At 40.2% G+C, this 144,179-nt stretch overlaps 1 protein-coding gene across 1 annotated transcript; it reads right to left on the bottom strand.

Annotated features, from left to right (window-relative positions):
• Nucleotides 1-58,297: 58,297 nt before the first annotated feature.
• On the bottom strand, nt 58,298-114,067 carry LOC136876153 (uncharacterized). The gene is made up of 7 exons (XM_068228367.1): nt 114,023-114,067; nt 107,075-107,159; nt 81,560-81,606; nt 76,129-76,164; nt 68,464-68,581; nt 60,963-61,030; nt 58,298-58,414 (listed from the first exon to the last, which is right to left on the bottom strand). Exons 1-7 carry the CDS (start codon nt 114,023-114,025, stop codon nt 58,397-58,399), a joined length of 375 nt encoding a protein of 124 aa, XP_068084468.1. The 5' UTR covers nt 114,026-114,067; the 3' UTR covers nt 58,298-58,396.
• Between the last annotated feature and the right edge of the window lie 30,112 nt (nt 114,068-144,179).

Below are 144,179 nucleotides of genomic sequence, written 5' to 3'. Positions count from 1 at the left end.
CGGTATCCTGATTAAAGGCATTCAACCCCTTTTTCACCCTTTTCACCCCTCCTATTGGGATTTTCTGAAAACAAAAAAATACGTGTTTCCTTATTTTTAAAGAAGATTCTAAATACCAATTTTCACATCTGTAAACTTTTAAAGTTTTGAGATATAGACACACTCATTTTAAAATTTCACCCCCCTTTTTCACCCCCTTAGCGACGGCATATCCGAAAACCCTCTCTTAGCGAGCACTTACATCTTAATATGAATATATCCCCAAAATTTCATTTCTTTATGTCCAGTAGTTTTGGCTCGGCGATGATGAATCAGTCAGTCAGTCAGTCAGTCAGTCAGTCAGTCAGTCAGTCAGTCAGTCAGTCAGTCAGTCAGTCAGTCAGTCAGTCAGTCAGTCAGTCAGTCAGTCAGTCAGTCAGTCAGTCAGTCAGTCAGGACAAGCTACTTTATATATATAGATTGTACGTATATGAAAAGGTGTGTACTAAGACAAACACAACCACGTAGCACTTGGTTCCCGCAACAGTGGAATTAATCAGAAGCACATAAAATACTCGACTCGGCCGAAAGTCGAACCTAGGACCTTCTAATCCGAAGGCTACTGCGCTGATATTCAGTCAAGGCACTGGGAAAATAAAAATGAATTGAAGTCCGCCTCTGTGGTGTAGTGGTTAGTGTGATTAGCTGTCACCCCTGGAGGCCCGAGCTCGATTCCCGGCTCTGCCATGAGGTACGAGGGCTGGAACGGTGTTTACTCAGCCTCGGGAGGTCAACTGAGTTGAGTGGGGTTCGATTCCCAGCTCAGCCATCGTCGAAGTGGTTTTCTGTGGTTTCCCACTTCTTCTGCCGGGATGGTGCCTAAGTTAAGGCCACGATCACATCTTCTCTCTTCCTTGTCTATCCCTTCCAATCTTTCAATCCCCCACAAGGCCGCTGTTCAGCACAGCAGGTGAGGCCGCCCGGACGAGGAACTAGTCCTCCTCTACAGTTGTATTCCCGATTCAAATTTTCAAGCTCCAGGACACTGCCCTTGAGGCGGTAGAGTTGGGATCCCTCGCTGATTCCGAGTAAGAAGCCGACCCAGGACGGTGAACGGATTAAGAAAGAGGAAAGAAAGATTATTACATACATTTATATTATATAATTCAACTTACTGAAAACAGACTATAATGCAGATTACACCACATGTTTTACATCAACTTTGTAGGGCCTTTTAAAGTATGAAAACTCACCTTACAGTTGGTAGAATATTTTTATGTTGAACACAGAGTGGGTTAGACTACACCGATTTGTCAGTAGCTATGCCGCATAAACTTGGCCCACTTATTACCTATCGTGTTAGCGAGGTGTCTGTAGCCAACGTGGAGTAAAATCGCATTAGTGCGGTGAACCGCACGACACAAATTACAGTAGCAACTCTATAGAGACGTACACTATTAATTATGCAAGGGCTGAATAAAATATAGGCCACCAACAATACTGCTTTGACCACCTGTCAGTCTATCCTCGCACATACTGCAGAGCCGGGCTGATTGCTTCAGAAGCACTAGGCTCTTGAGCCCAAGTTGGTGGTTTTGATTCAGGTTCATTCCAGTGGTGCTTGAAGTAGGGTTAATGATACCTGGTACTCAGGTACCCGGTCACTCAAGCATTACCGATGCGTTCCAGTAATACCCGTGTACTCTGGTTATAAACATTGAGTACTCGTATTACTTGGGTATCTGTTGACCCAAACACTGTTTCTCGTATTATTCGGGTACTTGTTCGTTAAATTTTGCTATCTATAGTCTTATAATAGCAAGGAGAATGAATAAAGACAAGTTATTTCACAATTTTCATATTAATTCAAAACGTAATAAGTAAAGTTTGTGTTCTATAATAAATTGCACCTTCCGTACTGGCTGTGACATATGAATGACATGTGAATACCGATAATGACTGAAAAATTAATACAGTAAATTTTGTATTCAAAATAAATTGTGCCTTATGCAGTGGCTGTGACATAATAATGTGTGTGTCGGACCCTTGTCCTTGTCGGGTATGAAGTCAGATGAGTTTCTGTAGCGAGTTTTTACGATCAGATACCATTCCTGATGGCAAACGATATGTGAGTATTGGTGCAGGATATTTTGCTCGAATACGTCAGACTAGAACCAAGTGGATTTACTGGTACGTAAAAGAACTCCTGCTGGACAACATTCTGGCACCTCGGCGTCTTCAAAAACCATAAAATTAGTTAGTGGGACGCAAAAACGAATAACATAATTAATATTTTGCTTATATTCACCCATATCCACCAGTCTAAATGGGAAGGTTTTCCTTGTGGGGAATAGGTTTGTGCACCCACCTCACACCATTAATAAGTTGGAATAATACTGTTTTAGTCATAGATTATTTCTTTTGGTCTTTGGATTAACTTCTATTATTGAAACAATCATTATTTAGGCCTCTACTTTATCCCGAAGGCTACGCATTAGATCTTCTCATTTACAATAATAAAGCATAACGGATCACTACCTGGATATAATAAACTGTGGACACACCTGGCAAAAAGTTAAGTTGACTATTTCTAAACCGACTATAAACAAACATAATACATTTTGAGACATGTATTAATTTTAATGAACAAAAAGGCAAAATGAAACGGTACCCTGAATTTAGGGGTTTAGGAGACGTTGGTTTCTATGTAAAGCTATAACAAGTAAATTAACATTCTGCGAGCTCAGAGAACTACGTTTAACGAGAGAAAGGTTGTGGGGCAGGGAGGCTATCTCACAGGGGAAAAGGTAATCAAACATACCACCGGCAATACATGCAACCAACTTATCATCGATGCTATGTGTAACAGGTAAACGGGTTTTCGGATATTTGTACCTGCTGTAAAGAGTACCTTCGGGTAACCCCTGTAACGGGTACCTGGTACTGGGTCTTGTCATCTGCTCTAATTTGAAGGTACTCAAATACGACAGCCTCTTGTCGGTAGATTTACCGGCACGTACAAGGAATCCTGCAACAAAAATACCGATACCACTGTTTCTTCGAAAACTGTTAAAGTAGTTGCTGGGTCGTACAACCAAAAAATAATCTATTTTTGGAGCAGCCAACTCAGTGAAGAACGTTAGCATAGTCATTAAAATGAGCTGCCTCGATGGACCAGTGGTGGAGTATCTTGTACATCATCTCATACTCCCTGGTTCGATCACTACTGAGATAACCGATTTTGTGAGGAAATGTGTTGGCCTTCAAGATGTGCAATAACTCATAACTGAAGCCATGTTGAGGAATAATAGCGAGGGGCGTACTTACTGACATGGTTCGAATTCCAATAAATGCATTGAGGGAATATTGAAGAAATAATTTCAGGTGGCTGTTATTAGTCTGGGCTCAGGAAGCAACGTTTAGCGAGAGAAAGGTTGTGAGGCAGATAAGCTATCTGCCTGGCAGACTCTCCGACGAGGGTAGGCGGCGTCTACCGTTTATGAGAAACTGTGTGTTGGTATGGCGGATGGTATACGAGTTACAGAATATTGGGTACATCACTAACATCCAGTCCAGTACTATGGGAATTAACCGTTCAAGATTAAAATTCCACGACTCGGTCGGGAATTGAATCCTAGACCTCGATGAGCAAAGGCCTGGACGCTGACCGGTCAGCCTGGGAGCCGCACAATTTTGAAATGAAAAGTCATGGATTCTACGTAAAACAGGAGGTTCCATGATTATGATAACAATATTTACACTTACGTCAAAAGGCGTTTTTGTAGGCATGTTAAGATGATTTGAACCGGGCGAGTTGGCCGTGCGGTTAGCGGCACGCGGCTGTGGGCTTGCATCCGGGAGATAGTGGGTTCGAATCCCACTGTCAGCAGTCCTGAAGATGGTTTCCGTGGTTTCCCATTTTCACAGCAGGCAAATCGTCGTTGCCGGGACAAAACCTCCTATGTAATAATATTTTTGGAGATATACTGACCCGCAGCACATACAGAATGAAGAGCGAGAATGCCTTGACAATATTCACACAATATTGCACCTTAGATGACAGAACCTCACCGGCCAAAGTTCTAAGCTAAAATATTTCACATACGAGGTTTTGTCCCGGCAGCGACTAAATGCTGGGGCTGTACCTTAATTAAGGCCCCGGAGGCTTCCTTACAACTCCTAGGCCTTTCCTATCCCATCGTCGCCATAAGACCTATCTGTGTCGGTGAGACGTAAAGTTACTAGCAAAGAAAATGATTTGATTTTTATTTAGTACCTGTTGAACCTCGTACTATCTGAGACAGGCTTTCGGTGACGTTGGCATAGAAAAGGTCTGGGAATGGGAATAAATGTAACCGTGGCTTTAATTAACGTACAGTCCCAACATTTCATTGGTGCAAAATTGGGAAACCATTGATACACCATACGCCATACTCTGCGTCCAGCCAACACAAGTTACTTAAAACATTCTTCTTATTATTATTCATGGACTTTTCCCAGTTTGCTGAGGTCAGCATTTTGTATGAATTTAGCGCAGTTTTACGGTTGTATACCTTTCCTGGTGCCAAACCTCTGGGGAAGGATGTATTCACTATTACTTGCTTCTGTGGTAGTTTGTGGTGTGATATGTTGTATGTAATTTAAGATGAGTATTGAAACGAACACAACCACACAGCTCCCGAGCTAGAGGAATTAACCAGACAAAGTTAAAATTCCCGACCTGCTCGGGAATCGAACCCAGGACCCTCCGAACCGAAAGCCAGTACGCTGAATATTCAGCCAACTAGAGGAGCCGGACTACATGGAAACACAAACAGAATATCGAATTTAGTACGGAGTCTACCTAACTAGTACAGAAGACAAGGCATAAACGCCAGTAGCTATACTGAAATTCGACTCAAGAGCTTAGGAAAAGTATCCTTCCGCACGTGAGCACGTCCCCTGTTCCCACTTCCCGTCTCCGTTCTCCATCTTTGCCACAACCAGCTTATTATTAACGCCGTGCGTCTATGTGATAAGTACTTCATTCTGAAATAGTGAAGCATCAAACGAAATCGCATCCTTTCACATAGCTGTACTTCGTACCATACCTATTTATTCCTTTATTGACCATGTAAAACCTACAGATTACTGACGAATACTGAGACAAGATAAGCAACGTTTATTTTTATTTCGTAATGAAAATTATGTGAGGTACATAGGGAATTACAACATAAGTATTCTCACAGTTCAAAAAGCTGAGGAAACCACCTGTGAGTGGGAATGCAAAATACAATGTCTCCAGGAATGTTGTAAATTGTAAATGTTGTAGTCTCGTCGTTCGGAAGGTAGAAACGAACTCATGATCCAATAATAATAATAATAATAATAATAATAATAATAATAATAATAATAATAATAATAATAATAATAATAATAATAATAATAATAATAATAATAATAATAATAACATAATTACGCTGAATTATTACTGTTGCAGCCAGTCTTGCCAACAGTTTTCTTGGATCCATCTTCAAAGTCGCACATATTACGCGAACTTATCAGCAATGGAATGAGCTCTAACAAAGCTTACTAAGTACACAGTGCAATAAAATATCAATATCATTGAAATAATTATTATTTTGCTACATACACCACTGAGAAAAATAACTATTTATAGCCATCTACGTATGAAATATAAGAGTTGGTAACGAACCCGAATAACATCCAACCTGTGAAATATTTTCCGTATTTATACAGGGCAAAACTTTCTAATTCGTCAATTCAGTTCACCAGAATATCTAACCAAACTGTAGGAAACTCCTGATTTCAGGAACAAGTAACAAACCTAGGGACCTATTTGGCGCTGCGGAAGCGTTTTCACCGACCAGAAATCTGACTAACATCAAAGGGACCGCTAAGGTCTTGAGTTGACTCTCGGTATAGAAACCATACACCGTTTTCTCGGGTGACAACTGGTCGCTCGTGTAGAATTAGCACTGTTTTACGTCCGGATGCCCTTTCATTCCTTTCTACCTTCTACGTCGCACTAACTCAGATAGTTTTTAAACGACTACGGGGTAGAAATTGGCGAGGAACTGGCCATGGTCTTAATAAACACACAGCCTCGGCATTTGCCTGGTATGAAACTGGGGAACAACGAAAAACCATTATCAGCGCTACGGATGGTGAGATTGGACCTCGCCATTTCCCGAATGCAAACTTGCGACTATATGGCACGTAGCGCACAGCCAGCACACTGGGATACCCTTCCTGGCGTTAACCCTGTGCGGAGGGATGTACTGTATTTACTATATTAGCCAATCTGTTCAGCTCAGACGGTAGAGCGCTCACCTTCTGAGCCAAGCTGGCGATTTCCATCCGGACTTATTCCTCTGGTGTACGGTGGTCCTCACATACGCCAGATACGGTAGATTTACCGGCACGTACAATAACTCATGCGGTATAAAACGCCGGCATCTCGGCGTCTCCGAAAATCGTAAAATTAATTAGTGGTACTTAGAAACCAAAAATATTGTTATCTTTCAGTATTGTGTGTTTCTGTGATAGTTGTTAGTGTTATGTGTTGTGTGTATATTAAGAAACATGTATCGAGACATAACACGAGCTAGAGGAATTCACCAGACCCAGCTGAAATACCCCAACGCGCCTGGGAATCGAACCCGAAAACTATATATAAAATAAGAGTTTTGTCTGTACATTGCTGAGAATTTGAAATGAATGGTATTTCTGTATCGGTCATGTCCACAGTAAAAAGGAAGTGCACCTTTTATTTTTCCGTAATTTCTGTCTGTCTGTCTGTCTATCTGTCTATCTGTACACGCATGACTAGAAAACGTCTAAAGATAATTTAATGAAAATCGGTATGCAAAGTCAGGGAATAAGTCGCTATAATCTAAGCCATAAATAATTTTATTCACGCTGAGTGAAATGGTAGGTTAGGGGAGGGCCTAAAATTTCATTTGAAAATATTTATGTTATTGTTAGTGGTCCTATCTTAATAAAAATTGGTATACGAATTCGGTAAATAATTTGCTTTAATCTAGGCTATAAATAGTTTTATTCACGCTGAGTGAAATGGTAGTTTAGGGCAAGGCCTAAAATATAATTCTTAAATATTTACGTAATTGGTGTTCCTATCTCACTGAAAAGTGGCATACAAAGTCGGAGAATGAGCCACTACAATCTAGGCTACAAATCATTTTTATCACGCCGAATGAAATGGTAGGTTAGGGGAAGGCCTAAAATTTAATTCTCAAATATTTGTATTATTAGTGGTCGTATCCATAAATAGTACATAACCAAAGTTATATAGAATTAAATTTTCGACCATTTATGTCTTATACATTTTTACCGTACCGGCTATGATAACAGAGTCCATATCGACGCCGAGCCACGAGAAAATGGGTTAACAGAACTTAATAAAAATCAGTATATAGAGTCGAGAAATAAGGAACTTCAGTCTAAGCTATAAACAATTTTATTCATCCTGGATGAAATTGTAGTTTAGGGGAAGGCGCCTAAAATGTATTTTTTAAATACCTATGTTTTTGGTCCCATCGAAAAGAACTACATAACAAAAGTTAGAGAATATACAATTTCCGATCATTTATGTTTTATTCAGTTTTACCATACCGAATATGATGAGTGCTATTTCAAAGTCGGAAGAAAACTAAATGTGAAGGCTTACAATATCGAAAGCGCATAACATTGATCAACAATTATATTACATTGACCATTGTTTGTTGTGATGTTATTCGTCTTTTATGCTGCCCCTGAACTCCGATAGATGGGATTACTGCTGCGTACAGAGTATAATAGCCTGATTGAATATTGGCGGGAAACAGCCGGAGAGTCAGAAAACTTCCTTCTTTAGCATGTCATTCCTCTGGTTTGTACATTTTCTGATACAGCTAGTACGTAACACACTGGTTCTTCATAGTATTCCAGTTATTCGATCCTTACTCTGACGCACTATTTTGATGAGCAGTATGCATACTTAAGGCAGAGACTGACTGAGTAGCAGTAGTAGTAGTAGTATGGCCTGCTCTACAATAACAATTTAGGTCTATTCCAAATTATAGCACCACAATTCACTAAATAACTCAAAATAACTCAACAATTTAGGCCTATTCCAAATTATAGCACCACAATTCAATAAATAACTCAAAATTCAACCATGAAAAGAGCCGTTTCTTAAGAAAAACTTCTTCCACTTCCCTTTTATCAAATTCTACATTCATTTTATTTCCAATTATCAGTGAAAAGGGGAGTTCTCCTCTGGCTTGGAGGAACAATTTGCCTCCATGTCAGATAGATGTTTCCGCCGCCAGTGTAGTGAATTATTTTCCGACTCATCGGTTACTCCTAGGAAACAGATGAGTAAAAGGGCATAGTTTTTGTGCTGGGAGTCTCCACTATTCGACGCTCTCCCCGCCGAAAAATGACGAAGAGTGTTCACGAATCACGGCTGTCTGCGACTTGGTCATTCCAGCTCTGGAACTTTGGATTGTTAGATCGGCAGTGTTGTCCTGTTCGTTAAAAGTGAGAAAATATGTGGTGTTTCATTTGATCGAGTATTTCATATGAAAACATTGTTTTTAATCGCACCATTCCTACTCACGTCATTGTAATGTATGTTCATTTCAGTTGGGAAAACCACTAACACAGCTTTTGTGAGGATGTAAAAAGGCAGGTGGAGAGTGAGTGTCTACCGTTACAATGAAAACTCCCCAACCTGATTGTGACTGATGGTATGCAAGCGGGTCTACCATTACAGTGAAAATTCCCTAACTCAGTCTTCATATGAGAAAAGATGTTTGGTGACTTCCCCGTCGCTTTTCTAGGGTAACGTTAAGAGCTATGCAATTTGATACAATCTTGCTCACAACGTGTACACTAGAATTCCGTATACAGTGTAGAATTCCGTAGCGAAACACGGGCACATCAGCTAGTATCATATATATCGTCGTTGCGCCTCGAAATGCCGTTGTGTGATAAGGGGAGAAATACTGACCCGCAGCACATGTATCACAGAACGAACTTTCGTTTGTATAGTTCATTCAATACTGAACCTTGAATGGCAGAACATGTATGGTCAGCTGAAAATACCCCATTGTTGGCAACCCTGAAGATGGTTTTCCGTGTTTTCCCACTTTCCCACACGCCAGGCAAATGCTGGGGCTGTACCTTAATTACGGCCATGCACGCTTCCTTCCCACGCCTAGTAGCCCTTTCCTATTCCATCGTCCCCAAAAGATCTGTTGTTGGTGTGACGTAAAACAGACTGTAAAAAAGTATTAAATGCTGAAATATGTTATCGCATAGCAGTTTTTCTAGGCGCAACGGCGATATATATTTTATTAATTCTCCACAAGTGTTGTTCCTCGAGATCCTTATAATAATTTTGTCCATTTCGTTATGTTTCAGATGACTATGTCGAATCCCAGAGTGCTAATACCTTACAAGCGGCCCTTGAAATGGCAGGGCTTAATAGAATGTGACGTGTCCTTCAAATTACCCAGCAATACCACAAGGTGGCCGAGCAAGAGGAAACCTGGTTCGAACTACGTTCATCGTCGTGACAGGAGGGAGCTCTACCAGCAGCTGGAAACTCTCTTGGACACGTAAGCCTAGTCTATTACATTCTTACGATATAAGAAGGACCTCTTTTTTGTCATGTTGACTGTCGAGGACATGGTACACTAGGCGATTCAGTGAGTGCTGGAACGGTGAAGTGGAGCTGTACCCAAAAGATAGGTCATTGGGTTCTACCAGACAGATTTTAATGAAACCTGAGTGAATGAACAACTGATATATTTTAAATTTAACATTGATATTTACTTTGCGTAAAATCAACCATAGTATTATGAATAATTGCTAAAATATCATTTTATGCCTTTTATTTTTTGTGCTGGCCCGCGGTGTAGAGGTAGCGTGCCTACCTCTTATCTGAAGGGCCCGGGTTCGATTCCTGGCAAGGTCAGGGAATTTTACCTGTATCTGAAAACTGGTTCGTGATACCATCAGCCTCCGAGATTTCAATTAAGGAGTTATCTGACGGTAAAATAGCGGCCCCGGTCTAGAAAGCCAAGACTAACGGCCGAGAGGACCACACGACACCTCATAATCTGCAGACCTTCGGGCTGAGCAGCGGTCGCTTGGTGGGTCATGGCCGTTCGGGGCTGTAGCGCCATGGGATTTGGTTTTCGTTTTTATTTGTTTTACATCGCACCGATACAGACAAGCATTATGCCGACAATGAGAGAGGAAAGGGCTAGGAAAGGGAACGAAGTGACCGTGGCCTTATTTAAGGTATAGCTTCAGCATTTGCCTCACGTGAAAATGGGAGACCATCGAAAAACATCACAGGGCTAGCGAACTCACCATCTCCCGAACACAAGCTCACAGCTACGTGAGCGAAACCGAGTGACCAAATTATTCAGTGCTAAAATGGCGGCCTGAAACATTTAGTTGATGGTGGCGTTGAATGACCTTCTCTTTGCACTGTAGAAATATAGGCTACCTAGTGTTCTATTTTAAATTTACTTAAAGGGCTTTAGATAGAAAATGGTCCGGCTCCTTGGATGAATGGTCATGACAGTGGCATTCGGTTCAGAGGGCCTTGGGTTCGATTCTCAATCAGGTCGGGGAATTTCACTTTGTATGGTTAATTCATCTATCTCTGGGGTTGGGTGTTTGTGTTCTTAGTGTACATCTTAATTTACATACAGCACATCGTACCATAAACCACCATAGCATATGGTGAATACATACCTCCGCATAGGGTTCTGTTAGGAAAGGCAGCCGGCCGTAAAGGATAAATCCATACAGCGAGCCAACCCAGGTGACTGGAAAAAGGCCAGGAATGAAAGAAAAATAATTTGACAGGAACAAAACTTCGCGCTGTATTAACGGGCAAAGTATATGAATAGGCCTATATAGTATAAAATTTTTTTAGGGTTTTGATACTTCTGTATCGTTTGTAATGAAAGAAAAAAATACTGTTATGTAGTATGAAATCTTGATCATATGTGTAAAACCGTGCATGTTATTGGCATAATCATTTATTAGTACAAAAGAGGAAACTGCCGGATTCCTGTTCTGAATTTATCATGCTGCGGACAGCATGTGGCGATGTTCTGATATATATTCGGTCTGGTCCAGCCCAGACAATTCCATGGTTAGATTGTCCTGGTTCTGTAACTTGATTATTCCCTAAATACTTGGTTTTAGCCATCCTTACAAGGAATTGGAAGCATCTCGATGAGGTCACTTCGTTTTCCCTAACAAATTCCGAGGAGTCATGTGAGTTATTGTACATGAAACTTGGTATCATCAAAGTATCGCCACCTCAAATTGAATTTTGTACATTTCGTCTGGTTCAGGACTGCAAGCTACAAATGCTAGGCAACCGGAATTTTTCAGTAGAGCCCTTTCTAACTTCTGCAAACAAGAATTCATTCTACCGAGAATTCTCACTGCAGCCTGACCGTTAACATGAATGACTTAATCCTTGAGTCTACCGTACAGTCCCTTCCTTCGTGCTCTGGCGTATGACTTCTCTAGATTAGCGTAACCCTCTATTCTTATCGCAAAATATTTCAAGTAATTAACACATGCTGGCAATATGGTCCTGTGGTCTAAAATCGCACTATTTGTAGTTCAACTTACTTTCCACCTCTGATCACATCGTTTATCCTAAAATGACTTTATGGTGAATTGACCAAAGAAAGGCCTCTCTAGTCATTACGTCACGTCCAACTTGTGTGGCAATTCTCCGACAGGACCATCCCTAAGCACGAGTGCGTCTCCGTGCCATGGTGCCATTTGATTCACACGTTTACATCACACTGAGCCTGATGGCTGTAAACATTCCCTATTAAAGGTTACACGCAGATGGCGTTCTGGCAGCCATGTGACTGTTGGCGGACGATGTTAAAACCATCCCCCAGGTGGCCTCTGCCGTTATCGGATCAAAATCGATGTCGTCTCTCCAGGTGTACTAATTTATTTTTCAGCAGTGTATAATACATAGGATGTAAGGCAGAGACCTGTGTGGTAGGTATACACGAATACACAGCTTTCTACAACTCAGACTTTACGATTTTTTCAAAACGATTGTTCAATTAATTTGTATTATTTTTTTAGAAACAATTTAAATGCACAAAATCAAGTTTTCTTTGAACAGCAGCAAACATATCTACAATTTCTTTATCAGACACATGAATATCACAATGAATCGGCAGCAAGTTAAACCCATTTTGTCGCGATCCCGGTGATTTACTTCTCAGATATGTCTTTAATTATATAAGTGTGGAAAAAACTCTTTTTTTGATGAAGCAGCCGAAACTGAAAAATAAGGCAGTGTCTTGAGACGAACATAGATATTAGGGAAATACTGTTTGTTACATTTAGACTAGACATAGCATCCACTGCAACTTTAGGAATCTCCGTTTCACGGGTCCACTATTTTCGCCATAAGAAATACTCGCCTTCGCTCACTTATTAGTAAAACAAACACAAGTTTTTTCTTTCTTTTATACATTCATGTCTTCCTGGTAAACCAGAAAGGAAGACTTTTATGGGTATTATTAAATACGCCCTTGAAGAGAATGTGAACTTCCTGGTCCTATTGATAAACATTTAATTCTGATAAGTAAAACTCTTTCAATGAATGTATCCCCAGTTGATGATTTGTATTAATACCGAGTTATTGCACGCATCGGCCATTCACATGTTCCAACTCGAGACAAGCAGGCGGTATCTCATCTCTCTACTGAATCCCTTTCAAGTGTCATAGTGAAATACATTTGTTTTCATGCTGCGTGATTACTTGTCAATACGAGAGGTAGGTGCTGCAGAATGAGCATCATAGCTTTGTCTCCACGAGCAATATCTGCTATCTGACAATTGATATGAGCAGCACTGATTAAAAGGGAACGTTTTGTATCTCTGAGAAATCTCAATTCGTGTTTGACGGCGTAGTTTTTACAACGGCTTCCTGGATAAATGATAAGCATCGAGGGCCCATCTGGTTAATTCCTCTAGCTTAGAGTCCCGCGTTAGTGCTTTTCTTAGTACATATTTACATTTACATACAACACATCACACTAAGTAACACCACAGGCCCACGCAATAGTGAACACATCCCTCCACATTGGCGTCAGGAAAGTCATCCGCCCTTAATATTGGAGTATATTGAGGTACCGACCCCAAATAACTTGGAAAACGCAAGGGAGAAGAGGTGTTGTATTTACATTGTACGATACTGTAAATCGTAGTGTTACGGCATTGGAAATATTTAAGTTATCTTTGTATCTGTGTGTGATTGCTGCATTACATGTAATGGGAAATTTTGTAAATTTTGGGTGTATTTCTAAGTGACAGCATTAGTAGTATAATAAGCGGGTTCGGCCGCCTCCTCCTCCTCCCGCCGCCTCCTCCGCCTCCTCCTCCGCCGCCGCCTCCGCCTCCGCCTCCGCCTCCGCCGCCGCCGCCCGCGGGAAATTTGAATTTTGGCGCGAGATTTGAATTTGTAAACAAAGCCACGTGCTTTTTGACAGCTGTCATCGCCAACAACGCAACGCTAACCTCACTGCTGCCATCTTGACGGGCCTAAACCTCACTAGTGCCAACTTAACCTAACTAGCGCGAGGTAAACAAAGCCACGTGTTTTTTGACAGCCACGTGCTTTTTGACAGACAACAACGCATCGCTAACCTCAGTACTGCCATCTTGACGGACCTAAACCTCAGTAGTGCCAACTTAACCTCACTAGCATGAGGTAAAGAAAGCCACGTGCTTTTTGACAGCCACGTGCTTTTCAACAGATTTGTAAACAAAGCCACGTGCTTTTTGACAGACAACAACGCATCGCTAACCTCAGTACTGCCATCTTGACGGGCCTAAACCTTAGTGATACCAACTTAACCTCACTAGCATGAGGTAAACAAAGCCACGTGTTTTTTGACAGCCACGTGCCTTTTTGACAGCTTTTCATCCGCCATCTTTAATCCAGAGAGCACCGTGCTGCCCTCTTTATCGTAGTAGATGTAAATTCATCACCTGTCATCGGCAGTGCCGCCATCTTGACGGGTCTAAACCTTAGTGCTACCAACTTAACCTCACTAGCGCGAGATAAACAAATCCACGTGCAGCTGTCATCCACCATCTTTGAGCATCGTGCTGCCCTCTTTAGCTACTTACCTTTGAAATGTGGTACGTCACAGCTGTCATCCGCCATCTTGCATCCGAAACCTCAGTGCTGCACTCTATGTGGTGACGGCAAATTCCACGTTCTCTTGTTTGGAAACAAAGCCACGTGCAGCTGTCATCCGCTATCTTTAATCACCGTGCAGCCCTCTTTAGCTACTTACCTTTGACAGTTGTCATCCGCCATCTTGCATCGCAAACCTCAGTACTGCGCTCTATGTAGTGGCGGCAAATTCTACGTGCTCTTGTTTGGAAACAAATTCACGTGCTATTTTTCTGACAGCTGTCATCCGCTATCTTTAATCCATAGAGCACCGTGCTGCCCTCTTTAGCTACTTACCTTTGAAATATGGTACGTCACAGCTGTCATCCGCCATCTTTAATCCAGAGAGAACAGTGCTGCAATCTATGTGGTGGCGGCAAATTCCACGTGCTTTACAAATCAACATGCTTTTTTGACAGCTGTCAACCGCCATCTTTAATCACCGTGCTGCCATCTATGTGGTGGCGGTAAATTCCACATGCTTTACAAACTTATATGCTTTTCTGACAGCTGTCATCCGCCATCTTTAATCTAGAGAGAACAGTGCTGCCCTCTATGTGGTGGCGGCAAATTCCACGTGCTCTTGTTTGGAAACAAAGCCATGTGTTTCTTTGACAGCTGTCATCCGCCATCTTTAATCAACAGAGCACCGTGCTGCTATCATGCGGGCAATTTCATCACCTATCACCCGCCTTTTTGACAGCCGTCATCCGCCATCTTTAATCAACAGAGCACAGTGCTGCACTCTATGTGGTGGCGGCAATTTGAAAAATTCTATGTGCTCTTGTTGGGAAACAAAGCCACGTGCTTTTTTGACAGCTGTCATCCGCCATCTTTAACCAACAGAGCACTATGCTGCGGGCAATTTCGTCAGCTGTCATCCGCCATCTTTAATCCAGAGAGAACAGTGCTGCACTCTATGTGGTGGCGGTAAATTCTATGCGCTTTACAAACCTATGCGCTTTTCTGACAGCTGTCATCCGCCATCTTTGAGAACAGTGCCGCCCTCTATGTGGTGACGGCAAATTCCACGTGCTTTACAAAGCCATGTGCAGCTGTCATCCGCCATCTTTAATCACCGTGCTGCCGGGTGACGGCAAATTCCACGTGCTCTTGTTTTTAGAAACAAAGCCATGTGCTTTTTTGACAGCTGTCATCCGCCATCTTGCATCACAAACCTCGGTGCTACACTCTATGTGGTGGCGGCAAATTCTACGTGCTTTACAAACCTATATGCTTTTCTGACAGCTGTCATCTGCCATCTTTAAGCTGTAAATCCCCGATTCTCGTGTTAGAAGTTGTAAAACAGATTCTTAATCCGAGTTGTCAGGAAGGGCAACCGGTCGAAACAATAGTGTATGACGTGAGAGGCTAGATACTGCCAGTTTTGCATCAGGAAGGGTGACTAGTCTTAAAACAAATTCTTGTGATTTAAAAATCTTAGTTTTGCGTCAGGAAGGGCATCCGGCCGTAAAACAATAGTTCGTGATTTAAAATCTAAGAAGTGCATCCAGCTGTAAATCCCCGATTCCCCGTGTTAGACGTTGCAAAACAGATTCTTAATCCGAGTTGCCAGGAAGGGGCAACCGGTTGAAAACTATAGTGTATGAGGTTAGATACTGCTAGTTTTGCATCAGGAAGGATAACTCAACAAATTCATGCGATTTAAACACATTTTTATTCCCAAGAGAATCGAACCCGAGACTACCGGGTGAGAGGCATGCATACTGTAGGCTATAGATTTGTTCTACAGTCCTTGAAGCATCGGCACAGTCATTCTGAGCGAGTTGTGTGGAATGCGTGTGTTAGCTGAAATTGTACACGTATCTTCCGGCTCGACCTTGAATGAGGACACTGCGTGCTTGTAACTCGCGAACGTCTTCTTAGCTGAGTCCCATGTATGCTCTTAAAACACAGTACTAATTAAGGTTGTAAAATATTCTGAAATAGTACTTCTCTGTGGTGTAGTAGTTAGCTGCTACCCTCGGAGGTCCGAGTTCGATTCCTGGCTCTGCCACGGAATGTGTAGCATTTAGCCTATGTAAGTTCCTAACGTAAAATATCATGATTGTACGGAGAGGTTAAAACACACACAGTGCCTACTCCTATCGAAAGAACCTGCACGGTACCGGCATGTAGGCTTCTCCTGGTGAAGGAGCCTGCACATGGTTTAACGCCTCCTATCAACAGCCCTTACTTAATGCTGGCTTTTTTGCACACCCCGCCTCACACCATAGTTTTACGACCGGCTGCCCTTCCTGACTAGGATTTTAAATCGCAGTATACGCGATAAATTTGTTATAGCGGGTTTTATAACTAGATATACCGGTACCGACACATAGCCTACTCCTACCAAAGAAGCCTGCACAAGGCTTATTGCCTCTATCCGACAAATGAATCACCGTCAAGTCTTGTACTCAAAAATCATTTTCGAGGGAGTCTGCACAAGGTTTAACGTCCTCACACCATAGTTTTATACGACCGGTTGCCCCTCCTGACTAGGATTTTAAATCGATATCCCGACATAGCCTACTCCTACCGAAGAAGCCAGCTTAACACCTCCATCCGACAAATGAATCACCCTCAAACACTCTTCAATCATTCTCGCTACTTCGGAAGATAGCGGGTTCGAACTGGAAGCCGTAAATGTTAGGCGAGGGACCTGTGCGATCGTCATAACATGATCTAGCTAGATGCCCTTCCCGACGGTATAAGTTGCCAGGATTTGAATCGCGTACCCCGACTAGAAGAAGCCTGCACATAGCTTAACGCCTCCATCCGACGAATGAATCACCCTCAACACTCTTCAATCATTCTCGCTACTTCGGAAGATAGCGGGTTCGAACTGGAAGCCGTAAATGTTAGGCGAGGGACCTGCGCGATCGTCATTGCATGATCTAGCCGGATGCCCTTCCCGACGGTATAAGTTGCTAGGATTTGAATCGCGTACCCCGACTAGAAGAAGCCTGCACATAGCTTAACGCCTCCATCCGACGAATGAATCACCCTCAACACTCTCCAATCATTCTTGCTACTTCGGGGATAGCGGGTTCGAACTAGAAGCCGTAAATGCTAGGCGAGGGGGCCTGCGCGATCGTCATTACATGATCTAGCTTTAGCTCAATACCTACAGGTAAGGAATACCACGTATGTACCCTCGAGAAGTCGAGGATCACACGCTAACTTTCCAAGGCTCGAACTCTTAAATTCTGACACCTCGGCATCAACAGGAGGTTCGAATACGTCAGCCTGCAGGACTATAGGTGGGAGCTCTTGTTGCATTCGTTCCGACTGTACCCGCAGTTTGTCAGCGATTTTTTCACATCCGCTTGGTAACAAGCAGAATATTTAGCCGCTGCAGTCTGCGCGAAGTGCTTACAGTTCTCTGTATGCGTTTATTACGTACACACACATCTCCCGTCTGCTGTGAATATTATTCTTCAGCCTTTATCTTAAGGTAAGGTAGAACTGTTAGTTACTTTTTTTTATTTGCAAAGCAACTTCTACGCTAGACATCTACATTCATATATGTTTATTCTTTTTTAGGTACCGTTCGAAAGTACACAATTTTATTCATCCGAGTAACAGTCTGCAGCACGTGCAATTTTTTAAAGGTATGTTTTCGAACTTTGAGTTGTAAAGATAATTAGGTTAGATGATGCATCCTACACTACATTCATATATGTTTCTTCTTTTTTTAGGTACGACCAGAATATTATTATTCGAGTTTCAGGCTTGAACGCACGCATTTTATACATCCGAGTAACAGTTTGCAGCGCGAAGATTTTAAGGTATGTCTGACTTCTATTCGTTGAAACTTGGTTTCTTCTAAAACATCGTAACTTTAGTCTATTGATAAATAGTTGTTCTCCTTAATCCTCACGCTGGGTACGTACATAGCTATGTCTGCCCTCAACAGGTTGAAACTTGGTTTCTTCTAAAACATCATAACTTTAAGCAATTGATAAATAGTTGTTCTCTTCAACCCGCATACTATAGACGTGGTATAATTTCAAACACGTACACATAGCTATGTCTGACCTCAACGGGTTGAAACTTGGTTTCTTCTAAAACATCATAACTTTAGTCTATTGATAAATAGTTGTTCTCTTTAATCCTCGCGCTATAGACGTGGTATAATTTCAAACACGTACACATAGCTATGTCTGACCTCAACGGGTTGATACTTGGTTTCTTCTAAAACATCATAACTTTAGTCTATTGATAAATAGTTGTTCTCTTTAATCCTCGTGCTATAGACGTGGTATAATTTCAAACACGCGCACACATAGCTATGTCTGCCCTCAACAGGCTGAAACTTGGTTTCTTCTAAAACATCGTAACTTTAGAATATTGATAAATAGTTGTTCTCTTCAACCCGCATACTGTAGACGTGGTATAATTTCAAACACGCGCACATAGCTATGTCTGCCCTCAACAGGCTGAAAATTGGTTTCTTCTAAAACATTGTAACTTTAGTCTATTGATAAATAGTTGTTCTTGCATACTATAGACGAGGTATAGCTATGTCTGACCTCAACGGGTTGAAAGCTGGTTTCTTCTGAACATCGTAACTTTAGTCTATTGATAAATAGTTGTTCTCTTCAATCATCATGCTATAGACGTGGTATAATTTCAAACACGTACACATAGCTATGTCTGACCTCAACGGGTTGATACTTGGTTTCTTCTAAAACATCATAACTTTAGTCTATTGATAAATAGTTGTTCTCTTTAATCCTCGTTCTATAGACGTGGTATAATTTCAAACACGCGCACACATAGCTATGTCTGCCCTCAACAGGCTGAAACTTGGTTTCTTCTGTAACTTTAGAGTATTGATAAATAGTTGTTCTCTTTAATCCTCACGCTATAGACGTGGTATAATTTCAAACACGTGTACATAGCTATGTCTACCCTCAACGGGCTGAAACTTGGTTTCTTCCGAACATCGTAACTTTAGTCTATTGATAAATAGTTGTTCTTGCATACTATAGACGAGGTATAGCTATGCCTGCCCTCAACGGGCTGAAACTTGGTTTCTTCCGTAACTTTAGAGTATTGATAAATAGTTGTTCTCTTTAATCCTCACGCTATAGACGTGGTATAATTTCAAACACGCACACATAGCTATGTCTGACCTCAACGGGTTGAAACTTGGTTTCTTCCGAACATCGTAACTTTAGTCTATTGATAAATAGTTGTTCTCTTCAATCCTCATACTATAGACGTGGATTTTCTTTAATCTGCATGCCATAGAAGAGGATAATCTTATAATTTCAAACTCACAGCAATGTCTGACCTGTACAGATTCAAACTTGGTTTCTTCTGAACATCGTAAGTTTAGTCTATTGGTAAATAGTTATTCTCTTCAATCCTCATGCCATAGAAGAGGTTAATCTTATAATTTCAAACTTACAGCAATGTCTAACCTCTATAGGTTAGAACTTGGTTTCTTCCGAACACCGTAACTTTAGTCTATTGATAGAATAGTTATTTTCTTTAATCTGCATGCCATAGAAGGGGATAATCTTATAATTTCAAACTCACAGCAATGTCTGACCTGTACAGATTCAAACTTGGTTTCTTCTGAACATCGTAAGTTTAGTCTATTGGTAAATAGTTATTCTCTTCAATCCTCATGCCATAGAAGAGGTTAATCTTATAATTTCAAACTTACAGCAATGTCTAACCTCTATAGGTTAGAACTTGGTTTCTTCCGAACACCGTTACTTTAGTCTATTGATAGAATAGTTATTTTCTTTAATCTGCATGCCATAGAAGGGGATAATCTTATAATTTCAAACTCACAGCAATGTCTAACCTGTACAGGTTCAAACTTGGTTTCTTCTGAACATCGTAACTTTAGTCTATTGGTAAATAGTTATTCTCTTCAATCCTCATGCCATAGAAGAGGTTAATCTTATAATTTCAAACTTACAGCAATGTCTAACCTCTATAGGTTGGAACTTGGTTTCTTCCGAACACCGTAACTTTAGTCTATTGATAAATAGTTATTTTCTTTAATCTGCATGCCATAGAAGAGGATAATCTTATAATTTCAAACTCACAGCAATGTCTGACCTGTACAGGTTCAAACTTGGTTTCTTCTGAACATCGTAACTTTAGTCTATTGGTAAATAGTTATTCTCTTCAATCCTCATGCCATAGAAGAGGTTAATCTTATAATTTCAAACTTACAGCAATGTCTGACCTGTACAGGTTGAAACTTGGTTTCTTCCGAACATCGTAACTTTAGTCTATTGGTAAATAGTTATTCTCTTCAATCCTCATGCTATAGAAGAGGTTAATCTTATAATTTCAATCTTACAGCAATGTCTAATCTCTATAGGTTGAAACTTGGTTTCTCCTGAACGTCGTAACATTAGTCTAATCATAAATAGTTGTTCTCTTCAATCTTTCATGCTGCAGAAGAGGTTAATCTTATAGTTTCAAACTCACAGCAATGTCTAACCTGTACAGGTTCAAACTTGGTTTCTTCCGAACATAGCAACTTTAGTCTATTGATAAATAGTTGTTCTCTTTCAATCTTTCATGCTGTAGATGAGGTTAATCTTATAATTTCAAACTCACAGCAATGTCTGACCTGTACAGGTTCAAACTTGGTTTCTTCTGAACATCGTAACTTTAGTCTATTGGTAAATAGTTATTCTCTTCAATCCTCACGCCATAGAAGAGGTTAATCTTATAATTTCAAACTTACAGCAATGTCTAACCTCTATAGGTTGGAACTTGGTTTCTTCCGAACACCGTAACTTTAGTCTATTGATAAATAGTTATTTTCTTTAATCTGCATGCCATAGAAGAGGTTAATCTTATAATTTCAATCTTACAGCAATGTCTAATCTCTATAGGTTGAAACTTGGTTTCTCCTGAACGTCGTAACATTAGTCTAATGATAAATAGTTGTTCTCTTCAATCTTTCATGCTGTAGAAGAGGTTAATCTTATAGTTTCAAACTCACAGCAATGTCTAACCTGTACAGGTTCAAACTTGGTTTCTTCCGAACATAGCAACTTTAGTCTATTGATAAATAGTTGTTCTCTTTCAATCTTTCATGCTGTAGATGAGGTTAATCTTATAATTTCAAACTCACAGCAATGTCTGACCTGTACAGGTTCAAACTTGGTTTCTTCCGAACATAGCAACTTTAGTCTATAGATAAATAGTTATTCTCTTCAATCTTTCATGCTGTAGAAGAGGTTAATCTTATAATTTCAAACTCACAGCCATGTCTGAGCTCTATAGGTTGAAACTTGCTTTCTTCCGAACATAGCAACTTTAGTCTATAGATAAATAGTTATTCTCTTCAATCTTTCATGCTGTAGAAGAGGTTAATCTTATAATGTCAAACTCACAGCCATGTCTGACCTCTATAGGTTGAAACTTGCTTTCTTCCGAACATCGTAACTCTAGGCTAGCACACTTACCCTTTTATATCCTATTATTACTATGTGTGATGCAAGTGCTAACGCTACATTTATATATTTATTCTTTTTAGAAAAACCATGGAGAAGATTAACCAGCTAGGTCATATTTCAACTCCAACTACCAAGCCGTTAACAAGTCTACCGCTAAATGAGCAATTTAAAGTAATTTCACTACGAAGATTAAAAACGAAATTTGGAGAAAGGATTTTATGTGTCTGCGAAGACTTTCAAGTTTTTTTACCTAATAGATTTAGCGTGCTAACTGATTTAGAAATAGAAGAACTAAATCAACGTTCTATTTTCATTATATATCACGGCATAGAGAACAAATCTTGTGTTATTAGTTTTACTGATGCGTAAAAGCATGTACATACAAGAATTACATCGAGAAAGCAAAAGTATGCAAACATCACTACAAGTAAAATCATTCATGATAAAACTAGTACATACAAGATGTGAATAAATACTGTAGAATTGGCATATTCTTTTATTTTAGATTAGGTATTACCTTCTCCTCCTACTCCTTCCTCTCGAAGAAGAATAAGAGCAAGAAAGAAGATGTTGATTAAATTCGTAAGTATGTTATCGTCTAGCACAGTAAGTATGTTGAGAAGAGATTTTTTTCCTAAACTATGCTTGATTCTAGTCTTGTAATATAGTGTACTACAACATCGCACTATAGTATGTGTATATATGTTTTTTTGAACAGTGGTATGTATTCAAGTCTAAACTTGCACACTCTCGCTTTGCGATGCATGTTCGATAAAGATGTACCTTGACAGAGTAAGTAAAGGTAAAGGAAGTTATACACATCAATTAATGTTCTGATCACATGTTAAGGTTAACGACATCGAGTGCAGTGTTCGATTCTAGTCTTGATCACTTATCTAGTGTTTTGAGCACATCAATTAATGTTCTGACTACATGTTAAGGTTAACAACATCGAGTGCAATGTTCGATTCTAGTCTTGCTATGTTTTAATCTCATTTCATATTCTAATCACATGTTGAAGTTAACAACATCGAGTGCAGTGTTTGATTCTAGTCTTGTTATGTTTTACAATCTTGTTTTTTGCAATGCATGTTCGATAGAGGTGTACCTTGAAAGAGTAGGAAGAGTTCGATTCTAGTCCTGCTATGTTTGAACCTGATTTAATGTTCTAATCACATGTTGAAGTTAACATCAAGTGCAGTGTTCGATTCTAGTCTTGTTATGTTTTACAATCTTGCTTTTGCAATGCACGTTCGATAGAGATGTACCTTCACTGAGCAGGAAGAGCAGCTCAGTAAGTATGTTGAGAAGAGAATTTTTTGTTTTTCTAAACAGTGCTTGATTCTAGTCTCGCAATGCTGTGTTCTGCAACATCGAACACTAGTATGCAGTTCAAGTTGTAATAAGTTTTGAACAGTAGTATGTGTGTGTTCAAGTCTAAACATGTGTCACTGCGGGTATGCGAGCGGATAACAGCCGACGAAATTGCCCCGCATAGGGCAGCACGGTGCTCTGTTCATTAAAAGATGGCAGATGACAGCTAACGAAATTGCCTGCATGATAGCAGCATAGTGCTCTGTTGGTTAAAGATGGCAGATGACACCTGTCAAAAAGCACATGGCTTTGCTTCCAAACAAGAGCACGTGGAATTTACCGCCACAACAAAGAGGGCAGCACTGTACTCTGTTGCTTAAAGATGGCGGATGATGGCTGTCAATAAAGCACGTGAGTTTGTTTCCAAACAAGAGCGCGTAAAATTTTTCACCACCACATTTCAAAGGTATCTAGCTAAAGAGGGTACCACGGTGCTCAAAGATGGCGGATGATAGCTAACAGAACTTTTCAAATTGCCCGCTACTACGTGCTTAAGGTAGTAGCCATAAAGAGGGCAGCACGGTGTTCTGCGGATTAAAGATGACGAAATTACCCGCATGATAGCAGCATGGTGCTCTGTTGATTAAAGATGGCGGATGACAGCTGTCAAAAAAAGCACATGGCTTTGTTTCCAAACAAGAGCACGTAGAATTTGCTGTCACCACATTTCAAACTAAAGATTGCAGCACTGTTCTCGCCACCGGGGCAGCACTGTTCTCTCTGGATTAAAAGCTTTGTTTCCAAACAAGAGCACGTAGAATTTGCCGCCACCACATAGAGTGTAGCACCGAGGTTTGTGATGCAAGATGGCGGATGACAGCTGTCAAAAAAGCACATGGCTTTGTTTCTAAAACCAAGAGCACGTGGAATTTGCCGTCACCCGGCAGCACGGTGATTAAAGATGGCGGATGACAGCTGCACATGGCTTTGTAGAGCACGTGGAATTTGCCGTCACCACATAGAGGGCGGCACTGTTCTCAAAGATGGCGGATGACAGCTGTCAGAAAAGCGCATAGGTTTGTAAAGCGCATAGAATTTACCGCCACCACATAGAGTGCAGCACTGTTCTCTCTGGATTAAAGATGGCGGATGACAGCTGACGAAATTGCCCGCAGCATAGTGCTCTGTTGGTTAAAGATGGCGGATGACAGCTGTCAAAAAAGCACGTGGCTTTGTTTCCCAACAAGAGCACATAGAATTTTTCAAATTGCCGCCACCACATAGAGTGCAGCACTGTGCTCTGTTGATTAAAGATGGCGGATGACGGCTGTCAAAAAGGCGGGTGATAGGTGATGAAATTGCCCGCAGGATAGCAGCACGGTGCTCTGTTGATTAAAGATGGCGGATGACAGCTGTCAAAAAAGCACATGGCTTTGTTTCCAAACAAGAGCACGTGGAATTTGCCGCCACCACATAGAGGGCAGCACTGTTCTCTCTAGATTAAAGATGGCGGATGACAGCTGTCAGAAAAGCATATAAGTTTGTAAAGCATGTGGAATTTACCGCCACCACATAGATGGCAGCACGGTGATTAAAGATGGCGGTTGACAGCTGTCAAAAAAGCATGTTGATTTGTAAAGCACGTGGAATTTGCCGCCACCACATAGATTGCAGCACTGTTCTCTCTGGATTAAAGATGGCGGATGACAGCTGTGACGTACCATATTTCAAAGGTAAGTAGCTAAAGAGGGCAGCACGGTGCTCTATGGATTAAAGATGGCGGATGACAGCTGTCAGAAAAATAGCACGTGAATTTGTTTCCAAACAAGAGCACGTAGAATTTGCCGCCACTACATAGAGCGCAGCACTGAGGTTTGCGATGCAAGATGGCGGATGACAACTGTCAAAGGTAAGTAGCTAAAGAGGGCAGCACGGTGATTAAAGATGGCGGATGACAGCTGCACGTGGCTTTGTTTCCAAACAAGAGAACGTGGAATTTGCCGTCCCCACATAGAGTGCAGCACTGAGGTTTCGGATGCAAGATGGCGGATGACAGCTGTGACGTACCACATTTCAAAGGTAAGTAGCTAAAGAGGGCAGCACGATGCTCAAAGATGGTGGATGACAGCTGCACGTGGATTTGTTTATCTCGCGCTAGTGAGGTTAAGTTGGTAGCACTAAGGTTTAGACCCGTCAAGATGGCGGCACTGCCGATGACAGGTGATGAATTTACATCTACTACGATAAAGAGGGCAGCACGGTGCTCTCTGGATTAAAGATGGCGGATGACAGCTGTCAAAAAGGCACGTGGCTGTCAAAAAACACGTGGCTTTGTTTACCTCATGCTAGTGAGGTTAAGTTGGTATCACTAAGGTTTAGGCCCGTCAAGATGGCAGTACTGAGGTTAGCGATGCGTTGTTGTCTGTCAAAAAGCACGTGGCTTTGTTTACAAATCTGTTGAAAAGCACGTGGCTGTCAAAAAGCACGTGGCTTTGTTTACCTCATGCTAGTGAGGTTAAGTTGGCACTACTGAGGTTTAGGTCCGTCAAGATGGCAGTACTGAGGTTAGCGATGCGTTGTTGTCTGTCAAAAAGCACGTGGCTGTCAAAAAACACGTGGCTTTGTTTACCTCGCGCTAGTTAGGTTAAGTTGGCACTAGTGAGGTTTAGGCCCGTCAAGATGGCAGCAGTGAGGTTAGCGATGCGTTGTTGTCGATGACAGCTGTCAAAAAGCACGTGGCTTTGTTTACAAATTCAAATCTCGCGCCAAAATTCAAATTTCCCGCCAAAATTCAAATTTCCCGCGGGCGGCGGCGGCGGAGGCGGAGGCGGCGGAGGAGGCTGCGGGAGGAGGAGGAGGCGGCCGAACCCGCTTATTATACTACTAGCATTGCAATTGTTACACTTCATGTAAAGGAATATTTTAATTTCTGAAAATGTCGAATTAATTACTATGATTACTCTACTCATGTCATTTTGATTGTAACTGTAAATTTTTCTTACTTTATTATACTTCTATTTATTCTTTTTTTCATAATCATGAACATTTTCGCTTGATGGAATTTCTTGTTTCGATGTAATTTCTTGTAACACTTTTGTTTTCCTGTAATTATTTCTTTTATTTCTTTTGTTACGTAATTTATATTTCAATTAATTTTAGTGTTATATTACTGTAAGTAAGCGTTGCCACCAGAATATCCCCTTCTTATCTTCTCTTCTTAGATTTTTCATATCCTTCTACCCCAGTTCTTTTCCCTTTCTTATTTTTACTCTTCCTCTTAGTTCCCCTTCTCTAATAATAATATTATTCTACTCCCTGGCATTTTCCCAATTACCTGTGGTCGGCACATTGAACGGAGTTAGCCAATTTTTACGGCCCTATGTCCTTCCCGACGTAAACCGTATTTGGAAGATTGAACTCAATATTGTGTATTTCTGTGGTGGTTTGTGTGATGTGTTGTGTGTAAATGTAAATATGTACTGAAAAACGCACTAACACGGAGGTCCTAAGCTAGAGGAATTAACCAGATGGGCTTAAAATCCCTGACAGGCCGGGAATCAAACACTTGGCCTTCTGAACCGAAGGCCAATACACTGACCTTTCATCAAATGAACCTGAATAATAATAATAATAATAATAATAATAATAATAATAATAATAATAATAATAATAATAATAGGAGACCTTATTATCTCAGTGGCTAACTCCTGGCTTCCCACCAAGAAGGCCGAGGTCCGAATCCTAGGTCGAGATTCTTATCTCAAGAATCATGTGGTATCAGGAAGGGCATTCGGTCTCAAACCCCTGACGGCAATCTCTACGATTACGAGGTACCAAAAAGTTAGAATGTGTGTACCATGTGCAGAAACACCGACTGCGAAATATCAGGCAGACATTTTTTAGCAAAAAGCTTCCAGGCGGCAAGGCTATCAGACGACGCTTGACTGAAAAAACTATCAATCAGCTACGCGAGTACTATGGCTAAGCCATTAGAAAAAAAACCTGGAAGTGAGAAAATTAGTGTGGGGAACGTTCTTCTACAAGACGTCAAGTGATAAATAATTTCGTGTGGCTATTTCTGGCCGAGTGCAACCCTTGTAAGGCAGACCCTCCGATGAGGGTGGGCGGAATCTGCCATGTGTAGGTAACTACGTGTTATTGTGGTGTAGGATAGTGTTATGTGTGGTGTGTGAGTTGCAGGGATGTTGGGGACAGCACAAACACCCAGCCCCCGGGACATTGGAATTAACCAATGAAGGTTAAAATCCCCGACTCGGCCGGGAATCGAACCTGGGGCCCTCTGAACCGAAGGCCAGTACGCTGACCATTCAGCCAAGGAGTCGGACACGTCAAGTGATGATAAGGCACTACACAACTAATGTTCAACTGATTTACGTAAATACCACAAAGCTGAGGAAGCAGGATCCGTTAGTCAACATACCAACAAAACGACCATCCCTGAAGCTGTAGGAGCAGTAATCAAGTCATTATACAGAGATCTAGCACATAAATATCTTCTGAAGAAATGTCTCACATGAAAGATAAAAATGTAAATGAAACTTTAAACTATGTCGTCTGGACAAGTTGTGGTCAGAGTCCACGTCTGCTCCTGGGAAAGTTTTGCAATCCAACACCTGGTTTCTGAATCTCTGCCTAATCATAATGAAGTCTATTTGATACCTTCCAGTGTCTCCAGGTCTCGTCCACGTATACAGCCGTCGTTTGTGGTGTTTGAACCAAGTATTGGCAAGGACTAAATAATGATCAGTGCAGAATTCCTCTTTCGTTCCTTTGTCCCAATCCAAATTCTCCTACTGTACAACCTTCTCTTCCTTGGCCTACCACTGCATTCCAGTCTCCCATCACAATTAGATTCTAGTCACCTTTTACATATTGTATTAAATATTCTATCTCCTCGTGTATTCTTTCGATTTCTTCATTATCCGCTGAACTAGTAGGCATATAGACCTGCACTATTGTCGTGGGCATTGGTTTGGTGTCTACCTTGACGACAATAATTATTTCACTATGCTGGTCGTAGTAGCTTACCCGCTGCCCTATTTTCTTATTCATTATTAAACCAACTCCTGCATTTCCCCTGTTTGATTTTGTGTTGATAATTCGGTAGTCACCTGACCAAAAATCTTGTTCTTCCTGCCAACCTACTTCACTTATACCAACTACATCTAACTTTAGCCTATCCATCACCCTTTTCAGATTCTCTAACCTACCGCAACGATTCAAACTTCTAACATTCCACGCTCCGACTCGAAGAATGTCAGGCCATTGATACCCTCTTGATACAGAAACTCTATGGAAGTGAAAGTTGGACTCTTGGTAAACTGGATGCCTTGAAGCTGCAGAAATTTGGATATGGCGCAAGATTTCAAGAACGAGCTTGATAGGAAGAAAATCCACCTGGAATTTTTAAGGGAAGTCCATGAAACGAGAAGATTATTAAAGAAAATGGTAAAGAGAAAAGCGAAATTTATTGCACATATAATCGACAGAAAACTTTCGTCATTTACATTCTTGTAGGGAAAGTGTTGGGGAAGTTTTTTTTTTTGCTATTGGCTTTACGTCACACCGACACGGCGACGATGGGACAAGAAAGGGCTAGGACTGGGAAGGAAGCGGCCGTGGCCTTAATTAAGGTACAGCCCCAGCATTTGCTTGGTGTAAAAATGTGAAACCACGGAAAACCATCTTCAGGGCTGCCGACAGTGGGGTTCGAACCCACTGTCTCCCGAATACTGGATACTGGCTGCACTTAAGCGACTGCTATCGAGCTTGGTCTGTTGGAGAAGAAAAGAAGAGGAAGGCCGAAGAAGACATACTTGGAAGACATCGAGAAGAGACTAGTATGGGACAATTACATGAAACTGAAAAGGACAGCAACTTAGAGAGCATAGTGGTTGCATCGACAAGGCGTTGCCTTTAGGATATGAATTAGTATGTCTACAAACTTATGATTTTCAATTTAAGGATGGCAGGCGGATGGATGGAGAAATTTTTCGGATGGGTGGTCAGCACCCACGTCCACCTCTGACATCGTCACTACAGTCCTAGTACTTATTAATAACAAATATAGAGTGCAGCCTAAATGGAAAATCATGCACTCCGTTTGTTCTACGTCTAGTGCTGTCACACGTCTTTCCATTTAGTATTGTTGAATAAAATCCTTAGAAAGACTATCTTCCTTTGAGAAGATATATCTTCACCTCAGTAGAAATAAGACACCTTTTGTTCAGAAATGAGGCGAGTATTTGACATTGTACGAGGAACCTTACGCCCACTGAACACTATAAACACATATAAAGTGCACTTGTGTTCCTGTAACCTTTCGTCTTTCTCTCCAACCTCAGAATGTTTATGACATGCAAGCTGGTGTGGGCGGAAGAAAATAAACCCTGGTGTAACAGTGTCACGGGAGTACTCAGTCTAGCAATTTCCTCCGCTGTTGTTGAGGTTTCTTTTGTAAGTTGGGAAGGTCTTGGTCAGCTAGCGTATGTACTTAAAGTGCAAGTGTAGGCTTTATTTTCCGTGTACTCGTGTGCGAGATAAATTGAACCTAGAACTGGCAAAAACACAGGCATTGCTCAGTGGAACAGTGGCCACCGTAATGCAGCCTCCACGCCTGTTCGAGTGTGTGCACTGTGCCCATAACTAAATCAGTTTCATGTGTAGACCAAGTAGATTGTAACTTGACAGAACCTGCTGGTAATAGGTCATTATGACACTTATAAGGAAAGTAGCCTGCAATCTGATTTTGAAGGAGGCCAATTTAAGATGGTTCCATGAATTATACTAATTCAATTCCGTCATTGCAATACATAAGCATATATTCGCAAACGGTAAGATTTTAAAACAGAGTTAGACTTATGTAGGGAAAGATAGTTTAATATTTAATTTAAACAACCAATGTTTGCGCCATAATTTATCTTCTTCTAGGAGACCTTCTTCCAAGTTTGTTGGGGTAGGAACGTGATATGGATTTGGCCCACTTTTACGGTCGGATGACCTTCCTGACGCCAATCGAGTGTGGGGCGATGTATTCATTAATACGCGTTTTTGGTAGTTTGATGTGTGGTGTGTATATGCCGTGTTATTAAGAGAAACACAGACACCTAGCCCCGAGTCAAAGGAATTTACCACACGCAGTTAAAACCGAAACCCGGCCGGGATCCGAACCTGGGCCCCTTTGAACCTAAGGTCCGTACACTGACTATTCAGCCAAGGAATCGGACTCATTACTATCCTTTGTTCAAAACTCAATGTTGTAAATAAAATACCAATATGACAAGGAAAAGAATGCAAAATAATTATTACAAGAAATAATATCTAGTACGGGAAGGAATGACCTTTCTCCACTCCTCATTAATTGCATTTTGGAAAAATTAATAGGAGAATGGAACTTTACAATTTAAGAAAAAATAATCCAAAAATCAGATTAGGATATACAATGTTAAACAATAAACTTAACTGACTGGATTTTGCAGACGACTTGGCAATATTATCAGAAAGCATTGAGACACGAAATGAACAAATAAACCTTTCGAAAGAGACAACGGAAAAGGCAGGGTTAAATATTTCCCTTGAGAAGACAGAATTCGTAACGAACGTTAATGATATTTCAAAATTTCTAAACGCAAGGTACGACAGAACCAGAAGAGTACTGTAAATACATTCTTTTTTTAAATTTGTTTTACGTCGCACCGGCACAGATATGTCTTACGGCGACGATGGGATAGGAAAGGCCTAGGAATTGGAAGGAAGCGGCCGTGGCCTTAATTAAGGTACAGCCCCGGCATTTGCCTGGTGTGAAAATGGGAAACCACGGAAAATCATCTTCAGGACTGCCGACAGTGGGGCTCGAACCCTCTATCTCCCGATTACTGGATACTGGCCGCACTAGCGACTGCAGCTATCGAGCTCGGTATAGTAAATAAATTCAAGTACCTGGGGGAAATAATACAGCCAAACGGCCTAAATAGTCAAACATAAACAGAGCACATAAAATGGAATTGGCTTGCCAAGTAACGAAGGACATTTGCAATAAAAACAATTTTCTCTAAAAACAAAAATCAAATACTACAACACTGTCACAAAATAGGAATGCCTTTATAAAAGCAAAGCAAAGTCATCTCCGTACAGGCCATGAAGGCCCTTGGAGGGGTGGAAGGTAAAGGCTTCCACTATCCGCAACCTCGGCACTTGATGGGGTAGAGTGGTTAGCTCTACGCCCGCCCGCCTTTGCTCCCAGGAATTAACCTGGTACTCATTTACGGTGTAGGCTGAGTAATCCTCAGGGCCATATGCACCTCCGGAAGTGGAAATCTCATTTCTTAAATTTTACTACTTCCTGACGGGGTTTCAAACCCACGTCCTTCCGGGCGAACCCAGCACGCCTTTACCGTCTCGGCCAGGCAGCCCCTGAATGTAACAAACTTATTCTAGCCCATTCCAAAAGACATAGCCAAAAATTGATTTGGCGTTATTATTCCTGTAGCCTGTATCCTGCCTACTAATTCTTATCTTCGTCCTGTTTCGTGTATCATCTCAGTGTTATGACTTTTTGGTTCTCCACGCGATGGCGCATTATGGTGACCGCAGGGACCAATACAGAACCTGGCATTTCTTACATTTAATTGTGTTGAGTCATTATTTTTAATATGTCCTATCTGTCCTTTGATCTATTTTTGTTCTCTTCCGACCCCCATAGTTTCATGTTCATGACGATAGAGAGGCTTTAATTTTCATCTTATTAACACCCTTCTATTTATTTAGCCGATTGCTTCATTGTTTAAAGGATCACACTACTTACTCCTCTTGTTTGAATGAAGGACGGACGATTATCTCTTTGTATTTTCCCTTACCTCAACTTCTACCACCACCTGTTATGACTAAGTATTCACCGAGAGAGCTTAACTATCTTGTGCGTACGTTGCCCTGCACTGTGTCAAGGTGGACATTGACGCTCTTCAGATCTTTGTGAAGAGTATTCGCCTATCGCTGTTTTCATCGTCCTTTCGGTCCCCTACCGGCGACTTCTAACATGGAACCCGTCTTCATGATAGCATCCTTAGTACGTGTCCAAACCATCGTAGACGACTCTCGCACATTTTGTCTTGAATCGGTGCAACGCCAATCTCTCCCTGATGATGATGCTTGTTGTTTCAAGGGGCCTAATATCGCAGGTCATCGGCTCCCTCCCTCATGAATTCATTGGAGATGCGATCCAGTTTACTGACTCCAGCTGTCGAACTCAGGATCGTAGTCTCCATGACGCCCAGTCGACGCTCTGTCTCGGTCGTAGTTTGCCAACATTCGCAACTATACAGTGCAACAGGCCGGATACTTTTTGATTTGAGATTACCTTTCATTCTCCGGTCGCAAGTGCACTGGTTATTGTAAGTCACTTCATCCAGGCTGCGGATCCTTGCATTGACCTCTTCGACAAGTCGGCCATCAAGATGATAAATCGGAACTCGGCCTTTTAGAGAAGTGGTATTATTAGAGGGAATATCATACTATCTACTACTACTTCTGAAACGAAAAAATAAAGTAAGCTCTGAAGTAAATAATGAAGGTACGAGAGGTATGAGATAGCCGAGAAAACAGGTTTAAAAATCTCGTTCACGAAAACAGAGATGATGAGCACGGACAGGAATTATGTGAAGAGAACAATGAAGACGAAATATGGCGAAGTGATGGTCACAAAGCAGTTTAAATACCTGGGAGAAATTATCAGCAGCAACGGGATGGATAAAGAGGCCATGGAAAATAGAAGACTTAAGTTGGAAAGGCTAAACATTGCCACCAAAGCCATTTACAACAAAAAGAATCTCTCCATCAATGCGAAACTAAGACATTATGATGCTGTGGTAAAACCAGTGATTCTGTATGGGGTGGAAACAGCAACACTAACGAACCTGGAAAAACTACTAAAGATTGAAAGGAGAATATTGAGGATGATTTACGGCCCAAGGGTGGTAGAGGGAAACTACAGATTACGCTCAAATAAGGAGATATACAAAATAACAGAAGACCTGGAAACAACAATAAGGAAAAGACGGTTGCGATTCTATGGACACATGGTCAGAATGGATCCAACAAGGTTAAATAAACAAATTTTTAATAAAATATACTACTTGAAGAGCCAGGGGGGATATGCCAAGCAGATGAAGGAAGAACTCAAGAGGTTAGGAATTGCAGATGAAGAATGTCGTGATAGAGACCAATTCAGGAAAAGACTTTCCAACATAAAAGTTCTGGTTGAAGAAAAGAAAGAGCGCAGAGGGGGAAGATGGACTGAAGAGAGAAGAGCGCAACATTCTGAAAGAATGAAGGCACTGTGGAGAAAGAGGAAGGAAGAAGGGATGATTAGAAGGAAGTGAAGTGGTATTGGCGTGGTCCTAAGTTTGGCCGGTTCGCAAGAAAGAAAGAAGGTACGATATATTTTCGTCGTATATGTAACACAATGTAAGTTCTAAGACTTATAATATGAGATAAAGTGGAAAACGGGTATAAAACACTAATTATATTTCAAATTGAACATGCGAGAAGCATCTTCATGCAAATGAAGAAACTGCTCAACAACCACAACCTACAACTAAACCTCAGGCTCCGTCTGGTCCGTGCTTACGTCTTTCCCACGTTACTTTATGGAATGGAAGGCTGGGCACTTACTAAAGCCCGCTGTAAAAGACTGGAAGCATTCGAAATGTGGGTGTACAGACGGATGCTTCACATTTCGTGGACAGACAGAATCCGGAATTCCGAGGTGTTGAAAGAAGACTGAAGTCATGCTGACCATTAAAAGGAGGAAGCTGGAATACTTCGGCCATATTATGCGGAATGATAAGTACAGAATCCTGCAGCTTGTTATACAAGGAAGAATAGAAGGACGTAGGAGTCCTGGTAGACGACGAACACTATGGATGAAGAACCTCGTAGACTGGTATGGGTTGGACATGATGGCTCTGTTCCGTGTCGCTGCTTCCAAATTCAAGGTCGCAATGTTGACCGCCAACCTTCGCTAGAAGGTGGCACATTAAGAAGAAGAAGAAGAAGAAGAAGAAGATAATTTATAGTGAATTAATACGTGCATATAATATTGTAAAATGCATATATAAAAAAATATGGCTTTCAGTTTCTGTTGATCCGAAACTAGGAGAAGGGAATATCGTACCTATATCTGTTTATAAGACACACTTTTCTACTGCATTTCTTCAGTGGGGCACAAAATGTTGATCAACACGTAAGAATGCACTTTCGCTTCACACCATTTAGTCCTTGTAGGGGTGGAAGGTAAAGTCTTCCACAATCTGTGAACTCAGCTTTTAGTGGCATAACATAACATAAGCTTTTATGTCGGGCTCCCTTATCCTCCAGGAATATTGAAAATAATTGTCTCTTTACCAGGAGTTAACTACAGTGCGATCCCGGTAACTTTCTTCATACCACTTCAAACTTATTTTCACTATCCTTATAAAACTTAAAACTGATTTTCTTCATTCCCTCAAACTTCTGAAATGTCATCATCCATCATGTTTTACACCCAAGCGCAGTCTTAACTGAAAACAGAAGAGAGTAGCCAAAGTAAAACACAATATCGTAAAATATACAGTACAATGATATATATAGAATTGACTGTCGTTTTCACAGAACACTGTCAGACGACACGAACTTATGTTGGACAACAGAAACAACTAAGGATTGGTAGAGAGCCCGTCATTTGAAATTCCAGTTAACTCGTGGATGGGACAAAAGAATACGTGTGTTGACATTCCAGTTGGATGGAAAAGGTTAACATTATTCTCATCTCTTCGTCCAGTCCATGTCCTTCAGTGGAAATGGAAATCTTGTAAAATTCATGATATTCCTTCCAAGAGAACGAATCTGTACCGATCTTCCTCGACATAAGTGGTCAAAACTCAACCGTTTCAGAACAGGCCACGGCAGGTGCAGTTATATGATGAAAAAGTGGGAATATTGTGAAAGTGCTGCGTGTGAGTGTGGTGCTGAGAAGCAGACATTGCTTCATGTTGTTGAGGGCTGTCCACTGTCAGCATTTAAGGACGGTACGGACTCTGCATGAATTGACACCAAGTGCAGTGGACTGGTTGTCGAAGCTGGACATTCTAGTTTAATTACCTCTATATTTTAATTTGTATGTTAATTGTATATTTTTACAGATTATGCTTGGAAATACCATACGATAATAATAATAATAATAATAATAATAATAATAATAATAATAATAATAATAATAATAATAATAATAATAATAATAATAATAATAATAATAATAATAATAATAATTGCTAAATAGTACACACTATGTTTATAAACTTTCCTATGGGTCAATTGTTGCCTCATCAAAGGGGATTGGGATACTACAGTCTGTGCGTGTCGCCTATCTGATAATATATGATGTCGAAACAAGTTTGTGTGGGGCTACGATTAGGAAGGAAGTGGTCGTAGCTCAGTATTCTCCTGGAGTTCAATTGAGAAACAAGGGAAAGTGGTTTCTTGAATGACCGAAAGTGAGATTTCAATCTACTTGTTATGGTACCTGATGCTGAATGCACTCTGTTCTAGGCCCTCAGATCAGTCATCAATTCGTGGCAGATTTCCTTCGTCACTCTCCATTACGTTGCGATGTAATGCATTTTAGGTAGAAGGGTATAAACAAATACACTAAAGAACACAAACATTTTCATTATAATCGACTGGAAAATACCATTCTGGATTCCTGAAGAGACTGAAAAAGTGTATTTTCTTTGTTCCAGACAAGGACTAGACGGCGCATCCTGTGTGAAGCGAGCTCTGTGTGAAGCCTCTAATATGCCTTCGTTTGAGAATTCATCCTTTGTACAAGAATTTCTCAGACTGATATTTACGTAAGTGTCTTTCCGTGCGTAAGTAATAGAGAGAACATGAAAGTGCTACTCCTCGTCTTGAAATTTGTAAGGTTTGGGTATGTATAAAATTTGTTGTAAATACATTAGGCTATTAGAAGCAAATGCCCTATGTATCCAAATGTTTTTAGCATATTTAAAATAATTTAACGGCTCAGACATGACATTAATTTGGATTTATGCAATGTGAAAGAGACTGCAGGAAACATGTTTTCCAAAGGTTTCCTTCCACTTTCTCAGAAGTGAACCATTTTTAACTACGACTGTTCTAATAGTACCAAAATGTTTGAATTCAATTGATCATTTTTATACTGATGAAATGGTAGCGCTTATTCGTCAAGAGGTGACTCACTATGCATTATGCAGTAATGTACTGAGAAATAGTTCTTGTCACCACATTTGCTCTGAAGACTCATGCATTCTCGGTAGCGAGATAGAAAGCAAAAATTAACGAGATCATCTGACCAATAAAGGGGAGGGAATATATCATGAAATAAAGAGCGATAAGGGTAAGTGGTAAAGATAAAGAACAGTAGAATCGAGATAAGGATAAAGATAAAACATTCTACGTAAGATAGAGGTAAGATAGAAAGGTACGAAAGAATTGGTAGAACGTTATAGGACGAGAGAAAAGGAATGGCGTTATTGTTCTAAACAGAAATCCATCTAATTGTTCGGTTTCCTAACAAACCTTAGTACCGGGCGAGTTAGCCGTGCGGTTAGGGGCGCGCAGCTGTGAGCTTGCATCCGGGAGATAGTGGGTTCAAGCCCCACTATCGGCAGCCCTGAAGATGATTTTTCGTGGTTTCCCATTTTCACACAAGGCAAATTAAGGCTGTACCTTAATTAAGGCCACGGCCGATTCCTCCCCATTCTTAGGTCTTTCCTATCCAATCATCGCCATAAGACCTATCTGTGTCGGTGCGACGTAAAGCAAACTGTAAATAAACAATACTTAGTAGCGTCAGGCACTGCTTCTTACATGATATATGAACAGGACGGTGAGTGAACAATTAGTCCAGAGAGTATGAATTTGAATAAACGCGATAGACAGTGAAGGGCAGGGCAGAGAACTATCTCATATCTTTAATAACTTGCAACCAGCTTGACTGATTGTAAGTATCCCTGTTAAAATTATTGGGATTCTATGTATTTCTGCAGCTTCTCGTACGAACTTAGACCTATTGTGCTTTAAGTGGGCAATTGCTCAAACTCCTTGGAATACTTCTGTCATCACCCTCTACTACGACTGCGCTAATCAATGTTGCAAGCTCAGCAGATTTTCCGCCAAATTTGGCGGATTTTTAAATGGAACAGCGGATACATTTTCCATTTAACGGACATCGGATTTATTGACGGATTTTCGAACTTCTTTTAGCGATTTTCAGCGGTGACAATATCCACCTTTCATCACCAGGTGAACAAATAATATAGAACTTAGTACGGCATAATAGTCTACATATTCCTGTTTTATTCAACTAATGCTGCATACTACCACTCGTTTTCTAGACCAGCTCTGGCCCACAGCCTCAGTCAGTATTTGTTACAATCGTTACTGTACGCTTGATGAGCCGGGTATTGTCGTGTTTGATAACGTGTTTCTTTTGACATCAGGTTCTTTTTGGTACGTCGAAAGAAAAGGTTAAAAACTAGTCAGATATTTCGTAAAGAGTAGTTAAATAATTAATCTTTAAAAGACTAGTTGGTTGAGCTTCCCAGTGATGTCAAATACGGACGGTGCGTCTATTGGCAGTGCAATACATATACGAAATATATATTGCACTTATGAAAAACAATGAAAACAGTAATGAAAGTGAAAATAACTTTCGAAATAGATTTGAAAATTTCCGTATGTTCTTTGCTGCTGTGAACTGCCAGCATATTATTTGAAAAAGAATAGTACGATCTGGCTTCATATGAAACCACAGGACCTCAACTCAGCACATCTGCCATGTGTAGATAATTGCGTGTTATTGTGGTGTAGGATAGTGTTATGTGTGGTGTGTGAGTTGCAGGGATGTTGGGGACAGCACAAACACCCAGCCTCCGAGCCATTGGAATTAACCATTGAAGGTTAAAATCCCCGACCCGGCCGGGAATCGAACCCGGAACGAAGTGGAAGCTTGCGGTTTTTTTGGAGTTGAGCATTGTGAGTGACAGTCATAAGATTATAATGTCAGCATGATGAGAAGAAGAGTCATTATTGAATGCTCGTGTCAGAACGTATTGCAATTCTGTATGAAGAAGTTGCTGGACATAATCCACTGTTGCTGTTGTAGTTAACGGAATGGCCTCGTACGTCTCCTTGCTAAGGAATTGCTTTCCGAATTCATCATTGACGGTCTGAAGTTCCTTCGGATACAGAGGAAAATCATTTTCCAGCCACTGCATTCTCTCATCATACAAGCTGAAGAAATGTATCTTGTCCGACTGCAATGTTGTTACATTTGTGCTGCTAGCATCATGTACTGTGTAGAGATGAGAAGAATACAAGAATGAGGAATGTGGCCTGCAAGCACGAACTTCCTGTTCTGCCCAGACAGATCGACTCTTATCTGCTCGTATCTGCTACACAAAAACATTGACTCACACTTTACAGTTCGCTGGATTACAACAGACAAGAGAGAAGAGCTGCCAGTAGAAGATAATATAAAGTCGCCTGGATAGTAGCGGAGTTGCTATGGTAACCATTGCGTCACTGGCTCTGCTGGTGAAAAACCCTTCACCCCTTGCCTCAACGGGCATGTGCATTCTTCTGATCTCCCAACAGTATGTCGAGCTCATTCTTTATTGATGACATATATATGACTAGCAAGTTACTCGTGCTTCGTTATGGTTTTAAACTGAAAGTTATTATTCAAAGTTTTACATTTTGGAGAGTCCACTGTTATCTGCGCCTGTAAATACGCCCTCAGTTCGTACGTCAAGCGGTTTTGGGTGAATGATTACTTATTTTCAGATCTAACACTAATTTGAACCGCATACGGAAGAAATTGAATGTTTTAAACACCCTATCTTATTTAACTTCTAAGATGTAAAAGCGACCATCCTGTGAAATTTTTGATTTTGTACGTCGAGCAGTAATGGAGGAATGAATACTTTTTAAGGGGTGAATGCTTTTTTTAATATTTATTAACATCTAGGATATAGAAGGCCACCCTTTAAGTTCGTGCCTAAAACGGTGATGTCTAATAAATTTATGCTCAGGGTTATTATGAGAGATGTATTTCCGGTCTATCCTACGGAATGTGAAAACAATATTGAGGTTATAGTTTCGGGTACTTCAGTTCTACTTATAACTTGGTCGACAAATATTCCTATATAAACGGTTTCTTGGATTAAAAAATAATAACAGACTGGAAAATAAATATAAAAAGTTGTGTGGCTTAGCGAGATAAAATATTTTAGTTATCTAAGTTGCGAACAAAATTAATCGTGTGTACTATAAATGTTTACCTTGAATAATGCTGTAGACTTCGGAAAAACGAACTCATTTTCCTCTCACAGTTTCTTGGATTACTGGTTAGTTTACTCGAAGTATGATATTGCTAAAGTCACTTTATTTGACCATGTCTCATTGGGAAGAGTTAGGTAAAATCTTAATTGGAGTCGACGAGAGTACATATAAGGGAGAAGGAGAGGAGAATTTAACAGGTAGTGATCCATCGAGTTCATTCCTAACTTGGCCTTCTCATTGCGAGTGATGGGGACTGCGAGGCGAACGGACGAGAATAGAGTACCTACAATAGTGGACTCCGAGTAAAAGAGGGTAAGAGAAGAAGAGGGAGACCAAGACGATGGTGCTAGAATTCTGTTTTTGATGATTTTAAGGTGAGAATTGTGGAAGTAAACCAGGCCACAGAGCTAGTTGCTAATTTCTTCACAGAGGTTTGCATACTAAACTTTCAATGGTAGGCCTTTGTAGCTCTGCAAGGTAATATAATGGAATATTGTACACACCATAACGTGCAAGTAATTCTTTGAACATGACTGTTTTCCTGTCGTAGTATCAGATTCCAGGTCTTCACTCTTAGGAACAATAGCTATGTAACAACTGGACGTCATGGCACCTGTTGCAGGGTCCCTCCCGGAAATGAGGACGACCTCCAACCGGACGTGGCACAATACGAGAGCGCGGCCGACATGTCTGAGTGTAGCTCATGGGGAGACCATTGCCCATTCTCCCTCTTGGATTTCCAACTCTCTGACATCTGGGACTGAGTAACTCCAGGTCAGTGTGTTAGCCTATACTACTTTGTTCAAACAGTGGATCTAGATAAATTTTCGAGGTGAAGCAACTTTCGTCATTATATTTACATATAGTCCCAAGCAATTTACCTTAAAGTGAAAAACTTGACTCTTGTCCTATGCCAAACATCAAGAGCGTTGGCCTGCTATGGTGGCTGCTGCTCTGTTAAAAGCTTTAGGGATAGTAGATTGTTAGATGGCCTGCGTGACAACTCCCTCAACCTAATTACATGGTTTGTCTTATCGAGTGCGCTATATCTCATATAACCCAGTTTCTCAGTTGGTTTCAGGAGGCTGATTGAAGTCTGTTGCAGCCCTCGGTCAAAGAATGGAATTGAACCTTGTCTTCGGAGAGAAAGGCAGACATAATAAATAAGTTACAAAATTGTGAGCAACTGAAAAATGTCATCGACAATGCTGTGAGACGGGCCGTAGGCAATGGTATGATTATAAACGGGGTTAAAAGTCAGATTGTGACTTTCACTAATAGGAAAAGTCATCTCATTTTTAATTACTGCGTTGATGGGGTGAAAGTTCCTTATGGGGGTCACTGTGAGCATCTAGGTATTAATATAAGGAAAGATGATCATTGGGGTAATCACATATATGGGATTGTAAATAAAGGGTTTAGATCTCTAAATATGAGGGTATTTAGGGGTTGTAGTGAGGATTAAAGAGAGGGCATATAAATCTCTGGTAAGACGTCAACTAGAGTAAGGTTCCTGTATATAGGACCCCCGCCAGGATTACTTCATTCGTGAACTGGAAAATATCCAAATAAAAGCAGCTCGATTTGTTCGGGGTGATTTCCGACAAAATACTAGCGTTACGAAAAAGCTGATAAGTTTGGGCTGGAAAGACTTGGGAGAAAGGAAACGAGCTGCTCGACTAACGAGGGAAGGGCGCGTACCGGGGAATCACGGATCTTACGTAAACTTTGCACACATGTTAAATGAGCCAAGAGTAACACAACTGCCTAAACATTTCTTTCGGAAATTAACTCATGCGACCTACAGAAAGCGTTGAAGTTCGCACGCTTGAATTGGTACTCTTGGGAACGTAGGAATGCCGCGCGTACTGGGTTGACAAGGAGGGACCGTGCCACTGATCTTTTCTATTCTGTTACTAATTGGGTAGCACGTCGTGAAAAGGATGTAACGTAATTCCTGCATTGATTGAGGGTCAACAAAGGAAACACAATAAGATTATTACAGTGAAAATAAAGATTAATCTGTATAACGATGGACGTTACACACGAAAGCAAGTTACTCTTCTGCAGCACTGATGCTCGTGGTGGAAGTGCTGAAAACACAAAGCAGTTCCACACCAACCACACCTAACGAAGCGAAGATAAGGGCTTAATATCACATGTTACATATTTTTATTCCAACGCAAAAATAACTTTGCCTATGTTGATCACCAACCGGCCCCGTGGTGTAGGGGTAGCGTACCTGCCTCATACCCGGAGGCCCCGGGTTCGATTCTCGGCCAGGTCAGGGATTTTAACCTGCATCTGAGGGCTGTTTCGAGATCCACTTAGCCTACGTGATTGCAATTGAAGAGCTATCTGACGGAGAGATGGCGGCCCCGGTCTAGAAAGCCAAGAATAACGGCCAAGAGGATCTGTCTTGCTGACCACGCGACACCTCGTAGTCTGCAGGCCTTCGGGCTGAGCAGCGGTCGCTTGGTAGGCCGTGGCCCTCCGAGGGCTGTTGCGCCATTGGGTTTGGTTTTTATGTTGATCACCATTATACAAACAACCACCAGTCCCATACAACAACTATCATCGTATATCAGCTTGGCCTCAAATCAGCTGCTGGACAGTGCGAGTCGCGGTGGGGTATGGAGTAGCGGCCTGCGTTGCCGAGCGCGCTGATAATTTCTGAAATACGTGTTTTGGCCATTGTGTTATTCTTGGTTCGTTTAACGTGTATTCAAAATTTACGTGAGATTGGCGATTCCCCGGTACGCGCCTTTCCCTTGTAAGTGGTATGTTCCGAACTGTCAGTGGAGAGATGGCGCGGAATGACATTAGTAGACGAAACAGTTTGAGTGGTGTTTTTAAAAGTAGGAAATATCACAGTTTGAAGATGAAGTTGGAATTCAAGAGAACAAATTGAGTCAAATATTTATTTATAGGAAGAGGATTTAGGAATTGGAATTTCCAAGACAGGTGTTCAATAAATTTCCAAATTCTTTGCAATTATTTAAGAAAAGACTGGGAAAACAACGGATAGGGAATCTGCCACCTTGACGTTTGCCCTAAATGCATATCAGTGGTGATTGATTGATTGATTGATTGATTGATTGATGATTGATATCTAATTCGTGCATCACGGGGCTGGATGAGTAGTTTCCACACTTTCTCTAAATTAGTAATAAAAATATAATTAGTAGGCTCTATTACGGACATGGCCGCGGGCATTTTGACGCGATAACACTAAACAATATCCGACTACTCAATAAACGTTTATTATATGGTTATCGGTGTTCGAGATAAATTGTAAATTAAACAGATTTGTTACAAACTCATTACACTTCCAACAAAGCGGGCGGTTTGAAACTTGCGAGCAGTAGAAGGACCGGCATTGCTCGGCTTTCTGACGTTTCCTGCACATTCTGGTCCATTCAGTCTCACTTCTAGGGGCTTTCATGATCCGCTCTATTATTATTATTATTATTATTATTATTATTATTATTATTAACAAATACATCGCAATTGGGAAAAATCCGGTGCCAATGATCACTTACAGTAGTGTAATAATAAAGTGAAGTTAACATAGTTACCCAACAAACAAACAAACAAACAAACAAACAAACAAACAAACAAACAAACAAACAAACAAACAAACAAACAAACAAACAAACAAACAAACAAACAAACAAACAAACAAACAAACAAACAAACAAACAAACAAACAAACAAACAAACAAACAAACAAACAAACAAACAAACAAACAAAAAACAAACAAACAAACAAACAAACAAACAAACAAACAAGCAATCAACAAGAGTACAACAAGCAATTCCATGGAAATGAAATATAACAAGAAATACAACTAGTTCAACTTTCTAAATCCAGCGTCATCATATACAAATTCACACACAACTTAAGTATTTCCAGTACTTAACACTACGGCTTACAATACTATAGGTTGAACTTACTACTAGCTTCACACTACAGGTGAAAATAAAGTAAAGTTAAAAACATAATTATCCTACAAGAACAACAACAACATCATCAGTACAACAAGCAAATCCCTAGAAATAAAATATTACAAGAAATACTACTAGTTTAACTTTCAAAATCCAGCGTCATCATATACAAATTCACACACAACTTAAGTATCTCCAGTACTTAACACTACGGCTTACAATACTATAGGTGAGCTTACTACTAGCTTAACATTACAAGTGATAAAGTTAAAAACATAGATAATTACCCAACAATAACTACAACAACATGAGTACAACAAGCAATTCCTTGGAAGGAGAATACCACAAGGAAAACTACTAGTTTCACCATCTAAACGATTCAGAAAATCACAAATTCAGTGTCAGTAATTTACAACTTTTACGTTTCACTTTACTCTAGCACTAATGGTCTTCTTAAATGACTTGATACCGGCAGGGAATCTATCAAAGACTGCTGTCGGTAATTTATTCCAATCCCTTATGGCACCGTTTTTGAAGGAAAACTTGCTCACGCCCGTATGCTGGTTTCTGGCCCTAATTTTCTTCTTACGATAATTTCTCGATAAGTATGAGGGAGGTTCCAACCTATTCCTAATATCTACTCCAGGCAGCCCTTGGGTCTGAGCAGTTCTCCTTAATTTGAATTTGGGCGAATCGGTCATTGTAACGCGATATTACGCTTATTTTACATTGAAAGCTATTTATACGCTCACTGCACACGCACAGTAACTTCTGATTAAAAATCACCATTCGTTCGAGAACATACATGCATAGATATATTGGTACATACGTACCAAGGAATCACGACTCAAATAAAGTAGCAAACTTATTGTTCGTGATCATAGACACTATACCTTCAGTTTTATTGGAAATCGAACCAACCAAAGCAAAGCAAAGTCATCTCCGTACAGGCCATGAAGGCCCTGGAAAGGGTGCAAGGTAAAGGCTTCCACTATCTGTAACTTCGGCACTTGATGGGGTAGAGTGGTTAGCTGTACTCCCGGCCACCTTTACCCACAGGAATTAACCTGGTACTCATTTTTGGTGTAGGCTGAGTGAACCTCACGGCCATGTGCACCTCCGGAAGTTGAAATCTTGTTTCTTAAATTTATCGACTTCCTGACGGGGAGTCGAAATCACGTCCTTCCGGGCGAAACAAGCACGCCTTTACCACCTCGGCAAGGCAGCCCCTGGTGGTGTTGGTTATTATTATTATTTTGGGAGGAAGTACAACTAGGCAAGCATTCTCTATATAGCAGTAATCAGAGAGAAAGTCTGGAAGGGAATCCAACACTTAGAAATATGAATATATCGGCCAAAGGAAGACAAGGGTCACGAAGGGCGTGAAAATGAAAGACTCTCTAGGCCTCGAATGCTGTAATACCTTCGAGCTCAGAAAAGAATAAGTTAGTGTTGACCAAGGGAGTCAGATAGGTCGGTTAAGATAGATTAAAGTGAGAAGCCTTGCAGAAGTAAGTGGGAGCAATTCCAGGACTCAGCTAAGGGTCCCGTAGATCCCCAACCCACGCTCCCATGTTATGATTCCCTGGAGCCCCTTTTAGTTACCCCTTACGAAAGGCAGGGAATACCCATAGGGGGAGCATCCCCTGGCATCCGAAGCACAGGGATATGCATTTTCATTTCAAAAATCTCACATATATTAGCCGGGATTCGTACCACGACTGCCTTGATGAGAAGCTAGGCGACCACGTAAATTGTGTAGGAACTCTAGTAATATCCACCCGCAGACATATTTGCTGCATTTATATTGCAGAATGTTTTTAAGAAGGTGGATAACCATTCAGATAATAGCAATAACTGAACCGGTCTTAACTTGGGATCATAATGTCGTGTTCAATAATTTTCAAACCCTTTCGATTTAGAATCAACAGCAATAGACAACTAGGTACTACCAGGTTACCAGTCACTGAAGAGAGGGGTTTGACAGCGAGTGGTATAGTCTCTGGATTCTCACCAGGGTGGCCATAGTTTGAATCCCAGGCAATGCATATGAGATTTTTGAAATGGGAAGTTCGAATTCCATGCTAAACTGGAGATTCGGTGACTATGATCACAATATCAAATCACGTAAGCTTGCTTGCATTAATTCGTTGAAGCTCAGATGCAGTTTGATCAGCTGTTGTGTTTAATCTTGCAGATGATGAAAACAAATATAATGGGAGTATTACTGCAGAGATAGTAACTTGGCCTTCCTAATATACCATTGCATTCTCTGCATACCCGACAAAGTGTCACTCCTCACATGCTTTCTGTGGAACGTGGAATTCACCATAACGATCAAAAATTTACAATCATTCATGTGTACGGTATACCCGCAGAAATATTTATTGCTTTTCTGTTGCAGAATGCTATTAAGGAGACCATGAAAGAACTGAAGGCTTCTTAATCCATTAGCGCGCAAAGCATATTTTAGCTCATGATTAAGATAATAGAGCACGCCAATGACCACTTTTATTTGTTTCATATGTTTATCTAGTTTGAATTCAATCGATAACTATGATAATTTGATACTTTTATCTGTTTCAGAATTCCAACGGGATTATCATCCACTACTTTTAGTATGTAAATCTTTTCACAAGTCAGAACATTGTGCAATGGAATACAATCTGGTCTAGTTTTGCAATTTTTAGTTTAAGTGATTACCATTTCTTTCAGACCAATGTTTCCTGGAATTTAATAATATACAACACATTCATTTTGCACAAAGTATAAAATTATGTAGTAAATACAATTTAAACTAATCCTGTAATTTGTTTAAGAAAGTTTAATTAACTATAATTTTGAAATTTCTTCTGACGTGAGTTGTAGAATATGTACTTCCAGGTTTTAGTGTAATAAATAAGGGCGTAAAATGTTTATTTATGTGCATATTGAACCCATCATCCACTGTCGTCAAAAGGGGTATCTAAATTTACTAGCCAACACAGCCGCGAGATACGTTGTTGTGAAAGGAGCCACCATTTTTGCAACATTACTTGATGAGCATCCTGTGTCTTCTTCATGTTTCGTACCCACGAGACAAGAGCGCTGAAGTTGAATCGAAATCTCTTTGGGTAGGAAAGGAATCCAGATTTATAACATCCTAAGGGAGAATTTCGGATGAATTGGAGCATACTCGAGGCTAATTTCTAAAATACGATTATTATCGAGATGTAAATTAAAACTTGGACTGGTACAGTGGAACGCCTAGTAAATTGAAAGGAATTGTCATGTAACAAAATCTCTTGTGGACAAAAATGGAAAAATTGTGCTAGACCGTGGGAAGATTCGAAGCTACACGTGAATGTCGTCATGGAGGGGGACAAGTATTTATTCACCCCACGCTTCGGTGTTTTGTATCACTTAGATGCAAATTAAAATTGAAAAATCATGAGATTCATATTCCTCGAATTTTTCTGAACATTAGGGGTAGCAACACCAGAGATGAGACCCGTGGGATAATGAAATTGTGTAATGTGGTGCGATCTTCTTACCACTATTTGTGCGCCAAAACGCAGATATACTAAGAGTGACGAGGGAGGCCAGAAGCATTTGATGGTGCGTGAGTCCAGGTCTGTGTCGCTCTGGGCCAATTATTCATGTGCGGGTGGTAAATTGCACATTTAAGATTGGTTATTGGTAAGAGTAAAATACCAGTCTATGGTATGAACTGGTGGAGTGTGAAATATAATAAATACTCATATTCGTGTGAATATTAAATTTGCCCGCGTTTGGTGATGAAACGATAAATTTACGGCATATCTCGGCACGGTGATATTAATACAGTCCTTTGCCTGTTAAATGTGTCGGACGGTGTAAATATTGGAATATGAACAAGAAGAGAATTGATAATAATTTATGTGTGGTAAATGTACAGTATTTCGTGTAAATATTACACAAAGGTAAGAGAATTCAAGAAGAAAAGTGTGAGATAAACTTGAAAATTCACAATTATTTGTTAAGTGTGTAGAATGTAAGAAAATAAAACGTAATAATATTGTTTAGTAAGAATCTCCGAGAAGAAATGTGTGAAGTTTTTGTAGTGTGTATCAACATGGTGTGTTAAGCCTTAATTGGGCGTTCGGCGAATGACAATGTTTGAGAACATGCCATTGTTCAGCAAAAATCCAGGTGGGTGACATGATTTGTATTCTTTAAAGTGTATTTTGCATCTTTATGTTCTGTGTAGATAAGGGCCAAAGTTCAAGGCCCATAATTTGTTGTTTTCCTTTGATTTGGTTTAAATATTAAGTGTTGTGTGGCACAGAGATGTTACGAGAAGTAAACGCACACTTTATGTTGAAATCCCAAAATCTCAGACGATTATGTTAAATCGGATTAAAGAAAGTATCGGGTAAAGATAAGTTTTACGCAAGTCTGTTATTATAGAATTCAAAGGTCAAGATTCCTTGTCAAAGCATAATGTAAGATATAGTTGAGTGTTGGAAAATGTTGCTTTTTGTGGGTATCAGATAGAGATACCATAATGTCTAAATGAAGTTAAGATCGGCGTGATTTTCCTATCATTTTAAGTTTGATATTTGCTAGACGTTTGTTTCAGTAGTCACGTAATTTCAGTATGAAGACGAATCCACGAAATAATGGCGTGGGAGGCATTGCAATGTCCAGGGTTCGAGAATCGTTTGGCTTTAGGAATCATGTGAACTCAGAAGGCTAGATGTTATGAGAGATAATTCATCTGTAATGAGTATGTTATAACCTGATTTGTTTCCATCTAGATTCACCGCAGGTAGAAAAACGACAGGTGGTACGGGAGATGACTGAAAAACCACTAGCGGAACGGTGAGATATTTTTTAGAATACTGCAAACCCGTTATCAGACGACTGTTTGAAGGATTTAAGAGGGTCAAAAGATGTAATGATATTATGTAAACCCCATAACAGATGATATTCTGTATATTGGATTAAGGGTTTCCTGAGAGGCGGAAGTGTTTGTTACGGCGAAATCTTGACACAGTTAGTTGTTGTGGCAGTAGATTATTAAAGTGTGTTGTGGCGAATTTATCGAATGGTACAGGTAAATGACGGCACTCGTCTGCCACGCACCCACAATATTATGACTTTGGTTTCATTATTAAATGACCTAAGTTTGGGTTGCCTGAGAGACCATCAGCGTCTTGGTGTTGAACAGCAGTGGTCTGTTAAAGACGTAATGAGTGCGACTAAACTCATACGTATTTTTATTAGTTAGTTAGTGGACGACACGGAGTTGTGAATAGTGTAAATAATTTTAGGGTTAAGGTGAGTACGAGCAGTTGTCGTCCTAGTTGGCAAAGCCCTTAAACAGTTGTATTGTGCTGCAGTATTGTATTTCTGGGACGCAATTTAATTTAGATTTACCGGTAATAAGAATACATATCGTCGTTGCGCCGCGAAACACCCTTGTGTGGCAATGCTGAGGGGAGAAATACTGACCCGCGCCTCACTTAGAACGAAAGTTCGTTGATACAGTTCATGCAATACTAAACCTTTCTGGTCCGAGTTCTAAGCTGAAATATTATCTCATAGCGGTTTTTCTACAAAATAGAGATCAAAGGGATATATATTGCAAATATATAGATCAACAAGTACAGTTAACCGCGAATACTCGTAACGTAGGTGTGAGAGAATTTGTCTAGAGAAAATTTGGAGCTCAGGTTGTATTTATTATGACTACTTAGCGATAACTACGAAATTAAATAAGTAATGACAATAAAAGTGTGTACACATAAAACGAATCAAATACGTAGTTATCCATAACCTATATAAAGAATAAAACTTTCTACACGGAGGTACACTGTTTTGTTTTTGCATTTAAACTGTTGGGGACTGCAGTCTACAAATATGTCGGTCATCGGCTTCGTGAGAGTAACTCAGTTATTTAAGTGCATTATTAAAGATAACTGAAGCACGACATTACAGCAAAAAGTATGACATTTGAGTACGCTATTCTGATGAATTTATGTAAGAGAATGTGCACGTAACGTGCGATAATTGCAGTTTGGTGCGATAATACGAAATCGATCATTGTTTCGCGAAATACAGTACATCTGTTGATATTGAAGTTCATGGTATTCCTTTACCAGATTAGTAACTGGAACCATGATCTAAATAATCATAAAAACCCAAACTGAAAGTACTTTTCATTTTAACATAAACGCCGAAAATGCAAGATTTGTGGATAAGCTTCTCTTATTCACTTTTACTCTTTGTACAGAAAGTCTCAAGGCAAAGACCGCGATGAAGTTCTAGTTTTAGATTTTTCATATTTCTTTTCATCTTTCTCTCTTCTATTACAATGCTCAATCTTCTATGTGTTCAGCTAGATGATGTGTCGCATTTTGTTCAGTGTCTCCTAATCTCCACAAGAAAAATCTATTTCAAACATCATGAACAGCTACTCTATAGACACGATGTTGACCACGTGTAAATAAAGCTTTAATCTTGGACGGTAACGCACTTTCATAAAAATAAGCAAATGCCGGAACTCTTCCGACAAACAGGCACAACAGGATGTCGTGATGTCGGAACATATCCAAAATAGGAGTACAAAGGGAGAATGTAAAATGAGGAATGATACGAAGCATCTTATATCAAATGGTAATTCAAGTTGTTTGGGTAAATATCATACTTTATCATAAACTGTACAATAAAGAAAGTATTCATTTGTGTGACAATGGATAAACTTGTTCTTGCTATCCTCAATAAAGCATACCTCTCTCTATGACCAAAATACATGCAGTAATACGAATTTAAAATTAGTCGCAAAAATACTATTCTACGCTTGGAGGAGGTTTAACAACATGTATTTTAAGTGGTGCTTTAATTTGCTAAGTATCATGGTCGTAACTGAAATCCTTAGACGTCACACACGTTCACAATTGACGACAGATTTTGTAAGTCCAGGGAAACAGGAGAATATTACGTAAGCACATCGAAGATGATTCGACTGTGTGTAGACATATGATTGTTTTGCGATGTGGGGTTTATGATATAATTTATCTAACTCATTATAATATTCTCCTAATTTTATCAGCGATGAATTCCTGTGATGACCTCCCGTTGACATGTTTTTTTAATTCATCTCTTGATCTTCCTTCTCACGTCTTACACTGTGTGTATGTGTGTGTGTGGTACCTTTCATAATTAAGATTATATTTCTTTACGTTTACAAAGAAACACTGTGACGTACCCGCTCTTACACCACGGATGTGCGACAATATGTGACGTGCCGGGTCACCTTAATTTTAATATAAATAAATACACGCTCATTTCCTTCTCCATAAACAATATCCCTTGGGCGCACGCCTTCAAACTTATGGTTTGAGGACGATAGTTAATAATAATAATAATAATAATAATAATAATAATAATAATAATAATAATAATAATAATAATAATAATAATAATAATATTAATATGTAATGAGACTATAAGTACTCCCAGAGGTGGGATGACAAAATACTAACCATTAAGTACACACTAACTTGGAAACTAAGGATAATTAATAAGAATTTCTGAAAGTACCGATTGAAATACCTATTTACTAGGATGATAAACGTGACGGCGTATTTACGAACACTGAACTTACGGAAACAAAAGAAAAATTGAATGAAATCAAATTTAATAAAATGAACTGTTACACGGAGACTTGCAGTAATTTATGCCATTAGCACACCACTTGTAGACTCTGTTATGTGGATACGTTCGATGATGTAGGAGCTGTTTGGTGATCCTGTCGTTCTGCCGTGGTCATCTCTCGTAGTACCAGTCCTATTCCTGATTCATGCATTGCCCACTAATTGGACAACGGCCTTTCTGTCTTTAACACCTGCTATAATACTGATTACATAATGTGGTAATGAACCCTAATTTCAATTTCAAAACCATCTTGGGTTACGTTCATGGAGAGAATACACTTGTATTATTCCGTATTACATAATTGTAGCGTAACTAATTACAAAACAAAAAAATATATCCTCTTCTAGAAAAGTCAGAATCGATCTCTCACTAACTTTATCTCTCGTCATTGAGATAACCAATTCTCAATAAGAGTAACTTTGAGGAGTACTCTATTCGGTTGGGAAGTGAACTTGTAAAGGAAAAGGAGAATCTACTTTTGTTATCTGCCCTGTCTTCTCTCATATTAAAACCTTCCGACGTAAAGACGCTCTCGAAGACGTTAAGACCTCTTCCGATGTGAAGGCGCTAAGACCTCCTAGGATGTAAAGACGTTAAAACCTTCTCCGATGTAAAGACCTTCTGCAGTTAAGCTGTTCAGCTATTAAGTAGCTTAATACCTCGTCGAGCTCTTGTCGTTGATGTATATAGGCTCCAAAATCTGCCTCCATCTATCATATCACATGATCCAGGAAGACCGGATGTTATATCCATTCTCCTATCCATCGCTGTATATCCATCATCTTGTTTCGTAACGTTCATTCACATAGGTTCAAATTTCACGAGCTCTCAAAGCATCATGTAGCTACGTTCGAAAAGTAGGAGGAGTCTCTTCAGAAGATGGAGAGGGCTAAGCAATCTTGCAATCTCGATGATGTCCTTTCCCTGGTAAAGGGCTAAAATTAGCATGGCGTGTCCGGTAGCCTGACCTCGAACTACTGGTAAGTCACTGCAAGCTATTAATACGAGTGGTGTTGTAATACCTTACTCAAGAATCAGCTCGTTCAGAATTCATTATTGCCGTGATACAAAAAAAGATGATAATGTGAAATGGATGACTAAAAATCATATATATATATATATATATATATATATATATATATATGCATAATAATTTAGAATGACCTACCACAAATTAAATACATACATCTCTGCAATTAATTCCACAGTTAGATAATTTTATGTACATGCTGTGATGTTCAAAACATCGCAACACGTCATGAGTGAACAACAACATGTAACATAGGGAAATGCTCCATTAAATTATCCACCATGTATTCTTTTTGCCGGCACGTGTTCTTGAAACTCTTTATTTGTCAATCTTGATTCCCTCTCTGATGAATACCTAGGAAAAATATGGAACTGAACTTTTCATATTAGAATTCAAATTACATATCCCAAAAAGGGGTTTAAAGGTGTCATTATTGAATTACATTGAGAAATACAGTTCCATATAGAACTTGCGGGTCTTTATAAGAGTTTGAAGTAACCTCATGTTGTCACGGGCTTGTCCATCTTTTTGGAAGAAATTATTTATGACACATTTTCTGAATCTTGTGGAGGTTTGATTTTACTTTGAGTGGTGGAGTATAGATTTGCTGGAAATTCAATTAATTTTATTACTACTTTATCGCCTGGAACATTGTTAATGCTATATTTGTAAACTAGGTGAAACACAAACACTCATAGCAAGTCATCCAACTAAACTAATATTTAACATCCTGGTATATTTGTTCAATGTCTGCCAACAGATGGGGAATTCGGCTGTTCTTATAGTGTGATTTCGGTTTCGCTCTCGGAAGAGAAGAGGATTTGTGATAACAGAACGTATACCAATCTGAGAGAGTAAAAGTGTCTGCGACGGGAGAATTGTAGTAAGAATGTTAAAAATCATAATTTAGTGAGTGTAGACTCGTGCGTTGTCAGTTCCAACAAATTTCATTATATAGTTATTCTGATGTATCATACCTCGTCCAATTTATCTGTATAATGAGATTCATATATATATGCCTATATTAAGCTGTAGCCCCTATTGTGTAAGTTCACCACTGTAATAATCATCGCATACACACACCAAAGAAAATATAAACAGATGTGGAAGAGCATAGCTATGGAATGTTTGTCATCGAAAAGCTCTACTAGACAGCGCTAGAGCGCTAGATGTAGATATACAATTGAAAAATTCACCTCACTACTCCCCCAAGAATATATATATACACAGAGTTATTCACCTAACATGTTACACGGAAATAACTTCTAAATCATTAAAGATATCGCCATTCTGTTTTCATATTCGTAAATGGTACCCACGGACTTATATAATAACGTGCTACTTAGTCTAATGAAGTGATTAATAACTGATATATTGATACTAACTTCATATTTTTAAATGGAACGGCACAAATTTATGCATCTGGCATAGAAGTTCAACTGCGTACAAGTTCAAATATGTAATTATTTTCAAAATCGGACGAGTACTTTTTGAGATATAAATAAGAACAGCATGCGCGGTTTTGCATGCCGCATCAGACAGCGTGAAGTTGGGCAAGGACATATTGATGCGCGAGCACGTTCTTGGGTGTGATTCCGGTCACAGGATGGATACCAGGAATGTAAGCATATCGTACACATGTGATGGGTTCGCAAAGTGTGTATGGCAGGCGAACTCATGACAGGACAGGGAGGGTTGGTGTGTTTAAAGGGAATAAAATAAGTACTTTGGCTTGAAAGGAACATAACGAAAGCTATAATTGTCACCGGTTTTAGTGCACAGTACATACTCCTGTATGAGTTGAGAAATAAACATAACACAAAACACCGTAAGAGCTCCTTCTAGGAAAGCAAATTAATAATGTCCGAGGTACGTGATTAAGACACTCGAAGTGGTACAGAGAATAGTGGTTGTTATTTCATTTCCGGAGCTTGAACATCGTGGTCGTGTAGCCCCGTGTGTGTGTGTGTGTGTGTGTGTGTGTGTGTGTTTTAGAATGTGCCTGATAACCTATGTTATTATGATGTCTGTAGTAGTGTACTGTATTTGTAATTCAGGTGGGGAATTGGGATGGAGGCGGCCGTTATCGTAAGTAAGGAACCATCCCGACATTTCCCTGGAGTAGCGGTGGGAAACCACGGGAACACATCCAGGATAGCTGAGATGGTTACCGAACACATATATTCTCCGTTTTGCCTCACGTGGTGAAGTGTACCCCTTTCCAGCCCTCCAACCAGAATTAAATTGCTTATCAGAGCCGGGAATTGAACCCGGGCCACCGTGGCGACAGCTACGAAAGCTAGCCGCTACACGTGATTAAGAAACTGAGCAGGCTGCGGAGAAGAGTGGCTGTTTGTTGTTGTTTCATTTCCGGGGATTTGACAGTGTGGTCATGAAGGCCCGTTTGCGTGGGTGTGCGTGTAGTACAAAGCGCACCTCGTTTTGTGCTGGGCTATTTCAGGCGAAGGAGCAGTCTTACCAATGCTGGATTATTTGGGTTGGGATAGGTTAGACATTAGGAGACAAACAGCTCGACTTATTATGTGGGATGTTCAGAGCTGATCGTGGTGTGATGGCATCAACACTATCATTTATTTATTTTACACGCATTAATCTCCAGGGAGCTCAAGCGCGACTGTAGTAGCGTGCATTCGAGAGAGCGCAGGTTCGAGTCCTGCCTCGCCCAACCTGAAAGTGATTTTCATAGTGTCCCATGTTCAACACCAGGCAAATAACGGATAGGTACCTTTGGTATAGGCCACGGCCGACGTCTTTTCCAAATCCTTCCCATTCTCATCCGTGAAAAACGACTCTAAACTGAGCGCAATATATTACACATGGATGTCAAAACAAAACAAAACAAATTTAATTTCCCTTCCCCGTTGTGTGTTTGCCAGTCATGCAATAACCTTGCACACCCAGGGTATATTACGGTACATCACATTATGTTTACAGTACATGCCTGGTATCCGTTCTGTGTCTGGAATCAATGCCAGGAAGCAGCTTACTTGCTATTACGTCCTTGGCCGACTGCACGCCGTCTGATACGGCACGCAAAAGCCCAAATGCGGTTTTTATTAATATCTCATAAAGTAACTGTCCGATTTGGAACATACTTACATATTTGAACTTGTACGCAGTTGAACTTTTAGGACAGCTGTAGGAATTTTTGCCATTCCATTTAAAATATGGGGTTAGTATCAATACCTCTGTTATTAAACATTCTATGATACTAAGTAGCACGTTATTTTACACGACCCTGGGTACCATTTACGAATATGAAAACAAAATCCCGATATCTTTAATGATTTAGAAGTTATTTCTGTGTAACATGTTAGGTGAATTACCCTGTATAGTTAAAACCATTCCTTGGCTGAATGGTCAGCTTAGGACATTCGTTTCAGGGTATCCTGGCGATTATCCCTGACTGAGATGGAAATTTCGGCCTCGTTTGGCTGATTTCTCTGGCCGAGGGACTAGGTGCTTGTGTTCATTTACAGACAGCACACCACATTACCAACCAGTAAATATAAGACTCAATAGAGTACATCTCTCCACACACGGTTGGAATTAGGAACAGCATCTGGCCCAGGAAGTAGAAGAAGAAGAAATATTACACTAACAACTATTAATATAGGTATACATTGTCTTAGAATTTCTTACTAGTCCATTTTGATTCGTTTTCATCAGTGAAATATAATGTAGAACTATGTGTATTCAAACTTATTTTGCATATCTTAAGAAGGACGAAAAGAGGGATGTCACTGCACTAAAAAGTATAACGGTCAGAAAGCAGCTTCTTGTAGAACATGAATGTATATGCGAATGTTGGAACTGCAAGGTGAGATTAGTATTAAATTTACAAACCACTCCTCTTTGTAGTCTGTGGAAGGTTTTGAAGTCACCGAGGTTGTAGACCGTGTACATAACGTGTAAATATGTTATTTGTTTACTCAGGGACTATTCATACTTCATGCATATTTATGTACGCGGCGTTTTATTCTACTCTAACCTACTTTAATTTGTTACCCGTAGAAGTTAACCGAAGTTCCAGCTAAAGACTTTCATCGAAACATCCCTTATGGACACACCGCGAAGGCATCTACGGGGTACGTTAATCCCTTCATCTTTCTTAGAACATCTGTGACTGTGACCTGCCATTCCAGTCATCAGCAGTTTATACCTGTTAATAGGCAGTGTCTCGGAGTTATCACATTATAGGTGTGTGTACAACCAAGGGAAGTGATCATTCTATCACCTACGCCATCTTCTGTATCTAAGAGACTAAGGATACGTTTAGTACCAAGAATACACATCACGAAATGCGTTCCGCACGCGAAACAAAATATTGATCACTTCAAAAAGACTTTAGAAAGAATTTTGACAATAACAAATACCAGTCACGGACAAGAAATAATAATTTTAATTAGTACAAGAGTAAAACCATTGCCTTGTGGCATGTCGACTCGGTTGATATCAGATTATATAATAAGCTTCCAAATAAAGTTAACTATATTAATTTCATCAGTTCATTCACCACAACATAAAAAAGTTTTCTGCTGAATTACCCCTTCTGTAGTACGGTACTGAAGAATATGTGAAGACGTGCTGGTGATGAAGCTAGTATTAATTTGTAACAGTTATCAATATCTTATAAATAGCTTAAAATCTGTGTCGATGTCTCATTGGTTAAATACCTTTAATATGAGGGGTGGGGTATAACTCACGACACGAATGCGAGATCTAACTAAGAAGTGTAAATATACAGATAGAAGTCGAAAGCGTGAAGTGCTGCGGAATGTTTGAATAATGCCGGGTAGGTTTACCAAGTGTAGGATATAAAGCGAGGAGACATTCAGCCTCGCGCTACATAATGTGTATTCTCAGATATAGTAATATTTACGTTAAACCCTCATAGTAGTCCCTGGAATTGTACACAAGATGTTGCCGACGATGCGGGAGACGTCGGATGCCAGTCGCCTGAGTCAGCGGCGGCGACTTTGAGGGGGCAAGGCGTTTTCTGCCCCAACAAAATGATCTTAGGAGGGGGAGCAGAGTGCCATTCCTCCCCCCTAAAATTATCCTCCTAGATTTTAAGTCCCCTTAAAACGCGGAGTTTGGTAGATAGTTTTATATCTGGAAATGAGATTAGAAAGCGGGCATTCCTTCAGAGTACTACATTTCCTAATGGGGACTGTTCAGGTGGTACATCTACTGGTTAGAGCTTTTCATATTTCGTACATAAAATATTCCTTCAAAATATTTATTTACGAATCGAGTTCTATTTTTCTATTCACTTCTGAATATTATTGAAAACTCCGTACATAAGACTGGTTCAAAAATGTATTTGAGAGACAAGCCCATTATTGTTCTGTTTTTTCTGTTTGTGAATATTGTTGTTATATAGGAAGTTTGCATTAATAGTTGTTCCCCATTTCACATGCCACCGAGCTCGATAGCTGCAGTCCCTTAAGTGCGGCCAGTGTCCAGTATTCGGGAGATAGTAGGTTCGAACCCCACTGTTGGCAGCCCTGAAAATGTTCTTCCGTGGTTTCCCATTTTCACAACAGGCAAATGCTTGGGCTGTACCTTAATTAAGGCCACGGCCGCTTCCTTCCCACTCCTAGCCCTTCCCTGTCCCATCGTCGCCATAAGACCTATCTGTGTCGGTGCGACGTAAAGCAACTAGCAAAAAAGAAAAACAATCACATGTCTGCGTTCATGTTAATCATACCTTCCTAATAATCATCCGAAGTCGGCTTGCCTTGTCTGAGCACGAGTGAACCGTCCCCGACGCTATGGTTCTTTCAACTTGAGGGCAAAATAGAACGAAGACAGGTCCAGTGAGTATGGCAGGTGTTCCAGTACCTCCCACCCGCGGCACTGAAGTTTTCCCATACCTCTGCTTCATGCGGACAGGTGGTAATGATTTCATTTTGAATGCCTAATTTTTAAGTCGCCACTGACCTCCATTATAGTTCAAAAACGACTTTACAAGTATTTTATGACAAAAATCACTACTTTAGGGTTATTACAAGAAGTGTAAAACATGCACACGGTAATGTCTGACTGGAAAATAGTGTGGGATTACAGACACAGTGTAGACAATCCAAGGTCATCAACCTAGGACAAAACAGAAATAGGGAAATAGGAACATTCAAATAGGCTACTGAAATAGGAATATGCCATATTCACTACAGAAATTTGGTCTTCGTGCCTAATTTATCAGGAGATAAGGTTTTACAATAACTATTACGAGTGGATAATGCCAGTATTACGACTATTTATTCATATTTATTTAGAACAAATTATAATATCAGGTAATAGTTGTTCAATCTTCTGTCATCTTCAGGTCTGGTGTGTTCCTTATTCTCCTCCAACATTCTAAAAAAATAAAGAACATGTTGTTTAGCTTAATGCTGGTTCGATTCTCTGAAACCATCAGTTTAAGTCAAGTGATTATAAATGAACTCCCAAAACTTAAATCAATGTTGTAGATGAGTAAACTAGCTTAGGTTTGGAGTGGGTAAATTTGTCGTTGGTTTCTTCACTAAAACAGAGCCATTGCAGCTCCATTAGCTTTACGAGAAACATCTTTCAGGCAGTAGCCTTGTGTTGAACGTCATTACTCAGGTATTACTTCCTCTTAAAATAATAATCACCCTCATTGCATTGCAACCTTAAATAAGACTGAGAAACGAAATAGAGATACATTTTGCTCTAACCGCTGAGAGTAGAAAATAAAAAAGAAAGAAGTACTGAATCCATTTAGAGATAACAGCAGTAATAATGAATACAACTTTTCGGTTTAAAAAGTGTACACTGTATATCCACGGACATTAACAGCCGGACTCCCGACACTCCAGACCACGACGTAGAAGAATCATACCTTCGTAACAAATTGTCACAGATAAAGGGACTGGAGAGGGGTTCTAAGGACCATGTTTTAGCAGTGCTTTAACGTTGCACTAACTCAGGTATGTTTTGGTGACGATCGGTTAGGAAAGAATTAGGACTGGAAAGCAAGGGGCCATGGACTTAATTGAAATACAGCATTTATCTTGTGTGAAAATGGGAAAAGATAGGGTCGCATTCACGTTCTCCCAGGTGCAAGCTTACAACTACGTCACTCGCACCACGCAGCCAACTCGTCTGATGAGTATTCGAAATCATAGTAGATTGGGCGTTAGGGGATATATGAGCTGTTAATAGGGAAAGATATACGAGATACAAACACCGGGAAAAGATCGCTAAGAGAATACGCGATCCCTTCAAGTAAGGGTGAACTGGCCACAGTTCCAAAATTATATTATCAATTGAATAGGATCATTCGCTTCCACTGGTAGTATTTTATTGAAATCCATGCACGATGAAATGTTTACAAACATACATTCATCCCATTGAGATAAGATCGAGATAGTATGCCGGATGAAGTTCACGAAAGTTATGAGATTTCTAGGAGACAACGATGTTTATTAGTTGTGCCAGCTTTCGTGGTAGAACTCGGCGATGTGATGGTAAGGACGGATCACAAATGACGAAGAACGGCTTCCGCCATCCTCGTCTCCAGTGTGACCATGAATACCGTGCGAGGCAATCTTTTAGTCATTCACGAACTTCGTTATCGAAAGGGGCCGCACAGATGAGGTGGTAAAGATAAAATAGGTTCTCCTTGAAATATGTGGGTTTTATTCCCCGTTAGAAAGTAAAGGGAATAGAAAGGAGATTCCACTATTTCTACAGAGTCAACCGGTCTTCGTGATCACTCTGTCTACATCAACATTGAGTACCAGATTAATTCTTTGCGTACAAGTAGCCGAGCGCAGAGCTTACCATTCTATTACACTTAGTGCCCTGGTTGCGAATAGCGGGAGCCTTTACTTCTTACTCCTTCAATGACTTTACTACATTATCGTCATAGCGCAGAGCATTCATTTGAAGTAATACAACTTCTATGGCCTCGTTGAGTACTGCTATAGATCTACGTAGCAGCCTCCATGAACAAATTTAAGAAGTGGGTAACATTTATTGAGGAAACATTGTAGTATTAAAGAAAACGTTGGAAAACAATCCTCAGCGAATAGACTACGCAGAACAAGTCGTTTAGATGCAAGGTTACATAAGGAACATGGTGTGCTCCAACGCCATCATCGACAGCCCTGAAGATGCATTCTTCACGTTCCGGGATTGTAGATTAATCGAGGACACAGCCAGTCCTAGCCCATTCTTATCCCAGTGTCGGTGATTTTTTTTTAAATCATTAGGTTAATGAAGAGCTGAAATCTATTATTTTTCGATTCACACTTGTGTACCAACTGGCTCATATTGCTGTACTGTGGTACTTTAAGTGGACCAAGGACAGTGGCGATTGTAATCTGTGTTGGCACGAAGGACAACATCATGGTAGGAAACTGAATCTATGACGACCTAGTGGGCATCCGCATAGTTTCTGGATTGATAGCTGTCCAAATTTGTTCAAGATGTGCGTCAAGATAAGGATGTATGGACGAGGAAAATGGCATATTTTGGTCCAATTTAGGAGAATAAGTTCAGGCCAATGATGAAAATGAATACCTACTGATCAGTGGAGAACTTCCCTGTATGGCGGTAGATCACATGACGGCTTTGGTCGAGTTTGCATAAGGTTCGATCCTCTCCATAGCCAATACGTACTTCAAGAAACGAACATCCCTCCTCGTTACATACGATACTCATTGGTACGCATAAGGAACATGAAACTATCAGTGAATGCCGAAGTCATACCATCGGAAAATATTGCTCCTTAACATAAGCTATTAATTCTAGACCTACGTTTTCAAATCAGGCTTTAGTGAACAATAGACGCTAAAAATTTCAAATTTATTATCTGAGATTTTTATTGAGACTCCAACTCCCCTAACCAAAGGGTTTATAATAAAGAAAACAATCTCACCTGAGCCATGAACTTCTTTAAGCATTGCATTTTCTTCCAGACAACGCCGCACTTACTGTCATCTGTCACTGAAAAAGTAAAGTTAAAATTAACATTACTCAGGTAACTCAAATTTATGGCTCCGTGCATCAGCATTGTAATAATATTTTAAATTTGGTACTGAAAACGTAAATATTAATTGTCCTTGACACTCAAAATTAAAATTATCGTGTCATATGCGAAATACGGTGCATTGAGAAAGAATGCATACATACATACATACATACATACATACATACATACATACATGCATACATACATACATACATACATACATACATACATACATACATACATACATACATACATACATACATACATACATACATACATACATACATACATACATACATACATACATACATACATACATACATACATACATACATACATACATACATACATACATATATTAAAATGCAGAAACACAATGTGACCACAGGATTTAACTTTTGTGGATAAGAAACTGGCCAATTGAAGTACATTATTTGTTACTTTGAGCAGATCCTCCTCTATGCACTAGACTACAATGTAGTTGGGAAGTTGGTCTGCTCCTCTTCACATTGACACAACATGAAATCCACAGTGAAGCTACATTTTTAGAGGTTTTTCCTGCATCTAGTGACAACAGAACGCAGTCTGAGTGATTTCCAAGTCATCCAATCTGTCATACGGACAAGAGGGAGCTCATCATCTGGCATTAGCCGTTCACTTAGATGCTCGACTTCTGGTCTGCCACTCTTGAGACCTTGCTCTCTATGATGTCCCTGAAAGTGATTAAGTAGATTTTAAGATGCTTCTTCTTTACCTGAGACACTGACATGCTGAAGTCCAAGCAGAAAATGGGCCTAAGATGCCTAGTTCTTCTCTTTTCTCGCATCTATTTCTCGACGAATGTCGTTAGGTGCTATTCTGGCAAGAGAGTGGAGCTTTTCCAGAGATGTTGGAAGTAGACTGCCAGTGATAATTCGATATCTCTGGTCGAGTACCACATCTACAGTTTTCATATGGCAGCGTTTATACCACACTGGTCATGCGTACTCAGCTGCTGAATAGCACAGCGAGAGGACAGATGCCTTCACTGCATCTGGATGTGCATCCCAAGTTGTTACCATGCTATACCTAGGAACTAATTTCTTCTTGATGTTCAAGCAGTCCTTTATGATTGTAAAAGCACGGTTGAGAGTAAATACGAGGCAGTGGCATCGCGTGCTTAAAATCTTTGGGTGTTCACACAGAGCTGACAGTAGATAAAAAATCCGATGTATAGGCCTGAGTTCTTTAGTCGGTAAATACGTTAACAGGGCCTCAGTTAGCCTATATTGTGTCGCCTCTTTGGTTCATTAAGCAATATTACTGTACGTTACACAGCGCCATGCAGTTAGTCAATTAACCACTCCGGGGTAACAGCTCTGTGCATTACCATTGCCACGGACTAAGCGATACGTGCTGACATCTTTGTATTTTGAAGATAACTTTTAGAGAAGGCATTAGAAGCTGGTCAGCGGTCCGTAATCCACTGACTGCTCGTTATGAAGCAGCCACCAGATGCTTATCGAGCAGGCACTGCTGGGATCACACAGTAAACTGTGATCATATTTGCCGTACCCACAGCATTGCCCTTTCAAGCTCTTGATGTGCAATACGCCGAAGATTGTAGTTCAAAACGGGACTGAGATCGTCTGGCGTGGCACGTGATTCAAATGGAAACGGAAAGTGAATCGGCGCTTACAAATTCGTAAATACGTTCTCAGCGTACAGAAATCCTTTTACCATAATAAAATATCGTGTAAATTCAAGAGTTTTGGGATTACCAGGGTGTTCATGTGCTCGTGTGATCTTCGAGTCTTGGAATGCTATTTTAACGACCATCCTGCCTGTACCTCACCGCCGTCCGACTGCTTCGTCCAGAATTCGCCCATCCATGGATCTGTTTCACACCCTGCTAGCAACATACACATGAAACTAATCCGTCATTTCCCATATTGGAAAACTACCGGCTTCTAGAATTATCGCCTGATACTATGATGTCACCTTGTGCTTGATCAATCTAGAAACTCGGGGTTGACCTGTGGTGCGGTGATTCGTGGCGACGTATTAGAATCCTCCGAGATGACCGTATGTAACCTGGTTATCAGCAACTCATATCTGTCATTGCCTAGTACTGTTTCCAGAGGCGTGGAGGCTTTTGTCACTAGTATGAAATCTCTAATCTTCATTGCTTTATGGGCATCATGAACTTACGTAGGACCTGTCACGCCGATACAGCTTATAAACTCGTCTTTACGAAGTGACTGTTTCTCTGTTCTTATACATTCCGGGGATGATGAATGAAGTGGACAGTGTGATATAACTGGGCGCCAAATCCATTTAGTTTACAATACTATTTTGCATTGTTGGACACGCTTGTGAATAATCGGCTGTTGAGAGTGCTCTTGTTATCGCAGTGCTAACGTAGATAAAACCTATTGAAATTGATTAATTTACTACAGATAAGAATATCCTAACCTTTAAATCAGAGATTACCTCATCTAGGATTCATTAAGTGCTAATGAAAACAGTGTAAATGTTGTCCAGATGTTAATTAAGTAGGGTGGATAGGGGAATTTTTTAAATACGTGGTTATTCAGGTTCGTTTCGTTATCTTTTTTGAGATGTAAATTTCGATTGCTTCTTTAATATTCACATGATGGAATTGTATTGAATTCGATGGTCACCTTTAGAAAGAAAAATATTATTTGAAAAATTTGAAAATTAGAAATAAAATTTGAACAATTAAAAATTACGTTATAAGAATAGCGTATGACAGCCATCTTGCATAATAGCCCTTGCGTTAGTTCCCATAAGTTAGGCCGATAAATCTAATAGGTCCTAAGTTGCAAGTTGTGAGCTCCTGGGGTAGCTATCTATAAAGTTAGGCCCATACGAATAGTCTACAGCCTTCACCTTGCCTAGTTAGGTTAAGCCAGTATGGTTAAGCTCGCACTCTTATGCGGTTAGCCCGGGTGTTGAAATCTGAGTCTGTTAGGTAAAGCTTGCACTCCTGGTTATCGAACATTGGTCTGTAAGGTTAAGCCTTGGGTCTAACCCAAGCCAGTACAAGCCTTCACACGTAGCCAGACACACCCTAGTTTTTAAATCGTCCACCTGGGAACAGCACGCTCCACGCTCTTCCTACCCCGCGGAATATTCCCCCTCTCTCCACGGCATCCTCCCTGCGATGCCAATCGTTGATCTGGTGTTCGCCTTAGGATCCTACTGTAGGAACTCCTTCGAACTCACACAGTTATGGAAAGAAATAGTCCGTAGTGATGGTTGCTAAAATTGCTAGGTCATCACCTCTCTATAATAACGTAGGCTACATGGTATCCGGTTATCCTAAAAAAAGTAAGCTGCTCATCTACAACGTGCTTGTCTGCTGAAAAAAATTACGCCACGTATTACGCCACGTACTTTTAGGACCTTTGAGAGGGCAAGCGAAATGGGTGACGTCATCCTTTTGCTTCAGGATACCAGATGTTGTGGCGCGCAGCCGCCATCTTGCATATTTTATACTGTACCAGCTTCAACTATTTTATTCTACTTTTCACATATGAACTTTCCCTTCCCGCGTCCAGGATGGATCACATACAAGTAATCCCGACCAATATATCAAGGTTCATACATATATATATTTTTACGTGGGATCAAAGATAAACCGATGCTCCAAGTAACATTTCACCTACCAGCTGAGTTGATGGACGTCTCCATCCGATGTATCATTGGATTGCAAGAATATTCGATAATTTGACATTTTAATTCTAAGTTAGCTTACAAAATGTCAGAAAATTTTAAATAACACCTCATGTAAATCTTAACTACTATTATTTATTCAAAAATAGTAATGCTGGTAAAGGAAAATGAAATCTGGAAATAAAAATTAAAAAAAATAAGTTAATATTTGATCTGACGGCTTAAAGTATTTGTTAATGAACATTATTGTCATTTATCATATTTTCATCGCAATTGAAAGGTGCTATTCTTTCATCTTTATACAATAATCATAAAGAAAACTGGTAAAATCTGCATGGGAAATCAATGGTTACGTTAATGTGATATTTATATCTACACATCAGCTTCTGTTAATATTCTTGGCTGTTTTTAGGACAATCTATTAAAATAAGATCTATTGATCTCTGATTGAATTATCGCAAGATGTCGTTGGAATATCCCACTATAAGAATCCGGAAAAGCAATACGTTTCATATTTACTAGCAAAAATGTGCTTGTGAACAATTAAAGCTACTATATAATCCAAATTCATGTCTTATATTAACTTCTTTAGAACATAAATTAATCAATGAGTATAACAAGGCATTCAGATCCTTAAATGTCCTTAAATAACAACATGTAATCTCGCGCGAATCAAATATCTAGAGTACATCATTTTCGAAGACATTGTGTGATATAAATTCAGTTACACCTCTATACAAAATAGCAATAACCATCCATATTAAACTAAGTATGCCATAATTAATTCAAGGGAATGCGATTTTCAGTGGAAATTCGAAGTTAAAAAATGTCCAAGTGAACGAATACTCAATCATACAGGCATTTTTTGATGATTTTATCCTATAATAATATTCAATGAAAATCAAAACACGACATCGTAATTATGGATTTTGGACGAAGTATAATGTCATTAAATCATGAACATATGTGATCCTAATTTGCGACAATCATCGCATCTCTCTCTTCAAATATTTCATTGCCATCTATTATTTCATCGTAGCAACGCATATTCCTTCAATTCATCTTCCATTTCTTTCATATAACAACATTACATTTTCTTCGTTACTCTCTTCTCATTATAACACATATTTCACGTATTTACCTTTCTTGACGCACAAATAACGTTATCCTTGTATATTCATATAATTGGATCACTATCTTCTTAAATAAAGTCAACATTTCTTCTGTCTGCTATCATTTTCATATCTAGAGCGATTCTAACTCATTATGATAACATATCACCTATATACACTTTAACATATCACTTGGTATACTATTATATCTCAAAATATTCTCCTCATAAGAAATTCAAATACGATATGGCATAATGTGTTTGGATTCTTTGCTTGCACTGAAATAATACTATCATATTACTATATCGCTCTTCCTAACTTGGGTTAATTATGTTTCTTAAGAAGAACGCCTATACCCTTCTAATCCTAGTGTATCGTTATATTGAACAATTAACTCGAGAGAATCTAAAAAATTTAGGTTGTTTTGAAGACAGTAACGGTAAAATATATCAAGCTTTGACTTCTTCTTCTTCATGAGCCATGTCCTCGCAGAACGTTGGCGATCAGTAGCATGATCTGTTGTTTGTTCATAGTTGTTCTGAACAGAGTAAGCTTTGTCACCCCAAACCACTGGTTCAAGTTGCCGAGCCGTGATGTCCTACTTCTCCCCGGACCACGTTTTCCATTAATTTTCCCTTGGAGTATTACTTGTAGAAGGTGGTATTTACAGTTCCTCATCATATGACCAAAGTATTATAGCTTCCTTCTCTTGATGGTAGTGATAATTTCTGGTTCTTTGACTACAACTCATCAATTCACCTTAATATCTTCCAATCTATATTCATTTTATTTAAGAAACTCCTTTTCGTTCGCTCGCGGAATGAAATAATTGCTCGTTCATCCTCCGCAATCCTGGGTGACGTTCTTCTTACGTGGCTGGTCATCCAGATATCGTCTGCGGTGTTGGTCCAGCTCAGGTTTATCCAGACAGCCCGTCTCATATCTTCTTAGAGAGCCATATGGATCTTGAATTGCTCAATTACAAAGATAAAATACGTTGATGAAATCATCTGTAGCACATGACTGATATCAAAGCCTCCTAACTTACTATAATAATTAGATTTCGTCTCATTACTTTGCGTAATTCGAATTTCTATCTGACCTCAAAGATGTCTGCAATTATCTCAATTTATGTGTCGTTTACGATTGCTTTATGAATGGCACAATGATGATATTGCGTTATATGAACTGCTTATTTCTCTGGTCAAATCCTTTTTCTTTCCGTCTATAGTATGGCTGATAACCGAGTCTTGTCACGTACCTTAAATATACATATAACGCATTTTATATTTGTATTCTTCTCTGTTTTGCGATATTATGTTATTTTATCAACGATAATAACTTTTTTCTTAAATTATTTTTTTCTCGATATTTTAAAAGATTAAGTTCTCTTCTCAGTCGGAATACGTCTGCGTCCTAAGCCTGTTTCTTCATTTGTGTCATTTGTACAGTGTTGGTTCTTTAAAAATTCAAATTCTTTCTTTGTCTTTCACTACCATTACGATCCTATATACTTCGACATTGCGTTACTCTGAACTTCCATGACATTTTATAATGTCATTCATTATGTTTAATTTCGTTGTCAGTAATCGCGTTCATTGGGACTCGATTGATTTTTATTTCTGGAATAGTGGAATGTCACAGTACCAAAGGCCGTAGTCAGGTAGGATAGTGAAAATGGCCCTGGAGTCAAATACGATTTGTCATTCAGCATTGGTTACCCCTTTAATAAAGAAATAATCGTGCCAAATTTCAAATTGTTATAGGTGTTCTAAGAAGGGATATTAACTTTAATATGTGGGTAGGGCTTAACTGCACCTCTGCGAATCTCGAAATATAAAAATTCCGCAAAATTCTTCGGAATTCTTTTACCTCGAGCTTCACAGCCCTCTGCTATCGCTGTAAAATATTCTGAAATTATTTCAGTTTTCCTTCTTTTCGGAATTCTTCTACATCGAGTTCACAGAGCTGCACTTAGGCCCTGCCCATACGTTCAAGCTGGTACCCCTCGTACTCCCTCTTAGGGTACCGATAGCAGTTTACAAACTGACACGAATGTTCCTCTAATGAAGAAATAACGACTGCTATATAACTTGTCCGATTTGACGCAAGGGCAATTTAAAACAGTGAAAGTTGTATTTGGATAAACACGTATGCTTTAATACCTATTTTATTTTAATGTAATAAAATAAGACCTAAAGTTCTGAGGAAACTGTACGTATATAATCTCTTCACTATTTTATCCCGATAATCAGCACAAAAATTACAAAATAATCACCTACTAGGTTTTAGAAAGTTTGATCATCGCAGACCTCTGCTATCGTAGTAGGTCTGTATGTAAAATATTCTGAAATTATTTCAGTTTTTTCTAGCACACAAATATGTCACATTTTAATAATAAATGTCGGCTGACTTCAATAAATTGGCAGGAATTACCTTGGAGTGAAATAAAATCAATTTTCGACCAAAGGCTGCTTTTTGATTCTGTAATAAATATGTCCCAGTGACTAGTAAGAGGAATGATCATAACTTATCTTGAAGCTTTTATAATATTTTATATGTGTCACATGAAATTATGTAGTTAAAATAACTGGAATGGTATCTAATTCCATGCTTACCTTTATTACATTCATCAACTAATGCGTTGTATGACGTAATGCAGCTCTTACTTTCCTGACACACGGCATCGATACTTTTGGACAGGCGGTTTTTCTCGAAGTTGCCTTCCTCGTCAACCTGCAAACATGGATTATCTTTTAAATTTTTGGACGCTTTCACAACTCAGATCACTAAAGAAAACACCCTTTTCGAGTTTTACATCTACATTATTTAAGCCAGTTTAGATACTCTGTAAACATCGTTTGAGTAGCGTAAATTTAAGTGGTCTCTCGTTATCAACAAATTTATGTATTTTTCTGAGGACAATGTTCTTTGGCAATATCAAAAGTGTACAGTGTTTTTACTAACCACTGATCAGTATTATTTCCTTTTGCTAGTGGTTTAGCGTAACCACGTGTACGTTGTCAGTGACGGAATATGGGAAGCCACGGAACAATCTTTAGGGCTGGTGATAGGAGGATTCGAGGCGACTGGGTCCCGAATAAAAGCTTACAGCTATACAGTCCTATTCCCTAGGTAACCCGCTCGGACATGAAACAATTTGTTAAACAAGTTTTATTTTTGGCATTGCTCGTGGATTAATACTGTTTGCATACAGTGATATTAGTGCTTCCTTTGGTTTGTTTTGTCACTTACGGCCACGGCCGTTACATTCACACTCCTAGTCCATCCCTATCTCATCGTCGCCATAAGACCTATCTGTGTCGGTGCGACGTAAGACCAATTGTAAGAAGAAAAGGAAAAAGATTTGTCACTTCACGTAACTCTCTGGCTTAATTTCTACTATAACTCTCTCTTTCTATAATATTACCTGGTCTCGCTTTGTGTGTTACAGATAGTATCCTTCAAGTAATTATCCTTGCCTAATTTTTCCTTTATAGAGGTATACCGCTCCTGAATAATGTGTAATACTGTCCAGTGCTCCCATTCAGTGTTTGGAAGGTTGCGAGCTTTCGTAGACCAAATGGTAGATTCCGAACTTTCGGAAGTATTTAACTTCGAATCAAATGTTGATTTGTTTGTGATTATTTGCAAGGCTTGGTAGTGAGAATTCAGGCTAGCGTATCAACCCTACAGTTAACTCACTCGAGATCAATGATGGCCACAAAATATACATTAAACTTTCCTTCCCGGGTGAGAGCTAACAAGCACTTTTGCCATATCCCCTTTCGAGAGGTGTTTGAACTTTCACTATTTATATCTACAGCACCATGTATTATTACTTAAAACTTCTCAATATCTTAATATATCACCACGAAATTTTTACATAACGTACACATTAAGCTATACACATACGTAACAATACGCAAGAAATTGAATATTTGATGTAATAAACAAGTGCATTCAACACTTTCTTGTCCCAAATTAACGGCGAAACCCGCTGTCGGTAACCCTGAAAATGGTTTTCCGTGGTTTCCCATGTTCACACCAGCCAAATGCTAGGGCTGTACCTTAATTAAGGCCACGGCCCCTTTCTTCCCACTCCTAGCCCTTTCCCGTCCCATCGTCCCCATAAAACCTATCTGTGTTGGTGCGACGTAAAGCAACTAGAAAAAAAAAAAAGCAAGAAAGAAAAAACTGGTACCATGTTTAGCACATCAATGTATTCAATTTCATATCTCACAGAATATACGATAATATTCTGTATTTTAACGTCAGTTACGGTATGATTGCTAGAGCTCGCCATGCTGTAAATAGCTGAAAATGGAAAGTCCATAAATCTAATATGGTTGAGTCAATATACAAGTTTTCAAATGAAAACGCTGCCGGCCGCAGATACCTCTTAGTTGACACAGCGACTGGCTTCGGGGTACAGACTGTACCGGAAGTTATGGTAATACGAGAGGCTACTACTACTAGTACTACTACTACTACTGATTCATTACTACAAATGTAGATACAAATACAGACACGCTTACCTTACAGAAGGTGCTGAAGTTTGGCCTCTATATCTTAAACGAATATCGTAACTCCTGAACAGATTGTGAAAAATATACAGGACCTCTGCTGGAGAAATTCTTTCAGTCACACTTCGAATATCGAGTTTTCACTAACGTTGAAATATTATTACATATAATAATTTAAATAATAAATAAAGTCATTGAATAAAAAAAATAATTATTCGAAATGTCCGTAGTATGGGCGCCAGAGTTCACCAGAATGGATCCCTCTCACGGCTCGTATATAAAGCTGCGTACTGGTACACCTGTTTCAGGCCTTACGTAAACTTCTGAAAACGATTTAATAGGTAGGAACTGCACCTTGGTTCATCAATAACTTCACTCATTCTAAAATAACTAACTATATTCTAAATAACATCCGTGCGTGAGCACCACAGCAACATACCAAAATATACATAAAATACACTCACAAAATACTTCTGGAAGACTCCATATTTACAACAACAACGACAACAACAACAACAGAAACAACCATCAACACACTGGGAAACCAAAAGCGAGGACCAAGCTACCATTTGCAGTCAGTCTGCTGCACAAACCACATATATGTAGATAAATAATATTTCACTGTCTCTGTGTATCAACACAACGTGCATATTCTCATAATTGGCACTTGTTATATCACACAGTTACTGTACCCTATAATACTGTGTTAACTGATTCTAATATTCTGTTTAAGGATACTTTCACTCGAGCAATACACGCTTGTTGTTCCAGACCATAAATTATGAAAAGTCTGAGATACAATACCCCATAGCTTTCACCAAAATACAAGACACCAAGCCGCCACAAGTGATAAAATACCAAGTGCCTAAACACTCCACAGTTTGTAGGTCAGTATCACACATCACATTCCAAAAAATTTGCATCTTACTACGTTCCACCAAATATTTTAAGACAAACATGTTTCACAAATGTTAGATCTCCTTTCACGTTCCACCAAAGATTCAAGACAAGCATGTCTCACAAAAGTTACATATCCTTTCACGTTCCACCAAAGATTCAAGTGTAGCATGTTTCACAAAAGTTATATCTTCTCTACTTACACCAAAGTTTTAAAATCAACTCCTCCGCTGTTTTCAGTCAAATCTCCTCCATCGTTTCCTCGCATGCCAAAATACAACTCAGCTTCCTCCTTCTCTCACATGGTACATCTAGATTGGTCCTGGTCATCCAATCACGAGTGGAAGATACTCTTGCCATTCAAAGACCACGCCCCGAACCTATTCCGGGTCCAAGGACAATAACAACAAGGCCACCTCATCGGACTCTGGTCTACCCGCATAACTCACACACCTTTCCGAGTTGTAAACAGCACTGTTTCCCATTGGCTTGCACAAAATAAATTACTCATATCACATAAATGAAGACCTTCCAGGTTAAATATTAATAATATTAATAATATGTGAGGTCTTGCCGAGACTTGCTGAAACCGAGGGTGATCTCGTATCTCATCAGTTAGCTCCACTGCATTCGGGAGATAGTGGGTTAGAACCCCACTTCGGCGGCCCTGAAGATGACTTTCCGTGGTTGTCCATTTCCCACCAGGCAAGTGCTGGGGCTGTACATTGATTAAGACCACGACCGCTTCCTTCCAACTCCTAGGCCTTTACAATCCCATCGTCGCCAAAAGACCTATCTGTGTCGGTGCGACCTAAAGCCACAAGCAAACCACAAGTGATAAAATACCAAGTGTCTAAGCACTCCAGAGTTTGTAGGTCAGTATCACATATCACATTCCACAAAATTTGTATCTCGTCTATGATCCACCAAGGATTTTTAAGACAAGCATGTTTCACAAAAGTTACATCTCCTTTCACATGCCAACAAAGATTTTAAGGCAATCATGTTTCATAACAGTTACATATCCTCTCACGTTCCACGAAGGATTCAATACAAGCATGTCTCGTAAAAGTTACATCTTCTCTCACGTTCCACCAAAGATTCAAGTGTAGCATGTTTCACAAAGTTACATCTCCTCTACGTATACCAAAGTTTTAAAATCAACTCCTCCGCTATTTTCAGTCAAATCTCCTCCATCGTTTTCTCGCATGCCTAAACAGACCTCAGCTTCCCCCTTCTCTCACATGGTACGTCTAGATTGGTCCTGGCTATCCAGTCACGAGTGGAAGCGGCTCTTAATATACCAAGACCACGACCCGAACCTCTTCCGGGTCCCAAGACAATAACAACAAGGCCACCTCATCGGACTCTGTGCTATCCGCATGACTCACGTAACTTTCCGAGTTGTAGATAGCACTGTTTACCCATCCGCTTGTACAAAACAAATTACTCATATCACATATGAAGACCTTCCAGCTTAAAGTATTTAGAATAAGTATACAAATATACTAGTACTACTACTAATAATAATAATATCTCTTATTTCTAAATATAGTGCGAGGGTGTGATATATGTACAATCACATAACACCCTATTGGTGAATCGATGATATCACATATTAAGATTTACTAAAAAACAGTACTTCATAAATAATCCTAGAGTGATACAACTGAACACTTAAATTAGTGTGATAAATATGTATACATTGCGTCTACGTCATTGTATTGGAACACGCGAAATGTAATTTGTGCAAATAGTAATAATTTGGCTATATACAAACAACTCTGATTGTGTCATACACCTTCGAACACAATCTCTCCTTACTACTGAACACTTCATTCATAATTAATAATATTTACATCCAAGGAACAGATCCTATCTCATATCCGCGAAGACTATATACGTATATGTCTCAAGGACCTTACCGTCAGAGGTTAGAAGCCAATAAGTACACTTGCCTGTTCAACTGTCCACACTATACGCACCCTGATATAAATGAAAGAACTATACATAGATTTAATACCGGCATCGCAAAGTGAGAATATCTAATACATCCTGCTCTATAGGGTGTCGACATGTTGCCTTGGCCTGCTCGACCACTGATCTGTCCACAGTAGATCACCTACAGTATGGGACATCATTGGATGACAACTCCAGCGTCATCCACAACCGGCATTAACCGTCACTGTATTTACTGACCCACAAGCTGACATCCAGCACATGTACAACACAATGCATGCCTGCATTCACCAGTCAGGCGATTACACCGGGTATTAATGACCAGCATGGAACATTTGCGATGGCACTTCTCGTGTGGTTATTAACCTGTAGTTTTGTACCTTTAATCATTTAAATATGTTACCTCAACAAATATTTGCCGAAATTTCCGTATTATGTATTCCTTATTTCATGGTGTTCTGTTATTTTCCCGCCAGTGTAATTTAAAAAATCACTCGCAAAATTGCATTAGAAAACCGGAGCGTCAGTTTGCAAAATAAATATTTGGGTAGCTCTATATGGTTTTTGATGCAACAGTTTGGTAGGCTTACGTGCAGAACCTAAAGAGATATTCATCTTTTGCGCAGGTCTGAAAAGTGACTTTTGCAGGGAAGGAGCCTGGCTAGCACTACTGTAATTTCGACTATCTTTCCTTGTACTAAAGCTGTACGTCTATGTCTGCAGTTTTTATTCAGCACTGAGCCAGTGGGTTCGAATTTCCTCACCAATCTTTCGACCACAGTCCTTGAGGCTGAATTAGCTTCAGGGAGTGTTTTTTTAAATAAATTTCCTTCAAGTTCGACGGAATTAAGTTTTAAATAAACTTTTCACAGCAATATGCGCAGGTAGCAAACTGAACCAGGAAAAAAGTATACAGGAAACATTTGTCTGCCATTAGTCAGCAATCATCCAACAGAACCCTCCCAAAGACAGAAATAAGACAGAAGACATTTTCCTATCATTAGTACCGAGCTCGTTAGCTGCAGTCGCTTAAGTGCGGCAGTATCCAGTATTCGGGAGATGGTGGGTTCGAACCCCACTGTCGGCATCCCTGAAGATGGTTTTCCGTGGTTTACCATTTTCACACCAGGAAAATGCTGGGGCTGTACCTTAATTAAGCCCACGGCCGCTTCCTTCCCACTCCTAGCCCTTCCCTGTCCCATCGTCGCCATAAAACCTATTTGTGTCGGTGCGACGTAAAGCAACTAGCAACCCATCATTAGCTCTCCGCCCACTTAGCGGCAGGTGAGCGCTGTGTTGCTTACTATGTAGTCTCTGCGGCCAGCAGCGTCTTCTTTTGAAAGCCCTGTATATGTTACTGTTAGTTGAATAAATATTGGAATTATGCACATTAACCGGATTTTATTCTCAACTACCCACACTATTACAATTGATTAATATAATACACGTGATTGAATGTACCACGTTTCATAATTTTTTCCGGATCATAGCTTCTTGATTGTAAAAGCAACAAATTGCCGACAGATGTCTACAACTGACAAGTGCCGATGTCAAGAATATTTCGACGTGTGAGATGATGTGCAAAATGAAACAGTACCTTTTAAAGTGTGTACTAGATAATTTTCCAATTTCAGTGGGTGAGGTGTGGCGGAGGTACACTTGCAAAGGTAAATGCAGCTTAAGCAAATGTTAAAGTAAGAGAAATGGAAAACTACGAGTATAATTAAAACAATAGTTTGCCGTGTTTAAATAAGACTTCATTTTGTAAACATTGTAACGTAATTTTTGAACTAAAAGGATAAGTTGATAAAGTGAAATAACTTTTTTTACGTGTATAAAATTGCCTATTGTGAATTATTGTCAATTATATTCATCATAAGATCATAACGTACACTGTACACCAAACGAAAGTCTGGAATTTCTTCCACAGTCCGCGCGTGTTCCATTCAGACGGTAACAATACAAGCCAAGGGTTTGCTCGTGTTAACTCGTCAACTGAATATAGCGGGTCCTAAGAATGGTGGGTGTAGGACACGTCATTTCACATGGAGGAGCTAAATACTTCTGGTCCTGTGGTATGACTATCCAGCAAGAAGGTACGAACAGGGAGAGGTAAAGTGGGGTAAAGAACATGAACTCACAAGAATGGGACAGTCCAAAATGGTAGAAGCAGTATCATCGTCAGCTATGGCAGGCCGACGTAAACAAACGCAGGGTCACCTGCCAGCTGCAGGAACAGAGCATTCTGTTCCTCTTTCCGTGGTGAACAAGTTATTCATAGCTCCAGTGCTTCCTGTCCCCTACTGCAGTTGAAACGTCGACACAAGTCACGTCAACACACCTGTTTACCCTTGGAACTCACGCTTTGTGAAGGACAAGCCGAGCTCTTACTTTATTTACATCGACCTACCACCGTCTGTACACTGCAACCTTCTTTGCCAGTTCTGGTTTAATGAATACAGTTCTTACAGACATCCAATTCTGTAACTCTATAACTTTCTAGGACTGAAATATGGCTCCCCAAGCCGTCTGTATTTAAATAGTGAATCTAATTTCGAGATAAAGCTTGGGATTTTCAAAAATACAGAAAGCCGGGCTGAGTGGCTTAGACCGTTAAGGCGCTGGCCTTATAACCCCAACTTGGCAGGTTCGATCCTGGCTCAGTCCGGTGGTATTTGAAGGTGCTCAAATACGACAGCCTCGTGTCGGTAGATTTACTGGCACGTAAAAGAACTCCCGCAGGACTGAATTCCGGCACCTCGGCGTCTCCGAAGACCGTAAAAGTAGTTAGTCGGACGTAAAGCAAATAACATTATTATTATTATTATTATTATTATTATTATTATTATTAAAATACATAAGGTACAAACTTAGTTAGGTAAATTAATAAATAAGACTTACCACACCTACTGACGTCATCACGCATTTGTAGAAACACTGTGAACAGATAAAAGCATTATGATATGAACTCTCTGTGCTACAGATCAGTTAACGAAATTGGAAAACATGATTAAAATTAATTGTAGCTACAGTATACTATTCAGGAGCTGAAATTATGCTCATAACATAACATAACATAACATAACATAACATAACATAACATAACATAACATAACATAACATAACATAACATAACATAACATAACATAACATAAGTCTAGCTCCGTGACTAACTGGTTGTAAGCTGGCCTTTGGTCGAAGGGGTCACGGGGTCGATTCCCTTTCGAAACGGGGATTTTAACCCACATCGATTTTGTCTGGTTCGGGGACTGGGTGCTTGCGCCGTCTTCGTTACGATGGATGGACCAGGTCAAGAACTTGACCAGGATAAGCTTACAGCAAGCAAGCCACCATGCCCAAAGCAGAGACTCCCGGAGGAAGATCACCAGAAGGATTGTCGCGTGATACCACTACACCCTTACGAAGGGCTGGACTAAGAGAGAGAGAGGACCCCATCCTCATAGATGCGCAGCTCGCCCCTGGACATCAAGCCATGAGACCTGCACCGGGCCTCTCCGAATGCCACGCGCCATTATTATTTCTTTTAACACATCGTTTCGGCTTCTTAGAACCACGGTTAACTATCGTAATCCTTTCTGGTGTTCCTCGCCCATCTGCCTGAGGATATCAAGAAGAGTGAAACATCAATGCAAGTGTCTTGGTTCAAAGATATTTTTAGTGAAGAGATCTATTAGGTGCAGGAGCGGGTGTTAGGAAAGCCGGCTTCCTATTCCTCAATGTGTGGATCAACAATAGGTTCAATGCGACTTTGAAGTGCTTTTAAAGGCACTTTAAAGTAAAGTGAAAGTGAATGAAGAGATATTATGCCCCTGCAGTTGTTTATATCTGCTCTCTTGCCATTTTTATGGGTATACCATATAAGAGATGACTGTAACTCATTAGGAATAGTTCCTGATTCCCATATATCATGGAAGATTTCTTCCGTTTTGGGAACAAAATTGGAATCAACCATTTTCAAAAGTTGGGCATTTACGGAATCCTTGCCTGATATCTTGTTAATGGGGGAAGATGCAATGATTTGTGTAACTTATTCTCGATCAGGTGCAAGACAAAATAGTTAAATTAAAGGTTGGACCAGATATTGTAATCTTTGAGGCTAGAGAAGGGTAATTATTGGGTAAGGACTCAAAATGTTGAGCTAATCGTTCACAGTTTACATGATTGTTCAGAACAAGGTTAACCTTTTTGAAAATTCATTTCATTTATGTGATTCTGTAATTCTGGTAATGAATCATTTTGATTTAACTTGAGCTCGGTGATCCGAAATTTTTGGATCTTCTGCATTTGGAATCTGCCATTGAAATTTGGTATGAACCTCCTTATATAACAGTGGGAATCAAGATTCGAACTTCGAAGTAATTTCAAATAATTTATCTTGCAGAAATTATGGTAGGAGATTGCGACATGATCTGTCCGACTCATTGGCTGAATGGTCAGCGTTGAGGCCTTTGGTTCAGAGGGTCACGGGTTCGATTCCCGGCCGGGTCGGGGATATTAATCGCCTCTGATTAATTCTTCTGGCCCGGGGACTGGGGGTTTGTGTTTGTCCCAACACTTTCTTCTTCATATACACACAACACACTACCAACCACCACAGAAACACGCAATAGTCATTACATCCCTCCGTATAGGGTTGGCGTCAAAAAGGGCATCCGGCCGTAAAACAGGGCCAAATACACATGTGCAACACAGTCCGCACCCGTGACCTCGCAGGTGTGGGAAAAGCGGCAGAAAAAGAAGAAGAAGGAGAAGAATCGTGACATGGTGTATTTGACGCCCGCCAGGTCTTTTTGAAGTGGTGGCCATAATCTGAAGGTTCACTTGCCTGCAGGTATTATTATTATTATTATTATTATTATTATTATTATTTAAAAATTTCTTTGATATACTATGAATTCAATTTTACAATTATCTAGCTAAAAGTCAGTCTACAACTTGGAATAAGTTCTTCTGGTGTAAATTATTCCATACTTCATTTTAATCAATCAATCAATCAATCAATCAATCAATCAATCAATCAATCAATCAATCAATCAATCAATCAATCAATCAATCAATCAATCAATCAATCAATCAATCAATCAATCAATCAATCAATCAATCAATCAATCAATCAATCAATCAATCAATCAATCAATCAATCAATCAATCAATCAATCAATCAATCAATCAATCAATCAATCAATCAATCAATCAATCAATCAATCAATCAATCAATCAATCAATCAATCAATCAATCAATCAATCAATCAATCAATCAATCAATCAATCAATCAATCAATCAATCAATCAATCAATCACCACTGATCTGCATTCAGGGCAGTCGCCCTATCTGTAGTTTTCCTTGCCTTTTCTTAAGTCGGTTGCGACGAAATTGGAAATTTATTGAACATCTCCCTTACTAAGTTATTCCAATCCCTAACTCCTACATACATACATACATACATTATCATTATAAACTGTTATGCCTTTCAGCGTTCAGTCTGCAAGCCTCTGAGATTTTACTAAATGTCGCCACAATCCTCGATTTGCAACTAGTGTTGTGGCCTCATTTAGTTCTATACCTCTTATCTTTAAATCGTTAGAAACCGAGTCTAACCATCGTCGTCTTGGTCTCCCTCTACTTCTCTTACCCTCCATAACAGCCATTATTCTCCTAGGTAACCTATCCTCCTCCATTCGCCTCACATGACCCCACCACCGAAGCCGGTTTATGCGTACTGCTTCATCCATCGAGTTCATTCCTAAATTAGCCTTTATCTCCTCATTCCGAGTACCATCCTGCCATTGTTCCCACCTGTTTGTACCAGCAATCATTCTTGCTACTTTCATGTCTGTTACTTCTAACTTATGAATAAGATATCCTGAGTCCACCCAGCTTTCGCTCCCGTAAAGCAAAGTTGGTCTGAAAACAGACCGATGTAAAGATAGTTTCGTCTGGGAGCTGACTTCCTTCTTACAGAATACTGCTGATCGCAACTGCGAGCTCACTGCATTAGCTTTACTACACCTTGATTCAATCTCGCTTACTATATTACCATCCTGGGAAAAAACACAACCTAAATACTTGAAATTATCGACCTGTTCTAGCTTTGTACCACCAATCTGACATTCAATTCTGTTGAATTTCTTACCTACTGACATCAATTTAGTCTTCGAGAGGCTAATTTTCATACCATACTCATTGCACCTATTTTCAAGTTCTAAGATGTTAGACTGCAGGCTTTCGGCGCAGTCTGCCATTAAGACCAAGTCGTCAGCATAGGCCAAACTATTTACTACATTTCCACCTAACTGAATCCCTCCCTGCCATTTTATACCTTTCAGCATATGATCCATGTAAACTACAAACAGCAAAGGTGAAAGATTACAGCCTTGTCTAACTCCTGTAAGTACCCTGAACCAAGAACTCATTCTACCATCAATTCTCACTGAAGCCCAATTGTCAACATAAATGCCTTTGATTGATTTTAATAATCTACCTTTAATTCCATAGTCCCCCAGTATAGCGAACATCTTTTCCCTCGGTACCCTGTCATATGCTTTCTCTAGATCTACGAAACATAAACACAACTGCCTATTCCTCTCGTAGCATTTTTCAATTACCTGGCGCATACTGAAAATCTGATCCTGACAGCCTCTCTGTGGTCTGAAACCACACTGGTTTTCGTCCAACTTCCTTTCAACGACTGATCGCACCCTCCCTTCCAAGATGCCAGTGAATACTTTGCCTGGTATACTAATCAATGAGATACCTCGATAGTTATTGCAATCCTTCCTGTTCCCTTGCTTATAGATAGGTGCAATTACTGCTTTTGTCCAATCTGAAGGTACCTTACCAACACTCCACGCTAATTTTACTACTCTATGAAGCCATTTCATCCCTGCCTTCCCACTATACTTCACCATTTCAGGTCTAATTTCATCTATTCCTGCTACCTTATGACAATGGAGTTTATTTACTATCCTTTCCACTTCCTGAAGCATAATTTCACCAACATCATTTTCCTCCTCCCCATGAGCTTGGCTCCTATTATAAACGAATATTTGCCCCAATTTGTCCTCTTGAATTCCAACTTAATCTTCATATCGTGATCTTCCCTCCTTTTAAATACACCACTCAGACTAATTCGTTTTCTAATGTCATTGCACGCCATCTCTCCACTGACAGCTCGGAACATACCATTAGGCGAGCAGTTCATCTCCTTTCTCCCAAGTCTTCCCAGCCCAAACATGGAACATTTTTGTCGAAAAACTCTCAGAATAAATCGAGCTGCTTTTCTTTGGACTTCTTCCAGGTCTTGAATCAGGTAGTCCTGGTGAAGGACCCATACTCTGGAATCATACTCTAGTTGGGTTTACCAGAGACTTATAAGCTCTCTCCTTTACATCCTTACTGCAACCCCTGAATGCCCTGCTAGCTTCAGCTAAAGCCAGGACCGCCTGAGAGGCAAGAGCACTCGCATTTCTGGTAGTGTCAGGAAACAAGTGAGATGGCACGGCAATGCGATTGTGTAAAAACGAGAATGGAGTTAGTGGGAAATGACAGACAGAAATATACACGGATATATATTGTCCCTTAAGAAATAACATCGCATATCTGACAATGCTCTTCCTATCCATAATTTTCCTTAAGTCTTGTCACGCCTCATAGCTACATATGGATATGCAGTCCATCAGACCAATTTTCGTCGCGTTCATTTTCCAATGCTTACGTTTAAAGGAAAATGAACCGTACAGTACCTTACAGTGAGAATGTATGTTTGCATGACTTATTTACGCACTTCCAAGTAGGCTATACTGTATTTAAGTTTAATTCTCCTTCACACATAAACATAGGAAAGTGAACAGAACGAAAATAGTTCTGTTGGACTGCATATTCATATGTGAGTGGGAGCTGTTACCAGTCTTAAGGAAAATAATGGATAGGATGAGCATTGCCAGATACGCGGTATTTTTTCTTAAGCGATGATATTTACTTAAAGTATTTATGTCAAACTTCCCGAAGCTATTGTATTTTTGTGCAAAACTGCAATGTAAAAAACATATGTTTGCAAAGTTTGAACTCGCTAGATCAACGGTAAGCCAGTAAAAATTTCCTCAGACAGATTTTGGGTATATAGAAAATAATAATACAGTAACAGCAGACATGTATATTTAATTATTCAGTCGCTATAGATTTTTGAGAGACATCAGTTAGAATGTGTGTTACACATCCGACTGGGAATCTCACGTGATCCAATGTTTTAAAAAGCCTGCGTTGCTCACGGGTGACTATGGACTTTCTTTATAGTTTAAACCATCCTCTTACCTGTGCTTGTTCTGATTTTGGTCCATCTGGAGTTATTTCTGCCGTAACTGTGAACACACCAGCACAATAACAGTAATACATATTAATAACAAAGTAATAATAGTAATGGCAACCATACCAATAAAAGATAAATATATGAACATAATATAAATAAATGTGATATGCACAGAAAATAATAATAATCTTAATAATATTGATAATAATACTCAATAACAACGAATTTCTTCAGATATTTACACACAATAGGCCTAATGTACTATTCTCGGTAGAGGATCCGGGTTGTTAATTTCTCATATTTTCTCTGACTGTGAATACTAAATGTTGCTCGGTCAAGGAAACCTAGCAATACGGCTGAAGAGTTTGTTACGCTGACCACATGACACTCCAGTACCTGCAAGCCGTGTGGCTGCGTAGTGGTCGTCTAGAGAGGCAGGAAAAGTTCTATTATGTCACAGGATAATTTTTATTTTAAAGTCTGATACATCTCTTGAGTAGCCGTACGTTTCGCGTTACACAACTGAAAGTTTTACGAATTACGGAGGGAGGCATAACTTTATAGCTAAAAAAGAAAAAGCTTTTTCAAGTAATTGTTTTCTTCGTAGACCGTAGTTGCTTCTTGAATCTGGTTAAAAGAATTATCTACACTACTTCAAACGTGGTTTCTAAATACCGATGTATGTCACATGCTACGTCCCACTCTGTCATCTATTGTTTTCTCATTTACCGTAACGTTCGTTTCTACACGTTACTTTCTTTATAATTTAAAAAGTATTGAATTTGATCGATGTTTTGCATTAAATTATTGTACTTTATTTGTCACAAGTAATTTTACTTTTCTTAAAGTAATTAGTAGTGCAAATATTAGGAAAGTGAGATGGCCATACAAAGTGAATCACTTTCATACAGATCAGTGTGTTGGGTTGCCTGGTGTGTTGGGCGTTTGGGAATTTCATTTGTACGACTGTGGTGTAAACCCTAGTGAATGAAACAAAACTGTTTCAGGTTGTCTGAAATATCCTCATACTATTTTCCTTAAACAGGTAGAACCTGAAATGCAGGAAATTACGCTATTCTTCACACCAATCACGCAAAACGTTTTGTTTGTTCTAAACAGTTTCAATCATACAGATGTTGTGACGAGTCAACTGGTTTGTAGCAAACACTCGGAATCAAGGGCAACCCTCCGTTATTTGGAACCTCTGTACTACACAAGGTATCAAGAAATAATAATAATAATAATAATAATAATAATAATAATAATAATAATAATAATAATAATTGTACCGGGCGGTACACCTCTACACCGTTTATTTAAAAGTTGCGCCAGTTGAAACTCCTCTTCTGGAGGAAGGTTGAACTTTATCTATTCTATTAATTCTCTACTTTCTCAGAAGATGTCACCACGTGGAAAGTTTTGAGTTTTTGAACTGTGTCACTTTTGATGTGTTTTTGTTTCGCTTGAAGTAAGAAGTGTGAACTTTCTCTTCTAGAGGACACTACTGAAGATCAACAATAGCGCACCCTAGTGCGGAGTCAAAGAACTATTTTGTTGGAGTAATTTTTATTTCAAAAGTTTGTTTCTTGTTAAATTTCTTTCTGTTATTGTTTAAGTTGGCTGTATACCCCTCTTTTTCCCCTTGTTTTAGATTTATCCAATCCCGAATTTCTTTTAGTAATTTCTGACCAATCTGGTGTATCTTCCCCCAACTTGTATCTGTTGCGGGGTCCTATCCAATAAAAACATTGTGGGCGGGTGTTTTCATTCCCCTAACGCCTAGAAACTTCCGCGAGAGTATTTAAACTGCTGATTTTGGGGTCTCCGGGCCACTTCTGTTCCATCTTTCAGTGTATTAAGTACATAGCAGGAGGCGGGAAGCGCCTCTTTCTTCTTCAGCCGTTCAACACCAGGTAATGGCCTATTAATAACTTCTTTTCTTGCTAGGTCGGCAGTTTAACACTCGCGGCGGGTTCGAAGCATTTCCATCATGTGACCTTCTCCTAAAATGTAATTACTCTTTTCATCTTTTTCTTGTAAAGCTACATATTGGGATAGAGAGTGCTAACCCTCTCGAGCTCCCACTCACATTTGTTTTGAGGTGAACTTATTTTCTCAAACTATTCTTCGTTTATGTAATGTAAAGTGTTCTTCTCTAAGTCACCTCTGTAGTATGGGATTAGCCCTTGCGTTAGTGGCCCAGAGCCAGATTAGGTTTTAAAAACAAAATGTATTAGGAGTGCAAGTTCGCCTCCTCTCAAATTGTTATTTTAGAGGTCATGTAATCAACCTTCTTTTCATGTAATAGACCTCAGTAGGTTGGGTATTTTACCCCTGTGAATACGTCCTTAGAGGACAGCTTGAAGGTAGAGTTTGGTGTGGCCTTGTGATAGGCTTACAATTTTGAGAGCGGATCGCCCTTTGAAATTTGTTTCTGTATGCCTCGTGCAGGCTTTATGTGTAATGTTTGGAGCCAGTGCTCCTGGGCATGAATGGGGTTTTCTGCCCCTTGGCTAAAATTTTTTTGGAGTAAGGCGGGGCTGATTGCCCAAGAGTTATGAAGTAAGGGCACTGAGCCCGAATCCAGTAATATTGTACCTACATTTTTGCTACTCTGTACCCGTTATGATTGTTATCTCTTGTTTTTGGGAAAAGAAAATATAACCTAGTTAAATTTTAAATTAATTTTACATTGCACGTTAATTCCGTAGCTTGAAACCCATTCACACCCGCACCTTCTTTCACCTCTACCTACCACGGATATGTCCGTAACAAGTGGTAGCAGAGCGTGGTTGAATGGGTCTCAATTTAGCCCCTTTTGACGGCTAAACATTGCTTTAATTCGAACTCTAACAATTTTCTCAGTTGCTGGAATTTTTTGAGTTTTTTTAAAAATTGTTCTGTCATCATGTCCGGCCCTCGCGATGTTCTCCTCCTTAACTACTTGCGCAAAGAGGAGTTGATATACGAGTTAACTATCAGAAATGTGCAATCTGGAGGCACGGTTGCAATCGACACCAACAAGCTTAGAGAGTCCCTTGATTTGCCCATTTCCATCCCCAATTTGGGAGAGAAAGAAATTGATGACTCTCTTTCCACGATCGTCGAGAATATTACTGGGCTAGCATCTGTAGTCAGCTTTTTTGATGAAAATGATCCGTCTCCTAATCAAATTAAGCGTGTGCAAGGCAGATTATATCACTTTTCAAATAGAGTTAATGATCTGTTGTCTCTGAAGGTGAATGACGTTCAGAGGAAGCAAGCTAATACGCTCCTTGAAACTATCTCTGAATTGTCTAGTAAAGTCACTCAATTGTTAACTGGGGAAGTTCCTCCCAAATCTGATCAGCCCACCATAGTGAATGTAAGTAGTGAGGAAGAACCTGCTAAGGGAGAAGGCAATAGGATAACCGTTGCTGCTCAAACTATCTCTGCCCCATTGGACAACGAGTCTGAACGCCGCACATCGTTGAACAATGTACGTGCTGAATTAACTTCCTTGCCATTGAAACCTTTACCTACTATGTCGCCCGGGTTTAGCAGCTTGCCTCATCCATTGGCAATGTTGCTCAGAGGTATATCCAAGTTTTCCGTTAATACCACCAGTGACGTAATTTCATTTTTAAGATTTCTAGTGGAATTTCAGGATCATGCCCTTGTGTTTTCTCTTTCCCCATGTCAAATTTTGCAAATTATCTATCCTTATGCTATTGGGGTTCTCTCAGATAAAATAGTAAGAGCCATAGCTGAACAGTCATCTATCGAAGATTTCCATGCACATCTGCTTGCAAATTTTATTCCTGCCCGCGCGAGGTCATCTCTTATTCAGAAATACTATTATCGGGTACAGCGCTTGGATGAAAACCTGGCAGACTTCATCCAAGATATTAAGTTTTATACTAGGGTGTTTGCTCTCCACTTCCCTGAGGATCAGATCGTGCAAGCTATTATCGAAGGGATTTCACCACCCTACAGGTCATATTTGTGTTTCGCGGCGTGCCCGCAAACCTTCTCTGAACTGGAAGCATTAGCCATCTCTGCGGAAGGAGTTAGGTATGCCGATTCCTTGCGTGTGGCAAAAGAACCCCCGCCTTCTTTTGGTAATACTCGGCTTCCACCTCGCCGATCAGTCACCCCTCGTAAATGTTATGCTTGCGGGTCGCCTGACCATCTGCGCAATAAGTGTCCTCTGATCAAGTCTAGTAGGGCAAATAATGGAGCTGGTTCATCACAAGGCTGTTTTAAGTGTGGGGCCTTCTCACATATCGCCAAAAATTGCCCAAACTCAAATAGCACCCCCTCCTGCTCAACTTCTGGTGCAAATTCCACCTATGCCAATAATAAAAGGTGACTAGTGGCATCGGCTGAGTCGACTAATCCATCTTCCCGAGACTCCGCCCCTAGTAAACAGGTTGTAAATGCAGAGAACAATCAGCCTTCAAATTCATCTTTTGAATGCCCTAAAGAATGTCTTAGGATTGCGGCGGATACCCCCGCACCTGTTCCTTTTCTTAAGATTGAGTTAAATAACGAGCCTATAACAGCTCTCTTAGATTCAGGCAGTGTTTGTTCGATTATTTCGGCTGAATGGTATTCTAAATTGAAATCTGTTTGTAAACTACCTGACCATGTCTCAGCTCTTATTCAATATGTTTCGGCTAATTCATCGCCATTAGAAATTCTAGGTTCCGTACTGGTCAAAATTCGTATTTTTAAATTTACATGGAAAATCAAACTGTTTGTGGCTAAGCACTTGTCTTGCCCCATCATATTGGGAGCGGACTTCATTTCTCACACTGGTCTTGTGCTCGATCTCCAGAGTAGGTCGTGCACATTCAAATTTGCGTTCAATTGTAGAATTCCCTTGTTAAAGTGTAATTCTGTATCATGTTCATCTATTTCGCCTACCCAGGATGAGATGTTGTTAGACCTTAGACATCTACCTGAGGAGCAGGCTGATAGTATTCGGAAACTGTGTCAGTCGTTTCCCGAGGTGTTCTCTGATACTCTTGGTGTTACTGACCTTATTGAATACAAAATTGAGGTCACGGATTCGATTCCTGTCCGTTTTCCACCGTATAGGCTATCTCCACCTAAAATGAAGGCTCTGAAAGAAATCATCGATCAGATGTTGAAGGATGGTATTATTAGGCCCTCTAAGTCAGCGTATTCTTCGCCTATTTTTCTAGTCCCGAAACCCCAAGGAGGCTTCAGGCCTGTCATTGATTACAGGGCTCTCAATCGGAAGGTGGTGTTGCAATCTGTGCCCCTTCCCGACCTTCATTCTTGCTTTTCATGGTTTCGTAAGGCCAAGTTCTTCACCATCTTGGACTTGAATCAGGCCTATAATCAAATTCCCCTTGCCGAAGAGTCTAAACATCTTACAGCGTTTGCCACGGACTGGAACTTATACGAATACAACCGCGTGCCTTTCGGGCTCCCCACGGGGGCAGCTGTGCTCACTAGGCTACTAGATAGGGTCTTTTCCGACATCAAATTTGAGTACTTATATCACTACTTGGATGATGTCGTCGTATTTTCCGAGACTTTTGAAGAACATCTAGATCATCTGCGAGAAGTTCTGAATCGCCTTCGTAAGGCTGGGTTAACTGTCAAGTTGTCCAAGGTTGCCTTTGCTAAGCCCTCTATGTCATTCCTAGGGCATATTGTGTCACCCGATGGGGTAGCTGTCGATCATTCTAGAACACAGGCCATCCGTGATTTTAAACCTCCTAAGGACATCAAAGGTATCGCTAGATTCATTGGTATGGTGAATTTCTTCAGGAAGTTTATTCCTAACTTCGCTAATAGAGCGGCGCCCTTAAGCCTTCTTCGTAGGAAAGGCATCAAATTCGAGTGGGGACCTTCTCAACAAGCCGCTTTCGAAGATCTTAAATTAGCTCTCTGCAATGCCCCTGTACTTGCTATGCCTGATTTCTCGAAGAAATTCATCGTCCAAACGGACGCGTCGTCGTCAGCTGTAGCTGCAGTCCTTCTTCAAGAGACTGAACTAGGGAGGCGTCCCATCGCCTATGCATCTAGGACTCTATCGGCTCAAGAAGCCAAGTATTCCATCTATGAGCTCGAAGGGTTGGCAGTCTTATTCGCCTTAGAAAAGTTCCGTCTCTATCTGGAACATGTCAAATTCGACCTGGAGACAGATAACCAAGCCTTAAGCTGGGTCTTAGGTAGACCGCGTCGTACTGGTCGTATAGCCCGTTGGGCCATCCGTATTTCCGCCTTCCAATTCGATGTCAGGCATATCAGAGGTACCGAAAATGTTGTGGCTGATGGACTCAGCCGTATGTTTTCAAACGAGGTCGAGACCCATGAACCGGTCGACAGTTCATCACCTTCCGAGTCCATACTATCCGAGGTTAATGCCATCCTAACCGATGCTCCCATGCTCTTTAGGGATATCGAGAAATACCAACGTGAAGATCCTACGCTGGCTCCGATAATGGAAACCCTTTCTTCTGGGGAACATGCTGTCCCTTATGTTCTGAGGAATGGTGTTCTATGTTGCCCTTCGAGGCATGATAAGTTGATGAAAGTTGTTGTTCCAGCGGTTCTTGTACCTATGATCTTCAAATACTATCATGAGACCCCATTGGGGGGGCATCTTGGAATCTTTAAAACTCGTGAAAAGATTCGTGAAATGTTCATATGGAAAGGTATGGACGGTGAAATTCGGGAACTCGTAAAAGCTTGTAAATCTTGTTTGATCAGTAAACCCACCATGTCCACTAAAGTAGGCCTTTTGTCTTCTCATCAAGCGTCGCGCCCCATGGAACGCCTGTATATTGATTATGTGGGACCCTTCCCCCAGTCAAAGGGCAATGCCAACAAGTTCATCTTTGTGTGTGTAGATGGTTTTACAAGATTTTCCTGGTTATTTCCGACTAAGCTGGCTACCGCTCAGTCAACCATTACTTGCTTAAATTCTATTTTCGCTTCTTTTGGTCCGTGCCAATACATTGTATCTGATAATGCTAAGGCTTTTACATCTAATTTATTTCGTAAATTCTGTTTTGACTTGTCCATCTCTCATGTAACTACTTCCGCTTATTACCCTCAACCATCTCTGGCTGAACGGGTTAACCGTAATCTCAGGTCCGCACTTATTGCCTATCATCATGAAGATCCTTCCAGGTGGGACACGTCCCTGCATTGGATAGCTTTTGCTTTGAATTCGGCGGTTCATGAATCTCACAAGTTTACTCCAGCTTCTTTGATGTTCAAGTTTGTTCCCAACTCGCCGCTCTCTAACCTCTGGTCTTTGAATGACATTCTACCCGAGACAATAGATCCGGATAACATTAAAGATCTTTGGAAGAAGGCTAAAGCTAATCTTAAAGTGTCTCATGAAAAGGTTAGGGAAAGGTATGATCGTGGACGGAGACCCACCACTTTGAAGGTAGGTGACCAGGTTATGGTCAAAAATTTTGTTCCCGCGGGCAAGCTTGCCCCCAGATTTCATGGGCCTTGTATCATTCTCGATTTTCTTACGCCGGTTACCTTATTGCTAAGTAATCCAGCCACCGAGAGGATATTTAGAGTTCACCTGTCCCAGGTGAAACCGGTGTAATTTCTGTGTTAACTTGCTTCATATTATTTTGAAAGGATATGAAGGTTATATTTTGTTTTGAGTTTCACTTTTAAGGCATTCTGCCCCTTCTGTAATATTTTGGTTTTAGATGTAAGCCTTGTGTAAAACCTGCCCCGACCCGTTAAACTGCCATCCTGTTCTTGCCACGGCCATTACCACGCTACCGTCTCCTGCTCCACCTTACACTGTGGCTTCATAATAGTAAATGCCATGGATATCTACACGCCGCTGGCCCCTCAACCTCTCCACAAGCCTGTACCCTCAAAGAAGATGATAGTCCAACACAATTCTGCCGCCTAGCTTTAATGTTTCAGCGCCCCCGCAGCCGCGCAGCGCCGTGCAGCGACTGGGGAGGGGGATGGGCCCCCTCCTCTCCAGCGAGGACGACATGTGCACGGCGAGCCGGAGCTCTCCTCCCGGCCAAGGCTGATGTGCGGCGCACGACCTGCTACATGCCCGCAGCCTGTATCTGTTCACCGCGGGCGCGGCGTACTTCAACACCTCTGCTCCCCTCATAGTGCGGGCGAGCGGTATCTCAGGGTACTTGAGGGGTCCGAGCGGCCTCCGTTGGACGCAAGCTGCAACGGCCGGTCTGGCCATCCGACTCAATCTACATCAACTACATGGACAGTCACCATAAGCAATAACTACACTTGGGAATTCAACAACAATATTTGGTGGACATTGCAAAATTTTTCTTCACCTTTAAGTATTAAAAGTTTATCTTCAGAAATTCAAATTCTACAAACATAAAGACTTTCATTCACCTGCAACAACAACATTTTGAAACTGAATTAAGAAATCTTGTAAATGCTTCTGCTATCTATCTTCGTATCAACATCATTACTTGGACTTTGTTTCAAACTCATTTCATGTGTCACCCCTGGAGGAACTTTTGGGGGGGGAGGTCTGTACCGGGCGGTACACCTCTACACCGTTTATTTAAAAGTTGCGCCAGTTGAAACTCCTCTTCTGGAGGAAGGTTGAACTTTATCTATTCTATTAATTCTCTACTTTCTCAGAAGATGTCACCACGTGGAAAGTTTTGAGTTTTTGAACTGTGTCACTTTTGATGTGTTTTTGTTTCGCTTGAAGTAAGAAGTGTGAACTTTCTCTTCTAGAGGACACTACTGAAGATCAACAATAGCGCACCCTAGTGCGGAGTCAAAGAACTATTTTGTTGGAGTAATTTTTATTTCAAAAGTTTGTTTCTTGTTAAATTTCTTTCTGTTATTGTTTAAGTTGGCTGTATACCCCTCTTTTTCCCCTTGTTTTAGATTTATCCAATCCCGAATTTCTTTTAGTAATTTCTGACCAATCTGGTGTATCTTCCCCCAACTTGTATCTGTTGCGGGGTCCTATCCAATAAAAACATTGTGGGCGGGTGTTTTCATTCCCCTAACGCCTAGAAACTTCCGCGAGAGTATTTAAACTGCTGATTTTGGGGTCTCCGGGCCACTTCTGTTCCATCTTTCAGTGTATTAAGTACATAGCAGGAGGCGGGAAGCGCCTCTTTCTTCTTCAGCCGTTCAACACCAGGTAATGGCCTATTAATAACTTCTTTTCTTGCTAGGTCGGCAGTTTAACACTCGCGGCGGGTTCGAAGCATTTCCATCATGTAACCTTCTCCTAAAATGTAATTACTCTTTTCATCCTTTTCTTGTAAAGCTACATATTGGGATAGAGAGTGCTAACCCTCTCGAGCTCCCACTCACATTTGTTTTGAGGTGAACTTATTTTCTCAAACTATTCTTCGTTTATGTAATGTAAAGTGTTCTTCTCTAAGTCACCTCTGTAGTATGGGATTAGCCCTTGCGTTAGTGGCCCAGAGCCAGATTAGGTTTTAAAAACAAAATGTATTAGGAGTGCAAGTTCGCCTCCTCTCAAATTGTTATTTTAGAGGTCATGTAATCAACCTTCTTTTCATGTAATAGACCTCAGTAGGTTGGGTATTTTACCCCTGTGAATACGTCCTTAGAGGACAGCTTGAAGGTAGAGTTTGGTGTGGCCTTGTGATAGGCTTACAATTTTGAGAGCGGATCGCCCTTTGAAATTTGTTTCTGTATGCCTCGTGCAGGCTTTATGTGTAATGTTTGGAGCCAGTGCTCCTGGGCATGAATGGGGTTTTCTGCCCCTTGGCTAAAATTTTTTTGGAGTAAGGCGGGGCTGATTGCCCAAGAGTTATGAAGTAAGGGCACTGAGCCCGAATCCAGTAATATTGTACCTACATTTTTGCTACTCTGTACCCGTTATGATTGTTATCTCTTGTTTTTGGGAAAAGAAAATATAACCTAGTTAAATTTTAAATTAATTTTACATTGCACGTTAATTCCGTAGCTTGAAACCCATTCACACCCGCACCTTCTTTCACCTCTACCTACCACGGATATGTCCGGATATATAACTAATTATTAATTAACTGATTGATTATTATTATGAATTATTAATTAATTATAATTACATATATTATTATTATTATTATTATTATTATTATTATTATTATTATTATTATTATTATTATTTCGTGTAGCGACTTCTAGCCAAGTGTAGCTCTTGTAAGGCAGACCTTCCGATGAGGGTGGGCGGCATCTGCCATTTGTAGGTAACTGCGTGTTATTGTGGTGGAGGAGAGAGTTATGTGTGGTGTGTGAGTTGCAGGGATGTTGGGGACAGCACAAACACCCAGTCCCCGGGACATTGGAATTAACCAATTAAGGTTAAAATCTCCGACGCGCCGGGAATCGAACCCGGGAACCTTTGAACCGAAAGTCATTACGCTGACCATTCAGCCAACGAGTCGGACATAATAATAATAAACATATGTGCATTATTGTTATTTTTATTCTTATTCTTCCTCTTTTTATTATTGTTATCTGCGTTAATATGGTAGTACCGGTACGGTAGAGTTCAGGTGATTATTTATTTATATTGAATGTTCAAACAGCCATCCTCTCACTCAGCACACATCGTTATCCGACTCATGAAGGATTTATGCACTCGAGAAAGCGTTTCTGGAGTTACTAATTCATATGCAGTTCTAATTATCTGAATCAGACCATTTCTGTCCATTGAATGATCGTCATAAGCAGGATCTCTTCCATAAGAAGAAGTCCAATGGAGTCTTATCAGGAAAGCGTGGAGCCATTCTGGTAGACCATGGAGACCAATCCATCTATCTTGATACAGCCGATCGAGAGGTAAGGGGGCAACAAGAGATGTGTGCGTGCAGGGTGTACATCCTGTTAGTACCACCTAAGCCGTCCTGCTGATAGAACAGGGAATCTTTCTTCAAGGAAGCGAGCATAAAAGTGTCCAATGACGTTTCCTTCGATGGTCACGGCGGCTAGTACCCGATTTCCTATGATACCACCCCACACGTTCACTGTAAACGATTTCTGGACTTGCACCTCTTTCCTGCAATGTGGATCATGTGGTGCATAACGGTGTTCATTCCATCGATTTATGCACCCATCACCATGAAAGGTGCACTCATCCGTCCAAAGTATGTTTTGAGAAAATGGTTGTTTTTCACGCTATTTGCAGTATGATGATTGAATATCGAATCACAGAATTCCAACCGAAGGGGTGGATCTCCAGGATTCAGATGTTGTGTGTTATTACGTTTATATGAATGCCACTGCATAGTCTGTTTAATTATTCTATGTACCTTCGACTGCTGCCTGCTGTCATTTCTTGATGGATACAGTACTTTTGCATCCATCTCTTGGCACAGGCCAGAGTAAAGTGTATCTTCCACTGAAGTCCCAGTCTCATCCATGGCTGCGACAATATGAAAGCTGCTGGGGTATGGGTGGTACTGAATAATGACATTCAGAGCACAACCAGTGTGTCTGAGTGTCATGAAAGGTGTTGCTCATAGGGTTAGTTGTGCTACAATAGCACTGTCTAGCCCAGTGAGGAAAGCAATGGCAAACTACCTCACTCCTCATCTTGCCTAGTACGCCTCATTTTGGTCCTGCTATTGGTTTTTGTGGTTTCCCTATAACTGCATAGCCTTTGGTGATGCTATTTGAGGATCCAACCAGCCTCTGGGCTGATGACCTAACAGACACAGACACCTTCGACTGCGAAGGACCAGTTGTTGTTGCAATTTATCTCGTGCCCTTATGACGATATCCGCAGACCCGTCACTTGCACAGGTGATCTTCGCCTTTGGCGACGCTATCTAGTCGTATTGTGTGAATTTCCAGTATTACGTAGTCGCGCACCAATTATTTGGAAATACCCATGACGTGAATGTATCCTATCAGGAAAGCGTTGAACATATAACTGCGCAGCTTGTCTTTGAATACAACGACATTCACGTTAAATTAGGAACATGTCTGCAAGTTTCGCATTCGAATACTTATGCCTCTCCATTGCATTGACTTTACGCAGACTAAAACGTGTTCCCTATGAACTCAAGTTTGACAGGTAGAGGAACGTAAACAAAATCATATAAGAAATATTCATCTCCATCAGAGAAACGTTAACGATTTCTCAGTCCTATTGGCGTTCACAGCAGAAGAAATGATGTCCGTGCCGAAAACCAGGATAGCACATGAACCATCCGACCAACAGGAGACATCGAGGTCATTAAAATTCCACTCAGTTTGTTTTAATATATAATATAAATTAACGTTATTAGATTTGTCCTTTTCTGTAATACATTGATCAGCACAATCATAGATTAGATAATTTAAGTTGTCCCGCTTCAGAATTTTTTTCTCTCCGAAGTGCAGTTCTCAAACGCCCAACATACTGACCTCTATGTAAGTGATTAACCCGATATGTACTGTAGATTATCTGAAGGATTATCTTAAATATGTTTGAGTATATTGTTGATATATCAAAGTCAAATAAGAATAAACAATCATGTAGACATTCAACGCATTATAGTGTTCATAACGCAAACCCTATTTAGCTGCGAGAAATTAATATGCAAATTTGTTAACATGTTTTGTAGGTAATGACTAAGCTTTTAAACATCCTGAACATTACTTCATGAATAGTAATGATGCATGTTAACCATACTAAATTTTGTCTGAGTACCTTCTGTAGTTGCTGAAGTATGAACGTTTGAAATCTATTAAATTCACGGTAGCGAAATGTGTACCTCCCCTGTTAAAGCAGAGACGTGTTATTTTTCCACATTTGAGCTTATATCTCTTGTAGGTTTTATGTTCATATTAGCACAAGCTATTTTGTAATGTACATAGAAAGGGTTCTAATTAAGTGTAAAATACAGGGTGTTTCAAAAACACGGCCTCATATCAGGGTTCGACGTTTTACGTATTGAGTAGGAAAAAGGTGTACATAAACATGGGTCCTTTTTTATTTTTTATTTTTTATTTCGTTGTGGCTTTTTCTAGCGGGGTGCAGCCCTTGTAAGGCAGACCCTGCGATGAGGGTAGGTGGCATCTGCCATGTGTAGGTAACTGCGTGTTATTGTGGTGGAGGATAGTGTTACGTGTGGCGTGTGAGTTGCGGGGATGTTGGGGACAGCACAAACACCCAGCCCACGAGCCACTGGAATTAACCAATGAAGGTTAAAATCCCATACCCGGCCGAGAATCGAACCCGGGGCCCTCTGAACCGAAGGCCAGTATGCTGACCATTCAGCCAACGAGTCGGACAACGGTAAACTCGTGTCCTCATCCTGAGGTGGTGCAGCTCTTTTTAGGCACACTCGCGATGTAGTTGATCTGCATGTACCATTTTAACCACATACCAGCCCTTCTGCCATTCTTAAATTTCTGGCAGTACCGGGAATCGAACCCGGATCCCGGAGGACGGCAGCTAATAACACTAACCGTTACGCTACGGAGGCGGATAACATGGATCCTGAAATGCATAAAATGCATACTGTACGGGAGTGAAGCCTGGATGGACTCAAGGTATCGTATTCATAAGTTGTAAGTAACGGTAATGAAGATAGTGGGAACTGCTGCTGGTACAAACAGTTATGAACAATCGCAGGGGGCACTCGGAACCAGGCGGTGAAGGCTAATTAAAGATGAAACTGTGCTCATAAACCGGCTTCGGTTATTGGGGTCATGTGAGTCGGTTGGAAGAGGATGGGTTATACAGGAGGATAATGGATTCGGCCAAGGAGAAAATAATATCACGCAAAATTGGTTTAGTCCGCCTCTGTGGTGTAGTGCTTAGCGTGATTGGCTGCCACCCCCGGAGGCCCGGGTTCGATTCCCGGCTCTGCCACGAAATTTGAAAAGTGGTACGAGGGCTGGAACGGGGTCCACTCAGCCTTGGGAGGTCAACTGAGTAGAGGTGGGTTCGATTCCCACCTCAGCCATCCTGGAAGTGGTTTTCCGTGGTTTCCCACTTCTCCTCCAGGCGAATGCCGGGATGGTACCTAACTTAAGGCCACGGCCGCTTCCTTCCCTATCCCTTCCAATCTTCCCATCCCTCCACAAGGCCCCTGTTCAGCATAGCAGGTGAGGCCGCCTGGGCGAGGTACTGGTCATACTCCCCAGTTGTATCCCCCGACCAAGAGTCTGAAGCTCCAGGACACTGCCCTTGAGGCGGTAGAGGTGGGATCCCTCGCTAAGTCCGAGGGAAAAACCGAACCTGGAGGGTAAACAGATGATGATGATGATGATGATGAAAATTGGTTTAGCTTCTTTAAAAAGTGAAGTCGCTAATGCTTTTATATAACTAATACCGTTTAGTGGACTTAAGTGTCAACCAATACTTTGTAAGATCTGATCACTACCCTCACAAATATTGTTCTGCTTAAACTACATAATTGACGATGATGTGGTGTGCAGTAAGCACCAGGCCAGCCTCTGAGCTTGCTGTATAACTGATTGACAATTCTACATTGCCTTTTCGAAGTTATATTTCTGGAGTTATTAATTAATCTAATACCTTTGAAGTACATTCGCGCTCATCAGTTAAAATTCCAGAACTCTCACATTTTAGGTGCTAACAATTGATAAAAGCATCCCTAAACTATACGATGTTTCATCTGTATCAGATTCTTCGTTCTTCAGTGCTCCAATTATTTTTGGCAGAGTTTTCTAAGATAAGCTTCCATTCTGTACTCATTCTTCTTTCACAGTCGATTGATTTCATTGCTCTCAAAATGTTGAATCCCGGACAAAATTCCGTACTTCGGAACACACGTTTAACGTGACACTAGTATCAAAATGCATTTTCATGTTAAAGAAACACTATGTTTGATACCCTTACCCAAAATAGGTTGTTCACGTTTTATTGGGATTTTGAAGAGATTATCGTGACAAATCCCTGAATATTTGTTTGATAGTGTTGTTTCTGCTCATTGATTGATTAGTCAGCGTAGTAGCCTTCGGTTCATAGGGCCTCGAGTTCGATTTCTTGCTGGTCCGGGAATTATAAACAAGTCTGGTAATTTTTTCTAGATCTGCGACTGAGTGCTTATGGTCGTCGTCACATACATATTCACTTACACACAACATGTCACAACACTAAACACCACAGAAACACACAATAGTGAATAAAACCCTAAAGACACGTTTGGCGACAGAAAGGGCACCCGGTAATGAAACAGGGCTTAATCCACATTAGTACCGATTGCAGTTAAGAAGGAAAAGGCCAAGAAGAAGAAAAGTACTCATTTATGCATTTGATAAAGATGGTTTTTGCTCATGCTGTTCACCAGCCACTTACACTTGAGGAATGGCACTAGTTGTTGCTGTGTGAAGAGAAAGGACCCACATTGCCCTTCTCATTTAGCTACACGGTTTGTACTTTATGTAATGACATATTCACAATAGTTTTGAATTTTTCCTGTAATTTAACCGGTTAATCTGTGATTTTTCTCAAATATTTTGCTTACTTAGTTTCATGGATCCCGAGATTTATTAAAATTTCTGAGGGGTGTGTACCCACGTGATTTAGCTCATGTCCCATAAATAAATTCTGCACAGTTGGTGTGTCTCGGTACGGTTTAAATTATTGAATATATGTATATAAATATCTCTTATAATCCATATCTCCCAAATAATTAAAGAATCAAGAGGTCTATGGAATATATATCTGACACATTCAGTTTATATCAAACCACGTGGACCAGTAAATGTGGCTCTATTTTTATTGGTACATCTGAAATAAGCTACAACCACCTTTACTATAGCTATAATACGCTATTCATGTATAGGTGGCTCCGTCATTGAAACAAACCGTAGAGAACGGCAGTGAGGCCTCTGAAACTTCCAAAGCCTCCTCCAGAGTACATTTCATTGATTTCTAAACCTTCTAAATTTAAATTATATTTTCACAATAGAAGCAAAATTTTCTTGAAAATCTCTGAAAATGTAAAATTCCACGTAAGATGATGCCAGCAAAAGAATTTTACGAATAACACGTAAAGCACACACCAGTCTAACGTTTATATCAAAGACTCTTCCTTTCCAATATTGATCTCAAGTGTTGAAAATAACTATAGAAAGTGTTATTTTTCTGGCACTTGCTACAAGAAATGTCACAGGGCAGGCCGCTATCAGGGATGCAGCCAGGGGAGTGTTTACTGGGGGTTAAAACTCCTTCCCTCCATGGAATTTTTACAAAACGGAAATGCACAGAAACTGAAAATAAACTGTAAACTAAACAAATATTCAGAGACATAATTATAGAACTAAAAGATGTGTCGAATCTGTTTTCTAAGAAGCCTCAAAAATTGGATTTTATATTGTAAACTGAACATAAAATTCGCTGTAGAACTGTTGACGCTGGTCGTATTGAGTTTGTTATGCATCTTAATGCAAAATTTTGTAGTGTACTGCAATCTAAATATCAACATCATTCACTTGTATTAGTGTCCTTATAATGCAAGCGCGCATCACACACGCACCTTCATTATGTTCTATCAGGATTTTGTAACTATAATCTCCCCCTTCCCTCCATCATCGGCCGATACTTGCTACGATACTCGCTGTTAAGTTTTGATATGCTGCTTCATACAAATTGTGCCTAGCATAATTTCTTTTCCCCTCAGAAAGTAAGCAAATGTTGCATACAATCACACCCTCGTCCTCGTCTGTGATCAATTGAATTACTTTCAACATACTCAGTATTGGAGCTTATTAATCTAATATGGCTTAAGTTGAGGCTGAAAATCTGAATAATTTTTTCATTTCTCAACCAAAAAGTCCCCCGAATCTCCTCAAGAGGAACATAATCACCATGTCTCGAAGCCACGGGAATTAAAAAATTCGAGTAAATACTCGATCTAACGGGGATTTGAACCAGGCTTCTTCGGAACTGAAGGCTGCTACTCTGACCACTGAGCACTCAGCCAAGGAGGTGGACTGGAGAGTAATGACTCCTAAAATCCTTTGTTGACATGTTTCCACCAACTACCTGCTTCGAATTACGTTCTCCTTCTGGATTGGACTGTGCTACTGATTATCGGTGTTTCGAATACAAAGCAGTATTGCTTAACAGCTGACACACCCCTGCACACGACTGCGTGAGGACAAGAAAAACGCAATATAAAGAGTCTTGTTTCGTAGTCGAGTTTAGCTGGCTATGTAGATTGATCACTTCAGGTTGAGTAGGGGTAAATAAGTTACATTAATAAAGAATACTGTAATGCAGGGACAACCGAACTTCACTGGCTAAGACATACCAAATTTGAAAATAGGTGGTGATCTACCAGGATTATTCCCTAAAAGCGAAGTGTGATGAAATATATTTAATTTTCTTCAAACATATATGGTGATCGTTTCTTTAATTTAGTAATGTTGATGAGGTTATACGAAATAAAAGAATGATATATTAATTTGCAACCACAATCCCATTCGGATTGTTCCTCAGTGAGATGAATGGCACTCATTTTCTACCATAACATATTGTGTGTCCGCCTCTGTGGTGTAGTGGTTAGCGTGATTAGCTGCCACCCCTGGAGGTCCGGGTTCGATGCCCGGCTCTGCCAAGAAATTTGAAAAGTAGTACGAGGGCTGGAACGGGGTCCACTCAGCCTCGGGAGGTCAACTGAGTAGAGGTGGGTTCGATTCCCACCTCAGCCATCCTCGAAGTAGTTTTCCGTGGTTTCCCACTTCACCTCCAGGCGAATACCGGGATGGTACCTAACTTAAGGCCACGGCCGCTTCCTTCCCTCAACCTTGCCTATCCCTTCCAATCTTCCCATCCCCCTACAAGGCCCCTGTTCACCATAGCAGGTGAGGCCGCCTGGGCGAGGTACTGGTCATACTCCCCAGTTGTATCCCCCGACCAAGAGTCTGAAGCTCCAGGACACTGCCCTTGAGGCGGTAGAGGTGGGATCCCTCGCTGAGTCCGAGGGAAAAAGCCGAACCTGGAGGATAAACAGATGATGATGATGACATATTGTGTGACGTGTATAGTTAGTTACAGTCATTCGATTGCAGTTATACAAATGTCCATCAGTGAGTCTAGTTCTTCTTTCTTTCCTTCTCCTCCTCCTCTTCTTTTTCCTGGCATTTTTCACTTTAATTTGCCGAGTCTGTTCTTCTAGAATGCTGTCTTCACCTTATCCTGTTATGAACATCAGATGATCTTAGCTTTTAGCTTTCGTATCGCTGTTGATTGTGTTCATCCATATTTCTTTTGGCCTTTCTCAAGGTCCTTTCCAATTTACCTCAAAGTTAAACGCTATAGCTGCCGCAGTAATGGGCTGTGGTCTCCTCACGTGGCCATACCATATTCAACATCTTTACGCTAATAAGGAACACTCTTGTAATTTCCCTGATCTTCTCTTTCCGGATTTTATCCAGCCGTGAGACTCCTAAATACCACCTTACATGTTCATTTCCATCGTGTGTAATTGTTTTGTTATGGTCTTCGTAGCTGACCAGAATTCGGTTCCATACAGCAATACGATATACATCTTATCGCACAGTACTCTTGTGGAGATCTCTCCATTTTTTCCAAGTAGCCTTTCTCCTTCCTCGTACGTCTTCATTTAGGGACCCATCAATTTAGGGACCCCAAATTTTAGATTCTAGGTACTTGAATGACTGAACCCTATTTAGAGGTTCACTGTCAATTTGGAGAGTTCCTCCTTCATCTGCTGGTTCAAGGTACTTTGTCCTTCTGAAGTTTAGACGTAGGCCATAATTTTCTAACTTATCTTTCCACAACTTTATTTGATTTTCCAAACTCTTCTTTAGTTCCTGCTGGAATCATAACATCGCCTGCATACATCAAATTCCTGGGTACAGGCCATTGGATATCTGAAGTAATTGAATCCATCACTAGTATGAGAATCAACGGAGAGTGTGTTGACTCCTGGTGGACTCCAACTGTGATGGGGAACCTGCCTGTGACACCAATTTCGCATATGACACTGCTGTTGGTACCGTGGTAAAGGAGCTTAACCCACTGGATGAGCTCTTCTTAGACACTATATTTTCTTAAGGATCCATTTTTCAAGAAAGTGTTTTATAAAAACAGACCTTTTTATAGAAACAAACATTAAGAATAAAGTAAAATAGACAAAAATTATTGCATACATTCATTTCTGATCGAAATAGAAAGAAATCAGGCCAATTCAACTCAGTTATTCAATGATTATAACAAAAATTGTTAATTATACAAGGTAATGCAATACATATTTCCACCATTGTAACAGATTGTGTGTCACTCTGTCAAACGCTTTTCTTCAGTCCAGGAAAATCATGTGAACTTCTCTGTTCTTTACTCTGTGCTTTTCCAGCAGCATTCTTATTGCGTGTCTGGCATTTACTGTATCACATTATTTTACAAGTCCACACTGGTTTATGGACACTTCTGTGATCTTCCGTAATTTCCCCACCAGTACACTTTCAAATACCTTCATGGTGTGTGAAAGAAGTCTGATTGCTTGTAATTGACTCATTCAGGGCTGGACCACCTTTGTGTTCATATATATGGGATGCTCATACTGCTTTTCCATACTTCGGGGAAAATTTTCTCGCTGATGACCCTGTTATACAACTGTAAGCTATTTAGTAGTTCGTGGTTTCATTTGTCGGATTTTCCACAGATCAAAATAGAGTCCTGTTGCCGTCTCTCTCTTCATATACTTAAGTGCTTCCGAAGCTTCGTCGTCACTGATTCAATTGACTGCTTCATTGACTTCAATAGCTTTTGGTATCGGAGCATGGTGAAATTCATCATTTGCTACTTTACTGAATTTAAAAAAATGTTTTACGTTGCGCCGACAGAGATATGTTTTAAGACGACGATTTACTGAAGTAATCGTCCCATCTGTTCAGAATAACTTTTTTTCTTGTATAGCCTACTAGCATCCTCATCTTTCACAAATCGGTAATGATCAATTTACTTTGTCGCTTTGCTTCGACAATCTGTAAATTTATTTCTCTCCTTCCTTTGTATTTGGATCATCATATAATGATTTTTAGTGGTCCTGTTTTGCTATTCTCGCTTTTTTATTCCTTCTTTATGCTGGTTTCTGGTCTCTTCTTTTCTACTATAATGAAGCGTTATCCTTTTCTCTTTCACTTTTTTCTGCACCACATATGTCCACATCCAGGCTTGTACCAGGTTTTGTGGTGCCTAAAAGCCTTCTTTCTTCTTGTGTAATGTAAAGGCAGCATGTGTCCCATATTTGATCAATCTTCCCATTGAAAGGATTAGGCAGTTCGATATTATCTGCAAGTTGTTCCTCCTCTTCCGTAAGTTTCCACTTGATTCTCTCCGAATAATTGGCGGGTTTCATTGGGATTCTTTTCTCTAGCCTCCATTCTAGGATAAGTGTTCTGTGTTCTTGTTCTTTATAACTTTCATAAATGAGAACAAAGCCTCACACATACCAGAATAACGCTTGGTCTCTCACCACAACACGAACCAGAATAGGGAACTTTCCTTTGGACACAAGTGGCCATATAAATCCTGAGCTTGAGGCGACGGACTTCACTGATAGATCTTGTTGAAAAGCCAGCCTTATTCATCCAGCCTGTTTTTCAAACGGGGGTAATGTTTCACATCACCTCGGCTGAGTTAGTTCAGCCAAAATATATCAGAAATCATCTATCCTTAGGTCTTATTCTTATCCTGGAGCTGGAAATTGTGTTCATTAAGACCTGTTATGTTTTCCAAGAATGCTCAATCTTCTTCATATTCAGGATACGATCCACAAATTCTCTTCGAGAAACCCCACGATAGCGGACAACAGTTCATTGAAATACTGTACAACAGGCTTCTCTGCTCAGCCACTGTACTTCAATGTGAAGCAGTAGGCCTCCATACTAGTAGCTGTCAGATGTTTGAACAAACGCTTCAATTTGCCGACGATTTTCACTATAAGTTTTATAACCTCATTAATAATGAAATATTTTCAACACAATACCTGCTAGTAAATTATGCTACGATATGAAATAAAACCGGGGAAACTTTCATCTTTGGGCATATTGCTACAAGCCCTTTTTTATTTTCAATCATAAATGGAGCAGTATCCTTTACCAAGGCCACAATTTTACTTGATTGGTAACTGAATAGTACACATGACATCTCAGTTTTAATTTTTTCTCGTACGGTTTCTCCTTTGGAGTGACAGTCTGTGAGACATGCCATGAAGCCTCGTTTTCCGCATTATTTTTGCCCGTTTGTTTGTAAGTAATGTCTGTGGTCCAAGATAGGGATGAACCCTTTCCCTTCTCAGATAAATTAGAAAGAAATACGTTTCAGCCACCGATAAACGGTCTTATAATGTCCCTCAATATTTTATTTCATCCCCACGACCAGCTCATATTATTTAATTTGTTAAGAAGGAAGCCATAATTTCCAGTGTCGACTTGGTAAACGTAACTTAAAAGCATTTCAGTCTGTCAAACACACAAGCTCAAATATAATATATAACACTGTGACATACCTGTTAAACTGTTAAACTAACGATTACTTCTCTCACTCTAAAAGAATATCCTCAAAGTCTATGAAATAACTTGTAACCATGTGCGTATATGTACAATATTATTTATTACGTTTCATAAACTAGTCAATGATTATCTATTGGGGGTGTTATGATTTTTGTTACAAATTATGAATTTAGTTCGTCCTTTACTGTCATTTTAGTAAATTATTATGGAAATTTTCCAGTGGGCAAGTATCTTAGCTGATGTCGTCCGTTACCTTCCATAACTGTGTCCTGAGTGTCGCCAAATGTTTCTTTCCGGTCTTGGTCTTTGTAGCCGGTTAGGTGGGAGCGGGGTTGAGGAGAAATTTTGAAGGCAATATCTCTTCTTCTTGGAAAGGGTAGGGGAAGTACCGTAGGTGTGGCGATGGAAATACGTGCGCATTTATTCTGTCTGTTGGTGAGGGGGAAGGGTACTGTTTCTTCATCTTGTAACTTGTGTACAAAGGGCACTAGGAAAGTTTTGCAATACGCAAAAACGGTTGGATGGGCACCCCTGTTATTGTGAGGGATTAAAAGAGAGGTGAAAATCGGTCTAGAAAACAGAAAGGCGCGACCTTCACACCAGTTGTTACCAAGCAGTGGGATTGAAAGCAAGTTAAGATGTCAGTGTGATCTAAAGGTGAATATGGCGCAATTATTCGCTACAATTTTGCTAGTCGATTAACTGTTGACCAGTGCCTGGACGAAATTACTCCTGTGCTGCAGAAAGACTGCCCACATCGGACAACAATTTTCCGCTGGTACAAAGAGTTCCAGAGGGGAAATTTTGGGGTTGAAGACGATCCTCGTTCTGGGCGACCGTCTGAATCAGTGACTGAGGAAAACATTGAAGCTGTGAGGAAAATGTTGCAGCAAGAGAGGCGGTTGACATATCGGCACGTAGAAGAGACCCTACATAACCCTGCACCAGCTATTCATTCAGTTCTACACGACCATCTCCATGTTAGAAAGGTTTGTTCCCTTTGGGTGCCCCATTCACTTTCAGAGGAACAAAGGGCACATCGAGAGTGAAATGGTGCCGAAAAATGCTAAAACAGTTTAAAATGGGATTTGGCGTAACGTCAATAGCATCGTTACAAGTGACGAAACTTGGATTTATTATTACGATGTCCCAGCAAAATCCCACAACAAGGTGTGGCTGTTTGAATATGAGGGTACTCCTGTGACTGTGCGAAAGTCAAGGTCAGTGAAGAAAAGGATGATTGCAGTATTCTTCACTAAACGGGGCATCCTGACTCGAGTTGTTCTAGAAACTCAAAGGACACTTACTGCGAATTGGTGCAGTGAAACTTGTCTGCCTCAGGTCATCCAGGCTCTCAAGCAGCTCCATCCAAGGTCACGGCTCAGCACTTGGCTCTTGCATCACGACAATGCTCCAGCACATCGTGTTAATGTAACAATGGATTTTCTTGCCAGATCAGGGTTGACTGTGCTTGATAACCCTCCATACAGTCCTGATCTTGCCCCATGTGACTTCGCACTCTTCCTAGAAGTGAAGATGAAGATGAAAAGGGCGGCGTTTTGCATCCGATGAGGAGCTTCTGGCAGCATGGGATCAAGAGTGTGAAAATGTAACCAAAGAAAAGTGGCAGAGTTGGTTCAGTGACTGGTTTCGACGTACGGAGAATATATTTGAGTTTGGTGGAAATTTTGAAAAAGTCTAAAGCGTTCACTCACATTGCAAAACTTTCCTAGTGCCCTTTGTATTAGGCAGTAAGTGCATGTTAACGATTTTGATCAAATAAAATATGGAATTTTAAATGTGACATGTAAGATCATATTATTAGTGATAAATAATAGCCTACAAAAACGTATTGATAGGCGAAGAGGCAGCGTAAATTCAGAGAGTTTACTACAGATAAGGATATCCTAACCCATATTCCAGACATTTAAGTTAAATATTACTTCCTGTGGGGTCCATTAATCGCTAATGAAAATGTGTATTAAAAACAAAAGAAGAACAATCTTTAGGCAATAATCTTGTTCCGTGCTTTGGTGAGGGGAAGTGAAGGGGGTGAAGTGAATGTTGTTCATTTCAGATGGTAGTGTTGAAGAATCAAGAATCTATGTATGTGTATTATGCACTATGTATTAATGAATTTTCTTAAATAAAATATAGAATTGAATTAATGTAACTTGTATTATTTTTAGTGATCCTACTAAAAACCATCTCTATTGGCGAAGACGCTGTGTAAATTCATTGAATTTACTCACATTCCAGATATTTCAGAGATTTCCGCTTGTGGGATTCATTAAGCACTAAAGCACAAATGTAGTCAGGTATTAATTTAGTAGAAGAAAGGAGCTTCATTTGTAAAATGTGTGTGTGTTCTTTGAGGTTGGATTGTTTGGCTTTCTCGTATTCGTTCGAGTTGAAGTTTCCATGGTGTGTATACCGGGAGGTACACCTATACGCCGCAAGTTTAAATATTGCGCCAATAAGTACTCCTCTACAGGAGAAACTCTGAACTTTAAAAACTGGATCAATTCTTTAGTTTCTCAGAAGATGTCACTACAGTAAATTTTGTGATAACGAAGTTGTCAATACTGTATGGAGTTCAACTTGTTTTGTTTTCCATTGATCAAGAAGTGTGGACATTCCCTTATAGATGTCTCTACTAAAAAACTATGACCATGCACCCTGGTGCAAAGTGGAAGAACTTTATTTGAAGACATTTTGTATTCATAAGTTATCTCTTTACTAAATTTCGTTCTTTCATTTGTGGGTTGGCAACATTAATCTTTTCTTTCCGCCTGTTTTGAATTGAGCCAATCCAGAATTTCTGTAATTAATTTTTGACCAATCATGTATTTCTTCTTCGACTTTGAGTGTATTTTCAAGACGGGCCAATAAAGAAAGAGCGTGTGGCTTGATTATTCATGAAAGGTCTCGAATCTTCCACGAGGGTATAAAACTGCTGACTTTCTTGTCTCTGGGCCACTCGAACAACATCTAGCATAGTGTATGGAAGTATAGCAGGAGGCGAGAAGCGCCTCTTTTATCCGGCAGCAGCTCTTCAACAAGGTAATGGTCACTTAACATCTTTATTTCTTGCTAGCTCAGCAGTTTAATCCGCGGGGAAGGTCCGAAACCTATCTTGAAGCATGTAATTTGCCGTCGCTTTTGTAAAACTTCACATATCTTTAACTGTAAATCGGGGATAGAGAGTGCTTTACCCTCTCGAACTCCCCTTCATGTTGAATTTGAGGTGACTACGTTTTCGTAACAGTTTTTCTACTCTTCCTTAATGTGTTAACTTTATTCTGTATACGAGTTACCTCCATAGTTTAGGAATAGCCCCTGATTCATCGGCCTAGTGCCTCTTAAGTTTTAAGAAGTTTCATGTAGGAGTGCAGATTCACGCCTCCATTCAGTTTTGCATTTTGGGCCGTTAACTTAACCTGTTATTTTCCTACTAAGGCCCAGTAGGTTGGGTACAAGATACCCCTGTTTCATTGTAAGTGGTGCCTTGATGGCATTCTTGTGTAAAAGTCGGGTATTGCCTTTAATAGGCTTGAAAAATTGAGAGCGGGTCAGCTCTTTCTAGTATCTGGATATGTGCCTCTAGGAGGCCTCACATTGCTAGGTGGGAGCAAGTGCTCCATGTTATTAGGGGTTTTCTGCCCTTTGATAAATATGTGGTAAAAAGTGGGGCTCGCCCAGATCGTTAATTTGTCTCTCCTGGTCTTGTACCTGATTATTTGTTGACTTCTTGTTATTTGTTGAATGTTCAAATTCTATGTGAAAATTATTAAGTTTTGCTTTTTTTTTTGAAAATATAACCTTCAATGCAATTTTAATCAATATCTCAGCTTTGTAGTTAGACCCATTCCAGCCCGCACTTTCCTTCACCTCTGCTGTTCCACGGTTACTCCCGTAACAGTGTGTTGAACTAAAAACAGGTAATTTGTCCAAGTGCCGTTACTTAATACGCAACTATTCGTACGATTCCTGATTAGCATTACTCTCATAGAACACTTAGCTACACATATTCATTAGGACTTGAAACTTACAGTTTTGAATGCGATTTGCTTTGAGGCATTCTTCAGTTATATTCCGCATTCTGTTCCTCGCATTGTGCATTTCATCCGACTGTCCCTGAAAATAAAGTAAAGGAAGACATTAAGATTTGTTGATGTTTAGCGACTGATAGTCTAAATCATGCGTGTTGTGGCCTCTAGAGTGAGTAGTCTGGTATATCTTCAAGAAATCTTCCGTCTGGGGACTGTAATACGCATATTAGACATCTTATGTGTGATTACCGGTGGCAGCCAATAGAACTACCCCTTATAATCAGAGTGACGCAGTCTGATTTCCTAGCGGGAATGTATAGTTAATAAATTGTTATTAGTGATCAGTTCCTTCCTATGTTACTCCTGTGTTGAGAACTTTAGGACGTTTTAGAATTAAAACACCTCCAAAGAAGTCTCGTGATGTGCTTCGTTCACAGAGCAGAAAGTCCATTAAACAAATGTCATAGATTTTGTAAAGAAGAACTAGAGAAAATTCTCTAAAGCTGTAAAGAGGACTATTACGGCTGTAGGTAGGAGTGAGATGGCAGTGCGTAACATTGCTAGACAGTGTGCAAAATGTGGATAAGAACGGGAATCAAAGCCTAACTCCAAGCGAACGTCCACGACGTAGGAACAAGATAGAAATTGGCAAATTTTATAAAAGTTGCATAAACCAAATTTTCTTGGGGTATTTGGAAGTATGAAAATAAATTCCTACTGGTGCAGTGGCAAATAAATGGAGAAGGAACTCGAAGGTATTGTGATACGTGTTGGTCAAATGAAAAAGCAACTTACATTATCGATGTAGCAGTCAACGATTTTTGAAGCGGGATGTTGTTCTTCATATTCTGCGCGTTGATAAAGTGCTATAGAACGTACTTAAAAACAGTTGTGTATTCAAGTAGGTTATACCATTGGTATGAGCAGCATGATAGCACGTGATCGGTATTCTGCATTCTAAGGAACTCTAACACTACTTTGAAGTGAATGTTTAGCCGTTGCCTACGAGATATACAAGGCCAGGAAGTGGAGGCTATACAGGCATGTACATTGTAGAACGCGAGAACTTATGTTGCAAACATTTGCGACCAAATATCAGAGTTTGAAGCTGTTGCTGGCATGTAGTCAGTGTTATGTAGATTGCGGTAAGAGAGTGATTTTGTCGTATCGTGGAAATTTAGTAATGTTGTGGTATCGTTAGTGATGTCTTTAGGAAGATGGGATACTGTTGTATTCTGAATTGCACATTGGACTGGTCTGTAAAGGAAGGTAGTGTCTTCTTTCGTTTTTCCCTAAGCAAGTGGAACTAAGAGAGAAGTAGATAATTGCAAATTCCAGGCAGGGTGAAAAGCGAAGTTTACTGTGGATTCTTAATAACAATTCAAAGTATGCAGTATGCATTTTAATCAGAGTTACTGTAAGTAGAAGACTAAAACTTTTTCCCAATACAGTTTCTTCCATATTTAGGCCTAGTGGTTACCCTTTACACCGTAAAGCGTAGAAAGAGTCCATTTTGAAGGTATGGTGCCATACTAGCGAACGTTGTAAAACGAAACATGCGAGGATGATAAATGCACATCACCAAATGAAAGAAAAAGGGCACACGCGGCTACGTCACAGGACACGGATTCTATTTTCCTCCCAGTTTACTGAATCCACACACAAGTTAAGAAATGAAATATAGAGGTTGAACTTTTCGAAAAGCAGAATAAATCAAACTTGCATGATAGAATCCATCAAACAGAAACGAAATCAGTGAAAATTGGTACACTAAAGCCTTATTAATTTTAGGACAAATTGATACTGATGGAAAAATGGATATTGGGTACGCAGAAACAACCATCAAGATCTGCACACTCTGGCACAAGAAAACGAAATAGGTGTTAAAGTTATGAAAAATTCGCAGGCGGGAGGTAAAGTCAAGAACGGACCGAAAAAGCACTGGATTCGACAATGATATCTTGAAAAGTCTACCAAAGCAGATTTACGTTTCATGAACGAGTGACTGTTATCAAATTTATTTTATTACAAATTTTTGTGTTTGTTGCCGCACTTCCCACAGAATGGGGACAGTGCAGGAGAAATCCTGAAGTTATTTCCGTAATTAAATTTATTAATACCGCTGTATATCTTACTTTAGAAATGGAAGTTATGTGAAACTAGTTTCTTTTTAAAAGGAAACTTTGTCTTAATGCTTTTATAACTTCGTGTATTCATTAAAATGGCGTTAGTCTTTGGGAATTTCCAACTACTTAATATGTATTTCCTATGCCATCATGACAATGCGTAGCTTAAACGAGTGCAGTCTGGCGGAGACTCTGAGAACTACTACGTTTTGAAGTACACCCTTTCCTGTCTTGTATAATATCTCGTAGGCAACGGCTTGGCTCACTAGCTTCACAAGCTGCTCACCCGGCTGCGCTACAGATATAAATAAACATCACTCACTCTCTTGCTAGCGATAATATCTCGTAGGCAACGGCTTGGCTCACTAGCTTCACAAGCTGCTCACCCGCCTGCGCTACAGATATAAATAAACATCACTCACTCTCTTGCTAGCGATAATATCTCGTAGGCAACGGCTTGGCTCACTAGCTTCACAAGCTGCTCACCCGCCTGCGCTACAGATATAAATAAACATCACTCACTCTCTTGCTAGCGATAATATCTCGTAGGCAACGGCTTGGCTCACTAGCTTCACAAGCTGCTCACCCGCCTGCGCTACAGATATAAATAAACATCACCCACTCTCTTGCTAGCGATAATATCTCGTAGGCAACGGCTTGGCTCACTAGCTTCACAAGCTGCTCACCCGCCTGCGCTACAGATATAAATAAACATCACTCACTCTCTTGCTAGCGATAATATCTCGTAGGCAACGGCTTGGCTCACTAGCTTCACAAGCTGCTCACCCGCCTGCGCTACAGATATAAATAAACATCACTCACTCTCTTGCTAGCGATAATATCTCGTAGGCAACGGCTTGGCTCACTAGCTTCACAAGCTGCTCACCCGCCTGCGCTACAGATATAAATAAACATCACTCACTCTCTTGCTAGCGATAATATCTCGTAGGCAACGGCTTGGCTCACTAGCTTCACAAGCTGCTCACCCGCCTGCGCTACAGATATAAATAAACATCACTCACTCTCTTGCTAGCGATAATATCTCGTAGGCAACGGCTTGGCTCACTAGCTTCACAAGCTGCTCACCCGCCTGCGCTACAGATATAAATAAACATCACTCACTCTCTTGCTAGCGATAATATCTCGTAGGCAACGGCTTGGCTCACTAGCTTCACAAGCTGCTCACCCGCCTGCGCTACAGATGTAAACAAACATCAGCTCACTCTCTTGCTAGCGATTGTAACTGATGAGACGATGATGCACAGCTCACTGTCTTTCCGTCTGGAGACAAACTGGTAAGCTTGTAACTTTACGTAGGTACAGCCACGGGACCTCCTCTTTTACATGAAATCCAAATCACTGGTGCGTGAATATACATTTTAAAATCCCGACATGCATTGATCAGGGTTGAAACTGAGGCCGTAATCGTGGGAGGTCAGTGACAATTACATACGATCATTGGCATCTGATATGAATCTTAATGATATCACCCACGGTATTTAACTTCCTTTTCTTACCTCAACGCGTGTGTTTCAGTAGTGCTGGAAGGTAGCACCCTCGGTTAGAGCCATTACAGGGAAAAACATACATACAACTCAATTACAGCTATTATGCTCTTCAACGTTCAACGTTCAGTTTGAAAGTCTCTAGAAATTAACTAAACGTCAACACAATCCTCTATTTGCAATTAGCTGTGTGGCCTCGTTTGGTTCTGCAGCCTTTATCATTCATTAATTAAAAACTGAGTCCAAACACCTTTGCCCTGGTCTTCCTCTGCTTCTCTTACACTCCACGGCCAAATCCATTATACTCCTAGGTAACCTAACCGCTTCCTCCACAGAAGAAGGTTTATACATCGACCTTAATAGTCTTGGTGGCAACCATCTTCTTCTTCTTCTTCTCCTTCTCCTTCTTCTCCTCCTCCTTCTTCTTCTTCTTCTTCTTCCCAGTCTTTTCTCAATGACTGGAGGTCGGCACCTTGCATGGATTTAGCCCTGTATTACGGCCAGGTAGATAATTAACAGGTGCATGGTTGCCCATACTAAATGGCCTTAATGACAAAAGAAACCTTGCCAGACGCCAACCCTACGTAGAGGGAAGTATTCACTATTGCGTGTTACTGTGTTAGTTTGTGTTGTGATGTATTGAGTGTACTACGAAGAACACAAATACCTAGCCCAACGTAAAGGAATTAACCAAACTCGGTTAAAATCTTCGGTTCGCCTGGGAATCGACCCCAGGACCCTCTGCAGCAAGAGCCACGACATTGACCGTTCTACCAAGGAGCCGTGCTCAGATGGCAAGCATGCAGAACCTACTAATTCTATGTCCATTGTGTCTATCGTCAATAACTTCTGGAGGAATGCAGGTTTGTTTCGTTTTTCGCTGTTGGGTTTTAATATACGTACAGGGTTACACAAAGTCTGTTAAAATTTGACAAGGCATTACTTCACGGAATATTGGAGGTAGAGAGGTAATAATTGACACACATGATTGGCATGAAATGTGGTTTTATTGACACCAAAGTAAAGTGCACGAAATGACCAAGGAATGGCGCTGGACAGCAACACATCAGGTACAAATGGCCCCACGTGCTTGTCATGACATGGCGTTTTATTGACACCAACAACGTGTGCATAATTAGGCCAACAGATGGCGCTGGACAGCAACAAGTCAGTGATGCCACACGAGACTCGTGTACGGTATAAAAGGAGCTGTCGTGAGAGAGGGCGTCTGATGCACCTGCAATCGCGACATGTTGACTTTACCAGAAAGGGCACTGTTAGTGAAGCTTTATTTACTTTATTTTGGTGTCAATAAAACCCCATGTCATGCCGATAATGTATGCTATTATTTACCTCTCTAGCTCCAATATTCCGTGAAGTATTGGCCTCGACAAATGTTTACGGACTTTTGGGTCACTCTGCATTTGTTGTTGTGATTTTCCACTTCGGTGCGGAAAGATGACTTTCCTTACATGACGACTGATTCTCTCTTAAGACCCTGTAATGCGCACCATTACTTTCACTACAGAAACAAGTTCCATCAAAATATTTTTACGTAGACAGAGAGTTCAAGGACTGATGGCTAAATTGGACGTAACGTCTAGTATGAAACTAAATAAACTCCCTATTTTTCTGAGAAATATTGGAGTGTGTTATATTTCTATCTGTGTCGAGTTCTCAGCCTGAAGTTGGTTGTACCACGAAACTCTTTCATTATCAGCTCTCACAGAAAGCCTCGACATTTCTGAATAGGCATACCAGGTAAGGGAAGCACAGTGCGAGGAAGTTACCGTTACTTATCTCAACGAACGAGAAGGAGTTGTTTCGTATCAGCCCATTTACTCACATCACTTTACAAGCCGTACTTTCACAAAGTTTATCGCAGAGTCTGGTTATTAACATAACCTTTACCACAGTCACTTCTATATTCTCGAAACCCCATGAGACTGAAGTAGGTTGATGGAAGAAAGAAACATATTCCAGCACAAAATGGACGATGTAATGCTTTGTGAACACTATATGTTTCAAAAGAAAGATCTAGGCTCATGTTATGCTTCTTCTTCTTCTTCCTGATATTTTTTCAGTGTCTTGGGATAGACACTTTATGTGCATCTGACCCAGTTTTACGGATGGATGCCCTTCATGTTTCCAACCCTATGTGGAGAGCGAGGGAGTCGGCCATGCGGTTAGCAACGCTCAGCTATGAGCTTCAATTCGGGAGATAGGGGGTTTGAACCCCACTGTCGGCAGCCCTGAATATGCTTTTCTGTGGTTTTCCATTTTCACACCAGGTAAATGCTGGGGGCTGTACCTTAATTAAGGCCACGGCCGCTTCCTTCCCACTCTTATCCCTTTCGTGCCCCATCGTCGCCAAAAGGAATGTTTGTCAGTGCGACGTAAACCCAATAAAAAAGAAAGAAAAATAATGTATTCATATTGCGTAGTTCTGTGCTTTGGTGGGTGGTAGTGCAGTGTGTTGTGTGCATAAAGGGAGATGTAATGAGATGAATGAAATTTCTGGACGTCAGAAGTAAGCTATTGTAAATTAAAAAACGACGATTTTGAAGTTTTATCGTGTGTGAGTTGTTTTTGCCGCGAGTTCTTATGGGTATATTATGGGATGTTTCATAAGAATGAAGATAAGCTATGTGGAAGGAGAAACCACCAATAAACATGTTAAATGATCATACAATTCTGCAGCGTTACGCCGCCCATCGCACTTCTTACCGTACTGGCTCTTACGATAGTTTACCATGGTCAGAACTCTCTATTCAACCAGACTTAAAGGTAGCTAAATATGCGCCTCAGGAAGTCAGGATGTCGTAGAATTTACGAAACGAGATTTCCACTTCCCGAGGTGCACATGGCTCTGAGGTTCACTCAGCCTACACCAAAAATGAGTACCAGGTTCATTCCTGGGGGCAAAGGTGGCCGGGCGTAGAGCTAACCACTCTACCCCATCACGTGCCGAGGTTGACAATGGTGGAAGCCTTTACCTTCCACTCCTCCAAGGGCCTTCATAGCCTGTACGGAGGTGACTTTGCTTTTTTAATATGCGCTTCAGCAGTTTCTTTCTACTCTAATGTAAAGTTACTGAAATGTCACTTGCGATAGTTTACATCTGACGTCCAGGATTAACATCCGTGTGGTGTGGTTCGGATTTCACGCAGAGCTAGAGGTACCATGTCTATCTTCACGTTATCAAGAGTCACGTAAAACTTAATACTTGTTTTAAAAATACCTGAACATTTGATCGACGAGATGGGTGTATAGACTGTGGTCGTCCTTACCTAGGGCAGCCACAACACTGTACTCACCATGGTTACTGACAGAATTCCGCTCAGTGACACGAACACTAACGCAAGTGTATACATGATGGATACTGGAATGAAACTCGAAGTGTCAAGCTATTTAAACTCTGCTGTTACAAATGCCCGGATAAGTCCTTTCTCATATCGAAATAATTAAATTCAGGAAGTAGTTTTTCTCAACTGATTATTCATATTGGCAAGTTAAAGAGTACAGGAAGTGTATATCCGATCATAAACGATGTGCTAAAATTTTTTTCAACCGAATACAGAACATATTATTTCCGCCTTTTTTATTCGCTCATTGATATTGGAAAAAAGGAAATAAAGAAAGAAACGACTCGTTGAAAGGTGGGTTGGAAGTTAAACGTACAGCACGTGCAGTATAGTCACCTAGGGTGGTCGTAACATAAAGTTTATCATTTTTAGAACATGTTCCTTGGTGAACTGTACATTGATTTCACAAATTTGCCTATACCTTATTATACACTCTAATCGTAAAGTAAATTTGTGACCTCGTCCTGAGATGTTGCAGATCCTTTTAGGCACACCCAGAAGGGAGGTGAGCTACGAGTAAGTTTTTAACAACATGCCAGTCAACCTGTCAATCTGACATTTTTAGGAGTACACAAGAACCTAGTTTATCCGGGTTAAGAGGTACCGGAACTGATAATCCGGAAAAAATAAACAGAACAAATACAGTGCATGTTATTAACATAAGTTGTACAGTAACACATTTTTTCAATTGTACAAATATCAGAACACTTTTCGTGCATGCCCTAAAATAATGTGTGAGTTTTTAGTGTTTTACGTTTTTATAGCGTTTGAGCAGAGCACGATCACGAAGACGTTTTACTAAGAAGAGTTCTTGCGGTGTGGTTTCGGTCAAGGATTCTAAATAGGCCACCAGTTTGTCCAGCTGCATTATAGCATCTCAATGAGTTATTGTTTCTTCTGATGGAGCGCTGGTTTCATTTGCATTCAGAAGAGCGTGGGTTCGAATCCCACCTCGGTCGTCCTGGGAATGATTTTCCACGGTTTCCTATTCTCATTTCCAGGCGAACGTCGGGACGGTACCTTTGATAGACCTTGGCCGAATCACTTCAAATTCCTGTCCTTATGTATCCTTGGCGAAAAAGACATTCAAGAAGAGTAGACGCCATAAAAGAAATTCTGTACAGGTAAAAAGAAGTGTTATTATTTTCGATCCGGATAAACCGGAGATCCGGATTAATGAGGGACCGATAAATGATGTTCTTGTGTACCTGGAATGGAACCCGCGCCTCCGGGGATGGCAGCTGTTAGCGCTAACCGTTACACGACGGAGGCATATATTGTAATAGTTTACGAGGCAAGCAAAACTAAATTTGCAAACTATAATTTTTATAAGGTATTGTCCTACATAAGAAGCTTGCAGTGGCGTCGCAACGGCGCACCAGCGCCAGCGTCTTGGAAAGGTGTAGCAATCCAAGTAATGATGTTATTAGTTTTACGTCCCACTAACTACTTTTACGGATTTCGGAAACGCCAAGGTGACGGAATTTTGTTCCGTAGGAATTATTTTACGTGCCAGTGGAACTACCGACACGATACTGACGCATTTGAGCACATTCACATATCACCGGACTGAGCCAGCATCGAACCTGCCAGGAAGTCAGCGATCTACCTTCTGAGCTATCCAGCCCGGCCCGATCATTTCTGTGAGAGCAAATGTTAGAATAAGGAAGCATATGACAGTTATTTGTAGGCCTACGTTATTAGAAAACTATTAATAACGTGCAAAAGTGTAATTGTAAATATGCAAGTGACAATGTACAGTAAGGCTGTCTTCATTAGTTTGCAATAACTTGTTACATCAAGAGAGAAAATGAAATAATCGAAGGGGGCTCTGAGGGGGCTCGGCCTCATATTTTAACTTTTAACGCGTGATAGGTATCGTCTACACAGTATGGGCTTGAAGTTTCATTGTTGACATTTTACTTCGCCCGCCTCTGTTGTGTAGTGGTTAGTGTGATTAGGTGCCATCCCCGGAGGCCCTAGTTCGATTGCCAGCTCTGCCACGAAATTTGAAAAGTGGCACGAGGCCTGGAACGGGGTCCACTCAGCCTCGGGAGGTCAACTGAGTAGAGGTGGGTTCGATTCCCTTCTCAGCCATCCTCGAAGTGGTTTTCCACTTCTCCTGCAGGCAAATGCCGGGATGGTACCTAACTTAAGGCCACGGCCGTTTCTTTCCCTCTTCCTTGTCTATCCATTCCGATCTTCCCACCAACACAAGTTCACAGTTCATCAGAGCAGCTGAGTACACCTTGGAGAGGTACTGGTGCTACTCCCCAGATGAGTCCCCCAGCCTAAAGTCTCACCAGCAGTACACTGCCCTAGAGGCGGTAGAGGTGGGGTCCCTAGCTGAGTCCGAGGAGAAGACCAACCCTGGAGGGTAAACGGATTAAGAAAGAAAGAAAGAATAAAAGTTACACTTTACAGGTCTTATAGGGCATTCGAATGGAATCAAAGCAGATATGGTAGTATTTCCTTACAACCATATTGAGTGCAGTTGTACTTTGACGTCAATGCATCTGTGTACTCTTGTGTACTACTGTCCAGATCGAAGCACCATCAACAGCGTCATATGCTCTGACTCCACATGAGCACTTTGGAGAGGTTTGGAATTTAATCCAGTGTTTTGGCACGCATTCTAGTGATTAGAAATTGTATAACACCACCTCCACTACCCTGCCGGCCAACATTTTGATAGTAAAATTATTTTCAACGAACGGGACTCGAACCGGCTATCCACAGTGTCAGACCACATGGGCGTTAAAGACTATGACAACCAGATAAGCTGCTCCGTCTTTTGCTTAGCGATGCTGAATGACCGCGCACACACACAAAAAGAATCATTCATTTCACTGAATCATAATATTTTTCACGGAAGAGTTCAAGTATGCATTGCATTGCATTGTTCTTGTAATCCCTAACTGGTACCATTTAAATTCTCTCAAATATATATGTGGAAGGCAATAGAAACCACGATGTACGCACATTAACATCATGCCGATATTGTTTAGGAGGTTTATAGGGAGGTACATTCAGGGAAACGGGGTGCTTTAGGGAACGGTGATAAGGGTACAGAGATCTGGAAGTCAAGTAGGGATGACAAGTATTGTAAATAATTGAATAGAATGAAGTAATGTAAGAGAAAGTTATAGAGGATGCAGAAATTTTCTCAGGGAACTGGAGTGTTTATCGTAGAGATAGAGAAGGAATTATGGGAGGGTGAGTATTCCTTCCGGTGAAAGAAGAATTTGTAAGCTACTGAGGGTTAAAGATGACAAACATGAAATTCTAGGTGTAAGACTCATCTCTAAAGATAATAGGTAACTTGATGCTTTCGGAGTGTGCAGACCGAGAAAGGGTGGCGCAGACGCTGATTAGGGATTATTTGATAAGATAATCAACTATCTGGGAAACGACATGGAAAGTAACGTGATTGTAGCGGGTGATCTCAATTTACCAAATGTCAATTTGGAAGGTAATGCGAACGAAAGGAATCTTGAGCTACAAATGGCAAATAAGTTAATCTGGGAAGGACAGGTGAATCAGAATGTGATGGAACAAATTAGAGGGAAGAATATTCTGGACATGGTGTTGGTGAAACCAAATGAGCTCTATAGAGAAACCGGAGTAAAATATGGTATTAGTGATCACGAAGCTGTTTTTGTCGTAGGTAAAAATAAATGTGATAGAAAGGAACGTCGGAAAAATAGGACTGTTAGGTGTTACCATATGGCTGATAAAACAGGCATGAGGGTGTTTAAAAAAGTAACTATGAACGGCGGAAATCAGTAAATAAAAAATAAACAGATTATGGAATAATTGCCAGCCATCCAAATTTTAGTGAGAAATGGAAAGGTATATTTAGGTACATTAATGCAGAAAATGGTTGCAAGAAGGACATTCTAGAAATCATTAATGAACAGGGGGAGTGATCATGTGAGGAATTTCAGAAGCCAGAAGTATTGAGTCAGCAGTATATAAATATAGTTGGTTAAAAAGCTAATGTCCAGATAGAGTACTTTTGCATCCATCTCTTGGCACAGGCCAGAGTAAAGTGTAGCTTCCACCGAAGTCGCAGTCAACATCCATGGCTGTGACAATATGGAAGTTCCTGGGGTATGGGTAGTGCTGAGTAATGACATTCAGAGCATGACTAGTGCATCTGAGTGTTATGAAGGGTGCTGTTCATAGGGTCAGGCGTGCTGCAATAGTACTTTTTGACCCAGTGAGAAACCCAATGGCAAACTACCTCACTCCTCATCTTGCCTAGTACGCCTCATTTTACTGCTGCCATTGGTTTTTGAGGTTTCCTTATAACCACATAACCTTTGGTAGTGCTATTTGAACGATCCAACCAGCCTCTGGGCTGAGTACCTAACAGACAGACGAACAACAGTGACATTTACTATAAGATACAAAAGTTGAAAACTAGAAAAACAATTGGAATTGATACGATTTCTGAGGATATATTAAAGACAACGGGTTGGGATATAGTACCATATCTGAAGTATTTGCCTGATTACTGTTTGCATGGAGCTATACGAAATGAATGGAGAGTTGCTGTAATAGCCCCCGCGTATTAAGAAAAAGCTGAAAATTATAGACCGGTAATTTTGATATGTTTTGCATGTAAGCTTTGGGAAAAATATTCTCTCTTGTTATGTTAGATATGTTTGCGAAATTAATAACTGGTTCGACAGAAGGCAGTTCGGGTTTAGGAAACGTTATTCCACTGAAGCTCAACTTGTAGGATTCCAGCAAGATATAGCACGTTTTCTTATATATACTGTATAAATGATACGAATAAAAAACTTGAATCAAAGATAAGTCTTTTTGTGGATAATGTTAATCTGTATAGAGTAATAGATATGTTACAGGGTTGTGAGCTACTGGAAAAAGACGTCGACAATGTTGTGAGCCGAACAGTAGGCAATGGTATGATGATAAACGGGGTTAAAAGTCAGATTATGAATTTCGCTAATCGGAAGAGTCCTCTCACTTTTAATTACTACGTTGATGGGATGAGAGTCCCTTATGGGGATCAATGTAAGTACCTAGGTGTTAATATAAAGAAAGATCTTCACTGGGGTAATCATATAAATGTGTTGTAAATGAAGGGAATATATCACTGCACATGATTATGAGGGTATCTAGGGGTTGTGGTAAGGATGTAAATGAGAGAGCATAAAAGTCTCTGGTAAGACTCCAACTGGAGTATTGTTCCAGTGTATGGGATCCTCACAAGGCTCAGGTTGATTCGAGAACTGAAAAAATCAAAGAAAGACTGCTCGGTTTGTTCTGGGTGTCCGGCAAAAGAGTAACGTTACGAAAATGGTGCAAATTCTTGGCTAGGAAGATTTGGGAGGAAGGAGACGAGCTGCTCGACTAAGTGGTACGTTCCGATTTGTCAGTGGAGAGATGGTGTGGAATGACATTTGTAGATGAATGAGTTTGAGTGGTGTTTTTAAAAGTTAGTAAGATCACAATATGAAGATAAAGTTGGAATTCAAGAAAACAAATTGGGGCAATTACTCGTTTATAGGTAGGGGATGTAGGTATTGGAATAATTTACCAAGGGAGATGTTCAATAGATTTAACAATTCTTTGCAATCATTTAAGAAGTGTTTAGGAAGACAGCAAATAGGGAATCTGCCACTTGGGCGACTGCCCTAAATGCAGATCAATGTTGACTGATTGATTGATTGATTAAGTGATTGATTGATTGATTGATATAGCTGTGTACCTACGTTATTATGGTGAATAGGCGACAACGGCTTCACTGAAAGTAAGGCATTTTCTTTGAAAAGTACAAAATTCATGGTCATGACGGGTTCATGGTATTTTGGTTGTAAAGTGGATATAACAATCTATAACTGGTACCAATTTTAGCTGTTGAAATCTTGTCGTTTTCCCAGAATCGCTGTGATTGCGAGGTAGAATTAGGGATTGTATATATACATATATATATATGTGTGTTCTTCTTCGTCTTATGTTTCTGCCGCTTTTCCCACATCTGTTAGGTCGCGGGTGCGAACTCTTTCGCACATGTTGACTTGGCCCTGTTTTACGGCCGGATGCCTTTCCTGACACCGACTCTATATGGAGGGTTGTATTCACGATTGCGTGTTTCTCTGTTGTCTGAATAAGAAGAGGAACGTGTTGGGACCAACGCAAACCCTCTGTCACCGAGCGATAAGAATTAATACGATACGATTAAAATTTCATATACTGCCGGGAATCGAATCCAGGACCCTCTGATCGACGAGCCTCAACGGTGAGCATTCAGCCAAGGAGTCGGCAAAATAAAATAATTATATTATTATTATTATTAATTATTATTGTTTTTTTTGATTGCGTTGTAGCTATTACTAGCCTGGTGCAACCCTTGTAAAGCAGACCCTCTTATGAGGGTAGGTGGCAAATGCATGTGCTGTGTGTGGGAAACTTCATGTTAGTGTGATGGAAAATAGTGTTGTGTGTGGTTGATAAGTTGCAGGAATGTTGGGGACAGCAAATGTATCCAGTCAATGAGCCCAGGAAATTAACATTTTAAGACCCGACTGAGAGTCGAATCCAGAGGTCCGAGGACCGAAAGGAAATGTGTTGACCACTCAGCCATGGAGCCGGACAAATTAAATTAGTGTTCTCGCCCCGAGGTGGTGCAGGTCCTCCCAAGCGGTGGTGAATTGGATGTGCCTTTCTAACTACAATCCATCCCTCCTGCCAATCTTAAATTTCAGACAATACGAGGGATCGAAACCGGGCCTCCGTGGATGATAGTTGATTGCACTAACCGTTACACTACGGACGTGGACCGCAATAATAATTGTGTCTCAGTATTTACAACGGTAGTATGAACAAAACTTTTCATGAGATTCCACAACTAAAAATAAATAAAACATGAAAATATGTACATTTAGGGGTGGAAGATCCTGAGGCTTCGAGGCCCAGCGTTGTGGACCTCTACGAGCAATCCAATGATCTGGATATTGTTGGTTTAACACATTCCTCTATTCTAAAATTACTTATCACAGATATAATGGCCCTAAGAACGAATTTTAGACTTTATTTCGTAAACTATTCCAATATGTTACTATAAAGAAATGAATATTTTTGGATATAGGTGCATTATAAATATGGCCCAGCATTCTACCTGGCAATTTTCATGACAGTCAAATGAAGATCGTGTAATCCATTTGACGGTACAAGTCAAGATTTGTGTAAGTTTCGTTGCCTCTATTCAAAAACATAGCAAAGGTACCCATGACACATACAGTCCGCGAGGATAAATACTGCCTAGCTAAATGTGGTGCAGATACTGGAGTGCCCTGGTCAGTCTATCGCTTGGCTTTCATGATCAGCCAGCTCCTAATTTGATCTCACAAGGCTGAGGAAACTACTTACCAGCAGAATTAATATCCTTGAACTCGCTGGAAGTCGGAACGAGGGCCTCTTGGTCAGACACACACAAACATCACGTTCACCACGGGCTTGCCTATTTTCAGTTAATACAATTCTACACTATTACTTGCTCTACTGCCATGATTGTCATAGCTCCTGGAGCGTAAGAATGGTCTCCTGGAGTTCCATTGAAATATAAAACAAGTAGCGAATACTTTCTTTCTTTTATTCTTCCTCTTCCAACACATATTTCCAGACCTATGGGGTCGCGGGAGCGAACTGTGTCGCACATGTGGATTTGACCCTGTTTTACGACCGGATGCCCTTCCTGACACCAAAACGAAAATAAGTACATCTAGGGGTGGAAGATCCTGAGGCTTCGAGGGCCAGCGTTGTGGACCTCTACGAGCAATCCAATGATCTGGATATTGTTGGTTTAACACATTCCTCTAGTCTAAAATTAAATTGGACATGTGGAGCCAGAAGAATTAATCAGAATGGATTAAAATCCCCTACCTGGCTGGGAATCGAACCCAGGACGCTCTGAACCGAAGGCCAGTACGCTGACAATTCAGCCAAAGAGTCGGGCAAACAAGTAGCGAGAACTATTACGGAAAAATATGTACTTTAGATAGTTAAACCGAATTTCAAAATATTTCACCTAGGTGAAACGTGTTAGTATTTTAAACCACATTCAGTACATGTACATTCGTAATAGTTATATTTATTCCTCTAGCGGATTTTCTATCTATCTGCCATGTTCTTCTAAATCTTAATTGTGTTGATATCCTAACGGCCACACCCTAGTGACTCATTTGACAGAAGGCAAAAAAAAGAATTGTCCGCCTCTGTGGTGTAGTGGTTAGTGTGCTTAGCTGCCACCCCCGGAGGCCCGGGTTCGATTCCCGGCTCTGCCACGAAAATTTGAAAAGTGGTACGAGGGCTGGAACGGGGTCCACTCAGCCTCGGGAGGTCAACTGAGTAGAGGTGGGTTCGATTCCCACCTCAGCCATCTTGGAAGTGGTTTCCGTGGTTTCCCACTTCTCCTCCAGGCAAATGCCGGGATGGTACCTAACTTAAGGCCACGGACGCTTCCTTCCTTCTTCCTTGTCTATCCCTTCCAATCTTCCCATCCCCCACCAAGGCCCCTGTTCAGCATAGCAGGAGAGGCCGCATGGGCGAGATACTGGTCATCCTCCCCATTTGTATCCACCGACCCAATGTCTCACGCTCCACGGCACTGCCCTTGAGGCGGTAGAGGTGGGACCCCTCGCTGAGTCCAAGGGAAAAACCCTTCCTGGAGGGTAAGCAGATTAAGAAAGAAAGAGAAAGAAAAGGATGAGTTTGGATCATTTCCTATGTTAAATATAACTTACTCATTCTGATGAAAGCCCCTTGGTGAGCTTTCTCATTCGATTCCTTCCACCGTATATTCTGCATCTATGTATGTATGTATGTAAGTTATGTATGAATACTCATTCCGAAGGGTGGCTGGATCCTCAACAGTTTCTTAAACAGCTGTAATAGATGGTCTAGGTGTTACTGAAGAGGTGTACAGGGAAGACGAGGAGTGAGGTAGTTTTCCATTGCCTTCCTCATCGGGCCAGCGGTTGATATTATATATCGGTCTTCCAAGACCACTGAAATGGTCACACCAGCAGACGCTATGCGCGACATTTTCAACCATTCATAAAAGGGAATAGATGCATAAATAATGCCAATACTAGCATCGCTCATACCTCAGTCACTCTCATATTTTCAAAACCAAGAATGAGACAGACAGATCAATGAAAATACAGTAACAAATTTGTTTTAGTCCAGACCAGAAGATATAGGGCTCTGTAAACACTAAGTCTTGCACAGCTAAGGCAAAATGTCCGTATTACACTGAACTATTTATTCTAACATAATTTGTAGCAAATATCAGTATATCAGGGTATAAGGAAATTTATTCTTGTCAAGTACTTTTGAGGATTTGCACAAAAGTTAGAAAATGAAACCTGTCGAGGAGCTTCGATGCTACCAACCAATTGTTAACATGAACATGTAAATCATCACTTTGTCATTTGACATCCATCATGATCTTAATAAGAAGGAACATGTTATGAAAGGTTGTAAATAGGAAAGGGAATGCTGAATTGTAAAGATTGAACACATTTATTTGTAGCCTGGGTGAAGGGAATGTCGGGGTAGTTGTGGAAACCTGTATGAAATGGGTCTATGATTGGCATATCTGTTCTACAAGAATACCTCCAGCAATAACATAATACTATACAGTACAAAAGAAGATGGTGAGCGACTTTTATGGTGTATACCTTAAGATCTCTCACTACTCGACATTCTCTGCTGGTGCAGGTGTATCCAACAAACATAGCAGACTGCCCAGGATTCGCACGGGAGCAATTTTGAATTTGTGGTCACAGGCCTTCTAAAATTTTCTTGTTAACGGTATTAGTGCGTGTTTTTCCTCCTAATATCCTGCTGTGAGTACATAACTCGCTGCGACGTTTCTCCATGGCACTCCATGACATGCATGTTGGCTGCTCATGCGATGTTATTTAAACCATTCCTCTTCTTTCACTAAAGCCCAAATCATACATTCATATACGGAAATGTACTTTTAGCTTAATAAGATTATTCATGTGAATAGAAAATTATTTTTGTACGGATTATGTTATTAATATGTGTTATTATTTTCAGATTTACATTTTACTGCAAATCATAATGTTGAAATGCTTAGTGAGGGCTATGTTTTATATAATTATATAGGAATATACTCTCGTGAACGCTTTTATATATTATGATTTTATTTATTTTCTACAATTATTCCACACACACTTCGACTCTATTACTGACGGTTTAGGCAGAGTAAGTCAAAAATAGCGGATTGCCTCCTCTTTTTTCTTTTGAGTTCCTTCACTAAAATCCCCACTTCTTGGTTTACGTTTGTCACACGGTAGTTTAATATTTATGCACCTAAACTTTCTTCAATAAATGATCAATACAACGACAACTACTACAGTGGTTATTAAGCTGAACTCACACAGAGTGACACCTACCGAGACTTTATTTAGGTAATTATGTACAGTCATTCAAAATAAGAACGAGCACATAGAATTGTCTAGTATTGCAGCTATAGTTCTCTCACAAACAATTGAACAAATAGATGTAAAGTTTGTTTTGGGTATTCACGGGGTTTATATCTATATAAAAACCTACAACCTGTTTTCCAGTCGATGACCGGGTCAGTGATGGAACTTGCGGCGAGGGTAAGAATTCTTCTGGCTGCCGAAGCCTGTCGTACTACTCTAGGGCAATGATTAATGACTGACGGAAAAAATAAAATGATAGTGGAGAGTGTTGCTGGAATGAAAAATGACAGGAAAAAACCGGAGCACCCGCAGAAAAACCTCTCCCGCCTCCACTTTGTCCAGCACATATCTCACATAGAGTGACCGGGATTTGAACCACGAAACCCAGCGGTCAGAGGCCGACCCGCTGCCGTCTAAGCCACGGAGGCTTGTTTATATCTATATGTTAAGGTGAAATAAGGTAAATTATATTTTGATAGACTGATATTACATGCGCTCATATTTCTGAACGATTCTACATGTGTTCGTGAACTACACCTAGTTAGCGAACTAACGGACTTGTATTTACTCTGAGCAGGGTCAAGGCAGCGTATGCCGCATTCTGCCATATGACACGACTGTGCTAAGAGTCTGTGTTGACTGTTCATTATTATCGCAGTGGTGATAGAGCTATCACCCTTAGTACGCCCCGGTCATGATGCATAGGGCAACCACCTGGAGCACATTCTTAGCGATATGTATCTTAACAGTTGCACAAGACAACATCAAAGTTCTTTCTCGGAAAAGGAGGTACCTGATCTTTCCCGAGGGTTCCACACTTACGGTAAGTCCTTTGAGTTGCACTTTATAGTCCCTTCTTCCTGTATCTCATTGCATCTTTAGAAATACTATTTGTATGAAACGTAACACATCATTCAAATAACAGAGAATATATTAGTCGTTGTTGTTTTTGTAACCGTTTTTCTTTCACTTTTGGCTTGGGACATCGTAATCAATAGTCTCATTTTCTTAGCTAAGAAGATTCAGTTCACACACTACACAACCATTTGTATGGTAAGGTCTGATGTAAGGTTTTTAGTCATTCATTGTAAATCACGAATGTATTTTTCTCTCTAGACGTTCGTGGTCACTTGGAATACCAGGCAGATGCCAGATGTTTCATTTTGAAAAAAAAAAAATGCAATGACGTCTATGTACTAATTCTTCTTCAACCGCTTTTCTCACACCTTGTGGGTTCGCGGGTGCGAATTGTATTGCACATGTGGAATTGACCCTGTTTTACGGCCGGATGCCCTTTCTGACGCCAACCCTACATGGAGGGATGTAATCACTATTGAGTCTTCCTGTGGTGTTTGGTAGTAAGGAGTGTTGTCTGAATATGAAGAGGAAAGTGTTGGGATAAACACAGACAACTATTCTCTTAACCGGAAGAATTAATCACACACAATTAAAATTCCCGACCCGGCTAGGAATCGACTCGGCGACGCTCTGAACGGAATGCTTCAACGCTGGACATTCGGTGAAGGAGTCGGACAGAAACAATATTAATAATATTGATAATATTATTATTAATAACATACTAAGGTCAGCATAGCGGGCTTCGGAGGGCTCTGGATTCGATATTCGGCCGGGCCGAGGATTTTAAACTGCATATGGTCGGTTCCTCTGGCTCGGGGACTGGGAGTTTGGGTCCATCTTAATACGTACCTCATCTAAATACAACACACCATACTACCAAGTATCACTGAAAAACACGATAGTGGTAAGTCCCCCAGTAGTGTCGGCGTCGGGAAGAGCTTCCAGCCACAAAACTGGCCACAAAACTGTCCAAATCCACATGAACTACCGACCCAATAAAATGGTAATATTACAAAGAAGAAGATTAATTAGTCTGGCTGCCTAGTACCAGTCGTTTAGCTGTAAACTTGCTCTCGGAAGTGCTAACCCTTCCTACCGAAACCTTGAAATTTTTTTCTATGGTCTCCGATTTTTACTCCTTCAATTTACTAGGACATACCATAATTACGGCCACGCCCATTTCCTTCCTCCCCAGTTCAAGCCTTTCGCTGTCCCCTATCAGAGATAGTGCAGCGTTGAACTACTAGCAGAATAATGAAAAAAACAAAATCCACAGCCTGTTTCCACTTATTCGACCCGGTCAGGAGTGGAATGAATGAAGCCCCATCTAGCAGCGAGTATATGAATTGTGCCGGCTGCCGAAGCCTGTCGCACTCCTCTGGGGCAATGATTAATGACTGACAGACGAAATAAAGGGATATTGGAGAGTGTTGCTGGAATGAAAGGTGACAGGGGAAACTGGAGTACCTGAAGAAAATCCTGTCCCGCCTCCGCCATGTTCAGCACAAATCTTACATGGAATGAATGGGATTTGAACCATGGAACCTTGTGGTGAGAGCCGGGCGCTCTGCCACTTGAGCCACGAGCCTCAGCAAAATAATATTATTACAAATTAATTGTTAATAAGAAATATCTACTAATGCTATTCCAAAACGAATATTCATTAATATTTTCCAAGACATATGCGTTATAAAAACGTACATTTTTAACTTAGCGAAGGATGCAGTTCTTCTGTGATAAGAAATACAAACTTTATACCTGGAATTTTAGACTTCTAGTTGTACAAGCACCCACATTAACACCTTCCCCAGACAAAGTAATTAACTTACCAAGTGTTACAGCGATTTACTCTTATTATTCACCTGAGTATCCGTTACACTGAACCGTCCTTAGATGTGAGGAACTCAAAGACACAAATATTTCAAAGCGACAGAAAAGAGAATACTACGAATTTGCACAGAAATTACAAATGTACCTTACAGATGATTCTTTATAAGAAAACATAAAGATCTAATAATACTGCCTTGAGGAATTCCTCCTTTAATGATTACAGGATCAGATTATGATTCATCTACTTTAATACTCAAGAGTTCTATTTTCTGGAAATGTAACCACCCATTCAATCACTCGTTTTTACTCTTTTTTGCCAGTAGTCTCCCATGGTCTACCCTATCAAACGCCTTAGATAGTTCAATCCGGTACAGTCTATTTGACTTCCTGAATCTATCTGCTATATCTGGCTGGAATCCTGCAAGCTGAGCTTCAATGGAATAACTTTTCCTAAACCCAAACTGCCTTCTATCGAACCAGTTATTAATTTCGTAAACATGTCTAATATAATCAGAAAATGGTTTCCCAGAGCTTATATAGGCTACAACACATGTCAAACTGACTGGCCTGCAATTTGCGGCTTTTTATTTATTACCCTTTCCTTTATATAAAGGGGCTACTATAGCAACTCTTCATTCTTTTGGTATAGCTCCTTCATGCAAACAGTAATCAGAAAAATACTTCAGCTATGGTAATATATCCTAACCCGTTGTCTTTAGTTTATCCTCAGAAATCTTATCAATTCCAGCTTATTTTCTTGTTTTCAACATTTTAATCTTATTTTATACGTCTTTGTTATCGTACGTAAATTTCAATACATATATAGTATTAGTCACTTCCTCTATCTAGACATTATCCTTGCAACCAACAATCTTTACATACTGCTAGCTGAATACTTCTGCCATCTGTTGATTCTCAGATACACGCTCCCCTTATTCAATAATGATTCCTGGAATGTCCTTCTTGGAACAAATTTCTGTCTTAAAGTACTTACGCTTCAACTTCCAATTTTTACTAAAACTTTTATGGCTGCCAATTTTGCTTGCCATCATATTATCCTTAATTGACTTCTTCGCTTGATTCAATTTCCTAGTAAGTTCCTTCAACCATTTCTACTTCTATTTCTTTCTCGCCTGCACCTCCTTCTAAGTCTATTTACTTCTCTTTTATAACATAGTTGGTCTTTAATATTCCTTTCGCCTTGAAATGTACAAACTTGTTTCAACATTTCTCAACAGTTGCTTTAAAGCCATCCCACAGTCTATTTATATATTATTTTTACCGTTCTCCGCGTATCATAATTAATTTTTAAAAGCTCCCTCATGCCTGTCTTATTAACTATATCGTTCTGCTTAATAGTCCTACTTTTTCAGCCTTCCTTTCTATCACAATTCTTTTTAAATACGACGAAAACAGCTTTATGATCACTTACACCATCGTTTTACCAGCACCATGTCCAGATTTTTTCCCCTCTAGTTCGTTCCATCACTTTCTGATTCAGCTGTCTTTCCCAGATTAACTTATTTGCCATTTTCTGGCCATGCTTCCTGTCGTTCTCATTACCTTTCCAATTGTTATTTGGTAAACTGAGATCGCCCGGTACAATCACGTTCAGTACAATCACGTTCCTTTCCGTATCGTTTGCCACATAGCTAATTATCATCTCGAAGAATTCCGAATCAGCGTCTGCGCCACCCTTTCCAAGTCTGTACTCTCCAAAAACATCAAGTTGCCTATTATCTTTAATAATAAGCCTTAATTACACCTAGAATTTCATGTTTGTAATCTTTAACTTTTTCATAGTTTATAAATTCCTCTTTCACCAGAATGAACGATAAACACTCCAGTTGCGTGTGAAAATGTCTTCATCCATTGTAACATTCTTCAACAATCATTCAACTCCTATTACAAGATCTGATAAGTATACATCTATTAAATTATTTTAAATGACCTGCTTTCTTTATTATGCTTCTATAGTTCATTACTAACATTTTTATGTCACCTCTACTTTACTTCCAGATTCCTGTACTCTTAGCACCGCTCTTTAGCCCATCCCGTTTCCCTGAATGTACCTCTTTATAAGCCTTATAAACAAACTTCCTAACTTACTCTGTGAAACAATTTTTTTAAAGGCAAAATACTTCCATTAGTGGAAAAGTATTCATACTCACGTACATGCGCTTTCAATACATCACTAACGTTCTCTTCTAATTAGGAGTTAAAAATTACTTAGCAAAAACTTAAGCATGCGTGATGGCCACAAACAACGAAATGCATAACTGAAAAATGCAGCAACTGTTGAATGATTCACCTCTTTGTTAGGTGAAACATCCATAGTTAGTATATATGATTTGTCTCTCCATGTCTTCTTAGGGGGGGGGCGATGACCTAGATGTTAGACCCCTCTAAACAACAAGCATCATCATCATCATCATCATCATCATCATCATCATCATCATCATCATCATCATTATCATCATCATCATCCGCCTCCGTAGCGTAACGGTTAGTGTTATTAGCTGCCATCCTCGGAGGCCCGGGTTCGATTCTCAGGTAATCAGTCTCCCAGGCAACCTCGGATCGAGTAGGGATATTTCAGTCGCCTTGACAAAGAATACTGCAATGTATTCGAAACGTCGGCAAACTGTACGCAATGTACAGAAAGCAACAACACGGTTCAACCCGGAAAATAAACTAAATAAAACTATTATGTACCTGAACCCAATACACTGTGTGTACTTCTTTGATAAGTTCCACACAGAGCTCCTGTAATTGTACTTTGGCTGAAGCTTCAGTTTATTTTTGAAATTAAATCTTGTTTTAATAACAGCAACATTCTCTGATGATATTGTAAAAGTGTAACTCGAAGTAAATGGTGAATGAATCAGTACAATAAATATTTTCTAAGATTTTCTTCCTCTAATTTAAAGTTAATCAAATTGAATTATTCGGTCCTGGTTCGGATGAATGCAAAACGTTCGTATGGAGGGGTGAATGGAGGGCGTCCGGACATTTGCGGCCAGCACAACATCATGGGCACTTGCGTTCACTGAGATATACTCGTGCCCTCATAGAAATTCCCCAGCAGTCACAGGAGATTTTCAGTCACTGCAGCAGGGGGTGGGCCTTATTAACTTAATCTTGCGGTATCCCCGCTAACCTGCCTGGGCTCCTGCTCGCTCGTTCTAGATGAACATTTTTCCCTCGCACGCACTTTTAGAGAATGATACCTTCAGCCATAAACATCATTCTATATCGAAACTTCCTGGTGTGCCGTAAGTGTTTACTGTTGTGAGCTATAATACAGTGCATAATGGACAGTGTGTCTGATGGAGGATGCCCAGGTGACAATTCTCTGTTGACTTACCGTATACTTTTTGTGCATATAACCATTGTAACGTGCACGATTTGCCTTATAAGTAGCTGTCAATTCAATTACAGTACACAGCAGTAAATACCTACATCAGGAAATTTCAATGATGTTTGTGGCTAAAGGTATAAGTCATTAAATAATACGTGGGAAATAAGAATGTAGGTCTAGAACGAGCGAGCAGGAGCCCAGGCAGGTTAGCGGGGATACCGCAAGATTAAGTTAATAAGGCCCACCCCCTTCTGCAGTGACTGAAAATCTCCTGTGACTGCTGGGGAATTTCTATGAGTGGGCACAAGTTCATTTCAGTGATCGCAAATGTCCGTGACCGTAAATATCCGGCAACCGAATGGGGAGCGAGAGATTCGACTTCCGGTCTCCCCACTTTAATTAATATTTATTACCTCAGCAGACTGACTGAAGTACTCCTGCCTTTCAAATAAGGTATTCTTCACCTATCCTACGCTGGAAAGGTACAGGAGCACGTTTGTACTCTGCAGCCAAATCATTTAACTTAGACTTGTGGCAAGTTTTACGATACCCGTTTATGAAGGTTCATAGACCGATTATTGCGGCTCTCAAAATAATAATACCCAAGCCAAATAGTAGGCTATCCCTACAGGCCAAAAAGGCCCTTGGAGAAGTGGAAGGTAAAGGATTCCACTATCCGTCAATTCGTAACTGGGAAGAGTAGAGCTGTTAGCCCAATGCCCAGCCATCTTTGCCCTTAACCTGGGATACATTTTGAGGCTGGCTAAGTGAACCTTAGGACCGTTTGCCTCTCCAGAAGTTAAAACCGCGACTTCTTCCCGGGATGAAGCGAGCACACCTTATAGCCTGTTACAAGGGAGCCACTTCAAAGTGGGGACAAAACATAACGACCCCGCCTCACACCACTACCCTCCAGCGACAACCCGGTGTCTATTAGCGGCTTATAGGATTTACTACTGTATGTCGTGGTCAGAGTTGCCAAATCGTCTACCTCATTAGCACCAAACGAGCCAGAGCAGGAATAAAATATTTTTATGGAATTTATTTGTCATTTCGATGTAAACTGAATTATTATTATTATTATTATTATTATTATTATTATTATTATTATAGCTCGGGAATTTAGACATGATAAAATAAGGCTAATATTGTGTTATGGTGATCTAAAGTAGGTTATGAGGCAACGAAGAGAGACCCCTCAATACTAAATCGTAAACTTAAACGAGACATAAAACTGGACTAGCTCAGTGATAGCGCGACGGGCTAGTATCCTGATGTCAAGAGGTGCCATGGGTTCATATCCCACCGTCGCCTGTTCTTGAAATTATTTCTGTAATTTTCGATTTCACGTAAGTGCCGGAACATTATGAGGCAGAAATAGCCCCACGAATAATAATAATAATAATAATAATAATAATAATAATAATAATAATAATAATATAATTTCCTTCTGTTGTTGTTGCTATTATCATATAATTGTTAACAGAATGAATGTTCAAATTACCCAAATTTATCCCACGAATAGGCTGCACACTTTGTAATGTAAACCATTTTGAAAAGTGAAAATAACAACTTATTCATAACGAACAGAAGTGAATTATTATTAATTATTCATAATTAGTATAATTATTGGCTCCTCCGTGGCCCAGACGGTAGCCTCTGACAGTTACGGGAAAGCAATACACTTTAATAATAATAATAATAATAATAATAATAATAATAATAATAATTCACAGAAAAAATCACAGATACCATCAGAAAGAGACGACTAAAATTCTACGGACACCTACACAGAATGGATAACAACAGGCTGACAAAGAAAATTCTAAATCTAGCTCTAACCCTGAAAATCCGCAACAATTGGTTAGCAGAAATACATGAAGATCTACAAGAAATGGGTATCGAGGACGAAACCATTCAAGATAGAATGAAATTTAGAAGCTTAGTAAACAAACATAAATTTGCAGAGAAACCAACAAGAAAAAATACAGGCTGGACAGAAACACGCAGAAAGGAACACAGTGAAAAAATGAAGAGATATTGGGAAGAAAAGAAGAAGAAACATTGTGCAAAATAAGTTCAAACGCGCTCCACAGCTGGGCACAACGAATCAAAAAAAAAATAGTAATAATAATAATATAATTTCCTTCTGTTGTTGTTGTTGTTATTATCATATCATTGTTAACAGAATTAATGTTCAAATTACCCAAATATATCCCACGAATAGGCTGCACACTTTGTAATGTAAACCATTTTGAAAAGTGAAAATAACAATTTATTCATAACGAACAGAAGTGAATTATTATTAATTATTCATAATTAGTATAATTAGTGGCTCCTCAGTGGCCTAGACGGTAGCCTCTGACAGTTACGGGAAAGCAATACACTTTTAGGCGTTAACTCCCACTTTAGGGTGTTTTGCATACCATAAAAAGCTTCAAATAGGTTGGATTATTGTTATTGTTTTACCTTTATTTATTTTGCGTTTTTATTCATAAATATTTGTAAAAGGGAAGAATATATAATATGACTCTATATTATTATTATTATTATTATTATTATTATTATTATTATTATTATTATTATTATTATTATTATTATTATTATTATTATTATTATTATTTTCTTCTTCTTGCGTTCCGGCCTTCTAAGACCACGTTACAATTTCAATTCTTCCTTCTTACTTGTTCTTTCCTTTTCTTCCAGTATTCTTTCATTGCTTCATTGTGCTTCTTTTTCCTGTCTTCAGTCCACTTTGTGACTGTCTTCTTTTCCTTCCTCCCTTGGAATCCTTCCATTTGTAAGACTTTCTTCCTAAAAATCTTTCTTTCCAATAATTCTTCTTCTCCAATGTTGTTCCTTTCCAGGTCTTTCTTGACTTCTTGAATCCAGGCAGTGGTTGATTTCTTTTCCCAAAGGTACCTGAAGATTCGTTTAGTTAGTCTATTGTCATCCATTCTGTAAATGTGTCCAAGAATTAGCAATCTCCTTTTTCTTATTGTTTCTGATATGTTTTCTATGTTCTGGTAAATTTCATTGTTAATTCCCAAAACTCTGCAATTCATAGAGGACATAATATTTTCCTTATAATTGTTCTTTCTAATATTTCTAATTTATCAACCTTGTAGTTCAGTGCTAGACATTCACTGGCATAAAGGCATTCTGGTTTCGCTACTGTGTTGTAGTGCTTTATTTTAAGTTTTCTTGATACGCGCTTTTTGTTATAAGTAATCTTAGTTATACCGTACGCTCTTTCCATCTTTTGTATCCTCTTCTCTATAGCAGATTTTTCTAAACCATTTTCTTGAATTGTCTCACCCAAAAATTTGAATTTCTTTACCCTTTCTATTTGACCAATATCCGTTACTAAAAACTTTGGGGCATTTTTAATATTCGTCAAAAAAAGAAATTCTCGGCAGAGATTCTCAAGCCTGTCATGTTGTCTGTCTTTGCATTGCTGCATCTGTAAGGCTTTCTGAAAGTATGGCAAAGTCATCTGCAAATGCTAGGCAATTTATTGCAACACCTTTGTTCTTCTTCCCCAGCATGAGTGGCAATATTTTGGGTTCTTTCAGTTTTCACTCCAAATTCTTACAATTTTCCCCATGACACAATTGAAAAGGAGTGGGGATAGACCATCGCCCTGCCTGACACCTGCATTTATTTTGAAAGGTCGAGATATTTCACCCATAAATTTTACTTTCGAGATAGTGTTTGTAAGTGTTTCACGAATTAGGTTTGCCAATTTAGTTTTAACTCCAAATTCACGGATTACTTTATCTAGGGTTTCCCTATCAACAGAGTCAAAAACGTTTTTAAAGTCAATAAATGTTAAAACTATTTCTTTGGAGTTTATTAATATGTGTCGAATTATAGATTTCAGGTGAAAATCTGTTCGGAGAAAGATCTTCCCTCTCTAAATCCACCTTGATATTCACCCAATAGACTGTCCAGTGTCGATTTTATTCTGTTTAGTAGTATTGTTGAGAATATCTTGTAAGCAACTGGCAAGAGAGATATACCTCTGTAGTTGTTGATATCTTGCTTGTTACCCTTCTTGTGTAATGGGTGTATTAGAGCCACTTTCTAACCCTCTGGGATCTTTTCTGTTTCCCAAATTTCTTCAAAGATTATTTGTAGATCTTCTATAATTTTTGGTTCAGCCCATTTTAAAAGTTCAGCTGTTATGGAGTCTTCCCCACTAGCTTTCTTATTTTTAAGATTTTTTAATGTTTCCTTAATTTCTTCCGCTGTTGGAGGTGAATCAGATTCTAGATTTTCGTGAATTTCTGAAAATTCTAATTTATGATTTGGCTCAGGGAAGTTCAGCAGGTGTTCGAAGTGTTTTGCCAGAATCTCACAATTCTCGGCATTATTAAGTCCAATATTACCATTTGCATCTCTGAAGCAAATGCTCCGGGATTGATAACCTTTCAGATTATTCTTAAAGGTCTGATAGCAATTTCGGGAATTATTTCTTACAAAATTATTCTCAATTTGTACTAGCTGCGATTTTTCAAAAGGTCTTTTAACCTGCCTTATTATTCTTGTTGTTTCTTTTCTTTGTTGTTTAAATAGCTCATAGTGTTCATCCTTACCGGAACATTTCCATTTTTCCGCTTTTTCGTTCTTTCCATAAGTGCTTCCTCACATATGTTATTCCACCATACTTTCTTTTTAGTTTTAACTGATCCAAATACTTTCTTCGCTGCACTATTAATCTGTTTAGATAATTCTGGCCATTTGCCATGCTGAGTTATTTTAATTTCTTTCTGAAAGTTTTCTATAGTTGCTTGTGTGATATTGAGCCTATCTATGTTGTATTTCATTAATTTTCTCGGCCTTCTTTGATTCCTGCGAGGTAGAAGCTTTAGCTTAATTTTAGAGAGGTAGTAATACTCCCCACTTCTTATTACTTTAACATTCATAATTTCCTTAATACTTTTTTTGAGAAATAGCTACATGGTCGAATTGAAACTCACCTAACATCGGGTTTGGGGACAGCCATGTTTTAGACTTTCTTGGAAGTTTCTTAAAGAAGGTCGACATTAATTTTAGGTGAAAGGATTTACAGAGATGAATTAATCTCATGTCATTTTTGTTTGTTCTTTTGTGTTTTGGATATGCTCCTACTGTTGTGCTGAAAACTTTTTTTTGTCTATCTGTGCATTAAAATCACCTAGTTGAATAATATTTGATTTTGGAATTTTTGACATTTCATCATCTAGAAGACTTCAGAATTCTCCAGTTTTACTTGGGTTCTTGCTATTATCTTTATTTATTGGTGCATGAGTTAACAAATGTATATTTTTTGTTCTTTCATTTAAGTGTGAGAAGAGATAACCTCTCTGAACTAGATTTGAATTCCATAACATTATCAACTATTGCTTTATGGACATAAAAGGCGGTACCTAGTAGTGGCATTTTTCATAATTTTGATTGCTGGTTTACCTTTAAAGATTCTATAATTTTTGGTTTCTGTTACATTCTCATCCATAAACAGTGTCTCTTGAGCTGCTAAGATCTGGATTTCATGTCTATCTAAGAAAATTTCCAGTTCTTTCTGTTTGCCGGTATTTAGCAAGGAATTTACATTATGAGTGCCTGGAAAGAATTTCCTCTTAAATTTAAGTCTGAAAGGATTCCAAGGATGCTCCGACTCACCCTTATTGCAGATGTTGGGACTCCCCAGCCTATGCATTGCATAACGCAATGGTGGCTTTCTCTTCCGAGCTACCACCTGGGGTAGTGCTTTCATTCAGCGAACTTTCCATTCTGCAATTGAAATTGTACACTGTACAATTTAGGAAATTAAATCCAAGATAAGATCGGATTGTTAGTCCGAAATGATTTTTTATTCGTGCTTTACTCCACTAGGTTCTTCCGCTGTCTCCGCCGTTGGGACATTAATTTCCTCACCCGCCTTCGAGAGTGTTGACCAGGTTTCACCTGTAACCCTAGGCAGGGGCCCTTACAGGGTGCTAACATCCGGAGCCAGATGGACCCAGGTTTTTTTTACGAGGTTGTTACTCGTTTCCCTCCTCCTTCCCCATCACTTGGAAGATGAGGCCCCGGGCTTGGGACCTGCAATGGCGGAGTTATTATTATTATTATTATTATTAACAAATACATCGCAATTGGGAACAGGTGGCAACGATCACTTAGGGCCGCTTCACACTAGTCGACAGGAATCGGCGACCATAATCGGCTACAGAGTAGCTCAGGTGAATTCCGTGTCGCCGTGCGGTAGCCGGCCGCGCTACTCAACCGCCTTCCACGGCCTAGTGACAGTTTTCATAATGAGTTCTCAGACAAAGGAGTGTCTCTTGCTGCTCTTATTATTATCGAATCAAAGCTTCGTAGGTTTCATTCACAATCTATGATGAAAGATCGTTTGGAAGAAGGACTTTTCTATAAACTATCCCATGATTTATGTGGTAATGGTACCAAACTTTTTATAGTTACCGGTATTTCACTTTTCAGTGTAGAGTACTGAGAAGACGGTACTGTAGTTGTTCGTACAGCCTCATTTTGAAAATTGTTGTTTGATTCCCTTCAAAATTCATTTCTTTCTTTCTTTCTTTCTTTCTTTCTTTCTTTCTTTCTTTCTTTCTTTCTTTCTTTCTTAATCGGTTTACCCTCCAGGGTTGGCTTTTCCCTCGGACTCAGCGAGGGATCCCACCTCTATCGCCTCAAGGGCAGTGTCCTAGAGCGTGAGACATTGGGTCGGGGAAACAACTGGGGAGGATGACCAGTACCTCGCCCAGGCAGCCTCACCTGCTATGCTGAACAGGGGCTTCGCGGTGGGATGGGAAGATTGGAAAGGATAGACAAGGAAGAGGGAAGGAAGCGGCCGTGGCTTTAGGTACAATTTCAGCATTGGCCTGGAGGAGAATTGGGAAACCACGGAAAACCAACTCCAGGATGGTTGAGGAGGGAATCGAACCCCCCTCTACTCAGTTGACCTCCGGAGACTGAGTGGACCCCGTTCCAGCCCTCGTACCACTTTTCAAATTTCGTGACAGAACCGGGAATCTAACCCAGGGCTCCGGGGGTGGCAGCCAGTCACACTAATCGCTACACCACAGAGGCGGACAGCCTTCATTTTAAAAGTAAACTCAAGAACGCTCGGAAGAAGGTGCCTTAATTATCGTTCTCTCCACAACTTAACTAATAATTAAAAGTTTCCTGCCTGCCCTTGTATTGGCAAAATCTTCTCCATTATCTTTCTATTCTGCCTGACTTTTTCCCAATCAGTTGAAGTCGTCATCTGACCCAATTTTACGGAGCGATGTATTTACTATTGCGTGTGGTGTGTAAAGACGAACAAAAGTACCCAGTCCCCGAGGCAGTGGCACCATACGAGATTTAAATCCCCGACCGAGCAAACGGCCGCGCGGTTTGTGGCACGGAGCTATCATCTTGCGTTCGGGAGATAGTGAGTTCGAACTCCACTATAGGCAGTCTTGAAGAAGGTTATCCGTGGTTTACCATTTTCACACCAGGCAAGTGCAGGAACAGGATGAGGGACAAAATATTGTTATCGATCATATATTGAAGGATTCGATTTTTTCCAGCATTGATTGGGTTTAGGGTTAAATACACGGCTATGGTTTTGTAAATTTTACAAAAATGGACAATGCCTCCTATCACAGCCTCATGGATGGTCCTTTTAAGCGTCGTAGTATCTTCTCTTCAAAGAAGTTTTCAAATATTTCCGATTTCATGATGCCATGGTAATCCGCGGGAGCATTCGCCATTCTAATATGCTAGAAGAGCATCACTAATAAAACCAAACCGTCCAGCGCAATGAACAATAACGATTCTATCGCCTTTGTTGAATGGGGTTGTTACAGCACAATTGTCAGAATCATCTGTCCAGTTCTTCATTCTGCAACAGTTACTGTCGAACCACGTTTCATCTTTGGTATACGTTAGAATAACCTTGGGCCCGAAGATCTTGAATATCTTGAAGATAATTATCTGTACCGCCAAGCAATTATTTTGGGGTTTCAGCTTTGAAACACTCTTTAGGTACAGACAGGTATTTAAACCCCATACTTTTCAGAAGACGACAAAGTGTCTTCGCCTCATACGGAAACTGATAATCTGTCCCACCTGTCTTCTATGTCATTGATTCTGTTAGGTCACCTATTGTTGGAGATTTACCGTCCCTATAATACTCAAATACTGTTTGACGAAGCAGGTCCCGAGTGGAAAGATCTATTTTACCAAATTTAAATTCCTGCTTCCGAACTTTATTAGTAGGAGTTACATAGGTATTGACATGTTTTTAACAGGTTTTTTTTACCGTAGTAACCCAGATTCCTGTCACTTCCGATGCTAAATTATTTAAACTTGTACCAGTTATAACACCGCCATTTCCTAAAACACCTCGTAAGAAATTTTTAATCTTCCTCACAAACATCGCGGTTTGTTTTTGTAATTTAACACGTTGGCCAATCACATTTTTGTCACTTTTAGTTGGAGTTATTTGTGAATAAGGAGAAGAAGAAGTTCCAGGCAGCTGATTTAATTCCGCTTCGTTACTCTGTGATTCTTGATTCACCCGCGTCCGGAAGAAGGCCGACATATTACTGCTCTTGCACAAAACCGATGAGTTATAAATATCACAAATATCAGTAATTTCATATGTAACTGTTAATAATGCTGACCAGGTCGCTGCACTGCACTCGGCACGAAGAAAGAATCACGACTGAAGAGAGTGGTTTGGCAACCTCTCCATTCCAAGCAAGGATCACATGGCGCTCATTAACTCAGCAGGGTGCAGGGTGTGATTGACAGCTGGCTTCCAGCTCGCTTCCAAGAACTGAAGCCGTCATGTTTTGCCCCCAACTTATACAATCACTTCGAAAATTTTGTTGAGGAATTTTAGATAATTTAGGGAAAGTGCAAAATCTTAATGTTCAGAATATTCATTTTTCACACACAAAAAATGATGATGGATCACGATGTGTCAGTCATTATGTCCCCAGGATGTGAGGTCCAAGCATTTTATTTGAGATTTTTCATAATAGTGACATAATTTATGTTCTATATTCAAGTAAGGGTGTGGAAAGCAATGGCAAATTATCTCACTCCTCATTATGCCTCGTTCGCCTCATTACGGTACTGCCATCGGATTTTGGTGGTTTCCTTGTAAACAAATAAACGTAGTGGGTGCTATTTGAGGGTCCAACCAGCCTCTGACATAACAGACAGATATTCAGGCTTATGTGAATGGTATCGAAATCCGGTTGAGGTGTAAGTACGCTTGCTGGTACATCTTAAATTTAACACTGAGTCCACCGGTTTTCTGGGTAATTTCTTCTCGTACATTCTTATCACATGGTACACAATCTAAGCAGACCTATACTCAAATCTTCCTCTGAACTTGACCTTTGTATATACATATATATGCCTATGTTTCTGTGAATTTATGAATGAATGAATGAATGAATTAATGGATTAATTAATCTTATTATTTCTGGAAAGTTTATGAAGTTTACTACGGTAAATTTTCTAAAATAGGAATATTGCTGATTTTATTTCAGTATACAATATCTGCTTCATCAAATCTCCCAGTTCCCATCTTAAGCGCCTGGTCTGTAGTGACTGAGTGTGACGTTGGCTACAAACTGCCATTCAGTCCCAGGAAACCATCACGGCCCAAGAAAAACAACCAAAAGCAGCAACAACAAATAATCCCGGGCTATTATTACCAACATCGCCGTGACAGGCGGGAGGTGTACCAGCAGTTCGAGACTCTACTGAACATGTGAGTGTTGGAGAATCACTAAACAATCAGTGTTTTTTATTTCCATTGTTCATAATACTACCTAATAACCCCTTAGGTGTTAGACATGATAATAGAATTAGTAGACTGTCTGTTTTTTATCGTACATCGCTTTCATGCAATAGTATTTGTGGTTGTTTCAGCATTTTTGAGTGGATTAAGTGACAATTGATGCCGTTTAATACTTCCTAAGATATGCCACGGTGATGTGGGAAGGTAATGTTTCCAGTCGATGACTCTAGATAAAACTAACCAAAGTGGTGCCACAAGGGTATTAGATGTACGGTTTTATATTTAATAATGGGGCTGGTAATGCAGTGTATCGAATAAGAAGACACCGTAAAAATCCTCTTGTCGGCTAAGAGCTCCCACAGCATTCATTATGAAGAATATCTTGGAGTTGATCTTGCTATGAGATCGTTCTAATGGTACGAATGGCGGTGGGAACACTAATAACTCTACCTAATCGGAGGCTATGCAGTCACACAATATCGAATGAGGTAGGACTGTCCTAGTGGTTATTGCCACCTCACTTAGGCATGACATAATACTGAAACATGTTATGAAGTAGGGAACGAGAGTACGGCAGAAAGAATCTGGGAACTAGAATGTCACTTGATGAAGGTTGTGATTTGCCATCTTGTAGTTGCTGTGGCTGAAAATAGTTCTGTCAGACTCTGTTTGACACTCTGGATTGAATGACGTAATATTTTGGACAGAGGCATACTGAATCAATCCACACTTCAAACTACACTGCGGATTGACCTTTCCACTGTGTTGGATCCTCTTGGTGAACACTCTCTTGGCATATTAATGCACAAATATCCATTCGATGGTTTGTATCATATCTACGTCCGACTCGTTGGCTGGACGGTCAGCGTACTGGCCTTCGGTTCAGAGGGTCCCGGGTTCGATTCCCGGCCGGGTCGGGGATTTTAACCTTAATTGGTTAATTCCAATGGCCCGGGGGCTGGGTATATGTATTGTCTTCATCACCATTTCATTCTCATCACGACGCACAGGTCGCCTACGGACGTCAAATAGAAAGGCCTGCACCTGGCGAGCTCAACCCGTCCTGGGATATCTCGGTACTAAAAGTCATACGACATTTTTTTAAATTTAACGTATCTACCCATACAGCTGGGTTGTAGGAACGTGAATATGGACGGGGATGATACACTGATGAAAATCTCATATCTTTATGATAAGCAAAGGAAAAAAGAAATCCAAAATCATGATTATTGTCGACAAACAGAACGTCATCAAGTTCAGTAGTATATTCGTAACAGTATACATATTACTTGGCGTAATTTGGTTCAATGTCTCCAGCGTGACCACGGACACCGTTTACAAACTTATTTACAAATTTTTGTTCTGGCGTAGACGAATAGGCATGGACGGAAGGTTGGTTGCTTCTCTATTGAACGGCTTATGTGTCCAAGCTAGCCGCGCATAGAATAGTAGTTCGGTGTCCTCGTAATCACTGTCGTCGTTGGAGTAAAATGATGTTCTTGAGGTTAGTTCTGTATACTTCATTGTTATGCTTTCTAAAAGTAGCAACCAGTTGACATTTTCGATAATGTGAAGGTAAGCTGCCCCAAAAATTGTATAATGTAGCCGAGCAGTTTAAAAACGATAAATTACTTCCGCACAGCCCCTAAATTAGGTAGTTCTGTGTATGAGAATGGGTAGAATTTTATTGTAAACTGCTGTATAGGGATGGTATTGGTGGTGTTAAGAGACAGTGTTCAGGTGAAGATTTAGAACAAATGTTTTTAGAAGTGTACCACCTACTTCTTTTCTTGATGATATTGTCCGATAAAGTGAGGATTCTATTTTGTACCGTTTATTAATGATGAAGTATGATATTCGCGCCTTTGTAACGTGAAGGCGTCGATTACAGTACATTAACCCAGTTCGATGTTCGGCCTAGTTTAGAAGAATGCAGTGCATTCTTCGAAATGTTATACGTCATAGATCCTCTTTAGATTATCTTTCCGGGTCTTTTTTACGAATGTGGCCATTAAATTTTCGCTACAGATTTTCCAAAGGATAGGAAGTTCACTCGGCTGACTTGGGGCAGTCCCACTGACAGTTGGAATCGCGCACAACAAACCTATAGCGCGACATGTAAATACATACAATTGCGTAAATAGACAAAATTATCATTTATTATTTATTTGAAAGGATCAACTACTTTCCGGACAGTATAGAAAAGCAAAGCAAAGTCATCTCCGTACAGGCCATGGAGGCCCTTGGAGTGGGCCACCTCGGCACTTGATGGGGCAGAGTGGTTAGCTCTACGCCCAGCCGCCTTTGCCCCCAGGAATTAACCTGGTACTCATTGTTGGTGTAGCCTGAGTGAAACTCAGGGCCATATGCACCTCCGGAAGTGGAAATCTCACGTCTTAAATGTTACGACTTTCTGATGAACTCACACCCTTCCGGGCGAACCGAGCACGCTATTACCACCTCGGCCAGGCAGCCCCTTTCCAGGCAGGATGGGCTGAGAAAACGACAACGTTTCACGCGAAACAAAATATGAAAGTAAAATTTAAAAATTTAAACAGACAAAAAGAACTCTAAAGGATGGAATAGTTCGAAAATAAATGAACAAATCTACAAAAATCCACTTGACACAAAATTAACAGGTAATATCATTCCTAAAATAGTAACATTAAAATAGTAGCCGGGAAACGCATGGATTATTTTCATATCCAAATACTTTATCTGATCTGTTTATAATGAATGCTGTGGAGCAGCGCGGGGTCCTCCAGTCATCTATAACAATGCTATGTTTATAATGAATGCTTTGGAGCAGCGCGGGGTCCTCCAGTCATCTATAACAATGCTATGTTTATAATGAATGCTGTGGAGCAGCGCGGGGTCCTCCAGTCATCTGTAACAATGCTACGTTTATAATGAATGCTGTGGAGCAGCGCGGGGTCCTCCAGTCATCTATAACAATGCTATGTTTATAATGAATGCTGTGGAGCAGCGCGGGGTCCTCCAGTCATCTATAACAATGCTATGTTTATAATGAATGCTGTGGAGCAGCGCGGGGTCCTCCAGTCATCTATAACAATGCTATGTTTATAATGAATGCTGTGGAGCAGCGCGGGGTCCTCCAGTCATCTGTAACAATGCTATGTTTATAATGAATGCTGTGGAGCAGCGCGGGGTCCTCCAGTCATCTGTAACAATGCTACGTTTATAATGAATGCTGTGGAGCAACGCGGGGTCCTCCAGTCATCTGTAACAATGCTACGTTTATAATGAATGCTGTGGAGCAACGCGGGGTCCTCCAGTCATCTGTAACAATGCTACGTTTATAATGAATGCTGTGGAGCAGCGCGGGGTCCTCCAGTCATCTGTAACAATGCTACGTTTATAATGAATGCTGTGGAGCAGCGCGGGGTCCTCCAGTCATCTGTAACAATGCTATGTTTATAATGAATGCTGTGGAGCAGCGCGGGGTCCTCCAATCATCTGTAACAATGCTATGTTTATAATGAATGCTGTGGAGCAGCGCGGGGTCCTCCAGTCATCTGTAACAATGCTATGTTTATAATAAATGCTGTGGAGCAGCGCGGGGTCCTCCAGTCATCTGTAACAATGCTATGTTATAATGAATGCTGTGGAGCAGCGCGGGGTCCTCCAGTCATCTGTAACAATGCTATGTTTATAATGAATGCTGTGGAGCAGCGCGGGGTCCTCCAGTCATCTATAACAATGCTATGTTTATAATGAATGCTGTGGAGCAGCGCGGGGTCC

This window comes from Anabrus simplex, chromosome 1 (assembly GCF_040414725.1).
Source record: "Anabrus simplex isolate iqAnaSimp1 chromosome 1, ASM4041472v1, whole genome shotgun sequence".
Classification (NCBI taxonomy): domain Eukaryota; kingdom Metazoa; phylum Arthropoda; class Insecta; order Orthoptera; family Tettigoniidae; genus Anabrus; species Anabrus simplex.
This window is presented reverse-complemented; position numbering and strand designations above follow the sequence as displayed.

Coding starts and splice junctions, on each gene's coding strand:
- LOC136876153 (XM_068228367.1), bottom strand. Junction 81,607..107,074: donor AGCAAATCGCATTCAAAACT/GTAAGTTTCAAG, acceptor GTGTGTTCACAG/TTACGGCAGAAATAACTCCA. Junction 61,031..68,463: donor AGTTGATGAATGTAATAAAG/GTAAGCATGGAA, acceptor TTACTTTTTCAG/TGACAGATGACAGTAAGTGC.